The 144,179-nt window shown below is 37.9% G+C and overlaps 2 protein-coding genes across 5 annotated transcripts; one reads left to right on the top strand and one right to left on the bottom strand.

Moving 5' to 3' along the window:
• Positions 1-6,890: 6,890 nt before the first annotated feature.
• On the top strand, positions 6,891-11,942 carry LOC132522397 (uncharacterized). Its single transcript, XM_060152962.1, has 3 exons — positions 6,891-7,055; positions 10,470-10,807; positions 11,516-11,942. The coding sequence occupies exons 1-3, from the start codon at positions 6,891-6,893 to the stop codon at positions 11,853-11,855; spliced, it is 843 nt and encodes a 280-aa protein (XP_060008945.1). The 3' UTR covers positions 11,856-11,942.
• Positions 11,943-43,084: 31,142 nt separating this feature from the next.
• On the bottom strand, positions 43,085-139,914 carry CUL3 (cullin 3). 4 transcript variants are annotated; one of them, XM_060151960.1, is made up of 16 exons: positions 139,720-139,914; positions 119,716-119,913; positions 97,435-97,548; positions 81,765-81,925; positions 80,638-80,752; positions 78,297-78,525; positions 73,908-74,053; positions 72,989-73,165; positions 71,613-71,783; positions 70,887-70,994; positions 66,440-66,564; positions 65,745-65,841; positions 63,912-64,046; positions 56,156-56,342; positions 46,319-46,464; positions 43,085-43,557 (listed from the first exon to the last, which is right to left on the bottom strand). In XM_060151960.1, exons 1-16 carry the CDS (start codon positions 139,783-139,785, stop codon positions 43,426-43,428), a joined length of 2,307 nt encoding a protein of 768 aa, XP_060007943.1. In that variant the 5' UTR covers positions 139,786-139,914; the 3' UTR covers positions 43,085-43,425. The 4 variants fall into 4 exon arrangements, with proteins under 4 accessions (XP_060007943.1, XP_060007946.1, XP_060007944.1 ...); XM_060151963.1 differs by having other exon boundaries at positions 119,844-119,913; positions 139,720-139,860; XM_060151961.1 differs by lacking the exon at positions 119,716-119,913 and having other exon boundaries at positions 139,720-139,913.
• Between the last annotated feature and the right edge of the window lie 4,265 nt (positions 139,915-144,179).

Here is a 144,179-nt window from a genome sequence, read left to right as displayed (position 1 = left end):
ATCCGCACAAGTTTGGAGTGTCCTTACTATAAAAGGCATGAACTGCAATGATGACAACTTTAGAGTAAAAGCAGAAACCAAAATCTTGAAAAGGAAGAGACATATTCCAGGAGGAAGAGCTAACATAAGAATTGGTGTTGAGCAAAACTCAGGGAAACCGAAAAGTCAGTTTACCAGCCCAGAACTGATTTGGGGGCACAGGTGCTCCCCTGGTGATCTGTGCAGGTCAGCAGGGACATGGCTGCCGCTCAGCCAATCAAAACTATTCACCCCAGTCCCACCCCCCCAAAAAATGCTTGCCATGATTGTTTCCCACTTCCATCTAACCTAGCTTCCTGTTCATTGTAAGATATAAATAAATACTCCTCTCGTGTTAATTTTCACAAAGGAATGGAATACAGAACTACTCAAATCAGAATTTGAAAATTCTAGGTACGTTTCCAGATGCTCCAGGGCAGCTGGGAGCAAGCGTAATAAAATGCACAGTGGGCACCAAAGAAAGGCTCTTACCCAAAGATGGCCACGGCCAGCTGTTGCCATGATCCATGCGCATCTGGAATCCCAGCCACTATCTCCACACTCTTATTTCGCAGCAAGTCCATCAAACTGTCCTGATCTCAGTCAGCAGAACAGGATCAAGTCAGTGTAAGGATCTGGGGAGGGATAGGGATGGGGCACTAAAAAGAAACGCCCTGTATGGCCACTTTGCTTAGGAGGGTAGGCCAGCTCTGACCTCAGTTTTATCCTATGGGATCCAGCCCATTCATTCATTCATTCATACTCTCTCTCTCTCTCTCTCTCTCTCTCTCTCTCTCTCTCTCTCTCTCTCTCTCTCTCACACACACACACACACACACACAGAGGCATATCTCTCTTTACTCTGAAGGATGAGATGGGAGCCTTTCTAAATGGTCTGCAGGTCATAACCCAGCATCACCTTGTCCACATCCCCTTGACCGCTGGGAACAGCTGGAAAAATCTGACAGAGATTCTTTAGCAAGTGTCAGGAAGTCCCATGGGAGAGACTGAAGTCCTGCAAAAGGGGAGCCCATCGCTCTGCCAAGCGTGGGCTTTGTGTTACTGTCAATCCTCTGAGTCCCAGAATTGAGAGGTGATGCCTGAGGGGGTTGTGGCCCAAAAGGGGGCTGCAAAGATGCCCTGGGCTGGATTTCCTGGGCTGGTCCAGCGTCACTGGTTCCTGTTGGCCACCCTGAGGGTAGCATCAGGCTTGTCGGACCACGTGCCTCCCCCAGCCTTGCTGTTCAGCTCCTGTCGGTCCAGCTCCCTTGGCCTGAACTGTGCTGGAAGCTTCCACGCTTCCTCCTGTTCCACTCTCCACCCTTCTCCACCCTGCTCTGTGTCCTGAGACTGACCTCCTCTCCTTAGCATTTGGTTGTTTGGCCAATGGTGGGATTTGAAAGCTGCAGGACTGTGAGGGTAGGATTTCATTCCTCCCTGCAGGGTCATCTCAGGGTCACCTTCAGGCCACCTCTGAAGGTCACAACTCCTATCCACGGCCCCTTCCAAGATCCCTCTGCTGCCCTCTCTCCTCCAGGCTTCCTGACTCCTTACCTGGAGGTCTTTCACTGTTCCTGTGGTTTCCCTAAACCCTCCCGCACCTTTAAAAATAGTCCCTTTACTGGGACTTCCCTGGTGGCGCAGTGGTTAAGAATCCGCCTGCCAATGCGGGGGACACAGGTTTGAGCCCTGGTCCGGGAAGATCCCACATGCTTCGGAGCAACTAAGCCCATGTGCCACAACTACTGAGCCTGCATTCTAGAGCCCGTGAGCCACAACTACTGAAGCCCGCGTGCCTAGAGCCCGTGCTCCGCAACAAGAGAAGCCACCACAATGAGAATCCTGCGCACTGCAATGAAGAGTAGCCCCCGCTCACCGCAACTAGAGAAAGCCCGCGCACAGCAAAGACCCAACACAGCCAAAAATAAAAATAAATAATTTTTTTAAAGTAGTCCCTTTACTAAATTCACCGCAAATTACCCAGTTTGAAGGTACCATCTGTTTCCTGATGAAATCCTGACCCATATGCTTATAACAACAACTGCCGTCCCAAGAGGCAGACACTCGACAGGTCTTCACAGCCTTCACTACCACTTACTACTATGTGACCATAAGCAACTAATGTCATCTCTTTAAGACTGCTTCTTAACTGGTGAAATGCAGACGATACTAGGACCCACTTCCAAGGTTGCCGTGAGGATGAATACATCCATCTGAGAGGCTTAGCATACACTGAACGCTCAATTAACAGCAGCTATTTTTAGAAGCAGCTGCACTCCAGCCGGGATCTAGCTCCCATTCCCACCATCCACGCTATTCACATCGTCCATCTAACGCTGACATTGCCCTTGTGCCCCTGTGCCTCAGAACACTTCTATAGGGGTTCCTCTGTGAGCTCCTCAAAACTGAATCTCATCCACAACCACCATTTCAGGGTGGCTGTTTCTTCCTTCCTCCCTCCCTGTCCCCAGGAGCCACCGCCCTCTCGGATGTGCTGGCCTCCTAATGGATCTTTCCAACACAAGTAGGACAACCTCCGACTCACTAAAACATTGTCACCATCCCAGAAAGGAAAGGTCCAGAGTCCTCCAGACCCAGATCTCCAGGGGATTCTGCTCAGGTCTCTGTCCTTCCTCCCTTTCTCTCTCTGAACGTGTGACCTGAGCCAGCTGACCCCCATCCATGGTTTCTCCTGCCACCTATGGCGTGGTGAGTTCCAAATTCAAGTCCCTAGGCCTGATCCACATATGCGGCCAAGCGTCTCCACTTCCATGTCCCACAAACGCCTCCAGTACAACACGTCAACACCTCTCATTACTCCCTGCTCTGTCCCCATCTCCCCTTCTCAGTATGAACACCTCACTCCCCCAGCCAGGTTCCCAAGCCAGCAAGTTGGGGCATCATCCGTGATTCATACCCTCCCTCTACACATCCTATCAATCGCCAAGTCATGGAGAATTTCTCTTTTAAACATCTTTTGAATCAATCTTCTGATGGATTTCACCACCAGGTGAGTTTCACTCTCCTCTGGTGAGCTTCAAACACTTTCTTATCAGCCCCTCTCTTAAACCCTTCTCTACTGTGTTACCAAAGCGAGCTTTCTGAGTTCATATTTGATCACATTGTTGACTACACTTAATAATAGCAATGGGGCTTCCCTGGTGGCGCAGTGGTTGAGAGTCCGCCTGCCGATGCAGGGGACACGGGTTCGTGCCCCGGTCCGGGAAGATCCCACATGCCGCGGAGCGGCTGGGCCCGTGAGCCATGGCCGCTGAGCCATGGCCACTGAGCCTATGCGTCCAGAGCCTGTGCTCCGCAGCGGGAGAGGCCACAACAGTGAGAGGCCCGCCTACCGCAAAAATAAAAAATAACAGCAACCATTTACTAAGATACACTGGACACTGTTCTAAATGCTCTACATATATTAAGCATTCAAACATCCTGACAATTTTATAACATAGGCACTATTTTTATCCTTATTTTAAGATGAGCAAATGGAAATACAGAGAGGTTAAGTAACTCGTTTCAGGTGTGCACAGCTAGTAAGGCAGAGTGGCTGGAACTAGAGTGTCAACCAGCTTCTGGCTTTTGCCCACTGTGTTCTTTGCCTCTCTGTTGCTGCTTCAACCCTCTCCCTCTTCTCCCCCTCCAAACTGCGTTCTCTCTGCCTTTTCACAGGTAATTCCATCTTAAGTGCCCTTCTCCAACCCTCGCCCCCACTTGGTACCTGGTGAATTTCTGCTCTTTCTTAGAGATTCAGCATAAGCACTTCTTTCTCCAAGAAGCCCTCCCTGACTTCCCCAGGCCTCCCCAAGTTCATATCTATGTGATAGCACTTGACATATTGCTACAACTCCCTTTCAATGTCTGTCTCCAGAGGGGAAGGACTACAGCTCCGTTCATCCTTAGATCTCCAGTGCCCAGCATACACTAGGTTTTTCAAAGCTTGGTGAATAAATAAATAAATGAACAAACATAAAGGAAATTATAAAGGGCAAACACAAAGGAAACAACGGAGACAGCTGTGGGTGATGATTTGATGTAACATCCATAATATATATACATACATATTGTTTTAACTACAGAAAGAGTTCTACTTTATAACTGCAGACTATCTCTATTTATCACACTTCCAGATTTTACATGTAAGTTGGAAAACACATATGGAATTTTTAACCTGTAAACCATACCTGATTGGACAACTAATGTCACCGTGTTGGGAAGGGTTTCTTCGTAAAATAAAAATCAAGTAACCCTTAATCAAAGTTCAACTTTATCCAATCAAATACAAATATCACCCAGCCCTAGAACTACTTTTATAGTTATAAACGCAAATCTTATCTTTCAGAGGGCACCCCCAGTCTGACGGGGAAATGTGTGAGAGATAAAAAGTTTAACAGAAATGGAAGTTTAAAAAAGAATGTGTCTGGACAGACATATCTATGTATTGTAATAATAACCCAATAAAAGTTCATATCCCCTATTGTTCAGGCCTTCCTTTTAGGAAGAAGTGGGGTTCCGTGCTGATGTAAACCAACCCCATACTAATTACTGATTTCCTCTTGAAGAGTCAGATGAAACAAGAGTAAAATTCTCCATGATTCAATGAAAAAATAGTTTCCCTTCATTTTTTTGAAGGTATTTGTTTCCGTTGATAGTACAATCTCCAAGTAGGGAGCATTCTTTGAAAAGAGGGGCTGCATTTAATTTTATCTGAAAGAGGAAAGTTATACTAAAACTATCGAACTTGGTCAACAAAGTCACTTTCTGGGGACTCCATATTTAGATCGGGTGCTTGGTCCTGCTACAGCTCCCTCCAAAAAAGAATGTTCATCAGCTCGACACTGAGCACAGAGGTGTTCATTCGGGAACCAAAACTCAGGTGTGTTTCGTGTACTATATTTGCAAAGGCAGTCAATTCAATTAGTACATTTTCTACGATTTTCCAACAGGAGCTGAAATGGTGAGCGCTCAGTATTAAGTTAACCAGAAAAATACAAGCTCCAGGAGCCCTTCACGAAGCATGCTGATGGCTCAAGCTTTTCCAGAGAGTTTCTCAGTAAACAGTTTGTATTTTTCAAAAATGAGAAAGGTGTAATTCTATAAAATGTCTTTCTTGATAATAGTTCATGAACCGAATCCAGGTGGAAAAAGGGTAAATAGTTGGAATGAAAGAGTGAGAGATAAGAAGAAAAATAATTATTAGGTGCTGTGATGCTCACAGCATTTTATGGGAGACGGACTCATGGAGAGAGGGTATTCTAAGGGCTTTCACTGCAGAACTCTGTAGTCCTGTGACCACCCCAGGGTCGAACAATTTTATAGCAGAAAGGTGGATATGTCCTTTACCGCTGAGGTCCTCTGTCTGAATCATCATCAGCTAATCCTTGAAAAAGAAGAATAGTGCATTTTCTAACAGTAGGAAGGTTTAAACAGCCTAAGCTCAGATCACTGCCCTGGAACGGGGAGCAGATTTCACCTCAACAGAAAACATTTCTAATCAAAACAAAAGTCCAGTGCTGACCGGCCTGTTACTGGGACATCTGAGGCAGTTTCAAGCATAAACTTGAAGGTCAGTCTCAATCTTAAAGGTGGTTCTGCCATTTTCAGAGAGCTCACATCCTGAGGTAGATGCTCCTCCCATCCCCATGTGCACAAGCGGCCCCGTCTCCTCTCTCCTGGAACCCGAGCCATCTCTGTGACTTGCTTTGCCCAAGAGAGTGCAGCAGAAGTGATGCTATGTGACTTTCAGGCTTCTCCCTTAGGAGGTTTTGCAGCTTCCATGTTTGCCCTTTTGGAAGCCAACCACTCTGCGAGGAAGGTTAGGCTAGACTACTGAAGGATGAGGGACCATGGAGAAAGACAGAGGGTGACCACTCAGAGGGAACCCCAAGCCCCCCCAGCCAACAGCCGCCACCAGGGCCCCAGTCATGTGACTGGGGCTATTTTGAATTTTCCAGCCCCAGCTTAGTGGTGGTATCATTATAAAAAAGATTCCCAGGGCTTCCCTGGTGGCGCAGTGGTTGAGAGTCCGCCTGCCGATGCAGGGGACACGAGTTCGTGCCCCAGGAGGACCCCACATGCCGCGGGGCGGCTGGGCCCGTGAGCCATGGCCGCTGGGCCTGCGCGTCCGGAGCCTGTGCTCCGCAACGGAAGAGGCCACAACAGTGAGAGGCCCGCGTAACGCAAGAAAAAAAAAAAAAAAAATTCCCAGCCAGTCTCGGCCATATCAGCCAGCCCCGCTGAGGCCCCCAACATCATAGAGCAGACAAGTGCTGACCTGCTGATCCCTACCTGGATCTCTGCCCCCGACCTGAACAAATAAAACAGTGAGTAAGTTCACTAAGTCTTGGGGTGGTTTGTTCTATAGAAGGTGATTCATTGGTAAAGTGTGACCAGTTATATCAGGAGCACTTCCCTCATCACATGGAGGGGATGGAGGGAATATGTGTGATGCCTTGAGCAGGGAAAATTCCTCCTGCAGGTAGGAACTCTCCCTGAGAGCGGACTGTTGTTGTGTTGTCATTTTCCCAGACAGGCTGAATGCCCCACCAGCAATGGTGTAAAGGGTTATTGTTCTTTACGATGAGATTTTTTTCTCAAACCCTCTGAGGCCCTTTTCCTCCCCACATATTCAGTGGGTTCTGAGACTGAGGGAACCGGGCCCGTTCCCCAGCCCTCATGCTGCGGATCTGAGCACACTCTCAGAGTGGAGAGCAGGGGATTTCCTGGGGAGGCCAAGGCCCCTTCTCCGGGGGTGCCTCCCACATACCCCACGCTGAGGAGCAGCCCCAGGAGGTTTTAAAGGCAGTCCTGCAGGGTGATTCCCTTCCCTGCAACCTCTGAGGGACAAACAAGCCTCTCCTGGCCTCATGGAGACTAAATTGGAGCCGCTGTGGGTATGCTTTCCAGGGAGGTGTGACTGGGCAAGACGGAGACAGACAGTTGATGTCAGAGAGACCTGGGAAGAAAGACAGATGGCCTGGAGCAGCAGCAGCAGTGGGAAAGGAACACAAAGACCCCAAGCCCCCCCAGAGGTAACGCAGGATTCCTGCGGGAGCCTGGGTCCTGGGTCTTTTCCTGCTCTACCACCGACCGTGATTCTTTTCTGGTCTCTGTGAGGGCTGCTGGGGTTTCTGTGGGAGATAACTAGGGCCTAATTTCCTTAATATCTTTATAATAAAAACTTATTTGGGGGCAATTACCTTTTTTTTTCTTTTTAAATCGAAACAATCTAAATAATAAAGCGGTGCTTGGGAGGGGCAGTGCGTTAGTTACTCCTATCTCTTTAATCTAGAGCGAGCCACTCTGAATAAAGATGTAGTCTAAGTAAAATCGTGTTTGCCCTGCAGAGAGCTTCCAAATGCTCTTAGGTGTCCCGAAGGAGGTGGCTACCCCCCATCGCCTCCCCACCCTGGAAATTCAAAGACACACCGACTTCCTTGTGAACTCTGTCATTCTTTTTCCCGTGTGCTCCTGATCACGCTAATATTCCCGCTGTAAGGTTTATTCACAGCAGCCATGCCTTTTCCCCCCATCCCCTTTGCATTTGTGAGTGAATTCCTATGTCCTCAGCGCAATTCTCCCATCTCCCACCTCCACGCGCCAGCACTCAGGCACCAGATACAGTGACTCGTAACTGTTACCGAGTCCAAGCTCGCTCCGCTCGCCGCACGACAGGCCAATGAATCAGAGACGAGGTGTTGAGGCAGGGAAGACGACTTTATTCGGAAAGCCTGCAGACCGAGAAGATGGCAGACTAAAGTCTCAAAATAACCGTCTTATCAGGGTTTGGATGCCAGTTTCTTTTATAGCACAGAGAGGCGGAGAAGATGAGGAAGTGAAGTAAAAAAGCCATAAGTTTTGCAAATATCCCCTGGAATGGCCAGCCTCGGGAGGGGGTGTGTTAATTTCTTTCTTGCAGCCATCCACAGGTGGACAGGGTCCGGATGTTTCCCTGAACAAAGGCACTTTGGTTTAACATTCAGGCGGAGGGGCAGGGTTCCCCAAGGCAGGCCATTATGTATAGACAGTATCCTTTTAGTGAACAAAAGCGACAGGAAGCAAACGCTAAAGTAAAAGAAACAGATCCAACCCGCAGTCAGATTTGGCTCTTCCTGTTACATAACCAAAGGACACCCTTCTCCACGGTCACACCTCGTCTTACAGGCTTTTGTTCATACATCCCACCCAGCTTGGCCCCCACCACTGCCATGCCCTCCCACCTTCCAAATCCTTTGAGATCTACTCCAAAAAGCATTCATCATATCACTGTTCACTTAGTTTTATTTGGAATTGGGATGCTTTATAAAGAACATTTGGTTAGTCAAGACAAGTCTTTACCAGCCTTTGCCTAAAAGGGTTTAGTTATAAAACACCTAAGGTGCTTCTTTATAATGTAAATTCCACCTTTGTGATGTAAATCTCATTGTATGACCCCTGAGAGCAGAATGAGAGCAGTATTAATTTACTGACTGTTTAATTATTCTCCCCTCTCCCCAAAAGCCCCTGGGATGTAAGGATTCCAGGGGCAAGAAGAATATCTTCTACTAACATTCCAAAGTGCCTTTGAATCCTGGGAAAGCTAGAAATTGACCTTGAGAATGACAAATTGGGAAAGCCCTGAAGTCCACATGGAATTAGGTGACAAGTTGTTACCTCCACGCGGTCCTGCGCTCCCCTTTCTCATTCTTTTGTTCTGTTTAACTGATCATACGTTTGATTACAGAGGTGTACCAGCTTCTTTATGCCACAGTCTGTAAATTTTTCTATTATTCTTAGAAAGAGCAAATCAGAACTAAGTAAATGCCAGTATTTTAGTTTGTGTAATATTGCCTTCAGGGTAAAACAGGAAGTCTGTGACTAAACACAAGACATAGAACAGTATTACTTATAAATTAGGGGCATTCGTTCATTCTTTAAAAATACGTAATGAGTGCCTATTAAAGCCATGGCATGATTTCTACCAAAATAGTTTATTATTATGAACTGTGATTTTTAGTAATGGCTATTATATTTGTTGATAGCAGCTACCAGGTGTTCAGAGGCACTGTTCACTGTTTATCATCTAATGCCCACACAATCCTATTTGGCTAATGAAACAGCAGAGGCTCTGAGAGGTAACTCCTCCCACCACACACACACACACACACACACGCCCACCCCACCGGGTAACGCAGCCTGGAAGGGCCTGAGTTAGGATTCAAACTGATCCATTTTGACCCTGCCATGTTCCCCTGTTAGGTCCTATTGCAAAGAAGAGAGGGGTGGGATTAAAATACCCTCGGTCTAGAAAATACTTTGTAGGATTCATTATTACAACCACAAACTTTTCCCATCTTTGGCTGGCGAGCAACTATCCAATTCATTAAAGTGATAATTCTTGAACTAGTTTTACCCATAATCGCCTTTCTTCACTTCTCAGTTTAACTCTTGTGCTTTCGTTTTTTTCTCCTCGTTCTTCTTTTTCTTTTGCCCACAGCCCTCTTCAGCTTAAAGCTGTGACATAAAGACTCTTGTGCATTTTGTTTGCTGGCCCATGGTCTGGTCTACGGACTGTCTGTGGCTACTTAACCCATGCATTTGAATCTTGTTGATTAGTGTCAAGATTCGAACAGGTGGGCTATTCCTACAGTTTACTTCCTATCCCTCCAGACAGTTATTGAGGCTACCTGGGGGCAGGTCCCCTCTAACTTGAGCCTTTATCCTCTGAGGTATTAAATTGACAAGCAGATGGCAAAGTCACCATCGACTTTTTCTATTCATTGGCTCGTCATTACGTAAGTAACCCATAACAAGGTAGCCCATATGGCGCAAAACATCACCCCAAGTTAGAAACGGCAGAGGAGAAACATCACCCAGGGTACTGCAGTTACTTGAAGCTGCACGTTCTCTTCCAGCCCAGGTGGTGCACCTGCACAGCTGGCCTTTCATTCTCATCTCTGTGGTCTCCCTCCCAGCCACCCACCCTCGCACCTCTTTTCCTTTATCAATAGCGCTGCTATCACCACTCACCTTTTAGTACAAAGGGAAGAAATAAGGAAACAGCTTTTCAGTATCCAGGAGAAAACAATCATAACCACAAGGGGAAAAAATAGGAATGGGCCAAAGGGTGGATTTCCACAAACTCCCGTCCAAAGGGGATGGATGGGGCCAGGTGATCACGGGGCCCAGTTTGAGAACCCACTTAGAGGACCTGGTCTCTAACCCTGCTTCAGAATCTTTACATGATGGACTTAGAGAGGGGGTCCGGGCGGAGGCTGGGCGGGTCTTTGCTTAAGGCACTACTGTGACCTCTGTGTACTGTTAAAGATGAGGATGGGGGTGGAGCTCAGGGGAGATGGATGTCAGGAGAATTCAAAATGCGAAGCCAAAGAAAGGGCACCAAGTCATGATTCAGGAATCAGAAATAACTGCGCAAGCAGACAAAGTCAGAGACCCCTGACCCACAGTCAGCGACCGAGAGGAAGGAAAAAGAAGCCGACGCCCCGGGCATCTCGCAGGCCGCAGTCGGAGGTGAAGCCAGGCCAGGACCAGCCCAGCCCATCTCTCCCGCGGCCCGAGTCCGGGGACGCGCGTCCCATCGGTGCCCGGGCGAGTCTCACCGTAGGCGGGACAAGGACTTCGGCCTCCCGCCCGCCCAGGCTCGGGCCACGCCACTCCAGCACCCCGCCCTGTCTGTCCGCCCCGGCCACGTGGAAGCCGCCGACAAACCCCCGGGACCAGAGGGCGGCGAGAACCTCCCCTCCGCCGGATCCGCTGGGGCAGCCGCCGCCGCCGTCGCTCTGCGGTCTCTTCGGTCCCCCTCAAGCCGTTCCGCCCGGTCGTCGCCGGACTAGAACCACAGCGCCCAGGTCCCTGCGCCCGTTCGTGGTCGCCGCTTGCGGCTGCCGGGACCCCCGCCCGGCCGCGGGCACCAAGCCCCCGGGCCTACGCCCTAGCTCGGAGCGAGACCGAGAGCCTGGCCACGCCGAGCCGAGGCCGCCGGGGACCTGATCCATCCGGGCCCTGATGGGGCCGCGGGGAGGCGGTGCTATCCCGGAAGGCTTCCCGGAGGCGAGAGTCCGAAGGATGAAACCCCTACTCCCTCTAGGCGGAACGTAGTATTTTCATTTGACCCTCCTTTTTCCTTTCTCAATGATTATTTTCTGACTAACCGCGTGTAGCACCCCTTTCCTTTCTCATGACACTTTGGCTGTGACCCTCCTCTCCTCTAGAACAACATGTTTCATGGGGATAAGTCTTGGGAATCTTCCACATATAAAACCCGCGGCCAGGCTCACTGGGGGTTATTAATTTTCTTAGAGTGACATCATGCGGTAAAGGAAGGACCACCCAGCGTGTGTTTCAAAGTGCTGATACCTTTTGTTGACGAACAAGCAAGAGGCCAGGAGTGGGAAGGGAGAACCCAAAGGCATTAACTGAAGTCGGAATCATGGAATCTTAGGAGCTGAAAGGGATTTAGGAGTTTCTGACTCTACCTTCCACCCATTTCCAGAAGCCCCGGGGAAGGCTTCCCCCAGCGCCCCCTTCAGACCTGTGCTTACACCTGGGAGCTAGAGAATCTATGCAACCTTGACTTTAAAGAGATGAGCCCACCTACACCTGAACAGAAAGGGAAGCTTAAGATCGGGCTTTCACTGCTGAGCCTCCAAAAACGAATCAGATGTTCCATTACATGCCAAACGCTCAAAACATCGAAAGGAAGATATTTTACAAAAGGTTGTCAGATTTCTAAGGTGCTAGGAACACTGGGTCCTCTAATTCTCCCTTCAACTAAAAAGCTGAAAGCAGATTTCTTAAAGTGCACTGCGTGGGAATCAATAGGTGTTTGGTGAATAAAAGGATCCCATGTCAGATACGGATTAAACAAATACTGGACGTATAAAAAATCGAAAAAAAATCACTTATAAATTAAAAAAAAATCAAACAGTTCTTTTTTTTTTTTTTTTTTTTTGCTGTACGCAAGCCTCTCACTGCTGTGGCCTCTCCCGTTGCGGAGCACAGGTTCCGGACGCGCAGGCTCAGCGGCCATGGCTCACGGGCCCAGCCGCTCCGCGGCCTGTGGGATCTTCCCGGACCGGGGCACGAACTTATGTACTCTGCATGGGCAGGCGGACTCTCAACCACTGCGCCACCAGGGAAGCCCTACAGTAACACTTCTTAGACAAACTAATATGCTATGTAATTCTTCAATTTCCAAAACGGCACTTGGTTGTAGTAGCCAGTCCCAAGGTGGCCCTCAGTGTTCCTTGCTCCTGTCGTAATGCGCCCGGTGTAAGCGACTCAGGCACTGAATCAGGGCCGGTGAGCGTGACCAGGAGAACACAGTGGGGTGTGACCTCTGAGGCCGGGTCAAAAAAGGCATTTTTAAGTTTCCACTTTGGCCTCTTACATATATCTAATTCTGAATTCAATCTGCTGGTATTTTAATTAGGATTTTTGCAACTAAATCATACTTGTACTTCGCCTATGCCTTTCTTTTCTTGTACTGTTCTTGTCGTGTCTTGGTACCAAGGTTATATTAGTCTCATAAAATTAGGTAGATAATTTCCTTCTCTGTTTTTCCTCTGAAATGGTTTAAAATAGAATAAATGCTCCTTGAAAATTTAGTAAGACCACCCTCCCATCCCACCCCCAGTATAATCAGCTGGCCTGGTGGTTTTTTGAGTGGGTGGAGGAGAATGTCAGAAGAACCTTTTGATTACTAATTTAATTTCTGCCATGGCTATTGGTTTATTCAGAAGTTCTTTGTCTTCTTGGGTCAGTTTTTGACATTCATATTTTTTTTTTTAGAAAAGTAAATCTTTTATCAAAGTTTTTTTTTTAGTTCATCAAAGATTTTAATGTTCATGTGTAGTTTTGAAATTTTCCATTAAATCTATAGCTGTGTTCTTTTTCTTATTCCTAATATTGATTGTGTGTGTGTATATGTATGCATTTACTCTCTTTTATTGTTTTCCATTTTCTTAGTTTAGCCAAAAAAACTAGCTTCTGATTTTGTTGATACTCACTGTTTCTTTCTGCTCCTATTATTTAAAATTTCTTCCTTTTACTCTCTTTATATTTACTTTATTTTTCTGCTAACTAATTGAGTTAAGTGCTGTATTACTCATTTGTTTTCAAAATTTCTTTAAAACATAAAGTTAAGTCTACAAAATGTGTTTCTAATTCTTTTTGCTGCATTCAACTAATTTTGATATGTAACAAATGTATTATCACTCTGGTCTTAAATATGCTGCAATTTCCACTGTGATCTCTTTTTAAATTAATTCAGAAATTATTCAGGAATGCATTGAAGAATTTCCAAAAGTGTATGTACATTATTTATTATTTTATTAGTACTTTTGTTTATTGTTTACTTATTAATTTTGCTATTATTTTATTCTTGAGTTCTCACATAATTACAGTATAGCCAGAGAATGAATGTGGTCTGTTTTCTATATATTTTTTAGTTTGTTTAGACCTTATTACCTATTATGTTGTCAATTTTTGAAGATTTTTTGAAAATAATCTATTACATCAAACTTGTTATTTTTATTTCCATACCCTCAAACTTTTTTTTATTATGTGACCAATCAGTATCTTATAGAGATGTGTTAAAATCCCCCAATATAATTATAGGTTTGTCTATTTTCTTTATGTAGGTTAATTTTGCCTTCTAGATTTTAAGATATTTTTTTTTAGGTACATAGGAGTTCATGAGGACTCTATAATCCTCTTATTACTAAGTTCTTTCCTTCTTTATCCATGTTTTTGCCATAAATTGTATTTTGTCTGAAATTGATATTGCTATGCTTAGGGTTATTATTTTTATCATTTGTATGGGACAAGTTTTCCCATCCCTTTAGCTGAAAAGCTTATATGGGTGGTTTTATTTTATTTGTATCTTTTATAAGAAGACTATACCTAGTTTTTAAAATTTAATTTAATCATATAATCTTTTTTATATTGAGCTTATTCTATTTTCCATTTTTTGATTGATTAAAAAATTATTTCTACTTTCTTAGTTTTGATTTTCTGTTCACCTTCACTCATCTTTTTCTTTTCTTCCCCCTTTCCTGAATTTTCTTGAACTAGTAAAGTTTTCTATATTTCCCCCCTTTATGGTTAGGAAGCTACTGATAGTGTTTTTATATTTTGACTATGTGCCTTTAGTTTTCTAACATACATATTAGACCACACAGTTTTCTAAATAATCCAAAATGCTCAGTAATTTTGTTTTTGTCCTGAACAACAATAGCCTTTAGCACACTTTATCTGCCCATTGGCATCACCTCTTCAATTTATTGTTATCTAGAGTTTTAGTTTTGTACTTCTCGAAACAAAACAAAGAAAAATTGAGATTTTTTTTACAGTTAATAGTTTATAAACATTTGCCTATATTTTATCAATTTCTATGCTTCCCCTGTTTTTTGTATTCCATACTTTTCCTCTAGGCTCATTTTTCTTCCAATAAAGTATATACTTTGATAATTATTTTAATGAAGGTCTTTGTGTGGTATTGCATTTCTGATCCATTTTTGGTCCATGAAATAACCTGTTTTGTTTTTGATCCAGAGTCCATCTTAATGGTTTTCTCCTTTTGTGACCTATCTGTCATTGCTATGGGTTTGGAGCAAGGGGGACGAGTTGAAAGGCTAACTTACGGAGTCATCTTGACTAGAAATCATAGCTGATGGCTGTTGGGTTCCTGATCCTCAGAGGGCAGGATCAAAGCAGTACAAAGCAAGCAAGTGAGGCAACTTGCCTGAAAAGGGAAAAGAATAATTTTGGGCATATGCAAGTTTCAAAAAGTATTTGGCTTTTCTAATCTTTATAACTTTTTTCTTGGTTCAACTCACATTGACGTTGGAGTGATAATGCTTGGTGTGCTGACCCCTGGTGGATTCAGCAAGTGTTTATTTATTACAATTTTTAAGAGTTGGAATAGATCTTATCAGGAGTTACCAATTCAAATGCTTTCAGAGGCCAGACAGGTCACGTAAATGTATCAGGTAACCCTGTATCTGACAATAGATCATGGTGCCAAGTGTGGTGAAGCTGGAAAATGCAGGTTCCACCAAAGACCTATGAACTCAAGTGTTGGCAAAATACACACACACACACACACACACACACACACACACACACACACACACGTGAAACCCAGAGTGGGAGCTTGATTGGGCCAATCAGTTTGGCCAGACCTTCCATACATAAGGCTTAACAGATAGATTACACCTCTGTCTGGCCTGAGGTCACACTGAAACATGGTTTGTAAATTAATAACTTGCTCTTTCCATAATTCACTCTTACTTTCCAAAGATGTAGCAAAAACTCAACAATGCTATAAGGAGCTATTTTTAATTAAAATTAAATATCTGTTGACAAGACTCAATGGTGGAAAATATTAATCTTCAAGTGAATTCATGTACAATTTCTGTGTTTTAAGTAGAAAGCCATTTGCGTTATATATTGAGATATTGTACAGAGAAATTCATTACTTTAAAACATAAAATATTACACAAATTTAAATTTTTCCTCTACTTTTTTATACAGTTAACTTAAAGTTTAAGAGTTTAAAATCAGCAACTTGTCCTGATATGCTATATTTTTTAATGGAGAGCATAACTGGAGAGAGTAAGAGTGAATCATGTAAGAGTGGCGAGAGCTGTGATAGCCTAGAACCAAAACGCTTTGGAAAAGTCCAAATAGCATTTCTACAAAGGATATTTTGATTAATTTTAATGGTAATTGTTAAAGGGCACTTAATCTTTTTTTTCCCTAATTAATCTAAACTTACTTATACAGTTTTCTTCCAGGATCTGTCTGATGTTTCACTCAGAAACGTCAGTGGCTTCTTATTATCTACCATGTTAAATCACGGGTTTTCAGTCTACCAGTCCCACCATCATTCCCTCTGTTTTAACTACCATATTTCTGGAATTCAAGAAAATCTGCCTGCTTCGCTCAAGTGAAGGGCTGCATCTTCTTGCCCCAGCCTTCCCCATATTTCACATGAATGTGAAGAAACAGAGTGTGGCATCCCCGAGGCAAATCTGCTATTCAGTCTACTATAGCAGCCAAGATGAGGTTCTTGCTTCCAACCCTTCTCTCACACTCTCTTCCCTTGATATGCTTTGTTCTCTACTAGACAGGCTCACTCGTAACCACTCAAGCTCCTAACAAAACTTTATGGCAGCGTAAGAAACTTGGTGAATATTTATTGTGTGTGTGTGTATACTTATATATACACACATATACACACACATAAATACATACACATGCACACACGTATATATACACATTATTTTTGATGGCTTGAAATAATGGCCGAAGAGAAATTATTAAATGTAAAATACATTTAAAAAGTGACATGTACATACAAACTCTAATATATACAAATGCCGGCTGCTCACGACATTTACATACAAACTTTAATAGCTTTCTAAGGCCATATTTTCAAATGTTAGTGTGAGACAGAAAACTTTGTGGATATTGTGAAATATGAAAATTCCCAGGTCCACCCTTCATAGATTCTGATTCAGTGATATCGGGAGAAGTGCAGACAGCAGGGCTTTTTATAGCAAACATCACAAGTAATTCTGAGAGAGGCAGCTAATAGATGACACATAGAACACCACTACCAGAAGGAGTAATTTTTTCCCCAAATAAAGCAACCCCTTTCCTGTTTCTATATTTATGAAATGATGCGCTTATTCCATAACTCACATTATGAACATGTAAAATGTACATTTCACAATCTTCTGTCTTTCCTGTTTTTGGATAGTTAATATAATGTTTGGATTTTAATTTTGTTTATTTTAGATGTGACCTAAAATTCTCTTAAATAAGCTTTTAGTTACAATACAGCTTCATCCTTCGTTAAAATACCTAGGAGGGAGAGCGCCGAATCCTGAGACGCAGACCTCTTAGAGAACGGACTTGAGGTTATGGGGAGGGGGAAGGGTGAGCTGTGACAGGGCGAGAGAGAGTCATGGGCATATACACACTAACAAATGCAGTAAGGTAGATAGCTAGTGGGAAGCAGCTGCATGGCACAGGGATATTGTCTCGGTGCTTTGTGACAGCTTGGAGGGGTGGGATGGGGAGGGTGGGAGGGAGGGAGACGCAACAGGGAAGACATATGGGAACATATGTTTATGTATGACTGATTCACTTTGTTATAAAGCAGAAACTAACACACCATTGTAAAGCAATTATACCCCAATAAAGATGTAAAAAAAAAAAATACCTAGGAGGTTTTCTTCCTCCATTACACACATTTACTTAATTCTCAGGCGTATTTTAGTTTCATGTTAGAATCCCTCTTTGAAATATGCCAGCAAGGAACACTTCTGAACGTGTAAAAAGAAGTTCGCCATTCATTTTCCTCGGCATGTTTCCATTGGACTTAGGATAGGTGATCAAGTACTGAAATTGCCTTGATTCTGGAATTTTAACTGGATATGCTCCATTATTTTGAGGAGGTCAGCATCATACGGACTGTAGGGGATTCCTGGGGGGGAAAAAACTGTCTTTTTCCCCTCAAACCACGGATGTCGGAATTTTTACATAAACTTACCTTTTCACGGAGCAACTAAAATGTGAATCACTTGGACTCTACTGTACCACCTAGAGCCCGACTGACTATGAGTCAGACTAATATAAACATGGTTTCTTCACACCACAGTGATGCAAAAGTTTCATTGGTGTATAGCACCTACAAAACATACTTTAGCTATTGAAGAATATAACATTATAGGCTGGAAGGCACTTTAGAAACTGAGTCATCCGAGTCCAATGACTTCATTTTACAGATTAAGTGAAGCCAAAAATCTCAGGAACTTCATGACTTTCTTGAGGGTGAGACTGACTCTTATTCATCCTCACAAACTTGTGCATAATCCTTGCTAAAGTTTTTGTTTATTTTTTTATATCAGGCCACTCCTAATACAATAAAAGTATAAAACACATCAGGTTTGTTGGATAAATAATGAATGAATTAAATGCTTTGATTTTCTAACTCCTATGTCCCATATCAGACCCAGAATAAGATAGCTTGACACCAGAATGACCTTCGGTACTTCCTGCAGGTAAGTGTGGACCCTGATGTATTTTAGTTATTCCAAACAACTGCACACTGATCTGTTTTCCTTCTTTTTTTTTTTTTTTTGGCTCCTCCACATGGCATGTGGGATCTTAGTTCCCCGAACCAGGGATCGAACCCATGCCCCCTGCAGTGGAAACGCAGAGTCCTAACCACTGGACCACCAGAGAAGTCCCTGTTTTCCTATATTTTTACCAACACTGAACAATACCAATATTTTTTACTTTTTCCTTTATAAACATGGAAAATAGGCATTGATGTTTTAATTTTCCTTTTTTTATTGCTGATATTGTATAGCTTTTCCACGTTCATTGGAAATTTTTCTTCTGTGAATTTGGAATACACTTCTTATTGTCTTCTAACTTCCAATGTTGCTGTCAAGAAATAGAATTCAGGGCTTCTCTGGTGGCGCAGTGGTTGAGAGTCCACCTGCCGATGCAGGGGACACGGGTTCGTGCCCCGGTCCGGGAAGATCCCACGTGCCGCGGAGCAGCTGGGCCCGTGAGCCATGGCCGCTGAGCCTGCGCGTCCAGAGCCTGTGCTCTGCAACGGGAGAGGCCACAACAGTGAGAGGCCCGCGTACCGCAAAAAAAAAAAAGAAAGAAAGAAAGAAAGAAATAGAATTCATTCTGATGTTTGTGTGAAACCTTTCTCTCTTTCTCTGGAGGCTTGTGGGCTCTTTTCTTTGTTCCTAGTATTCTGCAATTTCATTTCATGATGATATACTTTGAATTTTATCTATTGCTTTTTCTGTATATATTGAGATGATCATGTGGTTTTTGTCTTTTCTTTTGTTGTGGTGGTGTATCACATTGATTGATTTGTTATGTTGAACCATCCTTGTGACTCTGCAATGACTCCCACTTGGTTGTGGTGTATGATCTTTTTTACGTGTTGTTGAGTTTGGTTTGCTAATATTTTGTTGAGAATTTTTGCATCTATATTCATCAAAGATATTGGCCTATAATTTTCTTTTTGGTGGTGTCTTTGGTTTTGGTATGAAGGTGATGTGACTTCATAGAATGTCTTTGGGAATATTCTCTCCTCTTCAGTCTTCTGGAAGAGTGAACAGGACTGGTTTAAATCTTCCTTGTATGTTTGGTAGAATTCGCCTATGAAGCCATCTGGTCCTGGACTTTTGTTTGTAGGGAGGTTTTTTTTTATTATTATAGATTCTAGTGATAAGTCTGTTCAAACTATATGATGATATACTTTGGATTGGATCTATTCTGAGCAATTGGTAAGCCCATTCCAGGAGAGGTGTATCATCCAGTCTTAGGAAAATTTCTCTGATTTTTTTCTCTGATGGTATTCCCCTCCATTTTTGTTTGTTTGTTTCTGCTCTCCCATTCTGGAGCTCCTTTCATTTTGGATACCCCACCTCCTGGACCAGTCCTCCAATCATCTTTTCTCTGCTATTTTCTTCCTACTTTCCAGTAGATTTCCTCAACTGTATCTTCTAATCCTTCTCTCAAGTCTTTCACTTCTGTGATATTTTTCATTTCTAAGAGTCCTTCTTTACTCTCTCAATACTTTTATTCTTAGAGCATTCTGTTCATACTCTGTTTATACTGTATCTTCTCTTAGTCCTCTGAAGATTTGATAGTTCTTCTGAAATTTCCTTCTCCCTGGAGAGTCTCTCTGTGATTTCCAAGTAACTTTTCCCTGTTTGTCTTGGTTTCTCATATTATATGCTTTTCTCTTTGGCTGTTAGAATATATAAACAAAAAGCAGATTGGAAGCTCTGAATGCAAGTGTCAGTCTTGCCGAGTTTGGGTTTCACCTTGAGAAGCTCTGACTGGGCTATTTCTTTTTTTCTTTTTTTTTTTTTTTTTTATGCTGTATGCGGGCCTCTCACTGTTGTGGCCTCTCCCACTGCGGAGCACAGGCTCCGACGCGCAGGCTCAGCAGCCATGGCTCATGGGCCCAGCTGCTCCACGGCATGTGGGATCCTCCCGGACTGGGACACGAACCTGCGTCCCCTGCATGGGCAGGCGGACTCTCAACCACTGCGCCACCAGGGAAGCCCTGAGCTATTTCTTTAAGTCACCCCTGACATCAATATCTTGGTGTCTCTCCCTTTAGTCTGCACGTTTTTCTGCCTGGAAGAAGCCAGTCCATCCTGCCTGGAGTATATGAGTATATGGCCTGGAGTATGGCAGGAGTATGGAGTATATGGCATCCTGGCTGCCAGCATTCTGGGGGCTCTGTTGGGGAGGAAGTTTGCAAGTCTTATCTTCAGTGTGTCGACTTTCATTTACACCCCCTGTTTTCCGCAAAACATCCTCATCCTCAACTTGTTCTGGTACCTTCTGTTTTGCTCTCTCTGGGAAAACAAACAATCCCAGTCCAATTTTGGGGGCGGGAGAGAGCCAGTAAAAAGACCATGGAGATGGTGGAGACCATACTGAAATTCTAACTTAAACAGATAAGAAACCCATTCTCTCCAGTTTTTGGCTTCACCTCTTCATCCACTTTCATAGGTTCCGGATACATCCAATTCCTGAGACTTTGAGAAGTCTGTAGTGCAAGTCAGATTGCTTCTTGATTTTTTTTCTACTGCCAGATTTAGGATTCAGCTTTCTAGGAACTGCTAAGTCAGCTGCCATTATCCATCTGCTTTGCAGAGCCTAACATTGGTTATTGCTTTCTCCTGCCTTCTCTGACCTTGAGAATCTATGCAAAAATCAGACAAAGAAAGACACCTTTATTCTCATTTTTATAGGATTTCAGGAGGGAGTGGAGGTTAAATACATGTGTTCAATCTGGCATCTTTAATTAGTGGTCTCTATTTGTTCTTTCAAATGAACTTGAGAACTCTCCAAACTCTTAGTTTTATCCATTATTTCTACTTTTGCTTGCCTATCAATTAACTTCTAGTTTTATATTTATTATATCCTTTTCCTTTCCTTAGATTTGTTGTGTGGTTATTTTTATTATGTGCTTGAATTGAATGTTCAGTCTCATTTAATAATAAAAGCACTGAATCCTGAATTTTCTTCAGTGTATGATTGTGGCCAAATTCCATAGTTATTGATATACAGTATTCCCAATGTCATTCAGTTCTAAAGAGCTTATAATTTCAATTTTGATTTCCTGACAGGAGTTATTTAGAAAAGCAGTCTGAAGTTTCCAAATGGGATTGATTTTGTTATCTTTTTGTTTATTAATGTCTAATCTTACTTCACCGGCCATCAGAAAAAGTAAAACTCTAAACATTTTACTAAAATTTTTGCTTATTTTGTATATTATGCCACTCTATTTTAAAAATTATTTTTACCACCTGTAAACTTTATAACTACCTTATGAAAACTGTGTACACTTAACCTTAAAGTTTATGTAGCATAATGGAGATAACGTTTTAAAAAATATTTATATGCATAAAAACGCTTTTTCTACATATATAAGGCCAAGGTGTTCACCTGCCGCCAAGAGATGTTAGAAAATGAAAATTATTAAGATTCATTTGTAGAGAAGAAATGTAATGATGAACAAAGAGTTTTCAGTTTCTGATATTTACATGGCATTTTGCAGGAAGACAACAGGCAAATGTGCCTGAAAGTCAGTTGAAAACAAAGAAATGTCTAAACTCCTTTGCTTCTATTTAATAGATCCGGTGCTAGGCGTGAATCACAGAGCAGTATTTCTCCCAAAGTTCATAGAAAATAATTTTGTCTGCCGATAGGGATTAGCCAAGAATTTGGCATCATAAGGTAGAGGATATTAAATGGAGTAAAAGGGAGTTAGTCCCTGCTGGTCCTGGGGAGGTGTCTGGAAAGCAAGACAAAGAGGCCAGAGGAGACTGTGTCGTAGGAAGAGGGAGTCCCGTGTATGTCCTGGTTTCTCCTGGAGCCTTGGCTTGTTGAGGGAAACTTGTGCTAAGATGATGAGGAGGCTTCTTCTATTTCCACCTGGGACTGTGGAAGGAGCCTGAGGTACAGGGCAGCCCTGGTCTAACAAGGGAAGGCAGTGTAGTTACACGATGGGAGGATCTAAATCTGTGGCCCCAATTCCAGTTCACATCCTTGGAGGTAAGGGTTGCTGAGCTGACAGCCAGCAGGTAAGGACAAAGGATTGCTTAAGCTAAAGCTGCGATAGCAGATGTGTGTGAGGGTCCCAGCCTCCGTGAACATTGAAGGGAGGTTGATGAGGCAAGAGGGAGAGGCAGCTGGGTCCTGATGGATTCTAGAAAGAACACACTGTGAATTCATCACCTCCAGAGGCAGACACCAGCAGGAAGCCCAGAGGAGGAGGGGACCATTCACCTCTCAGCAGACCCAAGTGCACAACCAAGGACCAACTTGAGATCAGGGGGTTCCATTTACCCTCAAATAACACGAGACCCAGGTGACCCCCCCCCACCATGTTCCAGATACCATGTTAGAAAGAAGCAAGGGGGGGCAGTGAGAAATTGCAAGACTACCATCAGCCCCTCCCCCTCCAATAAACTGCGTTAAACCTAGAGATTGTTTAAATTATTGTTTTAAACAAATTGGAATCAAACTAAGCTGGACTAAAATTTAAAAATTTTCCCACTGCTCAGCAGCTGGTGGTTGTAAGGGTGTTCAGAATTATTTTAAGAGCACAGCTTCTGGACTGGTGCAGTGGTTAAGAATCCTCCTGCCAATGCAGAAGACACAGGCTCGAGCCCTGGTCCGGGAAGATCCCACATGCCGCGGAGCAATTAAGCCCGTGCACAACAACTACTGAGCCCGCGCTCTAGAGCCCGTGAGCCACAACTACTGAGCCCACGTGCCACAACTACTGAAGCCCACGCGCCTAGAACCTGTGCTCCACAACAAGAGAAGACACCGCAATGAGAACGCAACAAAGAGTAGCCCCCGCTTGCCACAACTAGAGAAAGCCTGCGTAGCAACAAAGACCCAACGCAGCGAAAACTAAAATAAAATAAAAACAAACAAAAAAAGAGCACAGCTTCTCACCTGGGAATCTTGCTAAACCGAAAATTCTGATTCACTAGGTCTGGTGTGGAGCCTGAGTTTCATTGCTTATCACTGTTGGTTGGATATTTTGTTTTCACTTCCCTGTGTTTTCAAATTCGAACTCAGATTCACGTTTACACTTGGCTGGAGAATTTCAAAGTAATTCTTTCTAGAAAGTTATGTGGCTGGTCTGAAAAATATCTTTCTTTTGCTTTCAGAAATGACCCATGGTTTGTCTGGTATACAGAACTCTCATAAAATGTTATTTCCTCAGAAATTTGCCATCGTTGCTCCAAGTTGTGTTGGGCATTTGGTATTGCAAATGAGAATTCTGATGTCAGCAATCTCTTTCTTTTGCGGTCAAACTATATTTTGTATTTATATTAGAAAATGCTTATTTTATCCTTAGAAATCAAATGTATTTTTCAATTTGTTTCAATTTTTTCAATAATCCTGCCAAACATTTGTGAGGCATTTTGAATTGGAATTCATATGATTCTTAAACTTGGGGAAATTTCCTTTGGGTGTTTGTTCTGTTTTGCTTTTGTTTTTATTTTTTGGCTTATACTCTATCTGCTTGATTGTTTCCTAGCATTCCTATTTCATGAATATGCGGTCTCTTTGCTCTATTTTCATGTCTCACCTTTCCGTTTTTTTGTTTTGTTTTGTTTTGTTTTGTTTTGGCGGTACGCGCGCCTCTCACTGTTGTGGCCTCTCCCGTTGCGGACGCTCAGGCTCAGCGGCCATGGCTCACGGACCCAGCCGCTCCGCGGCATGTGGGATCTTCCCAGACCGGGGCACGAGCCCGTATCCCCTGCATCGGCAGGCGGACTCTCAACCACTGCGCCACCAGGGAAGCCCTCATCTTTCCTTTTATAAAATCTTTTTCTTGGTCTTTTTGCTCTGTACTCTGAATGAGTTATTTACCCTTATAAATCATTATTTTCATTTTGGGGAATGTTCTTTTTAACAATGTTTTTAATAATTTAAAAATTTTTGACAGTTATGTTTTTTCATTTGAAAGAATTATTTCTTATTTTTGTTGTTAGTCCTATTTTATGGCAAGATTTATTTATTGTTGCAATAGCCCCGAAATCAATGTGAAAATACATGTTTAAATATTGTTAAATTCTCTTCTGTTTTCTGCATTAATTCTATCTTACTGGGAGCATTTATCAACTACTCGACTTGGCATCATATGTTCAAGTGGCTGATGTTGCTCAGGATCCACGTTGCTGTCTGTCTCCATTTTCACCTGTGATAGTGGAGCCCATTGTATGGATGGAGACGTGGGCTCTGTTAGTATCCATGTCAGTTTCACTGCAGGACACTCCAGCTTAGGTGCAGGGAAGATGTTGGGGTAATTTTCTCTCTTAAAAGCTAAAGGTGATCCTGCTGAGTTTAGGAAGCCAGCAGAGGTTATTCTTTTCCCACAATGGCCAGAAAGAATTCACTTGATATGTGAGTTTCTCGCTGCAAAATAACCACTGGCAAATTCTCCAGTCTCATTTGTATTGTTTCAGTTGACACCTATGGCACCAGAATTGCAGATGGTACCCATCTCCAGCTGTCAGTGATGAGAGAGCTTTTTTTTTGCATATTAGGTGAGACACCTGTGTGAGGAACTAGGAGGGGGATGAAGATCAAAGACAGAGAGCATGTTCTTAGGCTGCACTTTTGTCCACAAGTACCTGACAATTAACAGTTGTGGTAGGAGGGATTTGAGCATCTACCTTCAGTGTAATAATCCATTTTATGCAAACAGTCATAGTTTGGGAAGAGGAGATCCTTGTTTCCCTTACTAGGTAGTAATCATTTCCTACTCAAAGCCCATCAATACCAATCAAATTGTTCTGCATGTGAATGAGTTTGGAAAGGAAATCCCCTACAATTTGGAGCTGTAATGAAATGCAACAGGATGGTATTCACAAATATAGAAAAAAAATTTAAATTTCCAGGAAAGAACTTCATCTAAAAAAAACATATTTCATGGAAGCATGTGAGGGCTATATTAAAAACTATACATTTTAGTTAGAGGCCTGACACTACCTGAACTTCAAGACTTACTAAAAAACTACAATAATTTAGTCAGCATTGATATTGGTGAAAGAATAGACAAATAGGTCAATAGAACAGAAAGAGAGCTCATAAATAGACTCACACAAATATACTCAACTAATTTTTGACAAAGGAGCAAAGGCAATTCAATGGAAAAATGATAGTCTTTTAAACAAATAGTGCTGGAGCCGGACATCCACGTGTAAAAAAAAAGTGAATCTAAACACGGACTTTGCACCTTTCATAAAAATTAGCTCAAATGGGTCATATACCTAAATATAAAACACAAAACTATAATACTTTTAGAGGACACCATAGGAGAAAATCTACATAACCTTGGGTTCAGCGATGAATTTTTAAATGAAAAATTCAAACAAGAACTGATGAGTTGGACTGCATTAAGATTTTACATTTCTGCTCTGCTGATGAATGGACAAAGAAGATGTGGTATATGTATGTGTGTGTATATATATATATATATATATATATATATATATGTACACACACACACACACACACACACACACACACACACACACTATGGAATATTACTCGGCCATAAAAAAGAAGGAAATTTTTCCATTTGCAACAACATGGATGGACTTGGAGGGCATTATGCTAAGTGAAATAAGTCTGACACAGAAAGACAACTACTGTATGATATCACTTATATGTAGAATCTAAAAAATACAACAAACTAATAAATATAACAAAAAAGAAAAAGACTCACAGATATAGAGAACAAATTAGTGGTTAACAGTAAAGAAAGGGAGGGGGGAGGGGTAATATAGGGGCAGGGGATTAAGAGGTACGAGCTATTGGTTTGGCCAAAAAGTTCATTCAGTTTTAAGTAAAAATAAAAGACACATTTTTAATTTTCACCAAAAATTTTATTGAACAATGTGTTCACTAACTGAACAAACTTTTTGGCCAACCCAATATTATGTATAAAATAAGCCTACAAGGATATATTTTTACAAGACAGGGAATATAGCCAATATTTTATAATATAATAACTATAAATGGAATAAAACCTTTAAAAATTGTGAATCCCTATACCGTACACCTGTAATGTATATAATATTGTATATCAAATATACTTCAATTAAAAAAAGACAAAATTAAAAGACAAAAACAAACAACTTCAGCTCTGCAAAACACATGACTAAAATAATGAAAAAACAAGCCACAGACTAGGAGAAAGGAGTTGCAAAGCACATATCTGATAAAGAACTTATAGCCAAAATATATAAATAACTCTTAAAACTCAACAATAAGAAAACAACCCATTTTTTAAATGGGCAATATCTGAACAGACTCCTCAATAAAGAAAATACAGAGGTGGCAGATAGGCATGTGAAAAGATGCTCAACACCATATGTCATTAGGCAAGTGCAAATTTAATAACAATGAGGTACCACTACACACCTATTAGAATGCTAAAATCCAAAGACTGACAAGAGCAAATACCAGTGAGGATGTGGAACAACAAGAACTCCCATTCATTTTTGGTGGGAATGCAAAATGGTACACTTCAGAAGACAGTTTGACAGATTCTTACAAAGCTAAACATGGTCATCACCTATGATCCAGAACCCTTGGTATTTACCCAGAGGAGCTGAAAACTATGTCCACGCAAATCTGCACATGCATATTTATAGCAGCTTTATCCATAATCGGAAAAAGTTGGAAACAACCAAGATGTCCTTTAATAGATAAACCGTACTACATCCCTACAATGGAATATTATTCTGTGATGAAAGAAATGAGTTATCAAGCTACAAAAAGACAAGGAGGAACCTTAAATACTTATTACCAAGTGAATAAAGCCAGTCTGAAAAGACTACAGGCTATATGATTCCAACTATGTGACATTTTGGAAAAGGCAGACCCATATAGAGACTAAAATGATCAGTGTCTGTCAGAGGTCTGAGAGGAGGCAGGAAGGAATGAAAAAGTGGAAAACAAGGGATTTATGAATGAATGAATGAATGAATACAGAATGAAACTATTCTGTATGATACTGTAATGGTGGATACATGACATTAGGCATTTGTCAAAACCCATAGAACTGTATGGCACAAAGAGTGAAGGACATTTAGTTAATAACAGTGGGTCCCCATTGGTTCAGATGTACCACAGTAACTCAAGATGTAGGGGAGGGCTTCCCTGGTGGCACAGTGGTTGGGAGTCCGCCTGCCGATGCAGGGGACGCGGGTTCGTGCCCCAGTCTGGGAGGATCCCACGTGCCACGGAGCGGCTGGGTCCGTGAGCCGTGGCCGCTGGGCCTGCGCGTCCGGAGCCTGTGCTCCGTGGCAGGAGAGGCCACAGCAGTGAGAGGCCCGCGTACCACAAAAAAAAAAAAAAATTTAGGGAAACTGTAAGCAGGAGAGAGATGGGGTATGTGAGAACTCTCCGTACTTTCTGCTAAATATTCTGTAAACCTAAAACTGCTCTAAAAATTAGTCTATTAATTAAAAAAAACAAACAAACTATACCTCCCCAACCACTTCCTACTCCTCATAATTTCCCAAGTGAAAGCACGTTCCAATGAAATATCGAGGGCATGACGGGCAATGTGAAGTCTTTCTGGACGGGATGGTTCTTTCCTCAATAGCACCTGTGTGCCACATTGCTGAGTGTTCACGTGATGGTCTTGCCTCTCCATTTGGAAGCCATGTTCTTTAAGGTGGTCGGTTAAGTGCCTTGCATGTAGTGGGTTGTTTTTCATTAACCATCTTATTTTATTTTATTTTTTTGGTCACGAAGCAGGGCATGCAGGATCTCTAGTTCCCTGACCAGGGATCGAAGCCACACCCTCTGTGGTGGAAGCGCGGAGTCTTAACCACTGGACCCCCAGGGAAGTCCCTGTAGTGGATTCTTGATAGCTACTAGCTAAATCAACCTCATTCTGTACCCACTCTTCCAATTACTTTTGGTATTTCAAACCCAAGGATGATAAATTGTCAAATACGCTGCCTCCAGCATGAAAAGAATTAAGATGTCAAATTATACTATTGGCCCTCAACTTCACATGAGTTTTCTACTGGCAAAACACTTTCACACAGCCTTCTTCAAACAAATTGTACAGCCAGATTAAAGGATGGCCTGTTAATAATTTAGGAATACTGTTCTATGTTATGCAGTAACAGAAGAAAAGAAACTGGTCAATGTGACAAAAAATTGAAGGTGATCCACCGGCTGATCTCAGATTGATGTGCCTTGGTTTTGTGCCAGTCGATTCTCATCACATGACTGTAGAGGTCATTAAACTCCTTGGGCTTCTCTCCATAAAGAAAATAAATCTTGACCTATGGCTCATTTAACTAATTATAATTTTTATTTTGAAGAAAAAGAGAAAATAATTAGTTTACTTGGTCTGGCGGGCTGAATGATGCTCCCTTTCTCCCCAGATGTCCACACCCGAATCCCTGAGACCCGTGAATATGTTACCTTATAGGGCAAAAGGGACCCTGCAGATGTGATTAAGTTGAAACTCTTGAGAGGGAAGATTATCCTGGGTCATCAGGATGGGCCTGATGTGATTACAGTGTCCTCGTAAGAGGGAAGCAGGAGGGTCAGGGTCGGAGAGAAGGTGATGTGGCAACAGAAGCAGTGAGGGAGAAGGAGAGAAGATGCTATGCTGCTAGTTTTTTGTTTTTTGTTTTTTTTTTTGCGGTACGCGGGCCTCTCACTGCTGTGGCCTCTCCCGTTGCGGAGCACAGGCTCCGGACGCTCCGCGGCATGTGGGCTCTTCCCGGACCGGGGCACGAACCCGTGTCCCCTGCATTGGCAGGCGGACTCTCAACTACTGCGCCACCAGGGAAGCCCTACACTGCTAGCTTTGATGATGGAAGAAGAGGCCAGGAGCCCAGGAATGTAGCAGCCTCAGGGAGCTAGAGAAGGTGAAGAAATGGATCCTCCCCTAGAGCCTCCAAGGGAACCAACCCTGCTGTTACTTTGACTTTAGACCCATGAGACTGATTTTGGACGTCTGACTTCCAGAACTGTAAGATAGTAAATTTAGGCCATTATGTTTGTGGTAATTTATCACAACAGCAATAGGAAACATACGTTCAGGGAAAGAGAATCCACTTAGTAGTAGTTTTCATTCTGGAACAAATTGATTTGAAATTAAGAAAACAAACAATAGAAATGTAAATCAAAACTACAATAAGATATCATCTCACACTAGTCAGAATGGCCATATCGAAAAATCTACAAACAATAAGTGCTGGAGAGGGTGTGGAGAAAAGGGAACGTTCTTGCACTGTTGGTGGGAATGTAAATTGATACAGCACTATGGAGAACAGTATGGAGGTTCCCTAAAAATAGAACTACCATACGACCCAGCAATCCCACTCCTGGGTATATATCCAGAGAAAAACTTGGTTCGAAAGTATACATGCACCCCAATGTTCGATGCAGCACTGTTTACAATAGCCAAGACATGAAACAACCTAAATGTCCATCACCAGATGAATGTATAAAGATGTGGTATATATATATATATATACAATGAAATATTACTCAGCCACTAAAAAGAATGAAATAATGCCATTTGCAGCAACATGGATGGACCTAAATACTATTATACTAAGTGAAGTAAGTCAAAGACAAATATCATATGATATTGCTTATATGTGGAACCTAAAAAAATGAGGGTTTCCCTGGTGGCGCAGTGGTTGAGAGTCCGCCTGCCAATGCAGGGGACACGGGTTCGTGACCCGGTCCGGGAAGATCCCACATGCCGCAGAGCAGCTGTGCCCGTGAGCCATGGCTGCTGAGCCTGCGCGTCCAGAGCCTGTGCTCCGCAACGGGTGAGGCCACAACAGTGAGAGGCCCGCGTACCGCAAAAAAAAAAAAAAAAAAAAAAAATGATACAAATGAACTTATTCACCAAACAGAAACACACTCACAGACTTAGAGTACGAACTTATGGTTACCAGGGGGGAAGGGTGGTGGGGAGGGATAGATTGGGAGTTCGGGATTGACATGTACGAAAAAAAAAAGAAAACAAACAACAATAACAACAAAAGGACTTGTGTGTGTGTATGTGTATGAAAATATGTCCAGTCAATCCGGGGGCTCCAGGAAAACTGAAAGTCTACTTGGGGAGGACTGGCTGTTATCCAGGAGTCTTGGGAAGCAACACACATCTAACCAAAAGGAGTGGATTTTTAATGGTCAGACTTAGATTAAAATTAAGAAAAATGCAAATGTTCCTGACAGTGTGTAAATCAGAATTTTCAAAGGAAAATGCTAATTGGTGGATGAGTTAAATGAGACAGATCCCATGCACTGGAGGCCAGGAGACTATATTTGGCAATTGTGCCCTTTACACTGGGGTCAAATCCCCATTTTGTTTCTGTCTGGAGAGGCTGGTCATATCCAGTGTGTTGGCACACTCTGTAAAGGAGCGCTCTCCCTTGAGAAGCATCAGCTTCACTGGAGATCAGGGAAATGTCCATAACCTCAAGCAAACAGGTAGAAGAAAGGAGAGTAGTAGCAAGTCAGAGTTCAGGTTTGGAAGTTAACTGTGTTGGGAGAGTTAAATCAGATGTGTAATAGGAGCAAAACTGGAAACTCATAGGAAGAAGGGATGCATCTGACTCAGAAAAGGAACCAAAGGATTCACGTCAGAGCCAGTCTGGGTGAACCCCACACACTCAGTCCGTCAGGGGCCCTTTCTTCAGGTGGCTGCTACTTCCAGACACCAGCAGACTTGGAACTAATATTCTCAGTCCCACTTTGCTTCACGTGTATGTGTGACCACAGCCTGAATAAAACAGGTAAAGAGGTGAACATTTTTTGTGGAGAGGGGAGCTGGGAGAAGGCTATTTAGCACACGTCATAGTATGCTAGAAAATGAACGTGTGAATGGTAAAGTTTATCAGAATCTTTGGAGGAATAAGGCATTTGGGGAAATAGGGAAATGAAGGTGTGAAAAGGGAAGTGACTTGCTGAGAATTAAGACAGTATAATTATTTTATTTTCTCCCGTTACTGATTATTTTTGTAATGAGTGGAATCATTCAAAGTACCTCCTCACTGATATTTTAATTTTGCTTCAACATAATTTTAATTATCTTCTAGGAGGAGGAATTAAGCAAGTTTACATACAATGATAAACTAGATCTAAGAAAAGCATCTTTATATTTTATACAATTGTCAAATGCTTGTTTCTCATTAGAAACATTACATCATGTTAAAAGTGAACTTCATCTTATTGTCACGTAAGTAAGTCCTGAATTCAACTGTAAGCATAAAAAGATTGTGTATGTAAAACATTATGGTTCAGTTTATCTGGAATATGCATGATGAGTCAAACAAGAGTTGTTTTTTTCATTCTGGGCTTTGCCTTCCTCCCCATCTTTCCCATCCCAGTAAAGAGCACCTCTACCCACCTCTCTGCCTAAACGCTGAAGTCCTATTTGGGTCCAGCTTTAGCTTCCACATTCAATCAGCAGGATTGAAAACAAATCCCCAATCCATCTCATTTTCAATCTTTACTTTCATCATCCTTGTTCAAATGCTACCATGATCTCTTAAGGAGATTACAGGCACACCTTGGAGATATTTCAGGTTTGGTTCTAGACTACTGCAATAAGCAAGTCACATTAATTTTCAACTCTGGTATCAGTCCAGGTCCAATCAGGTGACAGATACCACACAGTAATTTAAACAGGGTAAGTTTAAAATAAGGAATTATTAAGCTATTTGGGGAAAGTTGTGAAGATTGCAAGAGAACCCTAATGGGCACCTTAGGGTTGACGCAGAGTGCTAGAAGGACAATCGAAGAAGGCGCAGGTGCCGTCCACTGGAAGGAGGAGAATCTCCTGACCCGTCATCACCCAGCAAGCAGGAACAATCCTCTGGGATGCAGGCAAGCCAAGGTTGATGGTAGTTGTGTGGAAGGAGTTGTGCGGCTGCAGGTGCAAGGACTTTCGAAATTGACAGTGTCCATGCTGGAAAGGCCATGAGGAACAAACCCCAGGATGTAGGTGAGCAGAGGATTCAGTGGCTTAACAGAGGGAATTGGTTGTACAGAGGGGTTGATTGTACAGAGGGGGCTGGCTGTGCAGAGGGGGCTGGCTGTACAGAGGTGCAGGCTGTACAGAGGGGGCTGCCTGTACAGAGGGGGCTGGCTGTACAGAGGGGTTGGTTGTACAGAGGTGCAGGCTGTACAGAGGGGTTGGTTGTACAGAGGGGGCTGGCTGTGCAGAGGGGGCTGGCTGTACAGAGGTGCAGGCTGTACAGAGGGGGCTGCCTGTACAGAGGGGGCTGGCTGTACAGAGGGGTTGGTTGTACAGAGGTGCAGGCTGTACAGAGGGGTTGGTTGTACAGAGGGGGCTGGCTGTGCAGAGGGGGCTGGCTGTACAGAGGTGCAGGCTGTACAGAGGGGGCTGCCTGTACAGAGGGGGCTGGCTGTACAGAGGGGTTGGTTGTACAGAGGTGCAGGCTGTACAGAGGGGTTGGTTGTACAGAGGAGGCTGGCTGTACAGAGGGGTTGGTTGTACAGAGGGGTTGGTTGTACACAGGGTGCTGGCTGTACAGAGGGGTTGGCTGTACAGAGGGTGCTGGTCGTACAGAGGGAATTTGGCGTGCAGAGGGGGTTGGCGCCCCACTGCAGGCACTGCTGGAACCAGGGGCTAGAGAGCCACTGTGAACTTCTGTGCATGGCTTGGCCCAGATGGCTAGAATGCTGCGTGGGATGAAAGTCAAATGGCTGGTTTATTAAGGCCTCTTGGCATGCTTGGGGGTGGGGCCTGAGGAGAGGGTGAGGGTGCAGCGATCTTGGCTGAAGTGCAGGTCCACACTGTCTGGGGTTCCCAGCCAAGCTGCTAAGCCTGAGTCAGGGCTTAAGAAAGCCCTGAGGGTGGCGGCTAAATGCTGGAGAGAGCTACACCCCGTGGGCGCCTAGCACTGGCAAAACACTGCAGGCTGAGCAGCGGATCGAAGAAAAGGGCCCTCCCCTAGATCCTGGTGGGTGAGCCACCAGGCCCAGGACAGAAAACTCTTTCCCCTGCAACGTCCCATCAACACCTTCTACTGATAGAGTTTAACAACGTGTCAGCGGGCAAAGGAGAACTGTTTAAAGGCTGCAGGTCCATTTGCACAGATGAAGGGCGCATTTGGAGCTGAGGCATCACGTGGATAACTGACACATGTCCTTGGTATGTTCTTCCAGTCTCATGGCTTTAAATACCATCTACCTACTGACAACTTTGAAATTTATTATTTCCACCCCACAGCCCTGCCGTAAACTGCAGATGTATATCTAACCGCTTACTCGATGTACACACTTGGTTGTCTGCTAGACACTGAAACTTAACAGGCTCTAAACTGAACTCAACTCACCCCTCCCTGAAAATAAAATGATCAGTTTTGTTGTGAACCTAAAACTGCTCTAAAAAATAAAGGTTATTAATAAAAATAATAAATGTCAAAAATCTAAAAAAATGAAAAAAGAGAACTACCCTATTCACCTTCTCCCCCTATTAGGTAATGGCAAATCTGTCTTTTCAGTTTCTCAGACCAAATGCCTTGGTGTCATCTCTTTCACTGCCCACATCCTATCAATCACATCCTGCTTGTAAAATATATGCGGAATCTCATCACTTTTCTGCATCCACTTCCACCATCCTGGTCCAAGCTCTCATCATCACCCACCTCGGGGTATTGCAGTAGCCATAGAACATAGCCGCTAGAGTGGTCTTTCCAAAGGATGAGTTAGAGGGTGTCATTCCTCTGTTTAGCCCGCACAATGGCTCTCCATTCCACTTGGAGTAAAAGCCAGTCTTCTCCAGGGCCTGCAGAGTCCTCCGCCATCTGGCCCCTCTTACCTCCCACTTCTCTCTCTCCCTCCCCGACTCTGCACTAGCAACGTCAGCTCCATCTCTGTTGCTTTAACACTTTAATCAGGTCTTTCAACTGTCTTATTTCTCTGCCTGGGACATGCTTTCGTGGTACTGGCACGGCTTGCTTGCTCCTTCACTTCTTCCAAATCCTACTAGCTCAAATGCGACCTTCTAAATAAGACAGACTTACGCTCGTCATCCTGTTCAGAATTAGGGCCTAACCACCTTCCACCATGCCACTCCTCGTGCCCTTGAGCTGCTTTTATTTTTTTCTCACAGTTCTTATCACATTTTTCATGTTATATAATTCATTATATTTGGCAATTCTCCTCAGTGTACTCTTCCTGAGGGCAAGGTTTTTTGTCTATTTTGCTCACTGCTGAGTCGCCGGTGCCTAAATAAAACTACAGGGCACAGAGAAGATATATACCTAAATAGGTATGAAGATACATATTAAGTATGGTTAACTATTTAAAGATACATAATATAAACAAATGAATTCTATGCAAAACTATATTAGTGAACGTAAGTTAACTAAATTTCATTACATTCATATTCTTTAAATGTAGTAGGTTACATATGATACACAAACTAGGTAACAGATTGGGAATGTTCATTTAACAGCAACACCCAAATTCCACCTGTGGATCGTGGGCGTTCCCATCGCTAATGTTGGTAGCTTCTGAAAATACGCACATCTTATAAGTTGTCTGCACACACTCTGTCTTGAGTGAATTCAGTAATGGGATTTGCTATTGTCACCCAATCCTCCACGGTCCCCTTTTAACTTCTTCACTCCTTTTTCAAGAAAGTTTGTTTCGTTTTTAGTAAATCCCAACTGACAAACTTAAAATTAACTACAAGTCAATGTAGAGGCAATTTTACATTACACAATTACACGCCGTTATTCTGGAGGTTAGATTTCCCCTACACTTCAGAATCCAAACCCAAGTTGCCCTGCAAACTCTCACAAAGCCAGGCCCTTTATTCCTCCCCTCCTTGTGTCTTAGTCTCCTTTACTGCTGAATAGCAGTTTCACCACTGCAGTTACTTTGTTTCCATCTGTAGCACAGGAGAAGCAATGAGGCTGTTAGAGGCAAGCATACTGAACAAGAAGGCAACTTGCAGCCAGACTCCACCAGACTTGGAGGGAGGCCACAGACAAGCCCCAGACAAAAGGCACAAAACTTGACTATAGTTGATGCCCAGAATCATGAGATCAGATTATATATCCACTAACCTCTTCTCAAAAAAGGTGCATACATGTGGAACACAGTTGCAGAAAGCTGACACCAGAAATTACAAAAAGAATATAAATCATGTAAATCTTTGGCTGTGCTAGATCAATGCAGCATTTTTGTATTTATGTACACATTTTTTGTTTTTGCTTTTCTAGTATGTACATTTCTTACCAAAGGAAATTATTTACATCACAATATCTGATAATACACACTTAACCATGTGAAGTTAACTTCATATGAATACAACTTTAATATTTATTAGTCAACAAATTTCCTAGAGTTCCTTCTATGCAGGCTTATATGTATGCATACCATTTTTTGCCTAACAGAATTTTACTGATATTTAATAATACACTGTTTCTTAGCAAAGGTAGTAAAGTAAAATGGGTCTAAACTCACTTTATTACTATGTGGTTTGCCATTTGATAAATTATATATCTAGTAATTTATAACAGAAATTACCATCTATCTGATACCTAATTTTAAGATCTATGTCACTTATCATGCACACACAAATGTGCATACCCAAACCCATGGGCACACACACACATACCCAAATCTATGCACACACACACACACACACACACACACACACACACACATACAGTTGACCTTTGAACAACACAGGTTTAAGCTGCACAGGTCCACTTAAACACAGAATTTTCTTCAATAAATATGTACTACAGTACATGATCCGTAGTTGGTTGAATCTTCTGAGGCAGAACTGCAGATACAAGGGGTTGACTAAAGTTATACACTGATTTTCGACTGGGGGTGGGGTGCGGTAGGAGAGGGTATCAGCACCCCAAACCCCTCATTGTTCAAGGGTCTACTGTACATACATATATACATATACAAAAACATTTATACAAAACTGGCTTTCATAATAAGAAACTACGGTATAGCACAGGGAACTCTAATGGCCTATATGGGAAAAGAATCTAAAAAAAAAAGTGGATATATGCGTAAATATAACTGATTCACTTTGCTGTACACCTGAAACTAATACGTTGTAAACCAACTATACTCCAATTAAAAAAAATGGATTTCAATAATTTGACTGTATTGTACGTAACTCTTTTAGCAACTCACTTTTTGGTCTTATTGATTGCAAAGTAGGAAATATGGGGCTTTTAAGGAAAGATTGTAGGAAGTTCATAATAGATAATTAAGCCTTTTGTTTCAAGATACACTAGTTCAAAGGCAAGGGGAGAACAGTATGAACTGGCTTAGTATATAAATCAAAGTTTCTAGGTAATGGGCTCAGTTGATTAGAGCATGATGTAATGAGGCTAATACAGCAGCCTGGGTTCATAAGCAGGGCTATTAACTATACAGAACAGGGAGGACCCTACCCATTGTCTCATAAGTGAATGTTGTTATTAAGGGGTGGAATTAAGTTAGCATTTGAAAACTAAGTGACAGGTATCGCGCTAAGAGCTATTACAGTGAAAGCATGCCAGCAGCTGCTCCTTTGATAAATTCTAGTTCCAAATTTTCTAAGTAAAGCTACAGAGGGAAAATTCTCCCTCAGGAGCAGTAACGCCATTTGTCACCTAGTTCTACCACTGGATTCCTGGTTGAGGCCAACGGAGAAGTAAACATTAGAAAGATAAGTAAACATTAATATGCTGTGTATCCATACTTGGGTTGAAGCAGCAATTACTGGCCTTAAGGGAGTCACCTCCTGTCAGAGTAAGCGGATGATCCTCAAACCAGACTAACTCTCCCTGCAAATACTTTGCACCATTTGGATTACACTGATAATGGCCAAAACTATGGTTTACACTTGTTTATGATCTTACAAGGCTGGCAACACAAACATACCGATTTTTTGGTCACCCAGATCTCATTAAATTGATTCTAAACCAATGGTTCTTTATGGGAGAAAAAAACCAAATCAGTTCAGTGGGCACTGACTTTTTTCTTAGAATCACTCTTTTATGTTGCTATCTAAACTCATACTAATGGGATGGAGGTCACTGGGCTTTGAACACTTGGTTTCTAAATTTAATTTCTCCCAGTGAAAATGCCTAATTAAAATTCTAAGACCACAGGTTCCCCTTTGACTGTGAGGACAATATTACAATATTACTGATCCAGCCACCCCCCACCCCCGGATTTAGGAGGATCCACTAATGACAACTGATTGGTTGTGATTAATACTGTGATCTGTGACCACGAGTGGCTTGAAATTAACTGGTCCACTTGGTAATCAAACCACTTGACCTGACCAACATGTTGCCATAACCAGCTGAGCTTTAAATAAGTACATGTAAGATGTGTAAGAGCATCTCATAACTTGCATACCATATCAAATGAATGTCCTCTTCAATTAGGAAAACTGGGAACTTATATGCTTTATTATAACACATGTAGTCTAAAGCAATGGTTCCTGATTTAGCTGCACAGAAGAATCACCTCAGACCTACTAAATCATAATCTACAAGAGGCGTTATGTTTTTGTTTGGTTTTAAAGCTTCCTTAAGAAATTCCGGTGTACTTCTAGGTTTTAAAACACCAAAGCACTTGTCACTCCTCTTCTGGAGCAGCTTTTAAAAGCTACTGCAACCTGTCACTCCTTTGAGAATGGATTGCATTATTTTCTAATCAGCTCAAGTCAGGTGGATTAGATGCCTTACTACAAATTTGGATAATACTAATTTCGGTCAGAAGATAGTAACTTTGCTTTTCTTAGGAGTACTGCAAAACACCTTTGCAGCCAAACCTAAGAGGGGGAATTTTTTTTAAAGTGATACTATAAACATAGTACTGTAACATCTTACGGAAAAATCTGAACGAACTTTTTGGCCAACCCAATATGTATAGACTTTCTTACTTTAAGGGCATTCCCCTCCCACCCCACCCCCTTCATTCCGATGTAGAAGTTGCAACAGGCTTTTGACAGAGTCTATTTCATAGTTACATACACTGGTTGCCTATTGCTAGAGCTACACACTGGAACAAAATGCAGATTTCATCCTTCTCCTCACTTGATTCCATGCCCTTTAGGTAAGTTTTGTCTCTTTCTGCTTACAACTGCATTCCATTAAAAAAAAAATCAGTCTAGTGGTTATTTTTTTTAATACAGAGGATAGCATCATGTAGGAAATAAAAGATTAATTCTATATTGTTATCTGACATCAGTTCTATAAACTTACTATAAACAAAATACACATATACCACATACAGTGATATGCACAGCTAATATTACCAATTTTTCTCTTGTGCAGGTTCTACACAGGTTTCACAGTATCAAATTCTCCAAAGAACACTTTCTAAAAAAAAATCAACACAAACTTTCACCATAATACTCACCAAGAAAATCACCTTTCAGATGCAAATTCAGTTCATAAAGTTTTGCCCACCATCTGCCAAAACAACTGGGGACACATTAACACTAATTAGAGAAGCACAGGTTTTGGAATCACACAGACCTGTGCCCAAATTCCTGTACCCCATTATCTCCAAGTGGGATCATGAATTTTTATATCACTAGTCTGAGTGAGTTTTTTCCATGGGATGTTGTGAGTCAAGAGGGCTTTAAAATCAGCATTTAATACCATCTGGAACAACCCAGCAGTTGGTCTACACTTCCCACTTTTTACCTAGTTAAAAACCAAACATCAAGTGATTTCCATTTACAAAAGTAAAAAAAATATAATCCTTACTCCATGAATACTGTCATACTCCTGATAATGCAGTACAAATTTTAATTTATGAAGTTCAATTTTTTTAAGACTTTCTTCCAAATCACTTCGTGATCGTTAAGCACATTCATCTGAGATTTACTGAGTGCCTACACCCACCACATGCCAGACATTGTGTTGAGGCATTTATTCAAGAATCACAACTGCAGAAAGAATTTTAAGACTTAGAATTTATTTTTCCCACACTGCAAAAAGTCCTAAAGTTTCGTGTATTATTTGAACTGTACTTTACCTGAATACTGAACTTCGACAATTTCATTGTGACTAAAATGTTCCTAAGATTACTTTGAGCTCCTCACACACAGTTATCTTGGCATGGCTTACTGGAGGTTCACCTTAGACCCTAATACTAAGGATCAAATCACTTAAATGACCCATTTACAAATTTGCTATTTCTGAAATTATTAAATGGGCTTTCAAGTTAATTCTAGCTATTCATGTTTCCCTAAGTTAGCTTCATGACCAATCTCTGTATCATTACTTGTTAAATTCAGTCATTCTTAGGTCTTCTCTTACTTCTGGCTAAATAATGTGGTATAGAAAAGGCATGCAGTAAGTAAAATGTTTCTTAAAACCCAAGATTTGAATTTAAATAAAGCATCTCTCCATGTTACCCATTAAAGTATGTAAGACATTCACTAAGACTCCAGAATAGCGGCCTTTACCTTCCCTGTATCCCTTCCTACTAAAAACTGTGATCAGCAAGTAGTATAAAGGCAATAAAATTGTCTTAAGTTCCATACTGAGATGCTTCACGTTCCATATTGAGATGCTTTGTGTATTATCTTTAACTTTAGCTTGCCATAAGTTCTTTTTCATGTGAATGAGATACAAACTAAATGATAAATTTATAAATAGAAAATGATGCCAACCTGCAATATGGAAGATAAGCTAGGAGCCAGACATATGATCAAACCTAGGTCCAGCTCCTGGCTCTGCCATTTCCTAGTAGCAACCTTGGGCAACGCTGGTATAATTAACAGTTCTCATCTCACAGAGCCCATGTGATGACTAAATGAAACACATATAAAAAGCACTCAGAAATAGTGTCTGGCACATGATAATAAGTACGTATGTTGTTACTGTTTAACATTTCTAATGTTTCTGCTTTTGGGAATATAAATGTTATTTTGCTAACCTGAAATGTTTTAACATTCTTATCAAGAGTACAAAACACTTATTGACTGACTATATGCACCATATAGAATACACGATCTACAATTTTGATAGGTGACAGCTCTCCTCCCCAGACTGAAACAATCTAATAGTATTCATCAGATACGATGTGAAAAACAAGGCTATAAAACCTGAGTCTTAAGTTACAGTAGGCAGGCAAAGATATAACCCTCTAATACTTATTCAAAATGAGTATTTAAAACTGTAAACAAAAAAAAAAACCTCAGCATTATCTGGATTTAACACACTGCAGTTATTTTCCAAAATTAGGAACTAAATATTTAGAAGCCTGAGATCATGCCAACTAGTCTCCTAGGGATGGAGGCATAAGTGTAAGATCACTTAGTTGCCACCTAAGCCTTTCTTGCTACCCAACATACACACTGAGGGATGGAACATCAACAGTGCTTCACTATGACAAGTTCTTTGTCAAGAAAGTGTACTAGCATCTTGGAGTTTGGGGGTGGTACATGTCTATATTTACAGTGCTACACACGTGATTCTAACACATCCTTTAGCAAGACATGCACCCCTTCCCATCCCCTTTTAAAACTCATTGACATAAAGAACCTTGCAATCACAACCACAGTTTATTTTGTGAGGCTGTGTGTTCCCTAACTGCAATGAATTTTCAATCTTTAAATAATATAACTATATAACAATTCAAAATAAACACTGTCCTGAATTCAAAAATGATAGCAGAGAATTACAATTTAACAAGTGAACAAAGAGTACATCATTTTTGCAGTTGGAAAACTATGTTATGCATCCATCCTCCTTAAAATTCTTCAAGCAAATCACCAAAATCTATTCACATCAACAGGATTAAATGAATGGTTAGGATGCATTATTCTTTTGAGATTAAGACATTAAAAAATGAAGAAAAACGGCATGAATGATCTCTTGCTGAAAAGAAAGCAAGGTCAAAATGTATCACTACGAGCTTAACGAGCTAAAATAAAATGCACTAAATGCGCTAAAACATATAAAACATGTTAGGTGATCCAATTTTCTTTTTCAATGCAGCATCATTCTGCGACCACTCGACTCAACTGCAATTGACTGAAATGCAACTGAATGCAAATGGTTGCCTTCGCCCACCATACAACTGCAATTCAGAAATGTTTTAATACATTTACAAGCATTTAGAAGCATAAATATCAAACCTGTTCTCCAAAACTAACAAGTATGTCTCTGAATTCTAAATGTGATTTGTACATCCACACTTGAGACAATGACATAAATTTAACTTGACTGATTTTTAATAGTTCAAACCAGCACTTAAATTTTTGTTTTAATGTCTCATTTAGACTTCAAATGGAAGTTTTTACATCTTTCATATTTATTTACTTGACAATCTGAGTGTTCTATTTCCCAAAGTGTTATATATATACCAATTAAATGATATATACAACACTTTGGGAAACAGAACACTCAGATTGTCAAGTTAATAAAAAAATTATGAAACGTGAAAGAACCAGTATTTTCCTGTAGGTAAACACCCTGTCATTAAAGAAATTCCAATTGTGTAAAATCAGAAAGGGAAACCCTTCGGCTTTCCTTGTTACACCTGACCTACTATCACTCAAGTATGGTGAAAGTATCCTGAGAATAATGTTCATGATAGTTTTCATTTGTATCTTAATTGCATCATGTAAAAGTGGAAAACAGAGAGATTAAGAGCGTAAGACTTATAATTCTACAGGACAGATGGAGACAAAATTAAATGTAGGAAGAGCATATTTGCAAGTTAAAGGAAAATTATAACCCAAGACGCATGGGGAAAAATATTTATGTGGAGTTTTTAATCCATATTAGAATTCAGTTGTAACTTGACCATAAATTTAAAACAGATACCATCTTCTGAGACATACATTCTAATAAATGTATCAACAGTATCATAGTCAGTTGGTTACTTGAACTTTAGTAACATGTCATTTTTCTATCAACAGAAATCTATAGTGGTTTGCCCCAATTACATATCTGAAACATTGTCTTATGAAAACAAAATTAAATAGAACTGAAGATAAAAATACTCTGAAGTTAAAATAAAGCAAACTATAATCCTTGGCAGATCAATCAGGTAAAAAATATTGGTGAAAGTTGGAAGCACAGGATAACTGACATGAATCTTCAGCACAAAGCACATCTTTTGAAAACATGAAACGATGACTCTTTGGAGGACAACAGCTAAGAATGATCCAATCATCATCAGGTTTGAAAAATATTGCTTAATCACTTTCCAAAACGCAGCTGCAAGAACTAAAGATCTTATTAAAAAATATTAAGGTAATCGTATTTATTGCATCTTTAGAATGCATTTTGAAACAGAAAATTAACAGTGCATCCCAGCTTCACCAAAATATATATTTAAGAGAGGGTGAATCTAAGATATTTAGAAACAAAGTGTAGACTGTATGTGCTTTTCAGAGGGGCTGAATTAAATACAACCAGCTGCCAACTTTGTGCTCTGACACACCTGAATTAGTGAGTATGTGTATACTAAATTCATTTATTTTTGTCTACAATAAAATGAAATAAAAACACTGCCCTATACAATCCACTATTAGCAGTGAGTACAACAGCAAAAAATTATTGTACAATTTATACATACTAAAATATTTTCTTTCTCTAGAGATAATGCAGAACAAAACCTAATCATTGTAAGAATTTGCGACATCTCAAATTACAGTAGGGAAAAATCAAACCAGGGTGTATACTGAGCCCAAAACAAAGGTTCCTGGTCATTAGGCTATTAGATTAGTAAGTGCAAGTGGTAGAATAAAGCATGCTCAAATTTTATGCTTGGGTCTCTGTATATTTATCAAACCTTTAAATTAAACAAGACGAGCTAAAGAAATGCCTTAAGCAGAGCGAGATGGGAATTGTGTCATTTCCTTTACCATTTTTGTTACCCAACTTATACAATGCGCAAAGTGCTAAGCAACACTACAAAAACACATTTACATGAACACTGAAGACCTGGGGAAATGAAATCCAACAATTTTATTTTAATGAGCTGTATTTTCTAAATTTTGTTTTATTTTTTCCTGTTTTCATACAGTATTGAAAACAAAACGCGGCACATTCACATTTTCCCGAGGAACTGTAAAGATGATCTCTACAGGGATAAACGTTGTAAAGCCTGAAGCTCAATCAACTGATGTTGAAAACTCTCAAAGGGAGTAAAGGCTTGATCTGAATGGTCTAAAACATGTACTGTAATTTAATAGAAGAGATGGTCGTCTTAATATTTAATGATTTAAAAGAACTTCCCAGTCCATGCGAAGAGTACAGTCCAATAATAAATCAAGTTTCTGAATGCATTTTATGCTACATATGTGTATACTTTGCGATCCTCAGGTGTTCGTGCCAAATATTCTCTCTCAATGAGTCCTTCGATACGTTTTTTAATAACAACTGGACTTGGTAAGAATCGAGCCTTCAACTGCTGAGTTACCTAAAAGAGAAGGTTAAAAAAAAACAACACTAATTCCTACCAGAAAATTAAAAAACAAAAACAAAAAACATTTCTATATAAACACACAAAAATTCTTATTTTTGAGTAGAACTGATACGTCATTTTAAGACTCAGCTCAAACTTTACTAATTTGATTATGAACATTAAAAATACAGAAAATTAAAAAGGATTCTATTTGAAAATGTCATGTATGGCTAGAACATACCTCCTCACATCAGAATGTGAATGCTAAAGTGGATTAATAGACGAATTAGTTGAAATATACTAGTATGAATTTATACCACCGTATAGTTTAACCCATTTTGAAGCTATAATCTAATGACTTCTGGGTTACTCTCCCAATTCACAGAATTTGGGTAGCATAATGTGTTTAAAAGCACAAACTCGGGACTCAGACTTGCCTGGATTCAAATCCCAGCTCTACGACTTACTAGCTCTGGGCCCTTGGGAAAGTTACTTAACCTCATGAAGTTGTTGTGTATATTAAATGAGTTAACAGATGTGATGCCTTAGAATAATGCCCAGTCCATAGTTAAGTGCTACTGTTGGTATTCTTTTCTCCAACAGCTGTCGGGATTCTAGGTATTGTGACATCGGTAATAATACAACAGGAACTACAGCAGTAGCCGAAATCTGACTATGCACTATGTATCAGTCAGTTTTGTTTATATTTATTTATTTAATGCTCTTAACCCTGCAAAGTAGGTTGTCTCGTTTTACAAATGAGGAAAATAAGCCAGAAAGGAAAAATGATATGAACAAGTAGTAAATAGAGCCAGAAGAGATGAGAATCTACATCCTCCTGCCCCTGAAGCCCATGCTTTTCTCACTAATCCAGTTAGTGATCTTGCAGATCACTCATCTAGCCATAAGCCAGCTTCTCTTTTACTCGTGTTGGATCAGTTCATTTCGAAGGCTGCAATGGATTATTAACTCTTCAAAATCGGAAACGTCAGCACTTCACTCCCCAACTAAAATCCATCATTCTTCTAATATTATCACTCCAGTATCAACAAATTTGTTCTCAACCCACTTGAGACCCTCAATCAATCCTCTGGCCCTTTCTTCTAAGCTATCAATAACTTCTTTGTCTGACCTCACCTCTTTCCTTCATAAAAGATCACCTGAGCTGCACCCCCAACAGTACCTTCAACTCCCTGACTCCTTTGGTTCTGTTCCATAAGCACCCATTCTACATTTACTACATCACCCGAAATCCACTACTCGGTTCTTTGAGTAAAGTTGTCGTTTTTACACCTTTTGTGTAGACCTGGGGTCCACAGGCAAATACAGCCCGCTGCCTGTTGTAATCCCTCCTGGAACACAGCACACTCACTTGTTATCTACGGGTGCTTTCATGCTGCAACTGGCCATTTAAAAAAAGGTTGCCAATCTCTGGTTTAGGCTGATAACACAAATTTACAGCATTCAAGGTCAGCAAGTTCTCAAGCACCATAACCTCACATCCTGTTTTACATAAGAAAAGAGGCCATTTCAGTTTGAAATTCCTCAAACTCCCACAACCTTACATTTATCCATTTATCCATTTGTCCATGCTTGTTTCCATGCTTCATTCCAACCACCCCTGCACCCAGCCCTGGGTTCTCGGGAAAGGTATTTGGTAGCATCCCTGTTAACACATCTACCACCTACCTGTGTTCTCTATACAACCCTCTCGCTTTTCTTTTTCTAGACTTGAGTACATCAAGTAACCCCTCATCTCATTTTTCTTCCCTTTTGTTTTTAAGCATCTCTTCTTATCCTTAGAATATAAATATAACTCAATGTCTTCTCATCTAGAAAAACAGAACCCAAAAGCCCTCAACTAAACACTTAATCCTCTAGTATTGCTCTCTGTGCCCTTCCCACGAGCCAACACCTCAAAGGAGAAACCACTCACTTGGTGGTTTCACCTCCATTTACTTCTCAAGGAACTGCCATCAAATGTCTATTCTTACCAGTCCAATGAAAACGGGAAAACTAACCAGTCACCTAATTGCCAACATGTCTTAAAGGTTGACTTGTTTTGGTTTTTTAATGATTTTTTAAATTACTGACTGACCACTCACCTATAATTCTCTTCCTCTGCCATGTGATACGAAGTCAACTTATAAAAAGTGGTATTAGCTGACCCGTGGATCACAGCAGCACACTGCCCCTCCCTTTTCAGTTAAAGAAACCAGCCTCTACCTGGCCAAGCAAGCAAGGGCCTCAGAGTCATCCTCCACTCCTCCCTCTCATTTCCCACGATCAGTCAATAAATGCTGTCAATTTCACTTCCTATGTGTCTTCATTCAGCTCTCTATCTTCAACCAATACTTTATTCAGCCCTAATCACCTTGTTCCTCACTATTCCAATGGCTTCACAATGGTCTTCCCCTCCTTAGTTTCCTAACTTTTACTCAATAAATAAGCCATTAATTTTTAGAAGTATAGGTAGTTTGTTTTACATCAAAGTACTAAATAGCAGTGAAAAGCTTTTTCTTTATTCTTCATGTGACAATATTCTATTATTATCTTCATTACAAACATATTAGTTCTTAAAGTGTGCACATATTTTGACGCATTGCTATGTTTAACTATCAAGCAAGTACCATGCTTTTAATAATGTGTTATTTGACTACGGTTTTCTAATTTTAAGACTGTATTTTAAATTAGCTGAATACAGTACTTTCCTAAATTTAAATAGTTAAAGTAATTTTGTCTTTTCTACATTAATCCAGTCTGGAAGTGTCCTCACCTCTGCTACTAACACATTGTGCTGCATCTTCTTCCTAGATTTCATTATCCGCACTATAGCAGCTTCTATCTCATGTTTTCTGTCGTCATCTACTTTCTGCCTTGTTTCTTTCCTTTCTGGGTCAGATTCACCTTGTTTGGCAGCAACTAAAAGAGAAACAAAGACATTTACCATGTGATTATGATGTAAATTTCAAAAGTAAGGAAAAATGTTTGTAAGCAAACTTAATATAATTTACTATTATCAAGAGAGAAATCAATGTCAACCTCTGAATATACACCACACATATACTTATTAAACACTCAAAAAGTGCCTAATTCAACGTTTACTTTAATAAATATTTAAATAATTAACAAGCAGTGATATAAAAATTCTTCAATTCTATATTATTCTTTTTAAATATTAGGAGTTTAATTTTATAGAGATAATAAAACCAATTTTATTTTTATAGAATTCAATGACTCCTTTCCTAGAAGAAAAACACTAGCTGGATATATTTAGCAGTAAAATTATCAGTAAATAGTTTTCATTGCTTGTAACTTCCAGAGGTTAACTAGTATTTTACCACCATGACTCCAAGTTAAACCTCACCAAAAGTACCTCAAACAGAAGAAATGTGGGGACTTTAAGAGGAGGAAAGAACAGGTATTGCCAAGATTTAGTTAACTAAATAAAAAATTTAAAGTACCACTAGAATGTCACTTAACTCCGTAACAATTCTTTTGTACCTCTCATCAATTATTCAACAATTTCTTAACATGTATCTTGGTAATTATTAAATGTCATAATCTCAATATGACTAATGCAAACTATATTCCACTCTTTAGAAGTTTTACTGTTATTCCCTATAGTCCTCAAGGCAACTGCTAAAGAAATAAGTATAAAAGTCCCTTTCTCTTATAACTTTGCTCTTAGTGAAGCAGCAGAGAAAGATTTTTTTTGTTTATTTGGTCATCAATAGGAGATAGATGTGAAGTTTCTGGAGGGAGAAATTGTAAAATTACAAAGAACCATATGCAACATTGCTGACTTAGGCCTGGGCACAACCAGGAGATAGCAGACTGTACAATTTAGAAGATCATTTAGCTGTTTCTAATTAGAATCCCTTGGTTAAGAATTCTGCTTCAGTATCTTCTCCCAAGTTAATCAATACCTTAATAAAAAAGAGTAAAATTAGAATAAAATGCTCAACTAAAAAAGAAAAATGCTTTTCTTCAAAAATTCAATGTCATAAGGGGAAAAAAAAGATAGAGGCACTGGATTAGATTGAATAGAACTAAAGAAACATTAAAATCAATGTAATGTGGAACCCTTGACTGAATCCTGGATCCAAAAAATAAGATATGAAAGGCATTTTTGAGATAACTGTGGACATGTAAATATGGGTGATATATAGATGTTTGGAATTAATTTTTTGGGGTGTGATACAGTATTACAATTATGTGGTAAAATCTTAATTCTGAGATAGGTATATGCTCAAGTATTTAAGTGGGAAGTGTTATAACGCTGGCAAATTAAGTTAAAATGATGTAGGAAAGGAGGCGGAGTCAAGATGGCGGTGTGGAAAGATGCGGAGTTAGCGTCTCCCCACAACTAGGGCACCTGCCGGCTGCTGGTGGGGGACTCTCATGCCCAAGGAGACGGGAGGAACTGCAAAGTGAACCGGTAGGACACAGGGTGACTGAGGGGGGGAGGAGAAGTGGAGGCCAGACAGGATCGGCACCCCTGAGGCCGGGTAGGTCAGAAGACACGGGCAGGAGGGACTCACCAGGAAGAGTGGGAAAGGAGCCTGCTGAGTTCCCAGGCCAGTCCCCTGCCCCCCAAAGTCCCCTCCAGGCCACGTAGGTCCTTGGGGGCACAGGAGGGAAGCCCAGGAGATCAGGAGGGGCCCTCCCAGACCAGAGGCGCAGGAGAGGAGAGGAGGGCATTTGCCCCACCACTTGAGCCCAGGAAGCCTGCTGAGCCCCTAGGTGAGGTCCCCTGCCCTCTGAGACCAGGTGTGGGGGGCAAGCCTGGGCCCCTTCTGTTCCTTGAGCCTAAGCTCCACCCCCCACAGCCCCCAGGGCCTTTTCCAGCCCTGTGGGTCCTGAGCATAGGCCCTGCCCACCACCCAAACCTCGCTCTTGCTTAAGCGATCCCTCCACAGCCAAGGCCCCTATCCCTTTTCCTTTTATCTCATCACTGGACCGACAGAGAACCTCAGACCCCAGGGAATATTCATCAGAGTGAGGACCACAGAGGTCCTCAGCTCAGCATGAAGACCCAGCTCTACCCAATAAGCCTACAAACTCCAGTGCTGGAAGCCTCAGGACAAACCAGTAAGGTAGGAACACAATCCCCTCATTAAAAAAAAAAAAAAAGGAGAGACAGCAAAAAACATGTCACGGATGAAGGAGTAAGGTAACCTAATGGGCCAAATAAATTAAGAGGAAATAGGCAACCTACCTGAAAAAGAATTCAGAATAATGACAGTAAAGATGATCCAGAATCTCAGAAATAGAATGAAGGCACAGATTGAGAAAATACAAGAAATGTTTAACGAAGATCTAGAAGAACTAAAGAACAGAGATGAACATAATAACTGAAATGAAAATTACACTAGAAGGAAACAATTACAGAATAACTGAGGCAGAAGAACAGATCAGTGAGCTGGAAGTCAAAATGGTGGAAGTAACTGCCGAGGAGCAGAATAAAGAAAAAAGAATGATAAGAACTGAAGACAATCTCGGAGACCTCTGGGACAACACGAAACTCACCAATATTCGAATTAGAGGGGTCCCAGAAGAAGAAAAGAAAAAGAAAGGGTCTGAGAAAATATTTGAAGAGATTATAATTGAAAACTTCCCTAACACGGGAAAGGAAATAGTCACCCAAGTCCAGGAAGCACAGAGTCCCATACAGGATAAACCGGAGGAAAAACACACCAAGACACGTAATCATCAAAGTAAAAAAAATTAAATTCAAAGAAAAACTATTAAAAGCAGCAAGGGAAAAAACAAGAAATGACATACAAAGGAATCCCCATAAGGTTATCAGCTGATTTTTCAGTGGAAACTCTGCAGGCCAGAAGGGAGTGGCAGGATACACTTAAAGTGATGAAAGAGAAAAACCTACAACCAAGATTACTCTACCCAGCAAGGATGTCATTAAGATTCGATGGAGAGGGCTTCCCTGGTGGCACAGTGGTTGGGAGTCCACCTGCCGATGCAGGGGACGCGGGTTTGTGTCCCAGTCCGGGAGGATCCCACATGCCGTGGAGCGGCTGGGCCTGTGGGCGATGGCTGCTGGGCCTGCGCGTCCAGAGCCTGTGCTCCACAATGGGAGAAGCCACAACAGTGAGAGGCCCGCGTACCACCAAAAAAAAAAAAAAAAAAAAAGATTCAGTGGAGAAGTCAAAAGCTTTTCAGACAAGCAAAAGCTAAGAGAATTCATCACCACCAAACCAGCTTTACAACAAACGCTCAAGAAACTTTGCTAAGGGGGAAACACAAGAGAAGAAAAAGACCCACAAAGACAAACCCAAACAATTAAGAAAATGGTAATAGGAACATACATATTGATTATTACCTTCAACGTGAATGGATTAAATGCTCCAACCAAAAGACACAGACTTGCTGAATGGATACAAAAACAAGTCTCATATACATGCTGTCTAGAAGAGACCCATTTCAGACCTACGGACACATACAGACTGAAACTGAAGGGATGGAAAAAAGATATTCCATGCAAATGGAAAGAAAGCTGAAGTAGCAATACTCGTATCAGATAAAATAGACTTTAAAATAAACACTGTTACAAGAGATAAGGAGGGACACTATATAATGATCACAGGATCAATCCAAGAAGAAGATACAACAATTATAAATGTTTAGGCACCAACACAGCAGCACCTCAATACATAAGGCAAATGCTAACAACCATGAAAGGAGAAACTGACAGAAACACAATAATAGTAGGGGACTTTAACACCCCACTTACACCAATGGACAGATCATCCAAACAGAGAATAAATAAGGAAACACAACCTTTAAATGACACAAGAGACCAGATAGATCTAATTGATATTTATAGAACATTCTACCCAAAAGTGGCAGAATACACTTTCTTCTCAAGTGCACATGGAACACTCTCCAGGATAGATCACATCTTGGGTCACAAATCAAGCCTTGAAAAACTTAAGAATATTGAAATTGTATCAAGCATCTTTTCTGACCACAATGCTATGAGACTAGAAATCAATTACAGGAAAAAACCTGTAAAAAACAAATACATGGAGACTAAACAGTGCTCTACTATACAACCAAGAGATTGAAGAAATCAAAGAGGAGATCAAAAAATACCTAAAACAAATGACAATGAAAACATGATGACCCCAAAACCTATGGGATTCAGCAAAAGCAGTTCTAAGAGGGAAGTTTATAGCAATAGAATCTCACCTCAAGAAATAAGAAAAATCTCAAATAAACAATCTAACCCTACACTTAAAACAACTAGAGAAAGAAGAACAAAGAAAACCTAAAATCAGTAGAAGGAAAGAAATCATAAAGATCAAAGCAGAAATAAATGAAATACAAACAAAGAAAACAACAGCAAAGATCAATAAAAGTAAAAGCTGGTTCATTGAGAAGATAAACAAAATTGATAAACCTTTAGCCAAACTCATCAAAAAAAAAGGGAGAGGACACAAATCAATAAAATTAGAAATGAAAGAGGAGAAATCACAACTGACACTGCAGAAATACAAAGAATTATAAGAGACTACTACCAACAACTATATGCCAATAAAATGGACAACCACGAAGAAATGGTCAAATTCTTGGAAAGGTACAATTTTCCAAGACTGAACCAGAAAGAATTAGAAAATATAAACAGATGTATCACAAGTAATGAAATTGAAACCATAATTAAAAATCTTCCAACAAACAGAAGTCCAGGACCAGATGGCTTCACAGGCGAATTCTATCAAACATTTAGAGAAGAGCTAACACCCATCCTTCTCAAACTCTTCCAAAAAACTACACAGGGAGAAACACTCCCAAATTTATTCTACAAAGCCACCATCATCCTGATGCCAAAACCAGAAAAAGATATCACAAAAAAAGAAAATTATAGACCAATATCACTGATGAACATAGACGGAAAAAACCTCAAGAAAATACTAGCAAACACAATCGAAAAGCACATTAAAAGGACCATACACCATGATCAAGTGGGAATTATCCCAGGGATGCAAGGATTCTTCAATATATGCAATCTATCAATGTGATACACCACATTAGCAAATTAAGGAATAAGAACCATATGATCATCTCAATAGATGCAGAAAAAGCTTCTGACAAAATTCAACACCCATTTATGATAAAAACTCCAGAAAATGAGCATAGAGGGTACCTACCTCAACATAATCAAGGCCATATATGACAAACCCACAGCAAGCATCATACTCAATCATGAAAAACTGAAAGCATTTCCACTAAGATCAGGAACAAGACAAGGATGTTCACTCTCGCCACTATTATTCAACATAGTTTTGGAAGTCCTAGCCATAGCAATCAGAGAAGAAAAAGAAATAAAAGGAATACAAATTGGAAAAGAAGTAAAACTGTCACTGTTTGCCAATGACATGATATTATATGTAGAAAATCCTAAAGATGTCACCAGAAAACTACTAGAACTAATCAATGAATTTGGTAAGGTTGCAGGATACAAAATTAATGCACAGAAATCTCTGGCATTCCTCTACACCAACAATGAAAAATCAGAAAGAGAAATAAAGGAAACACTCCCATTTGCCACTGCAACAAAAAGAATAAAATACCTAGGAATAAACCTGCCTAAGGAGGCAAAAGACTTGTACTCAGAAAACTATAAAACACTGATGAAAGAAATCAAAGATGACATAAACAGATGGAGAAATATATCATGTTCTTGGTTTGGAAGAATCAATACTGTGAAAATGACTATACTACCCAAAGCAATCTACAGATTCAATGCAATCCCTATCAAACTACCAATGGCATTCTTCACAGAATTAGAACAAAAAATTTTACAATTCGTATGGAAACATAAAAGACCCCGAATAGCCAAAGCATCTTGAGAAAGAAAAACAGAGTTGGAGGTATCAGGCTCCCCGACTTCAAACTACACCACAAAGCTACAGTAATCAAGACAGTACGGCAGTGGCACAAAAACAGAAATACAGAGCAATGGTACGGGACAGAATGCCCAGAGATTAACCCACGCACATATGGTCAACTAATTTACGACAAGGAGGCAAGAACATACAATGGAGAAAAGACAGCCTCTTCAATAAGTGGTGCTGGGAAAACTGGACAGCTACATGTAAAAGAAAGAAACTAGAACCCTCCCTAACACCATACACAAAAATAAACTCCCAATGGGTTAAAGACTTAAATGTAAGACCAGACACTATAAAACTCTTAGGGGAAAACATAGGAAAAACACCCTTTGACATAAACCACAGCAAGATCTTTTTTGACCTACCTTCTAGAGTAAGGGAAATAAAAGCAAAAATAAACAAATGGGACTTAATTAATCTTAAAAGCTTTTGCACAGCAAAGGAAACCATAAACAAGACAAAAAGACAACCCTCAGAATGCGAGAAAATATTTGCAAATGAAACAACAAAGGATTAATCTCCAAAATATACGAACAGCTCATGGAACTCAATATAAAAAAAACAAACAATCCAGTTTAAAAATGGGTGGAAGACCCAAATAGACATTTCACAAACGAAGACACACAGATGGCCAAGAGGCACATGAAAAGATGCTCAGTATCACTAATTATTAGGGAGATGCAAATCAAAGCTACAATGAGGTATCACCTCATGTTGGTCAGAATGGCCGTTATCAAAAAATCTAGAAATAATAAATGCTGGAAAGGGTGTGGTGAAAAGGGAACTCTCCTGCACTGTTGGTGGGAATGTAAACTGATACAACCACTATGGAAAACAGTATGGAGGTTCCTTAAAAAACTAAAACTAGAATTACCATATGACCCAACAATCCCACTACTGGGCATATACGCTGAGAAAACCATAATTCAAAAAGAGACATGTACCACAATGTTCACTGCAGCACTATTTACAATAGCCAGGACATGGAACCAACCTATATGTCCAATGACAGATGAATGGATAAAGAAGATGTGGCACTTATATACAATGGAATATTACTCAGCCATAAAAAGAAAACTGGAGTTATTTGTAGTGAGGTGGATGGACCCAGAGTCTGTCACACAGAGTGAAGTAAATCAGAAAGAGAAAAACAAATATATATTAACACATATATGTGGAATCTAAAAAAAAGGTAGACATAGAAAATGGACTTGAGGACATGGGGTGGGAGGGCGAAACTGGGGCAAAGTGAGAGTAGCATCGACATACATACACTACCGAATGTAAAATAGTTGGCTGATGGAAAGCAGCTGCATAGAACAGGGAGATGGGCTTGGTGCTTTGCAATGACCTAGAGACGTGGGATAGAGAGGATGGCAGGGTGGCTCAAAAGGGAGGGGATATGGGGACATGGCTAATTCACTTTCTTGTGCAACAGAAACTAACACAGTATTGTAAAGCAATTATACTCAAATAAAGAGCTATTTAAAAAAATATTTTAAAAAATGCTGTAGGAAATATATACATATATGAAGGGAGAGAGGGAGAGCACGAGGGTGGAAATAAGGGTGCTTGAGCAAATGTGGCAAAGTTTTAACGATTATCTATTAGAGCATTTTTCACTTTTCCTGCAGATGTGAAAATATATAAAATAAAATGGTGGAGGGAAAAAAACTTTTTAACAATCCACTTGGTTCATCTAAATCTGGTCACCTAAATTAATATACTCCAAGATAAATGGGAAGATTGTGGTGATACACACTGAATTATGATGTTTTTAAAAATGTGAGGGCAGGAGCTCACTCCCAGAGCCTAGCACAATACTCTCTGCATTTAAGAAGAGCATAACAAGGGTATGTGCTGTGTAAGTGGGTACCTAAGTATCTAGATGTATTAGGAGGAAAGGGACAGAGAAGGTGAGTGCTGGTGGTGGGGAAGGCTGTCAACTATAGAAATCACTGTAAAATACAACGAATCTAATTCTTTTCAAAGGTTGTGTTATTTGAGTAAATGCTTTTCAGTTTTTGCTTGAATGTCTATTACTGACCACAGTAAAAAGCAGCATAAGTAGGTAAGATCAGCCTCTCTGAATATTTGATTACGAGCCTGAGTACTTTTCAAAAAGGCAAACATGTATTTTGACAACTTTAAAAACACTATGTGGTCACAATACTTATCACCAGAGAGAAAATTTTAACTTCTACAAAATATCAGTAAGAGCCAAGATAATCTAAGCACCATTTCAAAATGAAAAACATTTTTCTTTACAGAATTTTACAGCTGAAAAGAACTTTAAAAGGTCATCGAGTCAAATTCTTCATCATGTACAACTATATTCCTATTTTAATCAGATCTAAAATACTATACACATACACTTAACACCAAAAATTAACAATCTATGAAGAAGACTATTTTTCTGATAATCACAATAATATCTGACAATATTTGCAGGACACGATGGAATCTTGCATTACAAAGACACTTATTTATTTAGGATAAAGCAGGGTGAGGCTGGGTATTTCATATATGTATCACCATATATCCTCCAAATCTGAGATTCAAGTAAGTCCTGATATCCAAAACCCATTTCTGCCCAAAACTATAGTCATATGTCTTGTACTGGGAGAAGAAGAAATTTTATTCCATGACCCTCCTTAGCACAGTTCTGTTTTATTTTTAATATACATCTGTGTCCCAAATATATGGATCAATTTTGGTGATGAAGATAAGATACAATGATAAGGTTTGCAATGATGGGACAAAGTAGTCAAGTCTGTAAAGAGAGACCACTCTGCTTTGAAAAGAATATCCAATTAGGGTCAAAAAGAAAAACAAAAGTATATTAAAATGTTCTTGAATCAATATACTCTGGCAATCAATTGTATATTTAACATTAAAATAATTTTAAAAAGACTATCTTTTATTAATATATAATGTAAAACCATTTTCAAATCAGAAAATTGTAGTCATTTAAAAAGTTAATCTTACGGTACAGACGTATTAGCTGTAATGGATAAACTAGCATTGGGAAGCTTACCTAATACTAGTTTTGAAACCAGGTAGCAAGCTACATTAGAGTTTTAAAAATCAGCAAAGGTAAAGTGCCTTTTTTCCTCCTTAAATGCATAGAAAATATACACCTTACATTGCTAAATATACAATAAGTAGGACGTTTACCATCAACCTAAAGAAAAGCTGTACCAAAATCTGTTCACAACAGGGTCATCACTGGTTTTAAGTTAGAGAGAGAATATGGGTTTTAAAATTTTGAAACTTAGAAAGTATTTATCAAATATAAATAGTTGCATTTAAAGATTAAATTTTAAATAGGTAACTCCCAATTTTGAGAAATTTGTAAATGCTTTAAAATAGACATCAATGACTATCAGTTAACCAGTTAAAAACAATTATAAATACTAATATGTTCATAAAATTATATTTCACTTGTAGAAAACCATATGGAAATAAATACTTGTTCACATTATGAATGACTTTTTTAAATGCTTACTGTACTTGGATTCAACTGCATTTTGACAGGAATACATATCAATAAAAGTGCTTTATTTCTTAAGCCTATACGTCATGCAGCACCAGAAAAGCATTACTTTTTAAAAAATAGAAATCCAACAATTAAGAATTGTTTTAGAAAGAAGAAATATATATAATTTTTTTAGAGAGAAAAATATAATTCCAGATACCTGTTTGAATCTTGACTCTGTGTAGTTTGGATGTGAACTGATCATTAACTGTAAATATGTGACCATTTTCTATTTCCTTTGACTTGGGTTCCTTTGTGAGAACCCGCTGTGTTGGTTTACCACAGGCGAGGGACTGCAGGGCTCTAACAAGTTCTCTTTCAGGGATATCTGTCTCTTGTTGGATTTCCTGAAATTTCATCAGATTAACATAATTAGATTTTTTGAAAGATTAATTAGTAAGTAAAATTGACGAAGCAGTAATTAGAGAGGTAATTCCATTAAATAATTTACAACAAAGAACTTCCTGACTATTATGACTCTAAAATCTCACTTATTTGAACAAATTAGAGAAAAAGGTAGTTCAAATTACAAAATACTGAGAAGACATGTACTTTTTGTTTCAGAGATATAAAGCGTAGTCTAAGAATGTCATCCAGCAGAGATTATTAAGGGACCTGCTTTAATATTTAGGTAAAAAACAAAGTATTAATCAACATATGATTGCTAATTTTATAAATACTCTACAATCATCCTCTCAAGTTTATCCATACTACTCTTTTGCTTAGCAACTTCTTTCCTAGAAATAATCAAAGTAAGAGTGACCTAAGGTCTTCCATCATACTACCAAAATTTACAATCCAAGTTGACCATTTTTACTGCCTGTATAATCAAATTAAGAAAAAAATTTTTTAAATACTTGGTAATTAATACTAAATATGAAAAGCAACATGAAATATGTTTTGAAGTGCAGGTGATAATTTTTGCTACATTATTATGGCATGAATAAAATGTAATACTGAAAAAAAAAGCAGTTCAGGAAAGAGTGAATCTGTAACTTTTAAATTATATTCTTTTTTTTTTTTTTTGTGGTACGCGGGCCTCTCACTGTTGTGGCCTCTCCCACTGCGGAGCACAGGCTCCGGACGCGCAGGCCCAGCGGCCATGGCTCACAGGCCCAGCTGCTCCGCGGCATGTGGGATCTTCCCAGACCGGGGCACGAACCCGTGTCCCCTGCATCGGCAGGCGGACTCAACCACTGCGCCACCAGGGAAGCCCTCATTATATTCTTTTTATGTCAATGGGACAGTAAGAGAATTGTACATGTATATGATTTAGTCCCTTCACATCTACAGTACTGTATGGTGCAGCAAATCTTCGTATTAGGATACATCATTTTGATTCACATTGTATAAAGATGTTTTTTTCTCAAAAGGAGCTTGGGAAGAGTGGGTATAAAGATGGTGTTATTCAGAGTATGTAACTGATCTGGAGAGAGTTGTTCTCCCTTTCACAAGTCTCTGAAGAACAGTTTAGGCTTTTCTAAAGGACTGTCAGGTAAGTGAAACTGAAAGAAATGTGACCTTTAGTGATGACGATGCATATTCCCTTGCTTCAAATGATCTCACCATGTCTACATACTTTAGACATATAAATGTTAATCCCACCATATTAAACAGGTGCTACTAATAATTAGAATGTTAACTGTAATTATTATGTACATGATAAAAGTGACTTATTTACATGTATTATTGTTTAACCATAGTCAAAGAACCGGAAATACCTTCTTAGGTGGTATTTTAACAACTACAGATCATTCCTAGAGGTAGCTACAGATCTTATTCAAATTACAACGGCGTTATGTCCTAATAAACTCATAGTACTGAATAAGCTGAAAATGCATTTAATGCGCGTAACCTACTGAACATCCTAGCTGAGCCTAGCCTACCTTAAACATGCTCAGAACACGTACCTTAGCCTATAGTTGGGCAAAATCATCTAACACAAAGCCTATTTTTTATAATGGTGTTGAATACCTCATGTAATTATTGAATATTGTACTGAAAGTAAAAATCAGAATGGTTGTATGGGTACAGAACGGTGATAAGTGTATCAGTTGTTTACTCTTGTGATCACCTAGCTGAGAGCTGCAGCTTGCTGATCCCAGCCTGGGAAAAGATCAAAATTCAAAGTACAGCCTCAACCGAATGCGTACTGCTTTGTGCCATCATAAAGTTGAAAAATCTTAAGTCAAACCACCATAAGTCAGGAAATGTCTGTACTGCAATTCAATGTTCATCCTTCTATGCCATTTTAAAAAATACATCTACATACACACATATACACACACACACACACACGAATACAAATACACATATACATGTATGTACATTAACATACTTACCTGTACACTAGTATCAGTGTTAAATATAAACAGGATCACACCATATGAATTCTTCCATTAATTTCTTGATGATTTTGCATGTTTGCATAACGACATTAAAGCTACAGGAATTCCATAGTACTGCTCTATCACAATATGGAGATTGAGATGGTATCCAATTTTGTGATGGAGCGTGCATTTCTGCCTGAGTACAAGAGCTAGGTTTCTGAAGCAGATTTCTAGAAATGTACTTGTTTCCTCAGAGTTATAAAGATTTTACAGACAGTGACAAACTGCCTTTCAAGTTTCTTAACTATTTAACTTCACAGCAGTTTCAAGTATTCATTCTCTCTACCTTCAAACAGAGAACTGGCTTTTTCTTTTGCCTATCTATTGGGCTAAAAATGTTATCTCATTATTTTAATTTGTACTTCTATAACCAATAGGAGAAAAAACCGTCTTTTTATGTTTACAAGATATCTGTAACTCTTCTTCTGTGCTTTATCTATTCGTATTCCTTCCACGTTTTTCTATTCAACTGTTTTTGTATTGATTTACTGGTGCTCTTTATGTATTACAGTTTTCAATACTCTTACTTGCTGTAAATAATTTCTCCTAGACTCTTTTTTTTTTTTTGGGGGGGGGGGTATGCGGGCCTCTCACTGTTGTGGCCTCTCCCGCTGTGGAGCACAGGCTCCGGACGCGCAGGCTCAGCAGCCATGGCTCATGGGCCTAGTTGCTCCACGGCATGTGGCATTTTCCTGGACCAGGGCACGAACCCATGTCCCCTGCATTGGCAGGCGGACTCTCAACCACTGCGCCACCAGGGAGGCCCTCTCCTAGACTCTTTATCTTCTCTTTTAACTTATTTCATCATTTACATGTTTTATTACTTTTTACTTGGTTAAATCTGTCAGTCTTTTTCTTTGTGGTTTATGTAACAGGCTTGAAAAAAGGCCTTACTTATATCACGCTTATCAAAATATTGTTTTTTTCTATTACATTTATAGATTTGTACTTACATCTACCTGGAATTTGATTTTACATTTGATATGACATATGGAACTAAGTTCGCCATACTATTCTCCTTCCATTCCCACAAATGAAGTAGCAGTTATTTTAATTTAGTTTATTAGAAATAGTAAATATATCGCATTCCAAAAACCTCTCTATATACTCATCTGTTTCTGGACTATTTTGTTCAAATGACCTATTTGTCTACACATGTTAAAAACAATTTTAACTTTGAGGTATGTCTGGGTATTAAGACATACTCCTTTCCCTCTTACTGGGCCTTCCCATCTCCCAAATCCCTGCCCCTCTTTGCCTATTCTTGTGCATTTTCTTGCCCAGATGAATTCTGGGATCAGCCTGTCAAGTTTCACAGAAAAGAAATCTTCCGCAGATTTGGACTGACATTTCACTGAATTTATAGGTGACTTAAAAAAAAAAAAAAGTCCTTTATAACACATAGCTTTCCCTTTCAGGTACATTTACCCTTCCATATTCTTTTCTTTTATTGCCTTTTTCGATTAAGTCTTCTACTTTTTGGGTTAGAATGATTCCTAGAAAGATTATGATTCTTATTAAAACATCCTTTTTCTCATGTCATTTTCAGATTAATTCTGATGTAGAGAAAAGTTGACTTACAGTAAGTATGATTTATAGAAAAACTTTTCAACCAAACTCTCATTTCTCAGTTGATTATTACAGCTGACAATCATACTGTCGACAAACTTTGTCAACTCCTGATATTTATAAATTTCATTCCTTTTTCTTTCCTAGTGTGTTAATTAGGACCTGCAGAACAAGGCTGGATAGCAGTAGTAAAGGCAGGTATCCTAAATTTTTCCTAACCTTAATGGGAAGGTGTCTAACATTTTACTACTAATTACTGTTTGCTTAGGTCTCTCATTTAAAGGTTAGGTCTCTCATTAGATACACCCATATGCCATTAGGCATTTCATTCTATTCTTAGGTGGCTAAGAGTCCCCCATCTGGAAATAAGAAGTGGGGACTGACTCTTCTCATGTGCTTTTTGCACATTTGTGGAAATCATTGATTTTCTCCTTGAAATGATGTCTGGTAATATAGCAGGTGATCAGTTAATTTTATTATTATTATAAAATCTCAGTAACTATCTGTTAACAAATTCCTTCTTTGTATTCCAGGAATAAACCCTGTTTGGACAGAGTGAATTATTATTTCAATAGACTGCTGAATATAACTTGCTAATAATATTTTACTTAAGATTTGTGTATTTATTTTGAATAACCTATAGCTTCCCTTTCTTTTTTGTATTTTCCTTGTTCAGTTTTAGTAATAAGGTTATGCCAGCCTCAGATATTTCCCAAGAACAATTTGTGTATTTTGCTTTCTGAGTTTAAAGTTCCCTGTATAGCTTTCAATTTTAATTTGCTAATTGTGTTATTCAAATCTTCTATATCCCTCTTTTTTTATCATATAGTCAATCAGTACACTTGTAAGGGATTTCTGTAACTGTGGAATTGTCTATTTCTCCTTGTACTTCCAACCATTTTCCTTCATATATTGTTATGCCACATTACTGACATAAGTTCTCGATGAAATATCAATTACCACTGCTGTTTAATGGTTTTCTATTCAAATTCTGTCTGACATTAATTTTGCTACTGTCTACAATTAGCTTTTATATTTCAGACTCATTCTCAGAAATTTTTGAAAAGTATAATAAAGAACATTCAGAAAAATGTATTAATATCCATACCTCTTTCAAAAATTAAATGCTATTACTAAAAATCTAAGGTACAGATTACCACTATATGTATTTCCGTATTTTAGCTGTTCTAAATCACAATACGGACTTCATTCCAAAAACTATATAAAAAGAGGAAAAAGCCTGAGTAGCCTGACTACTATGGATTAAATGTGACACTACAATAAATGTCACCTTTCGTAGGCAGTTTCCAAGATGGCCCACAATGATCCTGGTATGTTTTAACCTTGTGTGGTCCCCTCACTGCACCAGGGCTGACTTGAGTGACCAACAAAATAAGGAAGTGACGATGCGTGACTTCCAAGGCTGGGTCATAAAGGCACTGCAGGTTCTTCCTGGGTCTCTTGGATCGCTTGCTCTAGGGAAAGTTAGCCACCAGGAGGCAAGGACAATCAAACAGCCATGTTTGGTAAAGCCCATGTGGAGAGAAACTAAGACCTCTTACCAACAGCCAAAACAAACTTGCCAGCCACGTGGAAGAAGGCTCATACCGATAGCATTTTCCAGCCCTAGACAAACATTAGACAACTGAAGCCCCAGCTGACATCTTAAACTCACGAACGAGTCCAAGCCAGAACCACCCAGAAAGCCCCTCCTGAATCCCCAACCCACAGATACCACGAAAGATAATAAACTGTTAGTGGTTGTTTTAAAACATGAATTTGAGACCTGTTGTGTAGCATTAAATAATGAATACACCATCTTACTGAACTTATAAAGAAAGAATATTCAAAGATAAGAGATCAGCTTCCTTTAGTAATTACTATAGTTAAATACTTTTAACTGTCTCCTCTAATTTGTGGCAATTTCTGTAAAAGAGATGTCTAACAAAACTTATGCGGCAGACTGACTATAAGCACATAGTGTGAGTAAAGACAAAAAACTTCATGTGCCTTTTCACTATTCCCTGGTTTGAGATGCAAGCAGCCAGAAGGTTTTGGAGCCATAGGAATGGCATTTTACATACGCCACTTATGCTCAGGCTTCTGGTTTGTGACTTAGCTAAAATTTAAAATATTACAGGAATTTTCTACTTAATTTTACCTTCTACCTAAATCACTGCTCACTAGCCTCACTGATCGCAAGCTGACTGGGACGAGAAAAGGAAGCTTGAACCACTAAAATTACTAGCAATTCCAATAATGGCTTAAGAAAATCAATTTATGTTTTTGTTTATCCCACTATTTTTGCCAGCTCTTTATAAAGTAGGACTCTGAAAACCAACTGCAGCATTTATCAAGTAGCTTATTTTGTTTAAAATATATTATCCATGAGAACAGCAGATTAAAACATCCAAGCTGTTAAAGATAATTCAATTCCACCTGTCTGACAAGGCTTACAATATTTGGGTAAGGTACTCAATACTTACTTAATCAATATTCTTTAGAACTCAATCACATTTAACTTGTGCTTGAAACTTAAAGTTATTCCCTAGGTAAAACACGCCTGGAAATTTATAAGAGCAAAACCTCTTGGCTTAGCCACTGACCTAAAAATAAAACACTTACGTTTCAAAATATTTCCTTGAGGTATATCACATAAAAACAGTCATCTCTTAACTATTTATCATCATCACAAAAAGGGAATATGGAGATGAGTATTAAAATAGGCCTAGAATTTAATCTTGCTCTTCATTTCAAACTTAAACTTATTTCTTCCTATATTCATTCACCTATGTCTGAAAATTGATTTTCAGTTAAGTATAAATATGGCTATAATTCTACAGCTTTTTAAAATATTCATTCCTTATCTTTAAACTTACTAAAAATCACATGATCTTCATTTCAACTCCAACCTACTCATCAAAGGTATGGGAAAAGACTAAATGAATTTAATTCAATCAAATCATGACTTAATGGGAGAAATAAAAAGTATATTATAATATATATACTCTAAGAAAAAAAAAGAAAGTTGACACTATCAAAATAGTGTAAAATTAGCATAAGGATAGACATAGAAATTAATGAAATAGATCAGAGTGTGCAGAAATAGACCCACATACATATGGTCAACTGAATTTTTTTTTTTTTTTTAAATAAAGGGCTCAAAGTAATTCAAAGGGAAAAGACTAGTGTTTTGGACAAATGATGCTGAAATGAACAACTGAATACCTATGTGTGGGGAGGAAATAATTCTTAATCCTTACCTCTAACCATACCAAAAAAATTAACTTGAAATTGATCACAGGCCTAAATGTAAAAGCTAAAACTATAAATCACTTAGAAGAAAATCTTTGCAAACTTGGGATAGCCAATAATTTCTTAGATAGGATATCAAAAGCATGAACCATAAACATAAAAAAGTGGCCACTGGACTTCGTAAATATTAAAAAGTTCTGCTCTTCAGAATATAACATTAAGAAAATGAAAAGTCAAGTGACAGACTGTGAGAAAATATTCACAGAACATAGATTTGATTTGATGAAGGATTTGTATCCAGAATTTGTAAAGAACTTTTAAAAAACCCGATAAAGATATGAACAAAGAATTCACCAAACAAGACATATAAGTGGCATATGAACAAATAAAAAATGCTCAATGTCATTATTAGTCAAGGAAAGAAATTAAATCCACAATGTATACGTACAATTACACACCAGCTAAAATGGCTAAAATTTAAAAGACAATACTAAATTTTGGAGAGGATGTGGGGCAACGAGAACTCTCCTACACTGCTGGCAGTAATGTAAAATGGTAAAAATCACTTCGGGATGCAGTTTGGCAACTTCTTTAAAAAGTTAAACATATAGCTCTATTCACTACAGTCTAGATCTGAGAACAACCCAAATGCCGGGTGAGAATCAGAAACAATTGGTTAAAATTCACATAACCAGTCCATACCTCAAATGTGTATTTTTCTCTATTATTGAAGAGCATTAATATGGTCATCTGGAAAGTGGAGACTTGCAATATATGCTTCCGCGTATTAGAGCCAGTTACTTGTGCCCCTCCAACACCAACTTCAGATCCATCTTCCTGTTTAATTTTTTAAATATAAAAATAGAAACAAGATATAATTATCTCCTAGTAACTTTAACAGTATATTTGAAAAATAAGTTCTGTAATGCCCAACCTCCCCTTAACAAAATGATATAAACTCATTCCTATATAAAAAGGAAATGTTATTTTAAAAGTGTACGTGTAAATATGTGTGTATACATACACACAAAGTCTTTATTTAGGACTGTCCCATTTTTTTCCATTATGAACATTTTAATGTATCTGAGCAAGTAATGAGTAATTCCTTATATTTATAACTAAAATTATGTTAACAGTACACAATGGGATAATAATGGACTTATAAGATGCTACTGCCATTATACTACTACCCTAAAGTAGTATTAGGTTTCTTTCTGTGTGGTCTGATCATGGTAAGAGTTCAAATAATAGCATAGGATGGGAAGAAAAAACATCTGCCATCCTTAAAGCCTATTCCTGCTCTATGATTTAGAAGTACAAAGTAGAAATTCAGTCCTCAATAATTAACATATGAATTATGTTTTTAAAACCTACTGATCTGTGTAATAAAACCTCAAAAGATAACATGATTATTTAGGAAAAAACCCTCTCCTTTAAAACAGAAACAAGAAAGCAATAATTAAAAGCTGAGTTCTTTAGTATGCATCCTTGACCTTCCCACTTACAGTTAAATATATAATAGTGTCAAACATTATTCAACTAACTGAACTCTAAGGACTATTTCCCACTTCATTAAATATAAAAATTAGAACATGTATATAGGCATCTTCAACAATATTAAAAAAAAAACTTTGGTATTGCAGTGACAAGTAAGATTTTAATTAAAATATTTAATGAAACTGTTACTTGCTGCCAAGATGACAACTTAGGTATTTTAATGTTTTTTAGAAGCTTTTTATTATTTTGCCATTTTAAGCCAAATGACCCTGATTTGATTTATACCAAGCAATGAAGTAGATTATTACTCTAAACCTCACAATTTTACATATAAAAAAGCAATTACTTCTTTAAATGAAGGCACTTCTCTAATGTATTTTTTTTTTTTTTTTTTTGCAGTACGCGGGCCTCTCACTGTTGCGGCCTCTCCCGCTGCAGAGCACAGGCTCCGGACGCGCAGGCCCAGCGGCCACGGCTCACGGGCCCAGCCGCTCCGCGGCACGTGGGATCCTCCCGGACCGGGGCACGAACCCGCGTCCCCTGCATCGGCAGGCGGACCCCCAACCACCGCGCCACCAGGGAAGCCCCTGTATTGTTAATTTTTAAATAATCACTTTAGCAACATTTTGTACATTTCACAAATCTTACGTGTTAGCTTTCCCGGTTTCAATTTATTGGAAATAAGGATTATAGGAGACTGAGAATTTTGAAAAGGAACTCATGGCTTTGTATGCCCTCAAATCCATTATTTTATGCAATATTATCTCAAATCTAATCTTATAAATAAAACATGTAATTATATTATTTATTCCATAAGGAAGGCTACTGGTAGAGTCTTCATATTGTCAAATGAAGTTAGCAACTAAGGGAACAGAAATCAATAAATCAAAGCCGAAGTTTCCCTCTTTTTAATATTTGAAACAGGTAAGGAAATAAAAGAAATAAATAATTTATCTAAGTCAACAAAAATCACAAATCACTTCTGCAGACTAATTTTAAGTTACTTAATAAAAATACCTTCAAACTATTAATATTTACCTTTTTAACTGGTCCATAAAAGGTGGCATTGAGATCTGCAGAACCCATATGATGTTGGAGTGTGAGCTGTCGACCACTGTGTTTGGCTAAGTAAAACCTTCAGCAAATCAAACCAGGTTTTTGAGAATCATGTAATTTATATATGTGAAATTATAAACTACCAACCCTTAACAAACATATATGCAAGGGAGACTTTAAAAGCTAAACAAAACCTTAGGAATCAAGTTCAGTTCCAATTTTTTTTTTTTTACAGAAAAGAAGCCCTAAATAAGGGGTGGGGGTGGCTGGGTGGGAAAGAGACCTAAGAAACTTAGCTAGATATTAAGTGATAAAGGTAGCACACTAAGTACTTTCCACCAGTACATTTATTTGCCCCTGGCTGCTGCTCAGCCACCGCTGTTTATATGACCTCCTTTCTCCACAGTTAACCCAATAAGCAAGTCACCCCAAGCTAGTGTCAGACATCAACAATACAAAATATACTCCTAACCATGCACTAATGCTGAAGAAAGCAGATTGATATTCCTCTGAAAAGTTTATGCAATTCATCCTTACATATTAAATGCATAAAGGATAACATGAGATTTAAAAAATGGAGTATATACCCCTTCAACTGGGGACACTACTGAATGCTCAAATTTATCTAAATTCTGGACAATTTGTACTTAGAAATACAAAGTCTCATCTACATTTACCTTCTGAATATCTCAAAAGCATGTCTTGGTGCTGGTGGGATGTTGCACTTTGGTGTGGCTGACTGAGTGGGCCAATAACCTGTTGTGAGCACCCGAACTGTGAGATCAACACCACCTAAAGATACCTGTGGAAAAGAGAAGAAAATGTTCCCCCCTAATTAGCTAGGATGTGTTATCTGTTCCATACAGACACTGTGTTAGAGTTATCAAAGTAGTTATCTCCATATCCAACATTCAGCAAATAAAACACATCTTCTTAAAAGTTACACTCATCCAATGTTTTCCTAATTTTAACTATCCTGGCACATTTATAATTATTGCTTAAGATGCTGAATTTACAAAACTGATCAAAGTTCCTAGCATATGAACAAAGTCTTACTGGTGTCATTGAAAAGTACAGAGATTTTGGTCCTCAAGATATTTTTCAGATAAAATGTCAAGGGGCCATTATCAGTATCATTTTAGGGAAAATTCTAGAATAATACCTTTCATCTCAGCTTTTAAACATTTTTACCATCTTAACACAGAAACAACACATTTCTAATATCCCAGTCACATTTCAACTATATTGACCATAACCTCCATGCTTTCACATGCAGCTCACATTCTATCCTCTGTCCTCTGCATAGGACACTAGATCCAGTTCTACACAGCAGGTGCTCTATAAGCATTTGCATAATGTTTGACTACCTCTACAAAATATATGCTAGCATTACCATCACAATTAGATATTTTTTCTTTTTAAATAAATTACAATTTTAAGAAAACAAAAATAAAACACATCAACAGAAATTCTAAAGGGGGAAATATCTTTATTTTTAATATTCACAGCTTGTTTTAAACCATTATTCCATTTTTATGTAACCTGGATGATTTAGTGATAGAAATTCTTTAAAGAGAAAAACGAGTTTATAAATATCAAGAAGTATTCCACACTCAGATTTCTTCATAAATATCTAATAAATGATTTACTCTATTTTAAAGAAACTGAATCCAGAAATCTCACATGACACATAGGAGAGATGATCACAGCAGACTCTTAGATGATGAATGGAGAAGGGGCTGAGAACTGTCTGTACACTTGTAATTGGGAAGGGGGTCACAACTTGGTTCAATCCACCCAAGACAATGAAGTCTTTCATCTCTTTTCCCATATCTCCACGTCTTGCTCCCTAATCTTCAAGTCTTTCCTCAAAATGTCGTTTTTTAAAGGAGGCCTTCCTCGACCACTCTTCCTTGCTACAGATTTCCTCTATATCTCCTATCACCAGCTAAGGTGCTATGTAATTACTTATCTTGTTGATCATCCGTCTCCCAGATTGGAAAGTAAGCTCCAACATGGCAGAGATTTTTGTCTATTCTCTGCTGTATAACCAGTGCCTAGAAAAACGCTTGGCACAGAAACAATGAGTTATTTGTTAAATTAAAAAAAGAAAAAGAGGGCTTTCCTGGTGTCGCAGTGGTTAAGAATCCGCCTGCCAATGCAGCGGGCATGGGTTCGAGTCCTGAGCCGGGAAGATCCCACATGCCAAGGAGCAACTAAGCCCGTGCGCCCCAACTACTGAGCCTGCGCTCTAGAGCCTGTGCTCCACAACAAGAGAAGCCACCGCAATGAGAAGCCCGCACACTGCAACGAAGAGTAGCCCCCCGCTCACCACAACTAGAGAAAGCCCGTGCACAGCAACGAAGACCCAATACAGCCAAAAATAAATAAATAAATAAATAAAATTTATTAAAAAAGAAAAAGAAAAAGAACCTCAAGGAACTATTACTCTAATGGTTTGGACCTTTTCTTTCTACCTCTCTTAGTAATATATATATATATATTTTGCGGTATGCGGGCCTCTCACTGTTGTGGCCTCTCCTGTTGCGGAGCACAGGCTCTGGACGCGCAGGCTCAGCGGCCATGGCTCACGGGCCCAGCGGCTCCGCGGCCATGTGGGATCTTCCCGGACCAGGGCACGAACCCGTGTCCCCTGCATCGGCAGGCAGACTCTCAACCACTGTGCCACCAGGGAAGCCCCTCTTAGTAATACTTTTAAACCATTCAGCTTATTTTCCAAGATAGCACATGCCAGGGACAAGTACACAGAAACAGAGGTACCAGAAAAGTCTGTCTGGATGTGATATGATTTGCTGATATAAATAAACAGAAATACGATAGCAAGGTGGTTTTCCTGTTCCTATCCCCATTAAAAAAGTAAAACACAGGAAAGAAATGCACACTTAAATTTCCCTCAGCATAATAAATATGACTTATCTAATAAAATATACAAGTATTTAGCATTTTAAGAAAAGTACTTGTTAATATGACTTCTGAAAGTAAACAGAAGAGTCATTCTCTTGGTATATTTAAACAGGCCAAGAACCTTCAAGAAAGTTACAGAGAATTATCTGAGGATTGATGATGTTTTAAAAGGGTTCCAAGATTTCAGAAAGTTCAAGATTTGTTTTGATTCCTCTGTCACTTTTCATCAAATCTTTCTAATGAAGATTAAGGCTTAGGAGACGTAAAGCTTAAGATCCTTAGTTTAAACAATTACAAAATAGCCAATAATTGCATGCGAATAATGGCCTTACAAAGTGAAAGCTGCAACCAGATTAGCAGATATACAACTTTGAACATCTTGATAAGTACTCTACTTACTGGGATAACAAATTATGAAACAAATATTCCACCATAAAGTGCAGGATATATCTGAATAATCAAAATGAAAGAACAGAAAATGCACAACTTCGTAACAATAGAAAATAACAAAAGCAAACAATCTGATGAAATGATCACGTTGAACAATCATTCCCTCTTTTTTAAAAAGTGCAAGAGAGTGGTCGAGAGTAAATAAAGACCGTAATTTTCTTATCAAAATGCCTTCAACTACCACAGATAAGGTAAATAGACAGCTAAAAAAATAGTAAGGGTTCTGGACCCATCCGGGAACATTCCTTTACATGGTTTCAATACAGCATTTATTCAGACCAGGTTATCTCCTTATAGCTCTTAAATATGTGTAACATTAGTGGAAGAAAAACAAAACAAAAAATGTACCATATGAAAATATGATTTTATCAATGCATTAGACAGAATGAAGCACAAATCCCTGAACAATCTAAAAGAGAAAAACATCTAGGATAATCACATTATTCAGTCCCTGCCCACTCAAATTTCTATTTATCACAGAGTCTATCTTTCCTGCTCTCAGCCTTTCTCCACTGTAAACATCCGAGGCAAATCACACAACTATTTATAACAAAGAGGAAACAGAAGTCCCTCTGAGTCAGAATGTCTTAATATATATAAATGTCCATTTCTACAGAATCAGGTATTTTCACATATTTTGTTTGTGATGAGACCTATGGGACCAGTAGAAGTGATGATCTTATATTTAAATATCAAAGAAAAGACCTCCAATTTTTTTTTAAATGGTTGTGACATGTCTTAATTATGAAGTAGTATACTGTCAGTTGAGAGAGAAAACATTAAAGAAAAAATGTGGAGTTCTCTAAACTTAAAGTTACAGTTGAAAAACAGTTTAAAAAAAAAAGGAGAGAAGGGAAAATTCTGAACTTCATTAAACCCCACTCAATCTTCACAAAACCCCACTGGACTCCAAGGCCATATAAGTTGCAGCTTACTGCCTTCTGGGAATCACAATACAAAACCACATTTATAACACACTAGCATCAGTGTTTTTATACTCAGTTCACCCTCCACCGACCCTGAGGATGTCAGGCCCATTTATCCTGACATTTCAGATGAATAAGAATACTGACGTACAGGAAAATCAGGTAACAATTCTAAGATAGCACCATCCTGGGGTAAAGTAAAAGGAAGAGCATTAAAACTCAGTAAGCTTGCCTAAGCCTGGTATTCTTTCCCTAACCTAAAAATGGTTATAACAGCAGAATCACTATTTATTAAATTTTCAGTATATTCCTTCAAGTGGGGAAGATAAACTAAGTTTTATAAGAATAAGAAAAAATATTTTAAGATTAATAGTTAGAAAAAGAGGTTATATGGGAGAAATAATTTTTAAAGCACTCACAGACAATACATATGTTGTCACTAATGGCATTTGAAGAAATGACATGGGGTGGGGGGAAGGAGAAATTGGGAGACTGAGATTGACATATACACACTACTATATATAAAATAGATAACTAATAAGAATCTGCTGCATAGCACAGGGAACTCTACTCAATACTCTGTAATGGCCTATATGGAAAAAGAATCTAAAAAAAAAAAGAGTGGATATATGGTATGTACAACTGATTCACTTTGCTGTACACCTGAAACTAATATAACATTGTAAATCAACTATACTCCATAAAAGTTTTTAAAAAAATAAATAACACCAGCAATTCAGTTATCTGATTGGATGAAAATGCCCATTACAGAAGACTTTACATAAACACATTTACATAAGTAGAAATTAATGAAGAATCTTACCCCAGTGGCCTGTAGATGTTGCCTGAACTCATCCATAGTTGTGTTTGAGATGCTCATATCCCTAAACATTCCTTCCAGTTTTGATGTGAATTGACATCCACATTCAGTCTGTGGAAGAAAAACAAATATACACAAATAAATGATGGATTTTACTATTAGAAAATGTACAAAGAAACTCTTCCATGTTACTGTCATCCTTCCTAAATCTTTCCAATAGTTGTTCTATGTCTGTGGATACCAACTTCAGTGTCATTAAGACTAATCCAAGAATTTTATTTTAAAATGCAAATTCCCAGACTCTCTGAGATTCCCATAAACCTCACTGAAGGCAGTGCTCAGAACTCTTATGTTTTCAGCAAGAAACACTCATATCAGGTGATATGGGTACAAGTAGTCTGTGGACCACACTCTGTGAAACAGAACTATATGGTGATATTCCCTTTATTGTTTCCCTTGTACTAATCCTCCCCCAGATCTCCATGAATGAATGTATCTGCCACACCAAGAGAAATTCCAGCACACTGTGAATGTCCCAGAACTTGAACAAATCTAAGTACAGCCTGCTCAAAAAAATCTAGTTTTATTAATTTAGAGAAATAAGTATTTTAAATCAATTAAGTATTTCCCAGTCACATGTTGCTGGTGCTCAATTATGTGATAATCATTAGTGACGTGCACTCCAATCCATCTTTTTTTTTTTTCCATTCCATCTTAAATACACCTTACCTTTAACTTAGAAATCATATTTTTTTCAGAGTCATCAGAAACACTTTTATTTGTGAGAAGTCTCCTTGCCAAGTGTTGTTTATAGTAACGTTCAAATACATCTTTTTCTTGCATAAACCTAAAAAGGACCATTGCCTTATCCAATATTGTTTCTACTTCTTGTTCTGTTAGCTGCAAACCATTGAAAAGACAATTTAACAATTACACAATTTTAGTTCTACAAAAACAGCATCACAGTTCATCAATAGTTTAAAAACACTGTTTGATAACAAACATAAACATCTGGTTGAGATATGTCAGAAGGAGGGATCTAGTGCGAGAAAGTGCCTCCTACTTTATCTAGTAGCACGACTCTTAAATCCTCATCTAGTGCAGCATTAATCAGGGGCTGGAATGGAGTTCCACTCCCTAGTGGGCTACCTCTGAAAGGGAGGCATGAAGTGATACATGGCTGGATTAAAGGATGACTGAGAACAGAAGAAATGAAATTTTAATCACATAAAAGAATTTTACCATGCCCTTGCATAGTATCTAGGCAGAAACTTACATGGCCAAAAGACAGGTATTTTTATATAAGCTCATTCAAAATCTAAATTGTGCAACCAGAACGGTAATAATTTGTTATGATTCCAAAAGTAAAAAGGACTCTTGCCCCTAATCTTTTAAATAAGGGCAAGATGATACTGTGGCAGGTTGTATTAAGCTTATATTAAAAATATGGTAGACTACTCAGCTGTGTACTTTCTATTTGGTGCCCTTAGTAATCTTCCTCTTATTTGTTTCTTTGTTATAGCTACCTATTTGTTGCTTTGCCCTTCTGTCTCACAAATCCCAAGATGAAGTCAAGAAGACCAATTCACGTGTGATCACAATCTGCTTATTTTGATTTTCTGTGCTGGAGTGAGCTTCCAAGATCCCAGATATATTATAAAGGCTTGAAACTGAGCTTCCATATATGCTTTCAAACTATTTTCTGATACCTATTCTAGTCTGTGCCTTCAAATTTTTGGCACTCAAGTATTGTTTGATACGTAACCCCCAGAACCAGGTGACAGCAAGCAACATTCTATGTGCCACATGGATAGCTGTATTCTAGTTCCTTATTATCTCTATAGCATATCTAACCCTCACAATCTCAAGTCTATGGATGTGTAGTTGTTTTTGATGCCAGTTACACATTCAATGAAATGTCAAAGTACTTTTGACCATTTCAAATACTTGAAACAATCCTTTCAAATATCACAGTGCACATTTAAGCACAGCAAAGGAGGACTGTTTAATTTTATATCTATAAAATTCCCTAATTTTATATTTTATTTCCTAATTTTATATCTACAAATAAAACTTAATATATTTTCAAATGCATTAATACTTACCCCTTTGACTCCCTTTTTCAGCTTATCATCAATAAATAATGAGAGGTATTCAGGGGACCTGGAGTTGAGGTTGAGAAAATACTCAAAGTCACCCGCAATAGTTTGTTTAAAGAGCCGGTCGTTATTAAACGATTCCTGGAGGAAGCGATCAAACCTACTCTTCAGATCCAATAAGCCCTTCCAAATAAAAACAAAGAAACTTAGGATACATTATAATAACTTTTCTATAAACAATACATGTGTAACTACACACGTTTAACTTTGCTGGTAATAAATGTGTGCATTCAGTGTTAAACTTACAGATTCTATATTGCTATTTTCAAGCCTGTTTCTAAGCCTGTTAAAAATGTCAGTGGTGAGAGAAGTATTCTATCTTCCATTTATGTACTATTCTATTAAAGATGAACCAAAGATTCTCCTCACTTTTTCTCCCCACCTTCCTCTATCTTGACTGAATGGGTGAGCCTGAGAGAAAATTAGCTTTAAAAATACATAGAGAAAGCTTATTCATATTAAAATACGAAAAACTTGAGAGCGTAATATATTTGTTGTACTGCTTGAAAGCAAAATATCTTGAACCAAAAAGTCACTAAAACACAGTTATTTTTTCTTGAACACACTAAGATAGTATATGAACTCTAAAGCATACAAAAAAGTAGAAAGAACTTTCATTCTTGAGACTATTTAAATAGACTTCTTCATCAGACAAGCTCATAAATGAAAAGAAGTGGGTGAGTTTGTATCCCTGATATAAATATACATGCTTTCCAAAATTCTAAAATATTTAGGATAATTACATATTAATTTACCACTGGAAAAATTAAGTCAGAAATACATACTACATAGCTTTGTAAAAGTGACCTTTTTAGCACTTGTCAAAATTACTTTATGATAAAGAGAATCTTCTGTATTTACTCACCTGGATATAGTCAACGGGATTCTTTCCTTCTCCTTCCTCAGAAACAAGGGCTTTACCTTGTTCCCTCAAGTAGGAACTCATACACTCACACATTGTTTTCAAACCATTTGGCACACGACTAAATAACTTGTACATGCAAGCAAGGTCTGCAATCAGAACACACACACAAATTGGCTACATTAAAAATTAAGAAAAGAAATTTGAATCCCTGTTCATGCTAATTTGCGATACTTAAAGAAGCTTATTTCTCCATTATGATCATTTGCTGACCACATGAAAAACTATTAAAAAAAAAAAAACCCCAGGAAAACAGGGAAAAAAAGCTAGTTAATGGTTATTATTGCTATTTACAAAATACGTCTTACAGATGAGATACTTTAAAAGCATCAATAAAATGTCATAGCAAATTTTAGTTTACATGGAAGAGATGTCCAAACAGCATAATAGTCACAAAAAATGAAAACTGAAGTTTTGAGTTCCTACATAATTTAGCCTATATAATTCTAATCTAGAATCTAGTTAATACTGCAAAACAACTGTCAAAAGGATAACTTTAACTGTGGTATACCTGGCAGTTAATGTAATAAAGAAGAAATTTAAAAACAAATTAAAGTCTTACAGATAATTTTTAAGTATATCTGTCTCAAAAGTTCAAATGACAACCATGACAACAAATAAAATTAAATATACTAGGATTTATTTCATTACACATCATGGTAAAATTCATGTGAAATTTACAGCATAAATTCCTATTCTTTAATATTTTCCTCAGAGCAATCCCTAATATTTCCCAGGTGTTGACCTAAGCCAATATGTATATTTTAAAAATTGGTTTATCTCACTACATTGTTTTTATTTAGAAGGAAAACTCTGGACTCTATTTTTTACAAGATTAAAATGTGGAGTTAAAATACTGCTTTTCCATACGTCTAATGTATCTATGAAATAAGAATTTACTGGGAGGCTATAGTGTCAAAACTTTACAATGATATAAAAAGGCTTTATGATTGAGAACTTTTAAATATGGAGTTAGTACAGCAGTTTCTAGATCAGTGGCTGGAAAACTGTTTTCTGTAAAGCACCAGAGAGTAAATATTTTAAACTTGTGGACCATATGGTCTCTTTTACAACTACTCGATTTTGCCATTGTAGCCATAAAGAAGCTGCAGATAATACATAAATGAATGGGCATGACTGTGTTCCAATAAAACTTGATTTATGGACACTGAGATCTAAAACTTATATAATTTTCATGTGTAATGAAATATTACTTTTTTTTTTTTCAAGCAAACTGATAGTGGGCCAGATTTGGCAGACAGGCTATAATTTGCCCACCCTGGTCTACATTTATAAGAGCAACTTAGATCTTAAAACTGAAGTTGTATGTATTTTAAAGATACCTGGACACAAGTTTTACAAAAAGGGCTTCAAAATTTGTTTCAATGACTTTCAAAAGCAAATTTCATTAAAAAGTGCTTTCATCAATAATATATGTCCAAAATAATCTACACACAGCAAATCTGACAGTTTCTCACATTTGTTATAAATTACAACCAAGTTTCCCATGTTAAAAACAAATATTACAAACAATAATTTATGAACATATATACTACAGTAAACTTGGCATATCAAATACCTCATGACAAAATAGTTCCCAACTTTGTCTACTTTGTTCCTATGTTGTTACAGTTTTGCTTAGTCACATGTATATTTAACAGTATGTAAATTAATACAATTTCATTATATGTAATTCACTGTATATAAATAAATGTATGGCTTAGTGGAGAATGTGAAAGAGAAAATGAAAAATATGCATCATTCAAAAATTAAATATCATTATTTCTGTATACACTTCATAAAACAATAAAATGATACCATTCAAACTTAATTTCATAATGTTATCTGCATTTAATTATCAATCCAACTCATCCTCCGTTCATGGTGGGAAAAAACTTTTTCACTTTCTGATTTATGAGATACTTGGCTTCATAATGGTGAAGCTGTGTCTCTGACATATTCTTGACATACTGCTCACGAGCAGGGCCTAGCATAATTAAAGATACTCTGCAATTAGGTTTCTAGTGGAAAGCCAGGAAAACTGAAGCCACGATTTTAAAATTTAATTTAGAATCACAGAAAGCTGCTTATTTGTGGAGAACATTAAGTACTAAATAGAAACTATGGTAAGTGGCTATTCTGATACTCCATTATTTATGCACTTATTAAGCACTTGCCATGTGTTAGGTATACTTAATGCCTTTAACACAAGTCTCCATGCAGGTTACAGTTACTATAATTCAGGTATGCTCAACAACCTCCCCATCAAACATTTCCTAGCCTCTAATCTCCAAGCCCATTTCATCTCCCCTCCTCAATAATCCCCACCCAAGGTGACTAAGAAAGCATTAACTCAATAACTAAACAGTACATTAGAAAATTGAGGGCTTCCCTGGTGGCGCAGTGGTTAAGAATCCGCCTGCCAGTGCAGGGGACACCCTGGAGCCCTGGTTCGGGAAGATCCCACATGCCATGGAGCAACTAAGGCCACGCGCCACAACTACTGAGCCCGCGCGCCTAGTGCCCGTGCTCCGCAACAAGAGAAGCCACCGTAATGAGAACCCCGCGCACCGCAACGAAGAGCAGCCCCCGCTCACCGCAACTAGAGAAAGCCTGTGCACAGCAACAAAGACCCAACGCAGACAAAAATAAATAAATAATTTTTTTTTAAAAAAAGGATAGATTCTCATTTTAAGTAAAGGAAAATGCTTTTCATAAAGTCCTATCTGCCAGGGACCAATGATCAGGGTCATCAAACTATGGTCCATGGACCAACTACAGCCCGCTGCTTGTTTTTGTACACCTCACAAACTAAGAATGGTTTTCACATTTTTAAATGTTTGAAAAATAAAAGTCAAAGTTTTATAGGAACACAGTCAAGTTTAATTCGTTTGTGTTATTGCCTATGCCTACTTTCTCACTATTACAGCAGAGATGAGTAGTTTACTGTCTGGTCCAAGCATCTAAAATATTTATTATCTGGCCTTTTACAAAAAAAGCTTGCCAATCCCTGACAGACCATAGGCATCCAGGAGTAGCTTATTTTAGAAAACATGACAAACATCTTTAAAAATCATTTTTGTTTTGCTTTTATAAAAAAGGTTTACCAGAAGGGTCTTTTAAAAAGTAACTTTCTCTAGTTTAATAAAAACAATAAATTTACATACAACTTTTTAGGAACTTAGCACATATATAGAAATATAACCATTTGAAAACACAAGGCAAAGATTCCACTAGAGAAAGAATGGAACAACCTCTCTGCTTACCATCTTTGTTTTCCCTCCTCTTACATCCTCCTCTTTTAAATTATTAACTTAAAAAAATTTTTTCCCATTCCCTACCTATGTCATGACCCAACAGGCAATATGCATTTATTTTATAAGAAATACATGGCTAAAATATTGCTAAGACTTCATCTAAGAGCACCAAATTTGTTTATTTTTAAGTACCATATCAGTGACTTATCCAGTCATAGTTTTAAAGAAAATCTTCAGAAACTGAAGAGGACAACATGACTATTCTTTACAATTTCTCCTTGGGTACTTGTTACAAAATAACATTTTAGGAAAATCAGGTAAATAGCCAAGAAGAGTAAATGTTACAGTTACCTCCAAAATGTTTACTTTTAAGCAATTCTCCTTTCTCCTCTTTCATTCTGTAACAAGATATCCAATCTACTAATTTATCTAAATATGTCAACATGGAAGACACATATTTTTGCATTTTTGGTACCCTTACCACAACTAACTCCCAAAGAAATGCTTACAAAAATTTTAAGATTGGAACTTCAGGTTGTAAAAGAATCACAAAAACTACAGGAGAGTGTGTGGGAAAGAGGAGTCTAAAAACCCTGGTATAGAAATATAAAGTACAGGAATAGGTGAGGATCATTGAACTTATAAATAATATTAATCTTCTTCTTTTTTTTTAAGCTCTTTTATTTTCTCCTCTATTTTTTCTTTTCTCCCCTTTGGTGCACCGTGTGGCTTGTGGGATCTTAGTTCCCCAACCAGGGATCGAACCTGTGCCCCCTGCAGTAGAAGCACGGGGTCTTAACCACTGGACTGCCAGGGAAGTCCCTAAACTTACCTTTTGGGTTAAGAAAAACAAAAAGTGAGGAGACTTAAGATGAAAGAAGAAAAAAAGCCGCTTGATTCACTAGGAATATCTAAAATCCTCATTAATACGTGTAAAGTAACAACAGTGATAAATTAATGACAAACACCACAACTTCTTGAAAATTGACATTCATAAACTACAATAGGAAAAAAAAATACTGAGAACCTGGTAGAACTATAAGAATTTAATTATTTTTCAACTGCTAACACTTACCTTCTGTCTTTCCATTTTTCAACATATGTACTAGCCCCGAATTCTCCATTTCTACTATAGTTTTCATGTGCTTGGAAATGAGTTCCCTCTCAACCACCTTTACAATTGGCTCTTCAGTTGATTTGTCAAGGCAGTGCATCACTCGTTCTATTTCTTCATTAATTCTAGCTTCTACTTTCTTTATATATACTGAAGCACTGTTTTCTGCTAAAAATTTCTGGCTTTCCATCTGCAAATAAGAAGCATGATTTTTTTTTTTAAAACACAGAAGCAAAATGTGCTTCTGCTTTTAACTGGGTTTCTACAGTTTCTCATAAACCAAACTAAATATCCCAAGCACTATTAACATTTTATATACTGTCTTATTATATATATTCATATAGTCCGAATTATACCCTTTAAAGCATTACTTACATAAGACTTAATTAATACATTATCCTTAAGCAGCGTTTTTCAGACTTTGCCAGTGTATTCCAAATAGCAGAAAAAGTAAGCACACGCCAGTGAAGATCAAAAGTATAGAATGAAGCATCTGACCCCAAGTGAGAGTGGGAAATTCTTCTTTGATTTGTTTTATTGTAAAATTATGCCTAAAAAGATTCATCATGTTTATCATACAGTTTTGCTGGCATACTGGTAGTTACTAAAGTCCTCCTGCCACCCCACTCCCGCTCTCAAAGGAATATATATAAAGTTTGAGAAACAGAGCTTTTGAGTTACTATTAATCTTGTCTTCTAACACCAGCCTTAGAGAAATTCCAGTAAATTTTAAATGTTGGCTCAACTGACTTCAATCTCATAGTAAAATTAACAAATATACCTAAGAATTACATAAAAGATGTATTAATATAAATTATGTACAAAATGTAATAACATTTCCCATTCTCTTAATAAAAAGTAGTTTATACCAAATGTACAATGGATGGCTAGTGGGAAGCTGCCGCACAGCACAGGGAGCTCAGCTCGATGCTCTGTGACCACCTAGAGGGGTGGGATAGGGAGGGTGGGAGGGAGGCTCAAGAGGGAGGGGATATGGGGATATATGTATACATATAGCTGATTCACTTTGTTGTACAACAGAAACTAACACAACATTGTAAAGCAATTATACTCCAATAAAGATGGTAAAAAAAGAAAGCAGTTTAAAATAATCAAGTTTCTAAGAATAAACATTAACACACCAAACAAAAATCTTGGTGAGACCGTCACTTCACTGTCAAAACTGTATTTTATATATACACACAGATATATCCATATGCCACTGTAACACACTTTGGGATCCTGACAATTAATCACCTACTGGTATTTCTATACTGTAATGAAGGTAATCAAAACAAATGCAAACGTCAAAAACGTTGCCAGAAATATCTAGAAGTAGTTGCTGTGTTACCAGAAAATAAAGCCTGTTTCCTACATTATAAAATTAATAGTTCATGAAGTATGGTCCAGGCTCACCAGTACAGGCCACACAAAGCTTCCTGATGGCTACAGGCTGATTTCTGAAAAGCGGCCTGGGGGTTACGCCAGTCCAAAGGACACCAAAACCCACCAAGTCTACTTCTATACTCATCCGATGGCTTCTACGAATGATGCACTGTAGAGTTATTGTATCGTTCTATTCATTTAGTTCCTTAAAAGGTTATTACTAAAGCTGACCAGTAAAGTCTACTTTAGCAACACTACAAAGCTCCTACTATAAATTGCTCAGATAGTTGAGGCTTTCAGGAAGAACGCCTGATTATCATGACCTTATAAATATTGTCTTATCATTTGTCGTAGTACTCAGTAATTGTTATTATCATTTCATTACAAAATAGTACCGGTTTAGCTTTACTTTCAGCAACGTAGTTGATTCGGGGTTGTACATACTGCTGCAAATTTTTATCAACTGTAATTACTGACTTTTAATTTCCTAATCAACAGCTCTTAAGACATATATATGCCTTATGGGATCATGCATATATCTATATTTATTTTACTAGTAACTTATATTACCAAAAAGCCTGAACAGTGAAACTTCATTGGTAATGTACTGCCTGTGAATCTATGGTAAATAATTAGTAACATATAAATATAATAAAATTTAAGGTTATTTCTAAGTTTATATGTTTTATACATATAATTTTTAAAAAATCACGTAAGTCCAACCTCTTCGACTTATTTTCAGACAGTTCCTTCACTGGAATGTGAGACTGTGGGGTAGGTGTGCTGAAGGGTGTAATTTGCACCCTCTTCCCCAAAGGGCCTCAGTACGAAAAGGTCAAAATGCTTAAATTACTAACTATATTCGGTAATTTTAAGAACATCTTAAGAGAGTATTTATTTATATCTCACTGATTACCTGAAAAAACTCTGCAGACATTTCCAAAAAAGGAGCCTCAAAATCTTCTTCATAGACTGATCGTCCTTCGAGACCTAAAATCATTAACATCTGGCAAGCATTTCTTATTGCGCCTCTGTCAAAAGAAGTTAAACCACTTGATAATAAAAACACATTAAAGATTCATGTAAAAGATGCAGCAGAAGTAGCTAGAAAAACTTTCAGAGCAAGTTTTTTTTAACCAAAGTGACCAATCTCCCATAAGCAACTAATTTATAACATAAGGATTTAGAGTAATTTTAATTGGAAAGCCTATCTTGACTGCACAGCTATTTATCTCAAGTTGTTCTCATGCTGTTCTAACTTAGGATTTTTGAAGAAAATATGTTTAAAATGACTAAATATTCCTGTGTATTTAAAAGTGCAAAAAGAATAAACAGCCTATCAGGAAGCAGGGAGGAGAGAGGGAGTCTACAGCACTTGACATGGGTACAACGCACAGTTACTCCTAGGCAATATAATTTTTTTGCACCAAATGGCTTTTGGGCAATCGTGACCAAGCACCAAAGCTGAAATAAAAAGAACTTTACAAGTCTTCCTCTAACAGCTGCTTTGAATACAAAGAAGCAAAGAAAGCAGGCTTGCATGTTTCAAGCCACTCTGGCTGCAGTGTCACAAAAATGGCACTGCAACAATGTTTGGGGGGGTGGAATATGACTTAACAAAAGGGGTACAAGAGTTCTTAGTCATTTTAGACTATGTTCAACATTTTTTTCTTCAAAGACCTTAAAAATAAATGCTAGCCAAAAGCCCTTTTAAAGAAGAAAAAAATATTATCAAATAGCAAACAAACAAACAAAAAGAAAACAGCATAAAAAATACATTAAAAATCAAAAAGACTAATGGCTGATTTGCTTTTTAAAAGTATATTCAACAAAAGCTTAGGATAGTTTCTTCTAAAAATAAATGTGTGCTTTTTAGTTACAATCTAGCTAACTTTGTTAACTGTGATATAAGGTTTTTGAGTATTTTCATAATATGCTGGACAATCAAACTTTAATTTACTTTAATAAAATTAAGACAGTGAATCGATTCTCAAGATATAACCACTAAAAACCAAAACCCAAAGAGTAAAAAGATTATTATACCGGTCTACAACTTCTCCTTTCCGCTCTCTGGCAATCATATCCAACAGCGTTTGTCGTAGGTGATCCCTAATACACCCGTAACGTACAACTTGATCTCGAAAAATAATTAATCCCAAATTGTACACATTCTCCACATTATTTTGTTGTACATACACACGGTCCTGCAGTTAAAACAAAATCATAATATAAACATTAGTACAACTCTTGCGAACATAAAAATAATCCTTTTGAGTTACAATAATAAAGGAAATAAAATTCCAAAAGTGGTCAATTTTGCAGGTGAGAAACACTTCAAGCAACATGGAATTTTCTAGTACCTCCTAAGTTATATAAAAGTTATATATAGTAAGTCCTTACAATTTACAATTGCTACTGAAACAATGGCTATAGGCGGTTGCCCATTTGCCCTAAGAAAAAGGGAGGAAAAAGGCAAGCACCCCACCCAGGGAGAGAGGCAAGTCAGCAGAAAGTAGAGGAGAAAGGTAGACAGCAAGGCAGGCAGAACTTCCTTTCTCCCAAAGTCATACCATGCACAAATATGGTTCTTATTTTCTTAAATACTGTACCTGAAGATCATATTCTTTAAGTAAAATTGAGAGCTGAATGAAATACAGATGCATGTGACTTAAGCTGATTGTTTACTGGTAAATGTTGAAAGGTTCTAATGCTTATAACAGAGTAGCATTCAGTATTACATAATTAAAACACCCCTAGCTACTGCCGTTTCAGATTATTTACTGGTAGTCATCTAACTTTCAAGTTCTTACCAACATGATTACTGGTGTCTCACTTAATAGAGTACAGATAATCCAGAATTATTGGCCATAAAAGTCCTATTTTGTGAAATATTTTAAAATCCGTATTTACACCAAAATACACTGAAATAAAACTACTGTTCTTAATTCACAAAAGGATTAGTAACAGAATTCCTTTCTGTGCTTAACCAGGATCTCTCCGGGCTTTGGCGGGTCTGTGAACTCCTAAAATTTTAAAATTATTGTGTGTTTGTTCTTACGTAAGTATTTGGAAAGAGTCCGTCCGTAGCTTTCACCAGATTCTTAAAGGCATTTGTAATCCAAAAACAGTAAGACTCACTGCAAACTGTGATCTCTGAACTTTTAAAGGAACACTGTTAATACAAGCAACATCAAATAGAATACAAGGTAAACATGAACAGAAGTTCTACCATATTAGTATTAAATGGTCTTGATCACCTTTCTAGCCAATTTTTACTAAATTCTCCATGAGTAGCACTCTCTTCACAGACACTATCCTCCAACTTTCATTCATCTCACACAACGGTACATACCTAATGACTACAAGGAAAGCTGCTCTTTTATTAGCATTGTTGGTGCTCACTTTCTACATTTTATATCACATTTTTCAAATCCTGACAGCAACTTCAGTTAAGTTCAAAATTTTCATTGATGACTTCTTCAATAAATTCTTGAATTTCATACTTCTTTCCTCAAGATCTTAAATTCTGAGTTTTGCCCTGACCGCATCCCTCCTCCTTTCTGATGGCCTCACTGTTTTCTTTGTACTGAAGTTACTCTTTACTCTCATGACCTTCAGCTCCAACACTCCCCACCCTCCACTACCATACTGATTCTGGCTTACTTTTCAGCATAAAACAAAACACATTCAATAAAAACTGGTATAAATCTAATAATTTATAAAGCAATGAGAAAATAATCACTCCAATTATTGAGTAAATTATTTATAAATTTGATATTTACAATTTTGATTATAAATTTCTATGGTACAGATTTTGTACCAAATACAGAATCACTCTTACCCAATGCAATCAAAACCAGTAACTAGCTAGCTGATGTGGTAAAAGAGGAAAAATATTAAACACACACACACACACACACACACACACACACACACACACACCCCACACCACACCAGCACCTTAAACATTTTAATTTAAAACATATAAGCATTCACTGAGATAAAGACTTTTTCTCTGAACATGAGTCCTGTGATTAGAAGTCAATGCTGTCTTTCTCACATATACCCATACATCATAAATATCTAGTCTGTCTACTTTCAGTCTCATTAAGATGGCTATTGACCAGAGACAACTGTGAAGCAATGTAAATGGCCTTCTAGATTTTTACAATTTCCACTCCAGTCTAAATTACCAAATTACCCAATATTTAGTGATTTGCCTTTGTCAAGTCTTTCCAAAACATTCAATCTAGTTTGCCAAATAATAAATTTAATTGTTTTTCGCATTTTTATTGACTTACACAATATAAAATGATGTAATAACAAGAAGTACAACTAGCATAAACAGGCCTGAAAACAAATACAACTGACTCTCAGTAAGCAAAGCTCAACTGACAAGAGCAAAACAGAGAAGATACACTGAAAAGCAGTGGAACAGCACTGAGAGAACTTTGTATCCATCAGGCTGTTTCACAGCTAGAACAGAAAGTACTGTTAATTCGGGCAGGTACTGTTAAGTTTCAACTGTAAGATATGCCTCTGTGACATTCAGCACATCTTGTGGGGGATATATAACATCACATACATATGATATAAGCAAACTTAACATATGTCTACTAAGACACTAACCTCTTTCTTAGGAAACCAAATGTTCTTAATTTAGGCTAAGAGAAATGTCAAAGAACCAAGTCAGATTTTATTGTTTTTGGTGAAAGGCAAATACTTTTAAGAATTACAGAACAAAAGACACATGCTATGTAATCTTCAGAGTAAACAAAGAGTGTTAAAGTGAAAATTTTTTAACGTTTTCCCCTTTTGGCTTTATTGCAGTTATATGCCGTAAAATTCACTCATTTTAAGAGCATGGTTCAATAATTTACAGTAAATTTCTATATTGTGTAGTCATTGCCACAATCCAGTTCTAGAATATACTTCCATCACTCAAAAAAAAAAAAGAAATAGGAAAAAAGAAAAAGATCCCCCCAGCCCTTCCGCAGTCAATCTCCACTTCCAGCACCTCTGCTTTCTCTTTCTATACATTTCCTTTCCTGGACATTTCATATAAGTGGAATCATAGAACATGTAATCTTTTGTGTCTGATTTTTCATCAAGCGTAAAGTTGCTAAGGTTCATTAATATAACATATATTAGTATTTCATTCCTTTTTTTGGGCTGAAGTATTCCATTGTATTGGATATGCCACATTTAGCTTATCCATTTATCAGCTGATGGATATTTGGGGCTGTTTCCAGTCTACTATGAGTAATGTTGCTATGAACACTTGGGTACAATCTTCTTGTTGGACGTATGCTTTCATTTCTCTTGGATGGATTTCTATGAGTAGAAGTACTATTGAGCTACATGAAAATTGCCAAATTGTTTGTTTTCTGAAGTGGACATGTCAGTTATAGAATTCTTCCTATTATCTCTGGCTCTACCATTAGCTGGTGGTGTGACCCTGAGTAAGCCATTTACCCACTCCGGTCCTGGGTAACATAAAGGGCTGGTGAAGACAGTCTCTAAAACTCTGATTTCCTTTGAAGCTTTACTCTCTGATCAAAAATTAACATATACTAGGGATCAAGACACATTTCAATATTACTCCTTCCCTTTCTGTTATCAGTCTCCCCTGGCCTGGGTACTCTCTTCTCAATCCTAAACACAGTGATGCTATCACTACCAAAGCAGGTGCGTCTATAACCGTATTGGCCTATAATATCTGCTATCTTAAGCCCTGTGGCAAAAAGACAGAAAGAGAGCCAGGGGCAGCTGATGAGTTCTTCAGGCATAATGCATACGGAAGAGAACAATGTTTCAGAGTAAAAGAAGCCAGGTATGATGGGAACACATGGTTGGAGTATTTGAGCAATGCATAGAAAATTTACATCCATGGAGGATGACTGGGGATAAGGGAAGTACAGATGTTGTAGGATAAAAACCAAACCCTTGTCTTTTAATGTGAGACTGTCAAGGTGTATAATGATTATAATTAAATGACATAATATTAAGGAAAGCCGTTAACCCTGAAATATGATTATAGATACCAGAGAGCTAATAAATAGAGAAGGGAAAACCTGCAAACATGAGTACAGCTACTTAAATGAGTAATACCAAATAGTCATTTATATTGTTTGGTACATATGATTAACTACCATCAAGTAAAATAAAAGCTATGCACACATACACCTGAGTGCTTACGTGTGCGTACATTAAACTAATGCAGGCACACATCCACAATAAACTTGTGATCTGCACATGATTATTAAAATATCTGCTGAATGAACATGCTAAATCTTCTGTTTACTGTTTATCAGCACTATCAGAAGGAATTCAGCCTGTGGGTACACAACAGCCTCTCATAATAGATTCTAACAGGAATCTCTCTTTGTTAAAAAATAAGTGGTTAATTTTATGTAATACAATATCAATTTAGCTCTAATCATTTAAATCACTGGAGGACTTTTTATTTTGTATACCTTTCTATGTGAATATTTAATGTGACCAAAAGGTAGTTTGTATGAGTCCAACATTAGTCATTTATCTACTGAAGAGAGCTCAGCAGAGATAGAAAGCTGGTGGTTGCTTCTATTTGCCTTTTGAAAGCCAAAATACAGGCATTTTAAGTATAAAATGTTCTGAAAAATCCACTTGAAAGCCTCACGTCTGGATCAAACATTAGATTTACTAAAGGGATGTGAGTTTCATAACTACAGAGATAAAATTACATTTAAAATCTGTTTATGGTTCCCTCTTGGGAGATGCTATTCCTAGACCAAGCAAATCTTTTCCCCTTAACTGATGGCTTCACCAAGACACCTAATCCACCAAGATACCTAAATATTTAACTAATATATGAGAGCTCTAACTCAGCATGCAAAAGTATTCTTAGATGTGTCAAGACACACTATGCGAAAATATAGATTTTATGAAAGCTAAACCTGTGCAAAGTCAAGGAGTGACTGTGTAAGTGGGCTAAAAAGCTTCATGACTCAGGGAGTGGTATTTAAATAAAAATAAAACAACAAAAATTTGATAATGAACCTCAAAAAATAACTCTTACTACTTTATCCACAAGAAATGGTACGGGAAATATTTTTAACCAACAGTCATTGTATCACGAAAAAGCAAACTAGGATAAATGTGTACTCGGCATAGGAATCAATGATGCACCCAAGGAAAGGACAAAATTATAAGCTCTTTCAATATCACTCATATCTAATGTCTCATTTGAACAATGTTTTCTTGTAAGATTAAACAGGTATTTGGGAAGCAAATTCTAAAACTAACCTTTGGGTTACATTCAACTCTGAACACTCAGTACTACAAATATAAATACAATAGTCCTTTGTCTCAATTATTTTTTGAGGGAGCTTGTTATAAAATTTTTGCTTCAAATACCAGCAGTTCAGTACTTTTAATACAACCACTAACGAACTAAGGGCAGTTATGGATTAGTACTCATTTATCTACACTTCCCTGCTTGATCCCACTTATGACCAATGGTAGCTATTTATTTAGGCAAAGACCACTTTTTAAACTGAAGTGAACAGCTCTGAAAGTTGTTTATCAAGCACACTGTCAAGGAGCTTAATTAAACTTAAATAATTCTTCTTTCACTTTCTTGTCCTCAAGGCAAGATCTGTAACTGTTTTCGTTTATGTTTTTTTTAAAAAAAGAGACTAGAAAAGTGGCAGGAGCCCGCATGCTGCAACTATGACCCGGCACAACCAAATAAATAAAATAATTAAATAAATTTTTAAAAAATAAAAAAATTTAAATAAAAAGGGTAAATATATAAATAAAAACAGAATTACCATATGATCTAGCAATTCTACCATCTAGGTTTATACTCAAAAGAGTCAAAAGAAGGGTTTTAAAGAAATATTCATACACCCATGTTCATAGCAGCATTATTCAAAACAGCCAAAGGGTGGAAACAAGCCAAGTGACCACTGACAGATGAATGGATAAGCAAATGTGGTATATCCATACAACTGAATATTATTCAGCCTGAAAAAGAAAGGCAATTTTTAAAATTGATGCAACATTGGTTTATAACATTACATACATTTCACGTGTACAACATTATATTATGACTTCTGTATACACTACAATGTGCTCACCACCAAATGTTTAGTTTCTGTCATTATACAGCCAACCCCCTTTACCCATCTTGTGCTGCCCCCATCCCCCTTTCCCTCTGGTAACCACTAATCTGTTAAGGGAGGGAATTCAGACTCAGGCTACAACATGGATGAAACCTGAGTTGCAAAAGGACAGATACTCTATGATTCCACTTACATGAGGTAGGTAGAGTGGTCTAATACATACAGAAAGTACAATGGTGGTGACCAGGGGGTGGGGAATGGGGAGTTATCATTTAAAGGGTATCGGGTTTTAGTTTTGCAAGATGAAAATTCTGGAAATGAATGGAGGTGATGGCTGTGCAACAGTATGAATGTACTTAACACCACTGAACTAACTGTACACTTTAAAATGATTAAGATAATAAATTTTACGTTATGTGTGTTTTACAACAACTAAAACAAACGAACAAATACTGTTTAAAAGCATCAAAGAGCACCAAAAGCAACCTGGACTTGCGGGACCCGGATTCTGGAGAAAAGACAAGTATACTGAGAGGAGCCCTACATTCGCCTTCACTCGTTCCCTTGGGTCATTTGTTGTATTTGGAGGACTGGAAAAAGAGGCCAAGCAGAAAGTCACAGGTGGGCTGGCTATCAAGCAGCTAAGACTTATGAGGCAAAAGTCTGAAGAAGAGAGAAATGTAAAGAAGAGCCAGAAATTCTGCAAGCAATTTTCACTGAGATGTTTATTGACACATCACCTAAGCGTGGATGAGACACCAAAACACCAAACAGAAAGCAGCACTGGGAGACTAAAGAGCTGAACAGAGACTGTTGGCAGACTTGCAGTAGAGAGAGACAAAAGCTGGTATCTCAAGGCACCAGTAACTGTGAAGAGCAAACCAGTAAACAACTCAGGCTTTTAACTGAGACCCCAGAAGGGGTTATTTCCTGTGCGTAAAAACATGCCCTGGAAAAAAAGGCAAACTGAAAATAGATCAACCTTAACAAAGTCTAAAAGCCAGCTTCAACGAGATCATGGTGATCTTTGATCCTATGAAGGAAAACATCATCATCCAGGGCCTCCACAATTTTTCATACACAATGTTGGAAAAATTACCAGGCCTGTCCCCACACCAAAACAGAACAAGCACCCCAGGATCAAATGTCTAAAAACTAAGGGGGAAAAGCCCCAGGAAGTCAAAGTATTCTAAGACTCTGATACTATCCAGAAGTGGTTTAAAAAAAAAACTAATATAACGTAAACTATAAGTCAAGGATCTATGTTGTAATCTCTATGGTAATCCCTAAAATAATAATAATAAAAGTATATATAAATAACAGCTAATGGGGGAAGGGGATAGGATAATAAAGCATACTTGATTCACCTAAAAGGAGGAAAGAAAGCTGAAAAAAATCAAAAGAACAGATAAGACAAACAGGAAAAAAACAAAACAGGATGGCAAAAATAAACCCAAATACATCAGTAATCACATTAAATGTAAATGAATTATATGCTTCAATGTAAAAACAAAGGTTATCAGATAGGTTAAAAAGCATGTTGTTATATGGTACTTACAAGTGACACACCTTAAATATAAGGACACAAAAAGGTGGAAAGAAACGGATGAGATGAAGTTTGCCATGCAAACATTAATTGTAAGAAAGCTCATATAGTAACACTAGACAAAGTAGTCTTTAAGCAAGAAGTATTACTAGTGATAAAAAAAGATATTTCAGAAAAAATAAAAAAGTCGATTCAATAGCAAGATAAAACCCTAAATTGATATTCACTTTGTAACAAAACCTCAAAATATATAAACTAAAAGAATAAACAAATCAAATCTGAAGATTTTAATATTTCTTGGTAGTTGATAGAACAAGCAGACAAAAAGTTTAGTAAAGACGTGGAAGATCTGAACTTGATTAGTAAATCTGACTAACTTACAACACTTTATCCAACAATTGCAGATTGAAAAACTGAAATTAACTGAAATTAAAAACTTCTCTTCAAAGACACCACTAAGAGAAAAGGCAAGCCCAGAATGGAAGACACTACCTCACAATACATATATTATTTGACAAAGAACATTTATCCAGAACATATAAAGAACTCTCACAAATTACTAAAAAAACAAACCCCAGAAAACCCACATTTTTAAAAAAAATGGGCAAAAAAATTGTGTAGTTTAATTTATGTTATATATCAAGAAAAGTGTTTCTAAAAAAATTAGAAGAGGACTTTCAAATTAGTTTAAGGCTAATATCCTATCAAGTGGTTAGAATAATTGCTACCGTATCTAGTATTTGTGTTGAGTTTCTAAGTGTTCTAATAATGATGGTTTTAAATAACTTCTGATGACAATTAGGTATCTAAAGCCTTAGAAAGTCACTTCTTCAATGAGAATTTTATTATCAAATTCAAAATAAAAAATGAGAAAAGAAACAATACTAAACATTTCTAATATGTTTGATAGCTTACACCTGGATCATTGATAAAATCACTGTTCTTAAATTAGGCTTGGGAAACCAAGATTATCTGCCCAAATGGGATGTCCACATCATAAAACTGCCCAGTGATAGAAGAAACTGGAAAAAGGAACCCAGTTGTTTAGAATATAGTGTCTGATACATAATACACAGTCATTGTATACCTGCTGAATGAATGAATTTATCCACCTAAGCACAAAGGTGAATGAATGTTAGCTCAACTCTGTGTAAATAAATTATCGTATATATATATGATATTACATAAAATTATCATACACACACACACACGTGTATATATATGGGGAGCAGCCCCTTTATGGACAAAAGTTTCATTTCCTTTCCTACAGCAAGATATGACTGCACCACCACAGGGCCTACCTCTGGCTGAATTAATACTTGCCTCCCTAAACTCAGTCATAGATTGCTACATAATCAGTGCACACACACAAAAACAGTTCACAGGGCATAGTAATCAAGGTGTTTATGGCTCTATTAATTTGTTTGAAAGAGGAGCTAAAATGGACGGCAAGGAAGAAATCCTAATTATCAAGCACAATACTCTTAACCTTTACAGTATTTACGATGTTGCCCTAGTTTTATTTTACATAAAGGCCTAGTACCTGGCTTTTGACCTAACCATAAAAAGATGCCAAGGTATTATACTGTCAGTCACAAACGCAAACACTAGAGCACATATGGGGAACCTGTCTTGCGCAGACCTTTCTTGCAAAAGCAGTAAGTAAATATATTGAACAAGCGTGAAGCTTAACAGTCCCAAAGCCACTTGATCCTATTTTCTTCTAAGATGTTATTTTGAAAACAGAGAAAGTACCAAGAAGACTCATAAGCAACCTACCTATGTTCTTCCAGAATACAGCTATTTTCAAACTTTTCTCAATGTGCAATCTAGAATACAGTAAAGACGCATTTTTTTGGAACTAAAAGTATCAAAATCTACGAGAGAAAAAACAGACTCACAAATTCTGTGATCTCCATGTTCTCATCCTGTCTTCTGATCTCCAAGGACATACAAATCCTTGGTAGCTTCAGCAAACAGCTTACATTATTTCTCTCAACTCTACTCCTTGACATCTATCACCTTTGGTAACTGCAACTTTCATAATAATGACCAATCTGACACACTCCTTACAGATGCCTAAATTTTCATCTCCCATCTTATCAGGATTCCCTTCACCCACATATTGATATGGACAAATCTTGAGACTCTTCATAGAAGACATCAGGTGTCCCTGGTATTACAGACCCTCTTTCCTCCTGCCTCTCCTCGGTTACACTTCAACTGCTCCGCATTCTAACTGGAGCTCCAGGTCTACTGATCCCTTACACCTAATACTTCTGTTTCCTGGGACCTTGTGATTCACTTGCCTGCTTATTAAACAGCACAGATCCACGATCAACGATTTTAACAATGCTACTATCTTAGAATTCTTCCCCATACCGAATAAGCCAAATTATATCAGTAGGTTTTCCTTAGTTTTTGAATATTCTTCTCTGAGACTGCTTAAGTACCTCCGAAAAAAGGATAAACGCTGCTGACTGCCTCCACCATACAAAGTTTGTGCCAGCTTACCCTAAATTACCTCCTCACAATTACAGATGATCCACTTAGTTATTTATAGATAGTTGACCCCAGCACAGGGGATATTCCAAACTTCCTCCATGTGTTAGTTTCCTATCATTGCTGAAGAAATTACCACAACTTTAGTACCTTACTTATTCTCTAACAGTTCTACGGTTGAGAAGACTGAAAACAGTTTCACTAGGATAATCAAGATGTCGACAGGGCTGGTTCTTTCTGGAGGCTCTGAGGGGGAAATCCACTTCCTTGTCTTTTTCAGCTTCCAGTAGCCACCTGTATTCCCTGGCTATAGCCCCTTTTCCATCTTCAAAGCATTATCACTCCAATCTGTCTCTGTCATCATACTGACTTCTCTTACTCTGACCCTCCTGCAACCCTCTTATAAAGACCCTGCACTTCTACTGGGCCCACCAGGATAATCTAGGAAAACATCATCTCATGATCCTCAACCTAATCACACCTGCAAAGTTCCTTCTGCCATATAAGGTAACAATCCCTAGGTTCCAGAGGTTAGTCATGGGCATATCTGGGGGTCCATTACTCAGTCTACCACACTCCTCAACACCTGACATGCTTCTGTCACCCGTAACTGATGGTCCCACCTTCTACTTTATTAAGGAGACCAAGAGCATCAGAAGAGTTCCTCAGCTTCTTTCCTCTTCACAAAGTTGTTGCTACATTCCACTTCACCTCTTCACCCACCATCCTTGATGACTTCCCATATAGCTCAAAGAAGCAGTGACCCTTCTTTCCTGGGTCAACTCTCCACCCCAGGACTTTGAATTTATAGCCTCTAGTCTTTAAGGATAACCTGCAATAGTACTATACCTTTGTTATTTGTGAAAATGACTGGGAATATAGATAAATTCAAGTAAAAACATGAAAATATCTTTGACAATAACCAGAGTTTTATGCAGAAAATTCCTCTATTAACCTTCTATTAGCCTACATATCACAATAGTAAATGCTTTCCTATATCTTTTGACATTAATTCTAATTGCTCAAAAGTAACCTACAGAATACCATCCATAAATTTAACTCTCCCTTGTTATTGTATTCATTTTATAGTTTAAGCGGGGGAGGGAAATGAACTGAATATAAATATACCTGTGGATTATTTTGATAATTAAAGCGATTATATAACCTATAACACATTTTCTCCATAAAATAATCAGATCTTTCCCCAATCATTAATCTTTTAAACAATTAAAAAATTGAAAAGGAAACTTATACTAAGTAGGCTCAAACCAATCTTATAAGTTTAACATGTTAACTTTTCTTAAAGAAGAGAATGAATTAAAAATAAGAAACAAAGCAGAGATTACAAACTCCAGCGCCTTCACGGGCAAAATACATAATGCAAGTCTCAAATGTTAGAAAGGGGTATAGATCACATGTTCCATCTAGAGACATGTACACTTTTCTTTCTGGAACGCTGAACCTGCCAACAACAAAGTGAGTGCGGACAAATTGTGACCAACGGCTGCCTCCACATAACCTGTGATTGATTCCATTTCCACTTTCAAGAGTCAGTGTGTCCCATGCTATCTATATACACTGAGGCTCACACAGGGCATTTTAGATACAGACACCTCCTTGTCAGAGAAAAAGTCAGCTAGCTGAGTAGGAGGGAGGTGGGAAGACAGTGTAGCATCTTCTCTCCTCCCTCTGAGCCTGCGATCTAAAGTTCCAACAGTCAGAGCCAGAATTCATAGTAAAGAGAAATCTGTCTAGAAACCTGCACACCTCAGGTGTATATCTTATCTAGCAGGTAAAGTGATCTGATAAGTCTGATTGAGGGTAAAAATCTTCACAGAAAATAACAGATGTCAACAGAAAATTTTTTTTGATCTTTGGAAAATTAAAAGCATTTATTTATCTTGACTGAAGTACTGGTTACAATGGAGCATACATGTGTCAAAAATAAGTTTATATACTTCAGTTTTGCACGTTTCAATGTATATAAATTTTACCTTAATTTTTAAAAGCACTTATTTAACTATGCCCAGAATACTACACATAAAAAGGAAAAATAAAGAGAATGAAGGATGAAAGAAGTCTACCTTATAGAACATGAACCTTATAGAACCTTATCAACACTTAAATTTCTTTCTGCATCTATAATTGCATATTTTAATGAGCATTTTGAAAAAAAGCATGATATATTTAAAAATGTGTATATTAATTCAAAGATGTATGTGAGTGCCTTGTTTGTGCAGGGAGTTGTGCTAGGTGTTGGAGACACAGTGGTGACACAGACATTCCCCCCCCAATAAAGTTCAGTCTAGTGAGGAAACGAGGCACTAAACAGTTGTTAATAATGATAAATGCTACAAAAGGAGTACCGAGTACAGTGAGAGCAGCTGGTGCCAGTGTGCAGTACACAGCATGAGTCAGGGAAAGCTTACCAGAAATTTAAGCTAAGACTTGAAGGATAAGTAGGCAAAAAAATCACATAAACATTCTGGAAACATATCCAGACAGCAGACGTGTGAAAATCCCGAGATGAGAGAGAAGGACTTCAGCAGGGCAGTAACATAATCATGTGCTTTAAAGTAATAATTCTAGAGCAATATGAAAAAGAGAATAGAGGGGAGCATAGTGAATACTATATGACTAGTTACTAAGAAATGAAGGTGCTTTGGTCTTAGGTACTAGATATGAAAACAGAGAAATTTCAGGTTCTAGAAATACATGATGTAGGGAGAGAGGGAGAAGAAACTAACAAGAATAATTCCCAGGTTTCTGTCACGATCAGATGGAATGACACTGATTATGAGCTCATTTGGAAACGCCAAGTTTGAAGTACCTCTCAGACAATGAAGGGAGCCACCAACTAGATAAATGAATTTACGAGTCTGAAGCTCAGAGAATGAGGCTGGAGACATAATGTGGGAATCACCTGAACAGAGGCACAACAGAGAGCTAAGGTAAGCAAATAACAGGTACCAGGAGAAGGAAGCCTAGGACTAAGCCCCAAGAATGCCTCTCTTTTAAAGGGCAGAGGAGAAGGAAGAGTGACTGAGAAGAAACAGAAAGGCAGGAGGCATACCAAGGGAGTGTTTGGTCACAGAAATTAAGAACCCAACGTGTTAGAAGACGAAAAGGTAGTCAACTGTGCCAATGCTGCTGGAAAAGTCAAGGAGCATGAGGATTAGCAGTGAGCTTTGCTGTCAGAGATGCGCAGGCGCGGTGATCCTAGTTAAGAGTGAGAATGAAGAGAAGAGTTGAGATAGAAGCGTGACTAAAACATATTCAAAATGAATAAAAGATGAGAAAAAAGAGATAGCAAGTGTCAACATTTCCTATGAGACATTTAGCTGTGCATGGCAATGAGAGACCCTGGGAAGCAGTGCAGGGGTCCAACTGAAAATGTAGTGGGATTTTATTTTGAGGATGCCAGTGACCTGAATGTGTCTAATGCTGATGAGTAAGACCAGTAAAAAGGCAGAACCTGAAAATAATTCTGTTTTTTGACAAAGCAGAAAGAAATGAGATTCTTAGCACAAGTGAAGAAATGGCATTTGATAGGTGAGGAAACACTGCCCTCCATTAAAATGGGAGGGAAGAAGAGAAACACAAAAGGGGAGAAAATATAGGGAAACCTGTAGATTCAGAGGCAAGAGATGAACCCAGCTTCCACCTGATGCTTTCTCCTTCTCTCTGAGAGGCAGAGGGCAAGACTGTTTATTAAGAGTAAGGGGACCAGCAGGATAGCTGGAGGTTTGAAGAGAAATAACTCTTTCAAAGTGGCGGAATGAGCTGAATAGAGAAGAGTGAGACTACTGAGCAGTGTGGAGGGCTGACTAGAGGTTTGTGAAAATGCCACAAATAGTGGCACTGAGCTACCCTGTGTGAGGTTTCCCAAGTGGGGTTTCTACCAGCAGAAGCCCAGGAAAGGCAAGTTGCTGGGTTTATCTAGGGTTGTGGTACTACCAGCTGGGTTTGATGAAAAGATGATGGAAAATATTAATACTAGTTAATTTTTACTGAGCACATTACTATAGTCCAGGCCATACAGGTGCTTCATATGAAAGGCTCCTTTAAGCCTCATGGCCACTCTACCCAATTAGCACAATATTATTTTCATTTTATAAATGAGGAAGCTGAGGAATGATATGGTCACGTAACAGCCAGGATTCAAGGTCTGAGATTTCATTTGCCCCCCAACCAACAAAAAAAGTGGTATGTGTGTGTGCTGAAATAAAACAGAAATTTAAAAAATCGCATGGTATAAAAAGTATATAAATAATTTTAAAATACTCCTTTTATCAACAGAGTGATGGACCATGAAATCACAAGTAATTTTCTGTCTCAGTGTTTGTATTTAAAGACTCACCAAATCCAAAACTTAAGGAGGACAGCAGTAAGTTAACTTATTTCACATTTAAATCCCAGACAATATATGTTTTCACATGCTATCACATTTACCTCAAAATGTCAACATAAAATGAATCTATACCCTGAAGAGGAAAATGAGGTTCAGAAAGGCTAAATAACTTGTTAAGTGTTTTATCAAAACCCTGAAAAATGAAGTAGCTTCTCCTTGACCCTCTTGCCACTAAGCCCTATAAAACCTGGGGTAATAGGCCTGATTGAATTCACTCAGCAGAACAAAAAACTTTACAGCTGTTTGCTCTCATTGGAAATTCTTTCCAAACACTGCTTTATTCTACCAAGTAAAAGAAACCAGGACACGCTCTCACCATTACACTAATAATCAAAACTAAAGAAACTGAAAATAAAAATTCGAAAAGCAGAGAGTAAAATCTTAGAAGAAAATCATTACGTCCAATTCTCAAACATAAACAATGAAGTACGTTACTGGGCTTGATGATTTTGCAGACACAATAATTAAGCTTGACGAATCTTAATAATCATTCTAAAGTTAAAAAAACCTGAGAGTTTAATCTCCTTGAAAGCTATTAAACAGCCTACCTCAGGTCCATGTTTTCCGAATTGTTTTAATGAACAAGATATTTTTCTTGAATGATAATAAAACAGTAATACTAGGTGAAAAAGGCAATACATATCTGAAGAATTTATATATACACTGCAAGGACTTACAGTCCTTGTAAGACTGGGAGAGATTTATCATTAGGAGTGGTAGATGGCAGCTATTACAAAAATATTTGTATTAATATGACATCCCCTGTAACTGAGGATATAAGGACATTAGGGTTTAAAAACTTGCAAGAGAATGAATATTTCATCTCTCATGTTGTCACTCAATCACCCTTACTCAAGAAGAGACAGACTTTTCAGTATTTCACATATTGAAGCATAAGTGCTAGATATTTAGAAAAATATTAAATCTTTCCCTTTCAGTTTTCCATTCTAATCATTAAGTATAGGAGCAACTAAGATTTTACTCATATAAGCTAAGGTTGGCCCTTATGAAGGAAATAGTATTTTAAAAAAAAAGAAAAGAAAAAAGCTTTCCACACTGAGTTGTACCATCCAAATAAATGTGACAGAAAAAAGACAGTGTTTTGAAATGCTTAACTTAAAGGAAAAACAACAAAGCTCTACTTACCATATACATTAGTATGTCTCTAATCATCACCATAGCTGTCTGATGATCGTTCCAAGCTTGATTTAGTGTTTGAAGAAAGTTGTTATTCAATGAATTTAGTACATCTTCTCGCACCTATTAACAGAAAACTTCATTAGTTTCTTTATACACAAGCACACGCGCACTCATATGTATACATGCACATATCTGTTCAACAAAATAATGAAGTGGAATCTTCGATTTTAGAACAAAGAAACATGTTACAGACCAGTAGAAATATTTTAAGCTATAATACAACCTATATACAGATAACTAACAAATGTGTTTTGTATAGTCCAGACCCTTCTCTTGACCTCCAGAATCATAAAGCAACCTCTTGGGCATTTCTCAACCCGCCAATGACTTAACCTCACTGTCAGCATAAAATCCTAAATACTTTATAAAGGAACCACAAAGGCCCCACAGAACTGGCCCCAGGCTATTGCTCCAATTAAATTTCCTACTACGCTTCCCCTCCCCCATCTTTGAAGAATGGTCGAAAACACTGATTTTGGAGTCAAACTACCTGGGCTTGAATCCCAGCTCGCTGACTAGCTGTGCAACCTTGGGTAAAGTATTTAATCTCTGTGCTTCAGTTTCCTCAAATCTGAAATAGTATCCATTTTATAGGATGGTTTTAAGGACTGAATTACCACTAGTAATACAGGTAGAACAGTGTCTGGCACTCAGTAAACACTCAGTGAGCATAAACCATTAACTTAATGCACTACAGCTACCATGGAGCTGCATACAGCAAATGTGCTCTGCCATCTCCTCTGTGCTGGTTCACATACCTCACTCTCTGCCTTTTTTTCTGCACAAGTTTCACCTCCACAAAAAGGTCTTCCCTGACATCCTATTTCAATAACGTCTATCTCTATTCCTTTACCCTACACTTTATTTTTCCTCAAGTACTCATCACTAATTACTAGTATATTACATATTTATGTTTATTATTTCTCCTACTAAAATGTAAGCTCCACGGTAGCAGGGAGTCTGTCTTTCCCATGTGTACCTTCCACATCTAGAACAGCGCCTGGCATATAAAAGACCCTTTATTTCATCCCCACCCTCCAATACCATGATCCATGTCCAACAAGGTAAGCTCTTTCAGGGTATCTGCCTTTGCACATAAAGTTCCTTTCAGTCTGAAATGCCTTCCTAATGCAATCCTGATAAGAATTCAGGAATTTCACAGTCCACAAGCATACTGACACCTTCTCCAATATGAGCTTACTGACCACTACTTCTTCCTGCTATGCTATCAGTCCAACTGAAAGGTTATTTGACTAGGAAATAGAATCTAGACTCTGGTTCTAGCTTTGTCATGAAAAAGTAGTGTGTCTGTCCTCCAAGTTCCTACAACACTTTGGGACTATACTGCCAACCTATGCAGTTATTCAAATCCAACCAATCCTCCATGGTCTAGCTCAACTCTCAATAACTCCAGCTTAAAGTGACATCTTCTATCTCTAAACATTCTTTACCATAGAAAATCTGCAGTAGTGGTTCAACTTTTTCAGGTTGGGGAGAATCTGAAGTCATCATGTTCTCTGAGAAACAAATTATTTAATATGTGTGTTGAGATATATAGACACCTGTAAACCCATATTATAGATACATGTAAATAAAATGTCACTGTGTATTAGAACTAGAATAAAGTGGTTCGAAGTGCCAAAGATTAAAAAAAAAATACACAAAACACATTACTCTCAACCCACAGGAGAGTAAGCTGAAGTTGTGAAAACTATATATTTTCTTATTTATAGAGGAAAAGAAGTCAGTGAGAGATTTTAGTGATGGGACAATAAATCTATTCTACTAAGCATACGGTATGAAAACCACTAGCCTATACCACATAATTCAGAATGTTATTACATAATCTTTTGTTCACAGACTCAGCTCCTTGACTTCAAATATATCACCCAGAGATTACTCCATAAATATGCTGACTACATCAAAAGTGATAAACATCCACGTCAGTTAGTTGACAGTACTGTGTTAAACAAACACTTTCATGCAAAGTGGTAATATACCAATTATTTGAACTCATTAAGTCTACCACTCATCATACGCAAGTTCCAAAGGCAGCTAACGCTAAAAACAAAAACACAGCAAGTTGCAAATGTACCTATTTACAAAATTCTTCAACCTTCATATTCTCTCACTGAACCACTAAACTTTGAGTAGCAATTAAATCAAAATCATGACAATACTAGAGAAACTACTACATAACAAAAATTAAATTATATATTCCAAACACCATAATATCTAGGAATTAATTATTTGTAAGGACTTAAGTGAACTTCTATATACGCTCTTTGTTATAAAATCAAGTTATATGTTAACTGTATTAAAGTCACCCTGATTTTGGAATGCAAGAATATGCTTGGTATATTTGTTGGATAAATGAAAAATTTACCAATTAAATTTTAAAAGTTATAAAATAAGGCATATTTTCTAAAATCAATGATTTATACACTAAAACATAGCAACAAGTGTAAGATACCTGCCTTTCAACAAAATTAAAATGCGATCAACTAGCACAATGTGTCATAAATGATAAAATTGCTTTATTTGCATTATACTTCAAAAAATCATGCTGACAAATCAGTAACAGTGAATTTTACTTAGCAGAAAGTAAGCTGTTATAAACTGTTAATTTTGTTATATTTATTTTTGAAAGATTACACACACGGACAGGACTGAAAGATGAAAGATAAATACCCTTAGGCACACTTGCTGCAACTATCTCTTAATTATTCAGATCACTTTATGAGCAAAAAACTATTCCTCTAAAACTGCCCCAGAAAAATATCTTCATACTCTGATACATGAAAAGTGAATGCATATTTGTTCAAACATATACAACAAAATGGTAGGAATGAGGTGAAAATTCAATCTTTATGAAGATCAAAACAGGCTTTTCAAAAGAAGATTAAGTTGGCATATAAAGCAAAATACACATAAAGTGAAAAAAAGATTTAACCTTTATTTTACAAATTATTAACATAACAATACAGAAAACTTGAAATAGAAAGTGGGAACTGTGTGTTGTAACATGATTAATCTTTGCACCAGCAAAGGCAACCCTGATGTAGAGGTGGTACCAGAACCAAATGGACCTGCAGATCAAGTACGACCAGCATCATTACTTGAGAAAATCTACATGAAGATTACCCAGATAAAGAACTGGAATTTGAAGAGTGAAACGATGAAGAACCATGGAAGTTGAGAGCAGGATGGACCAGCTGTGACAAAGAGGATAAACGAGTAGCTGAAAACTGATGGCTATGCAAGACATCTAGCCTTGCAAAGGATAAAGCAAGACACGGTAATTTAAAACAGTAGATCACAAACTTGGCAAAGAAATAGAATCCCATGGAGACTAATAGATTTCAATCAAGAGAATGAGAAGACACAGAATGGGAGAAAATATTAACAAAAGACACACACATCTGAAAAAGGACTGTAATCCAAAATACACAAAGAATTCATAAAACTCGACAATAAGAAAACAACCCAATTTTAAAAACTGGCAAAAGACCTGGACACCTCACCAAAACGATATCCAGATGGCAAATAAGCATATAAAAAGATGTTCAACATCTGACCGGTAAGGAACTGCAAATTAAAATAACAATGGGATACCACTACACATCTATTAGAATGGCCAAAACCCAAAACGACATCACCAAATCTGGTGAGGATGCAGAGCGAGAGGCACTCTCAATCAGTGTTGGTAGGAATGCAAAATGGTAACAGTCACTTTGGAAGAGAGTTTGGCAGCTTCTTACAAAACCAGACATACTCTTACTATATGATACAGAAAATTATGCACCCTGGAATAAATACCAAAGGAGTTGACAATTTATGTCCACATAAAACCCCCCACACTGATGTTTACAGCAGCTTTATTCATAACTGCCAAAACTTAGAAGCAACCAAGATGTCCCTCAGTAGCTGAATAAATAAACTGTGGTACATCCAGACAGTGGAGTATCATTCAGCACTAGAAAGAAATAAGCTATCAAGCCATGAAAAGACACACAGGAACCTTAAGTACATAGTACGAAATGAAAGAAGACAATCTGAAAAGGCTACGTACCATATGATTCCAACCATATGACATTCTTGAAAAGGAAAAACTAAAGAAACTGTAAAAAAGATCAGTGGTTGCTAGGGATTAGGGTGGAACAGAAATGAACAGGCAGAGCACAGGATTTTTATGGCAGTGAAAGTATTCTGTATGGTACTATAATAGTATTTCATTACACATTTGTCAAAATGCATAGAATAAACACCACCAAGAATGACCCTCTAGGGCTTCCCTGGTGGCACAGTGGTTGAGAGTCCGCCTACCGATGCAGGGGACACGGGTTTGTGCCCTGGTCCGGGAAGATCCCACATCCCGCGGAGCGGCTGGGCCCGTGAGCCATGGCCGCTGAGCCTGCACGTCCCGAGCCTGTGCTCCACAATGGGAGAGGCCACAACAATGAGAGGCCCGTGTACCACGCAAAGAAAAAAAAAAGAAAGAATTACCCTCTAATGTAAACTATGGACTTTGGGTGATAATGGTATGTCAGTGTAGGTTCATTATTTTAACAAATGTGCCACTCTGGTATGGGATGCTTATAGTAGGGGAGGCTGTACATGTGTCAGGGGACATATAGGAAATCTCTGTACCTTCTGCTCAATTTTGCTGTGAATCAAAAACTGCTCTAAAAATAAAGTCTATTAAAAAAAATTGGGGGGGCCCACCAATTTACTGATCTAAAAATCACTGATCAAAAGAAAGAGAATCTGGGTATTTTTCTTTTTAAAGCTACCCCAATGATTCTGATACAATAGCCAGGATTAGGAAACCACTGACTTAAAAGAGCCACACTAGCCATTTCTGTTCCTTCCCTTTGCAGAATTTCCTCAATATGAATATTTTTTATATAGTTATAATAATAATCATACTGATGTGGTTCTGAGTCCTGATATTTTTAAGCCATCCATTAACATTCAACATTAAACTTTACTTTAGGAGAAAAGTTTCTAGCTATATCATTTCATTTCCAAAGCACTGTAATAATTCCAAGAAAAAGGGTATAGCAGAATGAAATGTAAGAAAAATACAATGTCATCTGAGATTTAAGCAATTTCCAACCTAACACCAAAAGCATGAGCTACAAAAGAAAAAAATGATAAACTGGACTCCATCAAAATTAAAAGTTTTTGTTCTGCAGGTACTGTTAAAACAATAAAAAGACAAACTAAAGACTGGGAGAAAATATTAAATGACTTGTACCCAGAATAAAAACAAACAAACAAACAAAAACCTCTCACAACTCAGTAAAGAAAGCAAACAACAGAATTTTAAAATGGGCAAAAGACTCGAACAAATTCTACACATGAAAAGATGTTCACCAACATCAGCCATTAAGGAAATGCAAATTAAAACCGTGATGAGACACCACTACACACGCCCATTAGAATGGCTAAAATAAAATATACTGACAATACCAAGTGCTGACAAAGATTCTGAACAACTAGAACTCTCATACATTGCTGGTGGGAATGCAAAATGGTACAGCCCTACCAGAAAACAGTTTGGCAGTATGTTATGAAGTAAAACATACACTTACACGTGACCCAGCAATCCCACTCCTAGGAATTTATCCTAGAGAAATGAAAACTTATATTCACACAAAAAGCTGTACACAAATGTTCATAGTAACTCTATTCATAATCAGAAGAAACTGTATACAACCCAAATGTCTTGCAACAAGTAAACAGGTAAATGGATAAGCAAACTGATACATTTATATAGAAGAATATCACTCAGCAATAACAAGGAACAAACTATTGATATACACAACAGATTGGCTCAATTGCAAAATAATTATGTGAATGAAAGAAGTTAGTCTCAAAGGCTACAAACTGTATGATTCCACTTATAGGACATTCTTGAGAAAACAAAACTATAGTGACAGAAGAGATCAGTGATTGCCAGGTATTAGGGGTGGGAGAAGGATGTCACTATAAAGGGAAAACAAATTTTCTGGGGTGAAGGATGTTCTATATTGACTGTGATAGCAGTTACATAAATCTATAAATGGGCTAAAATTCACAGAACTGTACATGAAAATAAAAGGCTAATTTTATTGTATTTTGACTTTTTAAAACTTGCAGTAATTATGATTCTCAAAATTGGGTCCTGTTTTATTATCATATTATAAATGTAAGCTATGATGCCACAATCTTTATTCATAAGAGCAACTTGAATGCCAAACAATGAAGAATTGTTAATTATTTTGAGTATACCAACGTTACAAAGGCCTCTGCTATAGTTCAAATTGACATACTGTGAATATGTCAATTTCTGTGAATAGAGCTTTCCCTGTCCTTTTTATTACACACTTAGCAAAGATTAAAGGAGATTACTAAATAAAAAAAAACCCACTTTTATTTTTCAATGTTGTATCAATAACAACACCTGTTCACTGATAAATTAACATCCAAGTTGCAAGAAATACATCCTCAAATCAATCAAATTACTGGCAAAGGGAGGGGGAGAAGGATGGAAAAGGGGATGACAGGAAGGCCAGCAGGCATGAGCATGACTGGGAGCTACAAGGACTGACAAGGAGGCTGACCTTGGGGCAGCAGCTCCTGGCTGGATGGAGAGTTGAAGGATATTAATAATCTACACAGTATCCCCCCACCCTCTAACATACACACATTTATTTTTAATCATTAATTAAAATTTTTTCACCTAAATTTAAATGCCTGGGGCAAAGTCCCAGCAAGCCAATCCTAATATCTAGGTAACACAAAGAAATTTATCAGCTAAAACTAATTATAAAGATTTTAATTCTAAAGTTTACTGAAACCAGAACTGAGCCACATAATTAATGATGGTATGGACTACTGAAAAGGACTTCCTTCTTAGAAAGTCTTAAAACTCAGCACAATACTTAATTCCAACACAGATGAATCTCTGTAAATACAGATATTTGTATTTAGCATTATTTTGCACTGAAATATATATACCATGTATTAAAAACATAAAATGGTGCATAATGCTAAAAAAAGAACATTTAAAAGTATCACAGAGATACTACTGACATAATGTTAAGAGGTGCAACCTCTTAGTAATCTGTAGTATTGTAATGTTCACTCAGGAGCTAAAACAATCAAATTACTATTTGCAAATGGACTTGAGGACACGGGAGGGGGAAGGGTAAGCTGGGACGAAGTGCGAGAGTGGCATGGACATATACACACTACCAAATGTAAAATAGATAGCTAGTGGGAAGCAGCCGCATAGCACAGGGAGATCAGCTCGGTGCTTTGTGACCACCTAGAGGGATAGAGAGGGTGGGAGGGAGACACAAGAGGGAGGAGATATGGGGATATACGAATATGTATAGCTGATTTCACTTTGTTATAAAGCAGAAACTAACACACCATTGTAAAGCAATTATACTCCAATAAAGATGTTAAAAAAAATTAGTATTTGCGGACAGTTACCAAGGGCAGTTACTAATTAGGACTTTTGACTTTGACTTTGACCTATACAGTCTGCAGCTCCTCTTCCCTGTAATATGGCTGGGGTTGATTAGATCAATGGCACTCATGCAATGCTCCACTAAGATGTCTCAGTACCACTCCAGGGTGGGCACTGTTTCCCCTGATTAAGTATGATTTATATTGGTTTTGTGTGATTTTAAAAGTGGGGTTTTCCACTATTTTAAAAATACAGGCACACCTCGAAGATGTTGTGGGTTTGGTTCCAAACCACTGCAATAACGTGAATATCACAATAAAGCAAGTCACATGAATTTTTCGGTTTCCTAGTGCATATAAAAGTTATGTTTACATTATACAGTAGTCTATTAAGTGTGCAACAGACTAAATAAATGTCTAAATAAATAATGTGCATATCTTAATTTAAAAATACTTCGTTGCTAAGAAATGCTAACCATCGCCTGAGCCTTCAGGGAGTCGTAATCTTTTGCTGGTGGAAGATCTCGCCTTGGTATTGATGGCTGCTGACTGATCAGGGTGGTGGTTTTGCTGAAGGCTGGCGGGGGCGGCCGTGGCAATTTCTTGAAATAAGATGACAATGAAGCTGCTGCATCAATCGACTCTTCCTTGTTTCAAGAATGATTTCTCTGTAGCATGCAATGCTTTTTCACAGCATTTTACCAACAGTAGAACTTCTTTCAAAAGTGGAGTCAGGGGCTTCCCTGGTGACGCAGTGGTTGAGAGTCCGCCTGCCGATGCAGGGGACACGGGTTCGTGCCCCAGTCCGGGAAGATCCCACATGCCGCGGAGCGGCTGGGCCCGTGAGCCATGGCCGCTGAGCCTGCACATCTGGAGCCTGTGCTCCGCAGTGGGAGAGGCCACAACAGTGAGAGGCCCGCGTACCGCAAAAAAAAAAAAAAAAAAAGTGGAGTCAGTCCTTTCAAACCCTGCTACTACTTTATCAACTAAGTTTACATAATAGTCTAAATCCTTTGTTATCACATTAACAACCTTCACAGCATCTTTACCAGGAGTACATTCCATCTTAAGAAACCACTTTTCAGGTTCCACTTCTAATTTTAGTTCTTCTGCAACTTCCACCACATCTGAAGTTACCTCTTCCACCCTTTGAGCCCCTCAAAGTCATCCGTGAGGGCTGGAATCAACTTCTTCCAAAGTCCTGTTAGTATTGATATTTTGACTTCTTTCCACAAATCATGAATGCTCTTAATGACATCTAGAATGGTGAATCCTTTGCAGGAGGTTTTCATTTGACTTTGCCCAGATCCATCAGAAAAATCACTATCCATGACAGCTATAGCCTTATGAAATGTATTTCTTAAATAAACAGACTTGAAAGTTGAAATTACTCCTTGGATCCATGGACTGTAGAATGGATGTTGTGTTAGCAGGCATGAAAACAACATTAATCGTCTATAGATCACCATCAGAGCTCTTGGGTGACCAGGTGCACTGTCAAAGAACAATAATACTTTGAAAGGAATCTTTCTTTTCTGAGCAGTAGGTCTCAACAGTGGGTTTAAAATATTCAGTAAACCATGTTGTAAACAGACATGCTGACATCCAAGCTGTGTTGTTCCATTTATATAGCACCGGCAGAGTAGGTTTAGCATAGTTCTTAAGGGGCTTAGGGTTTTCAGAATGGTAAATGAGTGCTGGCTTCAACTTAAAGTCACCAGCTGCATTAACCCCTAACAAGAGTCAGCCTATCTTTTGAAACTTTGAAGATAGGCACTGACTTCTCCTCTCTAGCTATGGAAGTCCTAGATGACATGTTCTTCAAATAGAAAGCTGTTTTGTCTACACTGAAAATCTTCTGGATTACTTGATAGTCTGTACATCAGCACTTGCTGCTTCACCTTGCACTTGTATGTTACGGAGACAGCTCCCTTCTGTAAACCTCCAAACCCATCTCTGCTGGCCTTCAACTTTTCTTCTGCAGCTTCCTCACCTCTCGCAGCCTTCACAGAACTGAAGAGAGTTAGAGCCTTGCTCAGGATTAGGCTTTGGTTTAGAGGAATACTATTGTTCCTGGTGTGATCTTCGATCCAGACCACTCAAACATTCTCCGTATCAGCAATAAGGCTATTTCACTTTCTTATCATTCGTGTGTTCACTGGAGAAGCACTTTTAATTTCCTTCAAGAACTTTTCCTTTGCATCTACAACTTGGCTGTTTGGTACAAGAGGCCTAGCTTTCAGCCTATTTCAACTTTCAACATGCCTTCATCACTAAAGCTTAATCACTTCTAGCTTTTGATTTAAAGTGAGACGCGCCATTCTTCCTTTCACTTGAATACTTGAGGCCATTATTAGGGTTATTAATTTGCCTCATTTCAATATTGTTACGTCTCAGGGAATAGAGGCCCAAGGAGAGGGAAAGAGACAGGGGAGCAGCTGGTCAGTGGAGCAGTCAGAACACACACAACATTTATTAAGTAAGTTCGCCATATTATTTGGGCACAGTTTGTGCCTCCCACCCCAAAACTATAACAGCAACATCAAAGATCACGGATCACAGATCACCATGACAAATATAATAATAATGAAAAGTTTGAAATACTGCAAGAATTACCAAAATGTGACAGACATGTGAAGTGAGCAAATGCTGTTGAAAAAGTGGTGCCTGACCCACTTGCTCAACAGGGGGTTACCACAAACCTTCAATTTGTGGGAAAAAAAAAAAGATGAAGTTATCTGCTAAGTGCAGTAAAGCTAAACACAACAAGGTGTGCCTGTAACTGAGACAGCCACTGGATACTTGCTAAGTATCGTTCTTGGCTCTAAATTCTAAAACATACTGCTTGTCGCACCTGATGAAACCAGAGTATTTACATAAATATGCAACATTTACCATGATCAAAAATAGCATATAAGTTCTCACAACATTTGAATTTTTCAGAGCCCTGCGTATGTGATCTGGGGGCTAGTCACTTTACAAATTTTACCAGTTATATAAACCCTGTTTTTCCTAGAAATGCCATTAAAGAATAATTCCTGAAGATCTCAAAATATTTTTCACTTCATCACACCAAAGTGATGTGACATAAACCTATCAATAAAAGTGGCTTACTGTATAAGTAAATCTCAATGGAAGCCAAGCCATGGAGTGTAGACGGTATGTCTCCTAATCTGACACATCCTTTGAAAAAAGCTCCACAGCTCTTCCCGTTATGCCGAGAATTCTTGATTTAAAAGATTACATGGTGAACAGTGGCAGCACAGGAATACAGATGCGAAAAAGCCCATCTGCCTGATTCAATTCACAGACACACATTTAGTAGATGTGTGACCCTGAGCAACTTACTTAATTTCTTTATGTATCAGTTTTTATAAAAACAGAAATAGCACCTACTTCAAGGAGCTGCTGTGTGGATAAAATCAGTATACACAAAATACTTAGAACAGTGCCTAGCGCACAGTAAATGCTATATAAGCATTTGCTTCTGTTATAATATTACTTGTATTACATATTCTTAAAATTATTCATATACGTATTTGAATCTTGCTACTCAGAGTGTGGTATGCACAGAGCAGAATCATGGTCAATATCATCATCATCATCACTGGTGAGCTGGACCCACTGAATCATAATCTGCATTTTAACAAGATACTCAGAAAATTCATAAGTGCCTTAAATTTTCTGAAACAAGCAACATAAATAAAACACGTATACCTATATATTCACATATTTTATACAGTATTTTCTAAACTCTCAATTTCCACTTGATTCTTGCTTTCCTTCCTCTAAAGAACAGAAATTTCTCCACAACTAGAAGGAATTCTTTTACTTCATACTTTGAGAAGTTCGTAATGGAGCCAACCTCCATTAAGTTTGGTGAATAGATGTTGCTATCTCGTAATACATATAACAACCTTAAGATTTTTGTACAACCTTAAGATTTTTGTATTTCAAAGCAAACTCCTACTAAAGATGAGGAGAGCTAACCTTAACTTTTGTAGATATTTTAAACTTTCTAAGAATTCACTCATGACAAGAGATTCCTGAATGGAATAAAATTCACTGCCCTCTTGATATTTTCTACACTGACAGTACTGTTTTCATTATTTTCACTAATTTTTAGAATAAAGGTGGCCACCTTGATCAAAGGAATCATACCAGTATCATTAACAAAACTAAAGATAGCCACTACAGGGAAAACGTTTTTCTTGACTGCTGTCAGAAGATTCTTCTATAAATAAGTTTACTAATGTATACATAGTTAGTGACATAAGTTTAAGAATTTCACAAAGTGTCCAAAACGAAGCTCTTAATTCAAAAGGATACATAAACATCTTTCCCTGAACTGACAATTCAAATATTTAATGATTACTTCCAAAAAGTGAAGCAGGGTGCTAGGCACCATGGAGAATACAAAATGCAGTCACTTTACAATCTCTATAAATACAGGAGGGTAGGAAACAGGAGCCTAATATTAGCATTCATATGGCCTCAATACAAAGTGAAATCCAATGAATAGTACTAAAGAAGTTGTGAGGTCCAAAGCAAGGGCACATGATGGCAATTAGAACAATGGATTTTCATAGTTTCACAAAGAAAATTTGCTACATGTTGAAGAAAATAAAAAAATCCAAATTTGGGATTTTAAAAAATACATTCTTAGTTCAAATATTCTTTTGAACTTCTTAAAAAAGTAACACAACTTGGAAAATCGGGATTTAAGGACAAAGTAGTATCATGAAAAATGGTAGCTTTTTACCTAATGGTTGGAAAGGAAAACAGAAATAAAAAAGCAGTATACCATAGAAGGACAATATGCTTATCATTTGTAAAGTACTTCATTCCCAATGGTTAAGACAATAAGATATACATTAAAAGCATCAAGTACATTATAGCATTAATACCATAGTTAAACTCTGAACAACAGGGACACTGAAATAACAAACAGTAAAATATATACAAAGCACGGCAATATGGCAACTAGTCTTTTTGTTCTCCTGAATACCATGGAGGAAAAAAACACAGTTCCACAAGATCACACAATCTGGTTCCCAGCAGACAGACAGACTCCAGCCTCAAGAAATCAGAGGTATACAGCCCCAAAACTACACTGTGCTTTTAAATGGTGAAACACACTCTGCTTAAAGTGGTTAGATTCAGGAGTAATTAACTTGGGTAGGTAGAAGTACTACCCCACATACAGAAGACAAAACAGATCTCTGCAGTTCATGGATACAAACCATGATGGTTTCCATTTGACTGTTAGTATTATTCTTAGAGATTCATTTCAATAGACAATTACGGAGAGCAAATATGAAGAGCAGGAGACACAAAAAATGAATGAAACAGGTCTTAGCTTAATAAATATTAAAAGAACATCACTAGAAACTACAATAGAGAGCAGTACCTGCCCTCACAGTGCTTACTGTCTATTCCACAATTTAAGTGGGAATAGCTGGTATTTAACATGGGTGAACTTGCTAAATAACACTCTAAACTTGGCTCTTCCCCAACATCATTTCTCTTTCAATCTTTTCAAAGTAGAAACTACTCAATTTCCTATGCCCCTCATATTCTATGATTGGTATCTTTCTGACTCTCTAACAGCCCATTTTCCTCACCTTATCCCTAATAATCTTTCTCTTTTGCGATTATCCTATTTATATTCAAGTCACTCTTCCAAATCATATTTCTTAAGGGTTTGTATACCTAGCTGAGAGCCTTCGTCTTCTTTCTGACTCCTGTCATCACCCTAAGCTGATCCAATATTCAATGTAATGGGTTCTTAGTTTCTTCCAACAACTTTAAATTAGGAAAAAGGACAAGACAAGATGGCAGGAGAATGAAAGATAAGTAGCAAAGAAGCACTGAAAATGGCACTCCTACTAAACCTTTTACTCCATCTTTTCTATTTCAATCTGTCTATTTTTAAAAATTAAAACCCAACAGCTCCTACCACCCACAGAATAAAAGCCTAATGCCCTACAATGTTAGTCCAACTAACTTTACCATTCTCGTTTCCTACAAATGCATGTGAAGTCCTTTATGTTCCATTTACACTTATACTGGTCCACCAGACAATGCTCAAACCTAGCTGCCTTTTTTACTCATGCCATTTTCCTTACTGAGACTATCTTTTGCCTTTGTTTACATGATGAATCTTTCATAATCCTTTAAGGCTCATCAAGTGACCTCCTCTTTCTACTTTGTCCTGAATTCTGCAGACAAAGTAATTCCCCTTCAAATCTGATTCCCTCACTAAAATTGGGAGGTTTCTTGCTGATAGGCATGGTGTCTTAATTATTTTTTGGTGGATAAAACACAGGAGAGACTCAGTATCTGTGGGCCTCTAAAGTGAATCTGTCTTTGCTAATGAAAATCTTAGTCCTTAGTGTTTCTATCAATGTCCTTCGTAATTAACTGCAATCACTGTATTTACGTTGTGTTGTACATAAATGCCATTTTAAAAGTCTCTACATTCATTCACATTTGCCTAGAAATAAAGGAAAAGCACTAAAAAAGCTAAAGCTAAATCTGTTTAAATAACTGGCCTACAAAATAGTCCAGTGCTTACCATAAAATTACCAACTTCATTCCCTCAGGCAATTAGTACTACTACATAAACATCTAAATATAACTATGAATAAACATAATACTTAAAACTCTGGTTCTTCCCATTCTCCCTCTAAAAATGGGGAGAAAAATTAATATACTGTAAACAAGTAGTTTACATAGAAACATCATTTTCAACAAATGTGACCCTACATACAAAATACAAATGGTAGGATGTTATTCTACAAGGAGACTTTACAAAAAATTACTCAACAAGAAAGTCACTTAAAAATTGAAATTCCCCTTCAAGGCTTCATTTTTCCTACCTGGAAAGCAAAGTGCTGAGAACTGATCAGGATTACAAGGCACAGATTCAAGTATGTAAGTCCGTAATATAAGTTCCAGAAAGACAGGGATCTTTGATATAACACAAATGCTTATTAGCCTAGTGCCTGGCACGTAACAGGTCCTCAATAGGCAGTTTTCTGAATGAACGTAAAGCGAGGAGGATGAAGCTCCTCTTACTCTGCCTTCCTCACATTTAAAGTAAGCTGTTATTTGAAGAACAAGATGGAAAGAAAGACTTTGAAAACCACTGGAATAAATATTCTTTTTAGCAATAATAAACTACTAGAGTACTACTAGAGTTAAGAAGTCAACTAGAGTTGACTCTAGTACTACTAGAGTTAAGGAGTACTACTAGAATTAAGAAGTCAACATCTTTTTTGTCCAGCTATTTTTCTAAGAGGAGAACAAACTTTCAAAGTACAGGAATTAGCTTTTATAAGCTCACTTACGAGACTCCACATTATTTAGTTATTACTATAGACTAATAATTTGAAAGAAAAGGGGAAATTAAGCACCAGTCAAATCTAAGAAAACTGTTAATCATCACAAAATTGGGAAAATAAAGTTCTTGCCACATTAAAACCAAAGAAAGTTTCTCCCCTGACTTTAAGAAACAATTAAAAATGAAAAAACTTCTCAACACATATTATGGCACATGAAAGGACAATGGTAAACTGCAAAAACCATGATTTTCCTAAGTCTTAGTCATTATATAATTTTAAGCCCACTGAGGCTAACAAAACCAATCCCAATCTCCTTTTATACATTAACAAACTGAAGTCCAGAAAAATCTAGTAGTTTGTTCAAGATTGTTAGTGGTAGAATCAGGCCTAAAGCCTACCTTTCCCTACTTTCTATCCGGTACTTCTTCCACTGCATCTACTTCTAACTTCTTTATCATTAAACTCCTATTATTACTTCTATTGATATTATTATTTCTTATTATTATGGAGTACTTAGCGGTGTGTAGAAAAAGAAGACAAGTCCTCCATTACTTTACTATGAGCTTAGAGAATTTCTATTAAGTTTGAATCCCAAATAGGAATCTTCTAAAAGGAAATGACTCCAAAAAAACAAACAAAACACTTTAAATATCTGACAATTTGGTCAGTTATATCTCAATAAAGCTGGGGGGGAAAAAACATAAAAAAATATGGCTCCACCCTAACCTAACCCTGCCCTCAAGTAATAGAACTGATCAGCACTATTTTTGAAGATTTTTTTTTTTTAATGTGGACCATTTTTAAAGTCTTTATTGAATTTGTTACAATACTGCTTCTGTTTTATGTTTTTTTGGGTTTTGGCCACAAGGTATGTGAGAGCTTAGCTCCCCAACCAGGGATCGAACCCACAACCCTGCACTGGAAGACCAAGTCTTAAGCACCAGACTGCCAGCGAAGTCCCTGATTAGCACTATTTTTGAATTTAAAATTGTCTTTTCACACACACACACACGCACGCGCGCGCGCACGCACACACTGTGAAAACCACAACGCTGCTAAATAAAGGTCAAAATTAAATTATTTTATAATTTAAGGTTAGAGCTGAGTCTTAAAGTACCACTAACTCTGGCCATTTTTCTGTCTCCACTGCAATCCTCAATCTACCTGAAATGTTTCAGTTCCTCAGGGTTCAACCTGGGGCCCTCTTCTTTTTTTTTTCCTGTGTGATTTCATCTACTTCCAGGGCTTTAAGTATCATCTATATGCTCACAATTCCCAAATTTACACTTCCAGTCCAAACTTCTCAAGAGAACTAGATTTACATATCTCATTTCATTGGCATCTTAAAATTAACCTGCCAAATGGAGTTTCTTTTTCTACCCCAAATCTATACCAAAAAATGGAAACTCCTAGTTGTTCAAAAGCCAAAATCCTAGAAGTCATCTTGGATTCTTCCCTCTTCCTCATTCCATACAATCAACCTAACCACAGTTAACAAGCTGTCTACATCCAAAATAAATCCTGAATCTGAAAACTTTTCTCTATCCCCAGTGTCACTAGACTGGTATAAATCGCCACTATCATTCATCTGAATTATTGGATTCTTCTATCCTATTGCCCCCACTTCAACTCTTGGGCCCTGTAGCTTATTCACCACATAGCGACCAGAGTAATATTTTAAAAATCTACATCAGATCATATCACTGTCTTGCTTAAAATCTTGAATGGCTACCTACAGTACATACAATAAGTATGACCCCCTTACAGCATGGCTTCAAGGCCTGGCATGATGCAGCTTCTGCTTTTCTCTCCAAACTCATCTTGTTCCATTCTTCCCCGCCAACTCTTAATTCCCTGTTCACGACATGCCCCCGCCCCTCCAAATTTCTCTAGTCCAGGTATTGGCAAAGGAAGTCCTTTTGTCTTTTAAAAATAAAGCTGTATCGAAATACAGCTGTGCCTGTTCATTGTGTGTAGTCTATTGCTGCTCTCGTGCTACAACAGAGGGGTTGAGGAGCTGCGACAGAGAACATATGGCTCAGAAATCTGGAAATATTGGCTATCTGGCACTTTATAGAAAAAATGTTCCATAACCATTCCCTTTTGCCTACAATGCTCTTCAACCCACTTTTCTCATGAGCACCTTCTCATCCTTCAAGTCCCAGTTTAAACACCACCACTTTCTCAAACAACCCTACCCTGGCCTAGGTAGTTGCTCTCATCATTTTTCCCTATCACTGTACCCTGTTTTCTTCATTACTTTTTATAACTAAACACTTGTTTATCTGTTCCATGAATGCAGGGATCAGATGCAACCCATTTACCAATATATTTCTTACACCCGAGCCACAGCCTAGCAAATAATAAATACTTTTGAATGTTAAATTCTGTGATGATAAATCTTATAGGGATACTTTTGAGGCTCTGACAAAATGACCTGTAATTTAAAAATCCTTAAAACTGGCAAGTAGCACAACTTTTCTTCTCCAACATAACCATACTTTTAAAGCTATTTTACTTAGAAGAAAATAATCCCTGTGAATTCTGAAATGTCTTCATATTTACTAAATAAGACAAGAATTTTTTTTTAATGACAAGGCACAAAGGCCACATCACACCCTAAGTTTTGCTTTGCGGTCTTGAGAAATTTACTGAATTCCTTTGGGTCTCAGTTTCTTGGGGAAACATGCTTCTAGAGATAGGAAGAATATACTACTAAGAAAGAGAAACAGCATCTAGCTTTTCTATGCCTGCTTCAATTCTGTAAGCTTATTTCCAAAGCCCATTATCAGCTACTTTCATTGCAAAGAACTATCCTCCCATCAGCTGCCCTCTTGTAGTTTATACCACTCTGCTTTACCAAAAATGTTCCTCAAAATGTTCACTATTCTCATCTTGAAATCGGAGTACCAACGAACTCTGATGCCATGAAAAAATTGTATTTCCTCTGAATTCTTCAATGTGAAAAGATAGGTCCTGGCTGTCTATACCACAGCACTAAAAGGTTCACTTCAGTCGAAAATAACTTTGCTTTAAAAAATATATTATTATTACTTAGGCAGTTCAGCTAACTGCTAAAAGCATAGTAAACGAAAAAATGAGGAGTGGACCACATAGGAATGCTTTCAGAACCATAAAAAGGGATATATTCTGTGAGACTGAGACAGTTACTTTGATACCACAGAACCCTAAACCACTCTCTTACCTTCCAGTCAGAAGGTGCAATGTAGAGACAGGCAATATTGATTTCCATGCAAACTATATTTCTGCACATTAGATCAAAAACATCCCTAAGTCCCATCTAGTAAACAAATGGAGACTTCCGACATCAGGGGACAAACATTTTGGTCTACTGTATGATGGCCCTATCAGTTAACAGACTTCCTTTAACAGTGTCCCCTTCAGACAGTACCGTATTTGTATGACTTTTTAAAGTGTCTTATAAGAGTAAAAGTGAAATAAGATCAATGGAAAACACAAAAATGAAAGCATAGATACTAACAGAGGTTCAAAAACTTAATTCAATTTAAATAAAGAAATCAATCATTAGATATGCTGACAATGGTACATCCCCTAGTCAGAAATTGACTAGCTTAAGGTGATCAAATGAGTATTTGTGAAAGAAATAAAAATTAAAGAATATTTTCAGATGCTGTTGATATATCATTAACATCTGTAAGAGAAATAAAAGTTTAGCATATACACTTTGTAATTCTTTAGCATAATCAACTTGAATACATGTTCTCTGGAATATATTATAGGGAAATGCCTATATTTTGAAATGATAGTTAATCTTAGATATGGGACCACTTTAAGAGACTTAACAATATGCTGAAGCTCTTACAGTTACCATGGAGTTATCGTTCACATGACTTCGATTTCTACCTAACCATGTTTCAGAGTCCAAATATCAATCACATCAACACTGACCTCACACTCTGGCTTCCCCTCCACTCTTCACTTTTTGAAAGAGCCGATTCTCAACCAAACCAAATAACTACAAATGTTTTTTCTGCATCTGTGCCCAAGCTGCAAAGCACTGCTTAAAAAAAAAAAAAAAAAAACACACGATAGATCACACATTCAGGACAACTCCTACTGAGCTATCTCTTTCCTCACTTGCCAGTTCCCTTAGTATATTCCCCACAGGAGCTACTCCAAGTCTCTTCATCTCATTTTCAGAACTTGCACTGCTTAATTATTAGATTCATGATAGTCTTAGAACTAAAGCATCTCAAAGATATTACTGCCAACTCCTTCATTTTAATTATAAATAAACCAAGAACTAAAGTTTAAAGGACTATAGCTTTACAAAAACTGAACCGATTTTCCTAAAACCCCACATGCACCCTCAATTTCAGCATATATTTACTGCATCTTGATCAATTCATTATGCCTCAGGAGCAGATTTATAGAAAAATTAAGGACTCGGCCTGAAGCCGCACTACTTCAATACTGTTCCAGCTAGGCCACTTACTAGCTACATGCATCTGGACAAATCACCAATTCTGTGCCCTCTGTTTCTTCACTTTTAAATAGAGATAATAGTAGTATCTGGCTCATTGGGTTGTGACCATTACATAAGTGAATACATCTAAAAGCACTAGAAGTGGCCCTAGTACGTAGTAAATGCTAAATAAGAGTTAGCTGGGGATATTATTATCATACCCTATAGAACCTCTGGCAAATGAGAACATGCCCCTCTTCTACCTTCACTTCTCCACTGTTCAATTCCACACTCTCTCCATACCCAAAAATTCAGTTGCTCCAATCTTCTCCTCTTCAACCGCTTTAGGCAAAACTCCCCCACTCTACTTTTCTTCCTTCTTTTGATGTCAAGTTTCTTAAATCAGTCTTCATTTCCCACACCTATTTACCACAGTTTGCTTTTGAAGATGACATCCCTTGGCTCTGGGATTTTCATTTTCTGCACTCCAACACATATTCCTCAGTACATGCTACCAAGTGTCAGATCTTGATCTCCAGTTTTGAGTTCCTGCCCAAGCTCTGAACCTGTATATCTCCAAACACATCATATTTTTACTTGGACATCTTATTACAATCTCACACTCAAATTTTATCACATGTAAAATGATTTTTAAGGTGCTTTCTAACTATAAAAATTTCCAATATAACCTAAAACAGAATCTGTCATCTCCTCTACGCATTCCAAATAAGTTTTCCACTATAAGTTCACAATAATTCTATTGGTGGCACCATAATTCTCCCAGTAACCGAATTCTACCTGGTCTTCAGAATTTCTGACATCATCCACTCATTTCTAGCCTATCACCTTAACGTAGATTTTTCAAGGTCTTCTGTTTATAGCACACATCCCCCCCATTCTACATTTATATCATTCTCATCTTAATCTTCTTAAAATATTTTGTCACAATATCATCCACTTAAAAACCTCCAATAAACCTCCACTGTAAAGTCCAAATTCCTTAGCTTGGCATTGAAGTTCTCCAATCTGTGCCCAAACCAACTTTGCAACACTATACCCCACTAATCCCCATAAATTATTATACACCTCAGTCAAACTCTACTTATCATCCAAGTTTATTTCTGTATAATCATGTGACATCTGCCATCCTGGAACACCTTCCACACTGTTCACTTATATCCCAAATTTTTCATGGCTCAGTTCAATTTCATCCTTTCCCATGAAATCTTACAGCCCAAGGTAATCTCTCCCTCATTTGAATTCCTAAGCCATTTATTGCCCATACAACTCATTTGCCATTGAATTATATAATGCCTCACACTGTTACCTAAATGTGTGTATCATCTCTCCATCAGAATAAAAGCAAAAACAAACCTAGGAAGGGACAGCATCATATCTCTTTGCATCTACTAGATTTTCTTAGAAAGCTGTACATGGCAGGCACTTAACAAAAAACTGTTGAATGCATGAAGAACATAATCACCTTGCTTCATGAGATACTAGCTACCTGCTCATGTAATCCCATTTAAGAGAAAAGAATTACAGAAGGAAGAGTAGAAATAGAAAGTGACTATATTGTAACCATCGTAGCAATAATGATTCATGCAAGAATCATCAATGGATGCTAAAACCATCACATGAAAGTTTCTTGGGGAACAGGATATTTATACAGTCTCAAAATATATCTGAACAAATTACTTATGAATTACAAAGGGAAAAAAGGTACCTTCACAGTGGAGAAATCTGGCGGACACCAAGTGATCAAAGTTAACATCACCAATAATGGGATAAACTGACATCATGTGCCTCCTGATGTGATGCACTGAGGACACAACATCACTTATGTATTATTCCTGCCAAAAATGCATAACCTGAAACTAGTCATGAGGAAACAATCAGACAAACCAAAAACTGAGGGACAATCTACAAAACAACTGACCTATACTCTTCAAAAATGTCAATGTGCTGAAAGACAAAGAAAGGCTGAGGAATTGTGTGTGATCCTGGATTAGATCCTGGATCCGAAAACGAACTGCTATAAATGACATCACCTCCACACAGGACAACTGGTGAATTTGAATGTGGACCATATTAGATAACAGTTTTATATTAATGTTAAACTGCCTGATTTTGAACATTGTTCTTTGGTTAAGTGAGAGAATTTCCTTGTTCTTAGGAGAAACATTCCAAAGTATTTAAGAGTAAATGAATCTAAAACTTATTCTCTTAACTGTCCAGCAATAATAATAATACCAGTAACAGTAATAACAAGTACCAATAGAAAGACTGGCTAAAATGTGGCAAAATGTTGACAACTGGTAAATCATTGTACTACTGATGCAACTTTCCATTTTTTTAAAATAAAGTTTAAAAAACAAATACCTTAATACCACACAAAAACTTTGAGAAGTTTTTATTTATCTGTGGTATTTTACATCTTATCTGACAATCTTAAAGCAAGACATACTTTCAGTGGAAGAGTCTGCTTTATAAAAACATTTGCTCTAAAAAAACAAATACATCTTTTTGGAACCAAAGAACCATTTTATAATGTTAACAGTCCAACACTAATTTATCTTAAAAAATTTATATAAAGTTAATTTCATTTGGTGAAAAGACTTAGACAATATTTTTTAAACAATGTAGTCTTATTGTTTTCAAATATATAGAGAAAGAAGAGAAAGCTAAAATGGGCTGATTAAGCATTTTAAAGAAAGAAATAATGATCTGTAATTAACATATTAATAAACAAGCATATGTAAATTAAAAGTCTGCTTCCGAGATTATATCTATCAAAGATCACAAACTTCACCTTCTCTCAATTATCAAAAATTCTGGTTTAGCTGATTGTAAGTTTTAAGTGAGGTTTTATAATATAGCTACTAATTATTATTTCTATAGGCTTCCTGGAACCTTTAAAAATAATACTTCTAGATTCAATATAGTTAGCAACAGTCCTTTAAAGTTGGATACCTTATTTATGAGATGTTCGGTAACAACTTCTCTTAGTCCAGTGTAGAGCTTTTCTCCATGTTTATGCAAAACCATTGTATATGCATTTCTATAGAGCTCCTCAAAACTAAGACCACTGTTATTCTTACGCTGGATTTCTTGAATTGCATTTTTCAGAAGGTCCCAAATGCTGTTTACATATTTTTCATCCATGGTCATCTGTAATATCCAAAAGAGAGAAAGAGACAAAAAAAAAAAAAAAAAACCAATGGTTGAAAATCTTTCTGTATTTGTCCATATAGTAAATATTTTATTATATGGCTATGATTATAAATCTGCATGACTTACAAGGATGTTAACAATCTATTTTAACAGAAATAAAGGGATACATTTTAAAATAAGTTTTTAGAGCTGATAGAAGAAATTTTTAACAAATCCTTTTAACACCTCCCTTCTTTCTTATCTGCAGCACAACCCTCCACTTTAAATAAAATCATAATCCCTGATGTTAATACTTGCTTTAGCCAAAAAGTGTAAGACATATTTTCCCTAAATTTATTTAGTAGAATATGAGCTCAGAGAGACAGAAAGGTTCCTTGATGAAAAAAAATTGGGGACATGAACACTATTTTCCTCTCCTGAAGATCTGCAGAGCTCCTTAGCAAATTAAAGATGAGGAGATCTGTAATTAAAAAACAAAAAAAACAATAAAACCACACATTTTCTTTGTTAAACCTAGCATTCTCTCATTTTCCTCCTTTCCCACTTTAGATCCCATGGTCCGTCATTTCTAAGCACCTTGTATACACCCATAAATAACTTGCCCCCTACCCCCCTCCAAAATACTTGCCATTCTAAACACCAACTGCCCACCTACGCCTCACATGCACCCACACAGCTGAAAGCAACTACAGAATAACATACATACAACCATATTCAATCCATCTGAATTTAAATTCATAACCACTAATCACAAGTCGGCCCTTAGTACAACCCCACAATCCTACTTTTCTAGACGGACTCTACTTTCCTGGATGATTTTACACCATCTCCTCCATCCCCTCCAGGATAATGAATTGCTTCCTGTTCCACTGAAAAAAACAGAAGTAACCTGAAGAGACACTGCACAAACTCTGGCCATAGCCACTAACCTACCTGACTGTATACCAATATAACCTGCTAGTTCTTGTGCTCAAAGTGCCAAGTTCTTATACTCAAATTATAGCACAGACATCATCTAGGGACTTGTTAGAAATGCAGAATTTCAGGCCCCATCCCAGACCTACAGAACCGTATCTGCATTTTAACAAGAACCCCAGGTGATACCTATACAAAATGAAGTTTAACAAGTATTGCTCTAGTTCCATCCCAACTCACCTACTCAAGGACCTCCCTTTAGCAATCTCCCTTCCCAGCATCATCAAAATTTTCCTTCCTGCTAGGTAATTTCCACCTGCATTTAATACCCTCAGTTTCCCATCTTGAAAACAAACAAACAAATCCTCACAACCCCACATATTACTCCAGCACCACCTAATTTTTCTCTTTTTCATTTACAACAAAATCACAGGGCTACGGAGAAGACTTCTATATTCACTGTCTCCAAGTCACATTTTTCCCGTTGTATCTTGAATCCACTCCAATAAGTCTTTCATCTCTACCATTTCACAGAAACTACTCTTGAGAAGGTCACCAGTGACTTCCTCGCTGCTAAATCTAACAGTCAAAGTCTCACTTCTCATCGTACTCGACCTTTCTGGCAGTAATTCAAAGAGCTGATCACTCCTACCACTTGACACAGATTCCTCACCTGCCTTCCAAGCACTACAATCTCATTTCTCTTCCTATTCCACTTGCTCCTATTTGTCAGCGTGCTTACTGCTTCTTACTCATCACTACAACCTCCAACCTCTTGTCTGAACCTCTTACCTATCCACGCTCGGCTTTTAGGTGAAGTTAACTCATCTGGTCTCATGGCTTTAAGTTAACCTCAAAATTTATATAACCTGTTTGGAGCCCTCACCACCAGAGTCTTATGTTCAGCTACCTACTCAATATTTCTACTTGAAAATCTACTAGGCATCTCAATCAAGTCTAGAACAGAAAGCCTAATCTTTTCCCCTATGTTGGCTTCCCCTGCAGTCTTTTCCAACTGAGCAGATATCCACTCCATCCTTCCAGTTGCTAAGGCCAAAAAGTCTGTAATCAAGTCCTCTTTAGTCTCTCACCTCACTTGTAAAACAAAAGGCAATTCTGTTGTCTCTACCTTCAAAATGTACCCAGAACCTAATTCCTCATTTCTTCCACTGCTCCTAAACCACCATTATCTCTCAGATTATTACAACAGCCTCCTAACTGGTCTTTGTTTCTGCTCTTTGCCCAATATCATAGAGCAATCAGAGTGACCTTCTGAAAACAAACCAAATCATGTCACTCGGCAGCTCACAACCCTCGGTGACTTCTCATTTCTCTTGTAGTTAAAGTCAGAGTCCTTACGCTATTCTACAAAGCCTTATTCGACCTGATAATCTCTCTGACTTCATCTATTCTTCCTCCTTGCTCTCTCTGCTCCAGCCCCACCAGCCTCCTTGTTACTCCTTGGAATATGGCAAACAAGTTCACTTCAAGTTGGTATTTGCTACTCTCTCTGTCTGGAATGCTCTTCCCCAAGATACCTAAGTGGCTCATTCACTGATCAACCTCAAAACTCTGCTCAACTGTCGCCTTAAAATAAAGCTTTAACTAGCTACTCTATTTACAACAGCAGCCTCCTCCTACTAGTGACCCTCAAATTCCAACCTCACATTACTTCTTTTCCTGGCCTCTCTCCTCCCAGTCAAATGTCAGCTCCATGAAGGCAGGGATTTTCGTCACTGCTGAATAACCTCAGCCACTAAAATAATAGCTGGCATATAACAAGCACTTACACCTGCTGATTGATTTTCTACTAATCTCTGACTAAGCGGCCCTCTTCATGCTCAGAAAACCTACAAGTTCCACGTTCCCAACAAGGGAAACACTGCATCAGCTACTTATCAGATTCATGTACACTTCTGACCTGAAATGGATAAAAGATACCGAGCTAAAAAAATCCTCTCAAGCTAGAAAGTTTTGGAGGTGATGGATATGTTTATTGCATAGATTGTGATGGCTTCACAAATGAATACTTACCTCCAAACTCATCAAGTTGCATACATTAAATATGTACAGCTTACCTCAATAAAGTGGTTAAAAAAAAAGAATCCTCTCCAAGTCCTGTACAATGAGTATGAATGTGAAAGAGGAAGAAGTAGGTAGGCAAAACAGTTCATTCAGTCAAACAAGCTCAACTCCCAATCAAGAGGATTCTTAAGCAGATGACTCAAACTGAGTCTTATTATTCTGATCTTTTCTGGAGAGCTTAAAAAGGAACTCTTTAGAAAACAAATTCTTTCCTGTTACTCAAATATTATTCAAATCCAGGTCTATCAGAGACTTCTCTGAAATGGCCTTAAGAGAATTTACCCTTACATCTAAACTACTACCTATTTTTATCAGATATTCTCATACAGAGGATGCCATCCATATAAAATGTAAATAGATGTTGCTATTTGCAACTTTTCACAAATAAAGCCCACAAGACAACGTGATAATGATGGCCTCAAATACTCCATGTATGTGCAACGTGGTTTTAGTTTGCTGACAGCATATGTAGAGGTTACAATAAAGCAGGCTAAGACACCATCCCTGCGGTTAAACAACGAACATATAAAGCAGAACGTTCAAACCAATTTCAAAAAAGAGTAAAGTTAATGCGGACTAAAAACTCCAGAGATAACTATACTGCTAATAGTTGAGCAAAAACTTCAAATGATCTTTTCAGGCTCTGTAACATAAGATCCCATGAAAGCTAGAAAACATACAAAAACGTCTCTACTCAGCATGAATTACTAAATTTTCTATTAGAAACTAAAGTATTTTAAAGATATAAACTAAGAGGCTTCAAATATTGTACAAATACTCTTACATTGTAATAAAAGAATCATTTCTCACATATATAAATCAAGCATTATTTTGAAATCCAAGATGGTATGTAGTATTTTCCTCAGTATTTGTGCTTCATAGATAGAAATGAAGACAGAGAGCAAAAATGTTTCTTCTGGTGATTGCTCAGGTATAAAAATGTTCAAACAAAGGAGAACAAAATAGACCGAGAGAGATTAAATGACTTACCCAAAATCACAGAGCTGGAATCGGAATTCATATTCTCAAATCCAGTACAAACCACTGAACTCACCTCCCATCCCACTGTGCTAATAGGGTAAAGTAATATTACAGTATAATCACTGATTATCTTGGTAAACACAGTACAGTGTATTAGTAGAGAGTATAGATTTTGCTGTCTGACAGGCCTGGATTTGCGTCATGGCTCTGCTAAATTCATAAGCCATGCAACCTTGGGCAAATTACTTAATTCTTCTAAACCTTTATTTCCTCACTTGTAAAAAAGTAGGTTTAATAACAATACCTATCTCAAAAAGACTATCAAGAGGATTAAATGCAAATGTCAGTAGAATTCAGCCCAGCCTAGGGCACAGTACAGTCAGCCTTCCATATCCATGGAACTCGCAGATACAGGGTTGACTGTACTATGCCATTTTATGTAAGGGACTTGAGCATCCTCAGATTTTGGTATCTGAAGAGGTCCTATAACCAATCCCCCATGGATACCGAGGGACTACGGTATAATCCCTCACATGCTGAATAACTGACAGAATCTCTTGAACTCTCATCTATGGGCATCAAATGTCAGGAAAAAAAATAGTTTTTAGGCTTAGCAAATAAACAGTTAAAACAAAAGTACCTTAAGAGGACAACTATGCTAAATGAAAGTCAGTAAAATGTAGCCTTCTTTCAGAAACAATATTCCCCTACTTCATATCTCCTATTCTTCCAGTGTCATTTAAATCATTTTAATCCCCAGAGCTCTGTCCTTGGTTCTTCTTTTCACTCTACACTGGCTGCACTTCCATTCATTATCATAGTTACAACTACTATATATATATGCCTCTAGGGTTCTAAAATTTACAAGGCTCTAGATTGGCAAGGGATTCTGGAGCCTCCTAAAACTGCATATAAAATTTTGCAAATATAACGTGTGTGCACTTCTTTTCTGGATGGTGGGTCACTAGCTCTTATCAGATTTCCCAAGAAGTTTGGTCCTCATCTCAAAGAAGATAAATTACTGGCTTACATGTTAATTGCTCCCAAATCTATATTGCCAGCCCAGAAGTTCCCCCGAAGCCTTAACTACTGTATTCAACCACCTGCTGGATATGCCCAACCAAATTTTCCAGACACATATCAAACTTATCATGTCCAAAATTTCTGGTAAACTCACTCTCCAAACACACCCAAATCTTCTTTCTGTATTCTCTAATTCAGTAGCGGCAACACAAACCACCTAGTTATACAAGCTAGAAGCGTAAGCCTTAACTTTTCTTCTTTCCTCTCTCTCATCCCTTTCTCATCCAATCATCAAGTGCTACCAACATCAGGCCCAAGAGATTTCTCAAATATGCTCCCAATCTTTCATCCTGAATACTGTTGCCCTAAAACTTTCATCTAGATTACTGCAACAGCCTTCCAGCCACCATGAACTCTAATAACCTCTTGGAATCCATCTTCCTCAAAATCATTAAAATAACCACATCAGCATCACACCCCTGTTCAAAACCCACCTCTCATTAGCAACTGGGGGGGGGGGTGTGTGCTTTAAAAGGGAACATAACACTTCATGATCTAGTCAGTCTATGCCTACTTCTCTAACTTCATCTTTCACTACTACCTATCTTACATTCACTTCCTGGCAACATTAAACCAGTGGTTATTCCTGTCCACTGTCACACCTCCCCTCCACACACCACCCTCTCATGTCTTCTTTATACACCCCTCTTCTGCCTCTTTGATTCTTTACATAGCTTCTGAACACAGCTCAGGTGTCACATCCTCCAAAAATCCTTCCCTGACCTCCTCAAGCAAAGTTAACAACTCTTTCTCAGCTCTTTCATAATACTCGGGTTATATCTATCACTACCCTACCATACTGCTGCATAATTATCTGTTTGTGAATCTTTTTCCTCCATTAGACTATGAGATAGTTGAGGGATTGTGCATTTTTCTTCAATGTTACTTAGAAGGCCATAAACAAATGTCTGGGGAATGTTGTTTTACCTATGTTATACCAATGTAATTTTGAAAACATGAACATTTGAATTACTAAGCACAATGATACTGAAAAATAATTTAATGTGTTTATGTAACGATTAATGTAATTTTAAAATAATATATTTTCCAAACAGAAATAAAGTACAATAATGTACAAGCAAAAGACTCTCAAATTCCATATATCAAGTAGTATTTTCACATTCACCTAACTAAATGCTTCAAAAGGCTGCTTAATCATTAACTTTATTAATAAATGTTAACTAGGAGGAAAATAGTGGATTAAAAAAAGGCTATTCAGGAGGAGATCTACAAGTTACAGTCTTTCCCCAAATCAAATAAGTCCAAAAACAATACACCCAAGGAAACAGGCTTCAAGTACATATTGCTACATACCCACTTTGGTCCTGGCATCAAATGAGCAGTGGCAAAATAATTACATTACTGATTAATTGATGGGTGAATTTCTCACCTATCCTTGATAGAGAATACAACATTAACTGTCAATGAAAGTTAAAAGGACTAGATGATAAACTCTACGTCATCAATGTTAACCATTAAAAACATCACTCTAGACTTCACTCAGAGTCATTTAAAAGCCCTAACACTTTAAAGTAATATTCCAAAGTATTCGAGCAGGATTTTAATCCCATTGATGAAACTGACTTACTCAGGTTGCAATAACTACAAATACACTCAGGAAGGGATCTGGTAACAATGCTTCAGCAAAACAATAAAATGATAAAATGCACACATACGTATATACACAAACATTTAATGTCTGCTTATTTTAGATATATACTGCATCTTTCCCCAACAAGCTCAAGTTACAAAGTGTTCAGCAAAGTAAATTCATTTAGCAAGAAAAGAAACAAAAGTTCTTTTTCAAAGGAAAGATATAATTGAGTATTCTTAAATGTCCATGGTTTAGTGAGACCTCTTAGAAACCAAACAAGACTTTATTTTTTAAAAGTGACTTCTGCCCACTTCCCTGTCCCCAATCCAGGATTATAATCCCCTCACTAGTAAGTATCAATAACAAAAATAACACTAACAATCTTTATTTTCTTTCACAAACATCTCTGGTTTTTCATCTACATTACTTAAAAGATATAAAAACATAAACCTTCAAAATGCTGCATTTAAAAGGATGTCAGTCTATTATACACTTACACATCTTGAAGGTTCTGTAATTACTGAGAGCTGGAGAACTACAGCATTAGCCAATTAAAACTAAAAGGAAGAGAGAACTGTACTCTTCACATCCACTACATACAAAGGACAAAAAGTCTTTAGTCCCCTGTGAATAATTTTCTACAAGAAATTTAGAACAGGGTGGGTGGGGGAAAAGGGTGAGAATTTGAAATTCCAGGCAATTCAGAATGACACAGCTAGAAAAAAAATAAACAAGGAAAAATGCTTGATCTTAATTTTGAGCTTCAGCCTCAAAACAGCTGCTTTGGTACAAATATCTGAGGAATGGCAATATTCTAGATAAATACAACTAAGCCATAAATTTTGTAAGGAAGTTCCCTCCCAGATTATAAGCACCTTAGACTAATATCAAGTTTCTGTTCCCTTATTTTATTGTATCCTTTTTAATACATGTTATGATTCTTAGTTGATTTGAATGCAGTCCCGTTAGAGTTAGTAATGATGATGAACCTACTTGATGACCAATGGCTACACAATGACTTATGACATCTCCAATAATCCCATTTATTCATCAGTTAATTTTTAAACATCCTCAACCATCAAAAGATAGCCAAAGATCCAAGCTTTGAGGAAACAGCCCAGTGGGACACATTCAGATTTTGGGCAAGTTATTTAACCTTCCAAACTTCACTTTCCTCATCTGCTTGTAACAAGAGAAATGGGAGAAAATGGTGTATTGTATGGCAATTAAGAAAGTTTGTGAAAGCATCTGACACACATCACTTGCTCAATAAATTTCTTTTTCTTTACTACAAGGAAGAAACATACAGCCTTCTGTGCTGGAATTGTGCTGCCGAAAGTAACGACTGATAATGACAATTATCAATTAGAAAAGCACAGTAGTCCGGGAAAATGCTATGAAATCACAAATTAAGGCTGAGCTACACTCAACTGGCCTCTAATATCACTAAATTACAGAACAGTAACATTTACAATGAGACACTTAAATCATCAACAGACGGTTCAATTATTATAATCTGCATTTCAGTTCTCAACATGAGTAGGCTGTTCAAAAATCAATTTAAAAATTTGGAACATTTCTTTCAAAGACTAAGTTCAAGCTTTCACATTAGCCTCTTAAAGTTCAGTTAAGTCACAAGTGACTTAAGAGTACTAACAATATTCTTTCAACGATATCTCTGTGAATGATCTTTGCATATGTGAAAAAATGTATATGTAACATTTCATAGTCTGATGATGACCACAAAAAATAATATGCAATCATAAGTATTCTCCCTGAGTCAAGAAGTTTGTCACTCTCCTATTGGTGCTATTTTCGCTGATATAAAGAGATGTTATTGGCACCCTGAAACACGTTTTATCCAGAGAATACAATATTCATCTTGACTAGAACTCTTCAAACATAGAGACTCTCCCTATTAAGAAGATTAGTTATTACATCTGTAAGATCAACACTTTAAAATTATAAAAACATTTGCTGTATTTCTCAATATACTATTAAATCTCAATAATAGTAAGGGCTCGTGTATAAACTAGCTCTTAAACATTCATCTGGAAAACAAAAATAATAGAAAAGCAAGAATCATATATTTCTGGATGGAATCTCAAAGTAGTAGTAGTAATGCTACAGACAAAAAATACTTCATATCTAAGTGCATGTTTGAGTTCCATATTTCTATCCTACAATCTAAAACTATGAATTTTAATAAAAAATGACAATACTTTGTTCTCTTTAGCTTACATCGCTATGTTTTTTTTTTGAAATGGATAAACCCAGTTTTTCTAAAACTATGATAAAGTGTAAAGATGTATAAAACTGTTGGACAACAACAAAGTAGTTTATACCAGAATCAGCTACACACACTCCAAAGAGAAAAAAACATGTAAAACAATACAAACTGCCACAGTTAGCTCTGTCTTTGAATGAACCTAACCATAAACTAAATGTGATATGACAACAAAAGGCCTATAACATAAAATTATTACAAAAATCTGATATCAAATCTCAAAATTTCTCTAAAACTACCAACTTACACAAAAAGAAGTATGTAAGAACATAGCTAACTTTTCCACTGCTTCATATTAGCATTTAATCATCACCACTGAAATATACCATTCTTATTCTAAAGCTGAAAAGATAGGTGACATTTGCAACATCACAAAATGTTTTAGAGCAAAGGAGAACACACCAGCATTCGCTTTCTAGACTGAAATTTTAAGAGTGGAAATAAGCCTAAGAAAACCCCAAATTAAAATCTCTTCATTTTACAAATGAAGAAACTGAAGCTAAGTAGCTTATCCACGATCACTCAGCTAGTTAGAGCAATGAAGGAATCCATGTGTCCTGAGCTAAGGACCCTTCCATTACACCATGTCAACTCAAATCACCTGAGTGTCTGATATTACAAAATCAATTTATAATTAACAGGCTAATATTAACACTGAATTATTAAGGCTATATGCTTATTTCAGTTTGGTCTAGAGAAAAGAGCTTTTAACCAGAAATAAGGCTTTTAGTCATGGTTCTTCCATAAATTCAAGCTGTAAGTATCCTTTGGGTAAAATCACCCTCTCCAGTTCTCCACTTCCCCATGTATTAAATAAGATTAGAACATATTCTCTCTAAAGTCCTTTCTGGCTCTTAAAAATTAAACTATGAAAACAAATAGGACCAAATAAATTACTTGTTTTTTTGGCTAATGGTAACGTTCATCAAAATAATACACTTCTTTCATGTCTCATTTGCTTATTCTAAACTACCTGATCTTCGTACTTCAAAATTCATTTCATTGTTTAACCTACTACTTCTTAATACATTCTGAAAGACATAAAATCACTTTTTTCTAAACATATATATATATTTTTGGCGCTATGCGGGCCTCTCACTGTTGTGGCCTCTCCCATTGGCTCTGGACGTGCAGGCTCCGCGGCATGTGGGATCTTCCCGGACCGGAGCATGAACCCGTGTCCCCTGCATCGGCAGGCGGACTCTCAACCACTGCGCCACCAGGGAAGCCCTAAACATATATTTACAAGATAAATTTCTAATTGAAAAAAGTTTAAAAATGTGTACTATCAGTCTTTAACTTAAAAAGGAAAGTGTTAACTAAGAAATACGTCAACTAATATATCCTTCCTATTGGTTATGATTTTGACTGCTTTATTCAATACACACTATGACCCCCTTAAGCAATTTATATATTAAAATTTTACTGAACAACATAGGCATCCATCGATTCAAAGTTTTTATAACATGTATTCAAAGTTTTTATAACATGTATTCTCTTATGAGAGGTGCATATACTTTGAATCTAGTGAGGTTTAAAGCTTGCAAAAGCTCCTTCCAAGATCTGGAAACTAATTTTGAATCCTTTTTATAAAGAGAGTACTGCAGTGTATAAGCTTCAGGGGCCCTAGATCTGTCCCTGGGTAATCATTTAAACGGCAAGCTTAGAATTAACTTTCCAATATATTCCTATTATGAAAGTAAATATTTCAGAATCTAGCAAATTCTTAATGGAATATAATTAAGGCAGTGTGGTGTAATGAAAAGAACATGAATTTTTGAGACAGATACACCTGGGATCTGAATTCCAGCTCTGCCCTTCCATAGGTATATATGTAATACACGTATTTTACTATGTCTCTCTGAGCCCCAGGATAGATTTAAACAGAAGTAAAACATCTAAAGATTGTTCTGAGAATTTGAGATAATTATAGTTCAAAGAGCCTAACACAAGGTAGACACTGAACAAGTTGTAGTTACTCATCTTATAAAGCAACTTCTCATACTATTAAATAAATTGAAAAGGGAAGGAGAAAAAGAATTTTTCATGATTACTTTCAAGAGGACAGGGCAAATAGAAGAGGCTAAGTGTTGCTCAGTTAAGAGCTGCTTTAGATAAGGATGACTTGCAATCAGTACGTTAAAGCATTCCTCTTAGCAATGACGGCTTGCTTTTATAGAAAACCGTCTCTAAGGAATCTTGTATTTTCTTAAAGTAGGTAAAAGATATCCCTTTGAAGTCTTTATTCATTTGCTTAGCAGTAACCTTTCTCATTTAAAGAGCAAATTCAGGTCCATTCCTTTCTCAATGATCACTAGATAAATGAAGTCAAATTAAGAAATTTTACTTAATTTTCAACTTTAAAATTGACTTAAAAAAATAAAGAGCAAAAGCTCTTCTAGCAGCAAAAGCTCTGGATTAGTGGTTACAACAACTACAGGATCAGTTCTCAATTTCTCAGTTGGTTAATGTTACCAACTTGGGAAAGTAGGACTCTCCTCAACTTTGAAAAGGCTTGATTAATGACAGTGATTTTAAAGCAATAGTTAGAGAACTTTTTAAAAAGAAATCTTCTACACATAGAGCAATTTACAAACTGCTCTAAATGACTAGAGAGGGAAACTTCTGAAGATACCTACTCCACTCCTCCTAGGTCCTGGAGACCCTATAAGAGTTTGAAAATAAATGTCCTACATGAAACATATTACTTTTACTTGAAAATACTAACTTTATGATTAGAAAATCATTTTAACTGTCTCAATGATGCCACTGTTTATTAGCAAGCACTTTCTGACATTATTTCTTTTAACCCTCACAATTAACCTGTGAGAAAGATTGCCATAGTTCCCATCTTAAAGATGAGAAAACAAACCAGAGTCTTGTCAGTTTATTCATTCAACATTGTTGGCTACTACTGTGCAGCACTGACAAAGATCAATACAAAAAGACCTGCTGCCTCCTCTAAAGAAAATCATGTTCTAATAAAGGAGATACTGACTATTTGAAGAATTTTGGCTATGAAGGGAGATGGTATGGTAGTTACCATGGTAGGGAAGACAGAAAAAGGAACACCTTCCTTCTCTGAGACCCAAGGGAAGGAGCTGAGAATGAGTAAAGATACAGGTTAATGAATATAACTGAAAGAGAAGCTTACACAAGATAACTTTAGTAGTTAAGTTTCCTGAAAAAGAGAGATAAGAGAACTCTCAATAAAGAGCTTAAGGACAGTGATTAAAGTCTGAAACAGCTCATGCAGGAAAGGGGAGAGGGAGTTTACCAGGGACACAAAAATATCGCCCAGAGGCACTGAGAGTCCAACTAGCTTAGAGACCACACTCTTGGAATTTTCTCCAGGAGTGCACAATAGTCTAAAAAATATGAGCAGTGAAGGCAGATGAATAGAATGGTTCAAGATGCTTTTTGCTGATATTTCTGGCCTCGCTCTGGGAGGCAGGAAAGAAGGGGCAACTAGCAACAGGCGCCACAGCCTGGGAGAATGCAAGGGGTCTTCTTGAAATCTAAGAGCACATTTAATGTGAGAAAGAAATAAGCAGCAAGTAGGATAGAATAATGAAATAATAACAGTCTGTATTTATTTATAATGCTTACTATGTGCCAGACACTAAGAGCTTTATATGTATTAACTCTATCCTTACAACCATCTTATGAGGTAGGTACTATATTGTTTTCTCCCTTTTACAAAAGAGAGAACAAAACAGGCAGAAGTTAAGTGACTTGCTCAAGTCCTACATCTAATAAATGAAGGAGCTAGGATACAATGTAATATTGAAGTTTAAGATTTCTAAAGTAGCGGGATGACGAGCTCCAAGACAAAGTGAAGATCACTGTAATACAGAAGAGGCCAGATCTGTTTGATCATCACTGTATATTTAGTGCCAGACCTCTAGTAGGAACACACAATAAACATACTTTAGAATGAATAGAAGAATGACTCTGCCCACATGCACTGGATAAAGTTACAATTTAAGCTACAGAGAATGTCTGTGAATAAGGTATTGAAGTCTTCAGTGACTGAGGGAGCATATGTACGAAGTTAGGAGATGGTCACAAGAAGCACTCAAAAAAATAGTTCACGAGGGCCCAAGACACAAGAGGATCACAGATGTGGCAATGAATGGCATCTGGCCCAGTGATTCAAGGATTATAAGGAAAAAAGACACCTCAATTCAAGAATATAAGCCTGTATCCTCAGGGCAAAGGTAAATTTCAGATGAAAAGAATTCACAGAACAGGCTGATGATACAGGGTAGTCAACCTGCAATGGAAGTAGGGGATCACCATGTATAGTTAACAGGCTGGGAGGAAGGTGTCATGGTGGAAGGAAAAAATGTAGAGTACAGCTAGTAAACAGAAAAGACTAGGCCAGAGATTAAGTCTTCTGACACGCCAATCCAAGGTTACTGCCAGTACATACTACCTTTACTTTCAAGTCATTACAGTTTCAAGAGATTAGACTGACTAACCTTTAAGGGAAGTGCCACATGATCATTAATGACCTACAAATTAAGACTTCACTTACAGCTGAAAAGAGTTCAAACATTTTGGAGTACTACCTGCATCGATTTACCTAAGTAATGAATTTCTATGGTTTGTCTTAAAGGACTAGTTTCTCATTTAATCGATCATTCACTAACCACCCACACTGTGCCTAACACTATGCTAAGTACTTCCAGGTTCAAAAGGGTGTCTGGTATAAGCTTTGGGCAGGGACCGCAGCCTAGTTCATGAGTGAAACAAAAAAGAGGGTGGAAGAAAAAAAGGAAGGAAATAAAAACAAAATGTATTTTTAGATAAACACTTAATGTACATAGTAGAATGTACACACCAAATGAGTGTTTACTCCTTCAATAAAGTTACCCCAGAAAGATTACATACTTATTCCGATGATTATGTGATAATCACTATTGGATCTCTTCTCTTTTGAATCTACCCTTCACCCAAGAGCCAGTGGCATTCTTTCGAAGCACCCCCCCAGTGGTACCAAACCTATATCCTGACACTGAGTTCTTAATGTGGTTCACAGATTGATTCTGTAAGCTTTTCAAAATGTAAGTTCTAAAAATGTAAGCACCAAAAAATGGCGGCATCACTAAAATAACTGTACAGTAAATAAAATTACTTGCAAAAATAACATTCAATTTTAATATATAAACTGTGGTATAATCATGGCTAAATGTTGGTATAACAATAGTTAATTGTGTGCTAGGTCCTGTTCTAATACCTTTTTTTTTTAATCTCACAACAGCCCTGTAAAATAGGTCTTATAAATATTCTAATTTTACAGAGGAGAAAACTGAGGCTAGAAGTGTTAAGTAACTTGTTAAAGATAACACAACTAGAAAGAGGTGGAGCTGACATTCAAACTCTGACAGTCCAGAGCCCACCCTCTTAACTATTATGCTCTCAGTCTCTTTACTTTTTAGTCATACTTCTAAAACATATGTTGAATACTCTAATGTAAAACTAAATGAAAATTCCCTAGACTATCCATAGTTTTACTCTTACAAGTAGGCAAAGAAATGCAAAATAAAGCATTGAAGTACTATTTTTTTCACCTACAAAATTAAAGATATGTTAGCTAAGACACTGCTACATGGTAGACATTACTGATACAAGCTTGAGAGATGTAATTAATTCTTAAAGCATTCACTTTAGAGCCAGACTACCTAGGTTAGAAAGAACCCTAGTTCTTCCACTTACAAGCAAAGTGATCTTAAGCAAACTACTTAAGCTCTCAAGGCCTCTTAGGTAAAAAAAGATGATAATAGTAGTATTCTATTGTGCAAATGAAATTAGTTTACACATGCAAAGTACAGAGAACAACTGTATGGCATATGATAAGCATTCGGTGAGTGGTACTATTATTACTCCTACCCTTCTGGAGGTCCATTTGGTAATATGTATCAATTATGTCGAGCCCAGTAATTCCATAATCATGGATGGGCTCAAATATTTATGTGCCTAAATAGTCTCAGTTGCATTCTTTATAACAGAGAAAATACGAATTCACTGGAATCAATCAAAATACCTGTCAGTAGGGAAATGTATAAGCCAAGGTACTGGAGAGTATTACCCAGTCATCCAAAATCATGTTTTCTATATATTTAACATGGAAATAAATGTACAGTGAGATACTATATATTTTTTAAAAGGCAGCATATGAAAAGGTCGTACCTCAGTTTTACTGTGTGCTTATACATTTATGAAAGATTAAAAGGAAACACATCAAAATGTTAATATGGCTTATTTCCAAGTGGCAGGGTTACAGGTGATATTTATTTCCTTACTTATAAGTTTAGATATTTATTAAATTTTCTATCATGAATATGCATCACTTTTCTAATTAGAAAAGCTACTAAAATGAATTCATAGCTTTGACAGACTACTACTGAATAGTTTTCACAATAGAAAGACACTAAATGTACTTCATGTTTTATCTCAGTGATTTCTTACTAGTAGCACTTTTACTTTTTTGCTGACTTTACAATGGATAAACAAGAACTATTTTCAAAGTTCCATTATTTAAAACTACAAATTGTCCAATAACTTTTATAAAAATCTAACAAAACTGTTAACACCCAGATACTCTTGAATAAAGATAACAGCAAAAAATTATCTCTAAGGTCTCCCAATTTATAACACAAAGGGAAGACATACTACTTTTTCTACTCTTAATTATATATTCTTGTTGAAATAGAGAAATGCTATTATTACTTAGCTACATTTAATGAATGAATGATGTACAAACGACACTTTCTCTATTTTGTTTGAAAGAACTTTGTGACTAGTGTATTATTTAAAAGGCCAAATTCTCACATTATATTCTATACTACTAAAATTGTTTCAAATTCAGTAACTTTAGTATTAATAATTTGGCAGTAATAATTTTCTTGGCTCCTGTGAACTTTCTAGGGAGATAACGCAAAATATACACTTTTATAGATAACTACTTTATCTTTTTATTTTTAAACTTCTAAAGCCTGAGAGGTACTAACAGCTACAACACAGCTGACTGTCCTAAAACCATTAAATAGAACAAAATCAGTCTAAGTGAAAGCAACACTTTAATGAATGTTATATCTTACTCCATAACATCTCTGTAACAAAACACTAGAGAATGCAAAACAAACTTATAGTTAATTCCCCGCCCTGTGTGATTTCCAAAACTATTATTCAGCCTTTCTCTATGTACAGTCCAGCTAGTTCTAGGCAACAACTACTTTCCCTAAGAGAAACCTATTTTGAAGATCAAAGCTGTTCCTCCATATCTAGCAAATATCACTATAGCCAGGAAAAAAAAAAAAATCAACTGTCCCCATTTGTCATTAAATTCTTGTCCTCTTAAGTATTTAAGTACATCACAAATGATCTTAAAATTCATCTCTTTCTAATCTCAGTCATTTTGCGGGTTCCATCTAACAATAACTTCTACATCAGTAACTGTTCACGCCACACAGGTGGTGCTCTGTGAAGCCCATCTAGAACTATGGAGTGGACACTACAACCAGAGATTCATTATCATGATTTAGCATGCTTCTATAAACCAAAAACTGAAACCATTTCCAGATCACACTCTAAAGACAATCACTTTCATAACACGTCTCCTAAACTCTGAAGGCTCAGACAAGAAGGCAAATCAGAGGAGAGACCAGTATTTCCATTCAACCATATCCCCTCCAAACCAATCAAGCTTTTCAAGCCCACGTGGACAGTGGACAGTACAGATGGTGAGTAATGGCTTTTCAAAGATAAGGACAAAAGGTTCACCTGACAGCAACTAATCCTACATAGTGGAATAAAAGCTCAGGAGTGAGACACATGGCAACAGCAAGGAAAGAGGACCAGGAACTTCTGGGGGCAGCATTCTTTGGTCCAAATCCATATCATTTCCAGAAGTTTCCCAACTACAGACTTCTTCCTTAAAAAAGTTTTGTGGCCCTTGCTGTTACTTTGGGTACCAAAAAACCCCAAAAGATGTGAAATGATATGTATTTTGTCCACTGCAGGAAAGTTTACAAACTGGAATAAATATTTCCTCCATCACCAATCTATAAGTGCAGAAAGCTCTTCATTGTTTCCCACCTTAAAAAGAACCAATTTCTCAGAAACTGATTTTACTGATGGGACTATAGCTGGAGTAGGTTTACACATTTACAAAATATCCTGTACCTTCACTTACTATTTTGCAATGAAAACAAAACAATCCTGAAACATATTTTTATACTTTTTACACATCAATTTTATAAAACACACTCTGAAAAGAGCACTTGAGGCTTTCGATTACACTGCAATTTCCCTTAGATTAACTGTCTATCTCAAATGGTAATGTAAAATACAACAGTTTTAAGTATGTACACACGAGTACATATGAACATAATATTTTCTTTATGGAATAATATGCATTTACTACTTCTGACTAGCAATCCATGGAGACTATAGTTCTGTAAAAGACTGCTAACCTGGAATAAAAAAAAAATTCTGAAGGTCTAGAAGCACTCAGTTACCAAATTAATCAGTGAAATACCACACCACTGAGGTATGTATCCATCCTGAATGAAGGTTCAAAGAACTATGACTTTAAAAGTTATACATTAAAAAATATAATGGTTCTTTTCAGTAGGAACTACTTATGAGTGATGTTAATACTTATGAAATAAAAAAAATCTTAATGCTTTTAAAAATTAGCAGATATTAAGTACTGAATATCAAACACTAGCCACTTACAAACTTCATTTAAGGATTTTAGAAAAACTTTGAGGGCAACAAGTTTTAGACAGAAAGGGTCTAAACTAGCTCATGACCATAATGCTGCTTAAAAAAAAAATCAGTTTCAGTAGTATGTGGTAACTTGTCACATACTATTATACTCTTCAGCTAAAGGAATAATGAAATTCTCTCCCACCACTTCCTCCCAACAATACAAGATCCAGAAGGGAGGAATACTCATCTTTCAAGCTATACCGATATATCCCAAGACCCTAGGACAGTGCCTGGCACACAGTCGTCAGTAGTATTTGTTGAATGAATGAAGGAATGGAAGAACAGGTAGGAACAGGCAAAACCAAGAGATCAAAGAGTTGACTACACATAAAGGTACAACTGGTTAATCAGAATATCCACATAAGTAAGCTGATGTCAGATGTGAACTACTCCACATTTTAGTAATAATCTGAATTAGAAGAACTCAGACTTTAAAAATAGCTAATTTTTTCTTAAAAAATTCTTGTACTAAACTATTTAAAATTCTGAGTAATTCTAGATTCTGCTAAAAATATTCAGAACTGGTTTAGCAGGAGAACTAACATTACTCACAAAATCATAAACCCAGTTCATTGTTTCATTATAAGGAAAAACGTGCACATGAAGTTCATCAGTTCTCTTCTGTCAACATTTCTCACTTTCTTTGTACTTTCTCATGATTACTTAGAAAAAAAACTTCAAAGATATAAAATCCCTTTAATGAGCATCAAAACATTTAATTCTCCTGAGTATATCCTACATTTATTTACATAAACCCTGAAGACTCTTCACATTGATATTAATATTTGTTATTACAACTTCAGAGTTCTGCATAAGGTGTATTTCCTTCTTCTAAATTTTAAGAATTCAGAGAAGTCCTCAAGTTCTCTGGGTCGCTTTCTTACTCAACTAGGACAATTATATTAATAAGTCTTCCCTCTAAAGTGCAAACTACACTTTAGAAAAAGCATGCTTCATGAAGTGAATACAAATCCTCTTTTCCCTCCTTGCATGATATACTGTTTGTGATTCTAAGAAAGGAAACCCAAGTTCTTTCTCTAGTTTTACTGTTTTAAAATCTTCTTTTCCATTGCTAGTTTGTCTATCTTGACATATACCTGTTACTGTAGCGACATGAGCAAGTATGTCCAGCTCCTCTGTTCCAATAGTACACTTTAATTGCTTGCCATTGGCTATCTGAATCAGATATGACATCCAAAGTTATACCCCATATACTAAACACTGCAAGGGTATGACTCAACGTAATGCTAAAAAAGAATAAGTTTCTAAACAGACTACGTTTGCTGTCCCTAAGAGTAAAGCAACTCAGGGTGGTGACTACTCATTGTTTTGGGATTCCATGGCTAAGAAATGGAGAACCAACCGTCCAATTTGTTTTCTCTTATTTCCCTTTGATTGGCAAGGCAATTCCTGCACAAGAGAGTTTGTCAAGTGCTTTGGAAGCTTGTGGATAAAAAATGCTGTAAACACACAGAACGTTGTTGGTATGTTACTATGGAGCATTACGTGGAACCATTGTCACTGCGTGGGGGGCAGGTGGATGGCATAGCCCTTCCTGAACAGGGGAAAAGCGGGAGAGGACAGTCCCCCTCATCGTTGGGCTGGCCATCTTTTAGGCTGGGTGATTTTTTCAACCGCAGCGAAACCCCACGTGAAAAGTTACACACACACCCCAAACAAGAAGGACTTGGACAGTCCCCATACCTGCAGGGCTGGGAGTCCCGGGAACCGAGCGGGAGCGGAGTACTAGGGGTTGGGCCTACACCCCAGGAGCGTGGGGAGAATCTGGGACCGGCGAAGGGGCCCCAGACGCAGCCCGCAGGGCGACCGGAGGCGCAGCTCCGGGGCGGGGGAGCGGCGCCAGACTCGGGCGACGGGCGCGGGGAACGGCGCGGGAGGGCGGCCGCGCCGGGGCCCCGCGCCGCCCAGTTGCCGGGAAGGCTAGCGCCCCGCGGCCGGCGGCGTGGGGGAGGGGAGGCCGGGCCTGCGGCCTGTTGGGGGAGTTCAGCCCGGGCCTCGCGTGCGGCTCTTGGCCGGGCCCCCAACCCGGGGTCCCAGGCTCCGAGAAGAGACTCACCGGAAAGGCCCGGATCCGCATCTTGGTGTCCTTCCGGCTGCCCGTGCCTTTGCTCAGATTCGACATGGTGCTCGTCCCCTCCCCGGCGGCGGCTTCGGGTCGCACTCCGAGGCGCCGGTGTCACATTTAAGGCGGGCGGGCAGGCGAGGGGCGACGCTGGGGGCGGCGGCGCGGCCCACGGGCTGGGCTGGGGAGCTGGCCGGCCCCTGGGCGGCCGCGGCGGTGGCGGCGGCGGCTCGGGTTCCGGCGTCTCGGGCTTGGCTGGGGGGCTGCGCTGGCGCGGCGGCTCCACGGGGTGCCCCTCACGCCCGGCTCGGCTCCCTTTATCGCGCTCCTCCGCGATGGCGGCGGCGGCGGCGACGGACAAACATCTCACTGCGCAGGCCGAACGTCCTCCTCCTCCTCCTTCTCCTCCTCCGCCTCAGCGAGACGAGATCCGGCCCAGAGGGTGGAGGGGGGAGGAGGGAGGGAAGAGAGCCGGAGAGTGGAGAGATTGGGAGGAGGGGGGTGGGAGGACGAAAAGGGGAAGCGGACGGCCGCTGCGGGGGACGCTCAGATCTCGCGAGAAGAGGGCGAGTGCTCTGTCCTGGGTTGGGCGGGGCGAAGCCTGGGAGCGGGAGGGGGCAACGGGAGGAGAGGAGGGGAACCGGTAGTTGGGGAGGTGGGAGGGACCAGAGGGGCGGGGAGATAGGAAAGGGGCGGGACTGAGGCGGGAGGTGTAAGCTGACTTTTTGAAAGGGGATCGTTGGAGACCGGATCCTGGGCGAGGTGGCTGCTGATTGGTGGACCGCGGCGCGGTCCCCGTTCACGTGGACGGAGTGGGCGGGGGAAGTTCGGAGAGCCGGAGCAGTAGGACTGTAGTAGGCTGGGTCCGGCTCCGCCGGGCTGGGCTGGCCGGGGTGGGCTGAGCTAGGGCGGGAGGCGAGTAGTCTCGGGGTGGAGCGGGGGTGCTAGGTGGATAACCACGTCCTAGAACTGGTTCCTGTGTTTTTCTAGGGCATGTGGACTAGGGATGGGTACTTGACCAGATGCCAGAAAGTTGAAAGAAGAGTTTGTGCAGGAGTTACCTGCAGTGTCAGAAATTCGGTTCCTGTATGCCTAACAAAGTATTCAGATCGGATGTGCACACCCCAGCTGTCAGGATTGAGGGGTGGAAATCCACAAAATTTCCTTAAACAGCATAAGCTCTAGATTCACTGATATTTTCTGAGGGACCCAGAACTTATTAGTGTTAAGATCTCTTTTTCGTTGCCATTGAGATAACTCCCTTAACGCAGTGCAGTATTTTGGTAAATGGTGTTAAGTAGAAGATAGGATGATTAGAAACCTATCCTTAACCTGCCAAATCATTTTTACCATTACAAGAGTATGATAGACTTTGAAAGCCAAAATTTTTGTCTTTGATTCCAGTTTGCGGATAACTCGGGAAAAAAAATTTTTGGCATTGTGATCAAAAAGTCTAGTTTTGCTTTTCATTTATTATGGATTATACTTACTAATTTACCTCTTTGCCCAATTGATGTTATATTTGGATTTCTGACTCTGCAGAGGAATATGTGAGTTCCCACTAAAGTTTGTGATCTCATTTTAAATAAGACCCTACATTTGGAAGCTAGGGTAGTAATACTTTTTAAATTTATTTTTTAAAGCCTTTTAAAAAATCTGGAGTGTAATACTTTTGTAGCATTTGGAAACTGGGTTTTTTATACTTTTTTTTTAAATAAGTGGACTGAAATATACCTTTTGATTTGTTCGCTATAAGGTTGAATTTTCCCTAAATTAGCTTAATCCTGATAGCTAGATTTACCAGTGTTGTGCTTTCACCCCCTACTTGGTTGAAATGCCCCATTAGAAACATCATATTTTCTTGTTTTGTTTTCTGGTATTTGCTAATAGAATAGAGCTTAAGAAACAAGGATGTTGCTTGAAGCAGTATCTGTGTAAATACTGAAGCTAAAAATAGGTCAAGAATTTTGTTGCTAAGGTAAGATTGGGAGGATTCTGATTTAAATATAAAACACTATGAGTCTTGGATAGGAGTTTATAATCTGTATGCTGACTGAAATGCCATTTCTATAATCATTAGACTATATTAACAACCAATTTTTTTTATTGGTTGTAGTGTCACATGGCTCAGTTTCTTTGTAATTTAAGAATATATGGGGCCATCTCTACCATTTTACTGGCTGTATTTTCTATCTTTTGGGGCAAGGACTGGACTGTTTGTGTCTAGAGTTCCTCATCTGTAAGATAGGGATAAAAATAATATTTTCTCCTTGGGCTACTATGAAATTTAGATGATTAACACCATTTTTAAAAGGCCTGAGAGCAGTACTCAGCACCGACTCAAAACTTGTTGGCTGTTATTATCATGGGTAATTAAGGCCCAGGTTACACTATCGTCCTTTATTCAATATGTAGGTTTCTTTAAAAATGCTATATGCTTTTATAAAATGAATCTTATTTGGATTTCACAAACCAATAAAGTATTTTTCAAAAAGCTGGGGAACCAATTTAGGGTTGACAATTTTATTTTGGCAAGTTTAAGAATATTAAAAAGGAATAATTAACTGGAAGTAGAGACTAGTTTCATTATCTTTTTGTTGTTGTTAAATATTTTAACCACAGAAATGGAGGAAGGTCAATTTGTGAATAGAGGACAGTTCTTTAGAACAATACACTGGGCTGATTTTTCTCCTTTCAGCGAAAACCTAAGAAAACACCATGGGCCAGCATTTAGGAATACCCTGCATTAAGTCATATTCCCATGTAATTGTGAAGCATATAATCACCTTTTAATTAATTTGTTTTGTGAACCCAGATTTTCATATTTTGGTTTTGCTTAAGCAAAATTTAGCTGCATTTAAAAGAATCACTTTCAACGGTCTTCCTTTAGGCTTTTAACCACAAAGACCCAGAAAAACTCTTCAAAATGAATTTGTCTACCACTGCCATAAAAAAAAAATCTACTGCTCATTTACTTTTTCATTTAATTATTCATTTGTTTAAGAAACATTTATTTAATGGTTGCTATATGTCAGGCACTAAGGTGAATAAGACAGATGAGACGTGCAATCACAGAATATGTAGTTCTTCCCACCGCCCTCCCCCCCCAAAAAAATTTGGAAACCACAGACCCAGGTTGAATTTGGCAATAACTTTTTATATACTGCAGTACAGAAATCAGAGCTTTTCCTTTCTAGGAAATCAGCATCCTCAAAATGTCTATGAAATACTCTCTAAAGCAGCAGTAGACCATTCTTCTAGTCCAGTAGTATTCCCTGACTTGCAAATAGCAAATGAACTTTCAGGATATTTCTTTTTCTGCCACCTGCCACCTGCCACCTGATCTAGCAGAGAAAGCAGCTCTGGACTAGGAACTCACTAGATGTTACATGCCTGCCAGTTGGTATTCCTACTTACGCTGACCGTGTCCTGACACAGGAGAACAGTGGCCCCATTTCCATTTATTCGCATGGAGCACGTGCAGTCAGAGAAGTCAGGAGGCTGAGTGGACCAGCCTCTTTTCTACAACCCAGTTTAGAAATGGGCAGTACAGACTGTGAGAAGCCAGTGAAAGGCAATAGCTTCTTCTTGGCCATGAATTTCTAGGTATCCAGGATACCAAGCCACATTAATTACTATATCGTACCTGGTGATCTGATTGTGCAGATATTGGTTATTAAAACTGCTGACAGCCTCCCAATTCATTTAGAAAAATCTGGTCAATGGCTTTGAACAACAAAGACTGTTAGGGAAAGATGCATGTTTTTGAAATTGGAAGAGGAAGATTTATAGATATTATCACTTCCTTGAAAAGAAGGGCTAGATCTACTTTCTTCCTTGTCTCCACCAGGCAACTAGCAAGTATTGCAGGCCATTAAATTTGTACATATTTAGAGCAGTAGCATTCATATTTGTTTTATAAGATGACATATTATAGGAGTATTTGATTGAGAACATAACCACAGACAATTACATATATAAAAACTGTAGATCTTTTCTACTTTGTTCTTACTATCTTTTTATGTGTATGTCATCAAGACAAGAAGTTTATAAGACCTATGAGCATATGTGACAAGTTACATCTTGAATTAAAGAAAATCTTAAATGCCTATTGTATCATAAAAACCCATCTCAATTTTTATCACATTGTCATGCTAAACAAAAGCATCTCACTGGCAGCTCTGGAAACCTTCTAGTTGGCCTGGACAGTGTTCTATTTACTCCACATTTATCCAATAAATTAATATTTTGGAAATAAAAATATCTGTATATACAACCAACAAACCTAACTTACCAGAATACATATTCTCAATTAAAAATTATAGGCGTTGGGCTTCCCTGGTGGCGCAGTGGTTGAGAGTCTGCCTGCCGATGCGGGGGACGTGGGTTTGTGCCCCGGTCTGGGAAAATCCCACATGCCGCGGAGCGGCTGGGCCCATGAGCCATGGCCGCTG

Source organism: Lagenorhynchus albirostris, chromosome 6 (genome assembly GCF_949774975.1).
Source record: "Lagenorhynchus albirostris chromosome 6, mLagAlb1.1, whole genome shotgun sequence".
Classification (NCBI taxonomy): domain Eukaryota; kingdom Metazoa; phylum Chordata; class Mammalia; order Artiodactyla; family Delphinidae; genus Lagenorhynchus; species Lagenorhynchus albirostris.
The sequence above is the reverse complement of the archived record's forward strand: the minus strand, read 5'-3'. Positions and strand labels throughout refer to the sequence as shown.

Coding starts and splice junctions, on each gene's coding strand:
- LOC132522397 (XM_060152962.1), top strand. CDS start 6,891: ATGGAGACTAAATTGGAGCCGCTGTGGGTATGCTTTCCAGGGAGGTGT. Junction 7,056..10,469: donor GACCCCAAGCCCCCCCAGAG/GTAACGCAGGAT, acceptor CCTGACCCACAG/TCAGCGACCGAGAGGAAGGA. Junction 10,808..11,515: donor GCCGCCGCCGTCGCTCTGCG/GTCTCTTCGGTC, acceptor ACCCATTTCCAG/AAGCCCCGGGGAAGGCTTCC.
- CUL3 (XM_060151960.1), bottom strand. CDS start 139,785: ATGTCGAATCTGAGCAAAGGCACGGGCAGCCGGAAGGACACCAAGATG. Junction 71,784..72,988: donor TGAAAAAGGGAGTCAAAGGG/GTAAGTATTAAT, acceptor AATGGTTTGCAG/CTAACAGAACAAGAAGTAGA. Junction 46,465..56,155: donor CAGAGTCAAGATTCAAACAG/GTATCTGGAATT, acceptor TTTCTCTTTTAG/TTGCTGCCAAACAAGGTGAA.